A 143,429-nucleotide genomic window follows, 5' to 3' on the forward strand; every position below is an offset into this window, starting at 1 on the left:
CAATGTTAGTGTGGAGAATTTGGTATCGGATCAATAAGTAAATCCATAATTGATATTTTTCTTTATTCTCATCACTTGTCTGCATGATACTGTATAGATATAGTAAGGAGAAATTCTGTCTTGGTCACCCATGGGAGTTAAAGGGTTAAGGAAATTAAACATATGGGTAAATTAATAAAATATGAGGGTATTTTGATCATATGTGCACCAGTCGCCTTGATTAATACTCTCCCAATGTAGATTGTATCTAATTTAGAAGGAACAACAAGACTTTGCCTGAATAGTTTGAGATCATTTTGAGGAAATTTTTAAATTTCAAAGTTACAGATATTGGCCGTTTTTATGCTAGATACGTTAAAGTTGTCTAAGACGTTAAAGTCGTCTCGAGACGACTTTAACGTCTTAGACAACTTTAACTTCTCTAGCATAAAAACGGCCATTTTATGGAAGCCAGGACTGCGATGACCCTGTCACTGACTAAACCTTGTTTAACCATTTGTAGCTTGTTCATTCCGTTGATTCAAAACTCGCGTTAAACTATAACATGTGTTACAACGTGATAGTTCGACAGCAAAGAATACTTGCATTGTAAATAAGTCTGATACGGCTATAGTATTAATGTTACAATAATTGACAAATTGGAATAGCCGAGCAGGAGGCAGGCTAATCAGACTAACATGAATACCAATTCGCTACAAATACCAGAATCAATTTAATAACAAAAACCGTTTAAATATCAAATGACTGTTCATTAGAATATTAAATAAATCCGAAACCCGCTTCACAACAATTATCGACACCTATGGAAGAAATTCGCGCTTTTCGCTATCTTTAATTCTCGCCAACACCGTTAACAAGCGCAACGAAAAGTGCTACAATCAAAATATTATTTAATAATTAACTCTTTCACCAAGTTTCCTGCATCAACATGTATCGCGGAGGCTTAAAATGAAATCCAAATCAATTGAAATTTTAAATACGGAAACAATAATTCAAATATAGTAAACAGGACTGAGTGGTCTCCTATTAAATTTTGACGCTATTTTCTTTGTCGAAACCGTCCATAAAATCGAACTGTCAACAGATAACCGGTGTCGGCGCGGACTCAAAACCTTTGGAGACATTCCAAAGGATCGAACGTTTTGACAACTAAGCTTGCCTTTGATATTGGCCTGATTGAGGGTAAACACAGGCTACTTTACTATTACAGAATTGTACTTAAGATCGCACTTACCATCTGTTGTTGCATTTTAAGTCGACGTATTCATAAGTGACTGTGAATCGAAATTTGCAGGCTTTCCCCTTAAGCGATTTTGAAAATGACTTTCGAACACGGTTACGAACGCTCATTGCTGTTATATTCTGAAGCAGGCGACAATTATCCAACTATAGTTGTATCCTATTTTTAACAAGTAGCTGAAGGCCTCATATAGGCTGGAAATCTACTCTTTCAATCGATTTCTGGGTATCACTGTTTTGATTTCCGCAGTAACATCCATCGCGCATATTTTAGATGACTTTACATTTGAGCGAGGTTTATTTCCGACTCCAGCGTCAAAATCCCGGATGACGACCAATTAGGCGGGAGGGGCGGACCTCAGTCTAGGCGGTACAAAAATGGTGAAGGCGTTTAAAACTGCAACTTTTTATTAAACTTTGCATTGATTTCTTTTCGTTTTTAAATATTTATCGAAAGGATTAAGATAAATAAATGAACGAATCTTTTGTCTCAATCACGATGTATAGTCAGGCTATCAAATGTATTGATCACGACACGTCGCGCTCAATACATTTGATAACGTGACTGTACATCGTGATCGAGACGAACGATACGTTCATTTATCTACAAACCACGACAAACAACAACATTTTATATGGGATTTTAACACATTCCTGGCTGGTAAAAAACTGATTCATGGGTTTTTCCTTTTAAAATAGCGCACACGCAATCTTGTTTGAGAATGTGAAAATTTCCCTTCCACACGTATTATCAGGAGCTGTTTACAAGAATTGAATAGAGGACACAGAGATAAAGGCGTTCTCGTTGTCTTCAAAGCTCTTAAACCCAAACCTTATCGGGCAGTTGAACGTAAGTAAGTTATTGAGGGTGGAATTTTATGAGTTACGTTGCTCATATTGCTGTTCATTGGAAAAAAGAGATGGAACCGTATGTCTCCCATTAAGGAACTTCTTCTAACGATTACATCATAACGCTTTCGATACTAGAAACAATGGGAAAACAACAAAGCTACCAGGGGTCACACTGGATTTTGCGCGCCTTAGTTTTTATTTTTTGGGTGCCTCGATTTTTAATTCATTACCTCAAAGTTAATGTATGCGCCCAAGATGGCTGCAACGTGTTACTTTGTTCTCATCATATTAGGTTTTTTTATTTGTTTTCCTACTCTCTTTCGATCATCATTTATCAATTTTTCGGTTTATGAGAGTCCTCTTACTTTATTGCTGAGATGTCATGGTCCTCCTCGCGCAGTTAGATTGGTGGATGGAAGAAACAAACTTAGGCGCTCGATTTGTACTTGGTGCAAACGTGGTCACTTGACGCTTGGTCTGCCTACAAAATTTGACCTTACTATCTTCGTGGACGTTGAATCTAATCCTGGTCCAACATCCCCTCGGATGGTGGGGATACATAAAGAACAAAACGCCTATCTGGGATATGAGTTCTCTGCGTTTTCGACTGCAACGAAATCGATGAATTGGCTTAATCACAATTTACAACACACTTCTCCATTAGTGCCTTTTGTTCGTCGTACTCAGAGCTTCTGCTACAACTGGAATCTCCCATGTAATTTACTTCCTCTGGGCAAAAATTGTCAAAGAAAGTTTAGAGGTTGCAGAGCGGGAAAAATAGTTCAAGAAAAGCGGCGACGCTTGAATTATATTCGAGCTTTGGTCTCACCCCAAGGCTGTCGATTAAATTCTTCACGATTTACATGCATGATGAAGACTCCTGTTGGATCGAATCTTAGAAATTTAATTGAACTTACTCCTAACCCGATTAAAAGCTACACACCAAGGGCTCGCTTCGTGAATTTTTGCTTGCTAAATGCTCGTTCAATTAACAACAAGACTACTATCATCAAGGACTTTGTCGTCGAAAATAATATTGATCTTCTTGGCTTGACAGAAACATGGCTTCAATCAGATGCTGACAATGAATTAATTATTCGTGATTTATGTCCTTCAGGTTATTCATTTCATCATGTTCCTAGACCTGGTTCTACTCGTGGAGGAGGAGTTGGCTTGTTATTTCGATCATCTTTCAACTTAAAGTTGCAGCCGCTCAAGAAGTTTTTGTCCTTTGAATATATGGATTTGTTATTGTCAAGTACAGTCGGTTTAAAACTCAGAGTTATTATTGTTTATCGCCCACCTCCCTCGACCTTGAATGGTTTAACACCCTCATTGTTCCTTGATGAGTTTTCTACGTTCCTGGAGCACTATATCGCTGATCCTGGTGGAATATTATTAGTTGGTGATTTTAATATACATGTTAACACCTGTTCTTCCCAACACTCAACTGAATTTCTTCAATTGTTGGATTCTTTCAATCTTACTCAACATACACATGGCTCAACGCATAAAGATCGACACACCTTAGATCTTGTGATTACAAGATCTGATGATAGTATTGTTTCAAATTTAACAATTGGTTCTCCTTTTGTCATCTCTGATCATGCTGCTGTTCACTTCCAGCTCTCGCTTAATAAGCCGCCGCTCGACAAGAAGATTATTTCATTCAGAAAGCTTCGATCTATTGATTTTGATAATTTCTGTGCTGATGTTATGAATTCGAGCCTTCCTGATCTTTTTGCCTCGTCATCGTCATCCTTGGATTATTTGATTGATCAATATAACAGAGTCCTTACTACCATACTTGAGACTCATGCTCCACTGCAAAAAAGTTAGTTACTTTGCGTCCCGCTGCACCTTGGTATTCTGAGGAGATAAATAATTTAAAGAGATCCCGTAGAAAACTTGAACGACGCTGGCGAATGACAAAACTTCCTTCTGATCGTAAGTTGTTTATTGAGGGATGTGATGCTGTCAACAACTTAATTCGTGATTCCAAGAAGAATTATTTCGCATCATTAATCAATGAGAATCAGTCAAATTATAAACAGCTTTTTAAGATAATTGATAAGCTACTACAAAGGAAAACAGATATTCAATATCCCCCCTGCAAATCGCCCACTGATCTTGCTAACAAGTTTATTAAGTACTTCACTACAAAGATAGATAGAATACGGGGTCATATAACGACTGCTGCTTTCCCTCATCGAGATACAGTTGCTGTTGTTGACAACGCCTGTCCATATTCTTTTGATATTTTCAAAATGGTAACAGCGGATGAAGTTCATACATGTATCATGAATCTGGCTGCTAAGTCATGTGCTCTTGATCCTCTTCCTGGTTATGTTACAAGAAATGCACTTAGTGTTCTGTTGCCTTTCATTTCCAAAATCATAAATATCTCATTGGAATCTGGTCAGATGCCTTCGCAACTCAAGGTTGCAATGTTACGCCCGCTCCTCAAGAAATCTTCTTTGGATCATACTCAATTCTGCAATTATCGTCCGGTATCGAATCTTTCATTTATTAGCAAAGCAATTGAAAAATTGGTAGCTAATCAACTTATCTCCTACATTAACGATTATGAGTTAAATGAGACATTCCAGTCGGCGTACAAGAAATATCACAGTGCTGAAACTGCACTTATTCGTGTTCACAATGATATTCTTTCTGCCATTGATAATCGTCGAATCGTAATTTTGCTGTTGTTAGACCTTTCCGCTGCCTTCGATACAGTCGATCATACCATCCTCCTCTCTCGTTTACGTGTACGGTTTGGGATAGCTGGGAAGCCTCTATTATGGTTGCAATCTTATTTATCGAATCGCACGCAATATGTCTCCGTTGATGGTGGTACTTCGACGAAACATGACCTTAAATGTGGAGTGCCACAAGGATCTGTCTTGGGACCCATTTTGTATTTGCTTTATACTTCACCGCTTTCAGATATCGTAAAGAAATTTAACCTGAGCTATCATTTTTATGCTGACGACTCACAGCTTTACTTGTCTTTCCAACCAACCGTAGTGGGTGATAGGGATCTAGCGGTTTCTAGCATCGAGAGCTGTGTGGATGAAATCAGTCATTGGATGATGGTTAATCGTCTTAAATTAAATAAAGACAAAACTGAATTATTGGTAATTTCCGCTAAACATCTTCCAAGACCACTCCTTCACGAAATTTCAGTTGCTGGTGAGACTATTCCTTCCGTGCAAAAGGCGAGGAATATCGGCACTATGTTCGACAGCCATTTTTGCTTTAAGGATCATATTACTGACATTTGTAAATCTTCATTTTATCATTTGCGAAATATTAGCTATATCAGGAAATATCTTTCAGCGACCACTACTGAATTGCTGGTTCATATGTTTGTATCTTCGAAGCTGGATTACTGTAATTCCCTTTTGTATGGCCTACCAGCCTACGCTATAAAAAGGCTACAACACGTCCAGAATGCCGCGGCGCGCCTCGTCACACTTACAAAAAAGCATGATCACATTACGCCTGTTCTTTTCAATCTTCATTGGCTTCCCGTTAACCAACGTATTATTTTTAAGATTTTACTTATAACCTACAAGGCACTTAACAACCTGGCACCGTCGTACATTTGTGATCTGCTTACATCTTACACCCCATCGCGTCAACTACGCTCATCATTCAAGCACCTTCTGGCTTCTCCATCCTATAACTTGAAAACATATGGCGCAAGATCCTTTTCTGTAGCAGCACCATCATTATGGAATGCTTTGCCAAGTGAAATTAGAAATGCTCAGTCTGTGTCTGTTTTTAAACGTAGATTAAAAACTTTACTCTTTAGAAAAGCCTTTTATAATTAATATTAGCTGTCTTAAGTGTTAATGTTTAAGTTTTTTTCTTGTAGGCGCCTTTGAACAGTAGGATACTGGCGCGGTATAAATCTTTTTTTTATTATTATTATTATTTTATTAAAGTTTGAGGAAAATTAACTCTAGAGTATTGTCTAGGAAAACCTTGGACGATTATTGTGATTTCTACTGTAGTTTCAGTAGTTTTTAACTAAGTGTCTTTTGTATTTTTGGTACTATCTTTTATATATTTCAATAATTTCTTATTTCTTGGTTTTAAAGTCTTAATCAGCAGGACCCCGTTGATAACAGTACTTTTGTAATGAAGGATTATCCTAGAAAAGAATTTCTATTATTATTATAATTGCTATTATTATCATTACTGTCCCCGTCTCTCATCTACTTAAATCCTCTGGTCACTTAAGTATTTTAGGCTATCATCAGTGATACAAAGGAGCGAAAAACTCATGAAGCTATTTCTGACGCTATCACGAACTCGTTACCTGTTCTTTAAAAGGTTCAAAAACCTCATAATGCCTTGAGTACCCGAAGTTTAAAACCGATATAAGCTACTCTACAAGGAAAAAGAAATTACGAAGTTACAAAGCTTCATATTTTCCTGACTGAATTTTTACAATTTCTGTACAACGTTAGGAGCCCATTAATGGGCTCCTGACAACTTAAATCATTATATGAAAACTAACATCAGAAATTCAAAAAAAGCAATAATAAACGAATATGTCATCTCGAGCTAGGTTTTTATATAAAAAATTAGCCCTTCATTCAAATATTTGGGTTAGATGTTTAATCTAAACTATCAAATTAAACACTAAAACAAGGTAATTTGGAAAAAAAAATTAAATTCAATTCTATCTGAAAAGCTGCATTACATTTCATTTGTAATAAAATAACCCCGACACAAACAAAATTGTTTTTGTTTTTGTTCTTTGTTTTCAACTGTCACACCTTTTTTGATATATGCGATGTGCGCAGCATAAGGATTGATTGCTTGCCATTTGTTATTACTGCCTCCCCAGCCATAATGCAGATAGAACTCGTACTTGTACACTTTCCTCCTGCTGCAACATCGACAACGACGAACATTTCTATATCATGCTTTGTATTTCCTACCGACAGCAGAATGACCGCCTCCCGGTTCGAGGTGAAAGCTCATTACTACCGGATAACCAACTTTCATGAAACTTTGGGCAGCTCGGAATTTAATCCAATACCTAGTGTTAGTTCGAATAACGTCACCTCCTTTTTTACGAGACTTAATGAGGTAACAAAGCGCTACTGCCCTGGACTCCTGGCGAGCTTTGAACCGGGACTGGATTCGATGATGCCATTCATACCAATTTGCGCCTTCACCGTTCCTGCAGATAGTTCCAAGCGTCGATCGAATATACCTTCTACAAAACGTCTTACGCTGTAGGACATCAACTTTGGCGATTCCATCCTCTTATCGCCGTATATGTTGCCACTGACTATTGAGGTCTTATGGCGGTTGGATCCAAGGCCGAAAGATGAAAATTGGCTTGCTCATTGAAACCTAATGCTGTGTTTCCATGGTAGTCCTATATGTACAAATAAAACTTGTTCAGATACATCTAGGCCTTTTTTTTTATATACGATTTACAATTAAACGATGAAAGAAACTATTGAGTGTGGCATTGTCAATCCATCGAAGAACCCGCGTTTAATGGATTGAAGCATTTTTAGCTGCAGTACTTTAAGGTGATACGCTTAAATTCTCCAGCATTGTTTTATTCACACTCTCCTGTTTAATTTTCGTGCGCTGTTATGGCCAAAATTAGCATGCGCTCTTTTCTAGAGAGATCGAACAGGACTTATCCATTGGTTAGGAGAAGCAAAGAAAACAATAAATTCCGAGCTTAAAATTTCCATGTTTATTATACCTTATTAAAAATATCTAAAACAGTTTCAAGCAGATTCATTTTTCTCTAGAGAAAACTAGCCTCATTTCCTGCTCCCGACGAAAATTACTATTAGCCGCACTCGAGGCGTTGGTAGTAAAGTAGACAACTTTCCAAACTATTCTCCTTAATTCAGAGGATGTTCCGTTCTCTAATCTTCTTGAAATCCGCCTTTCTTTTACATATTTCATTTTATTTTATTAATAAAAAGAGGTACGAAGAGCATTGAGGCTATCAAGCTGTCTATGAAGCTTTCTGTGAAACGCATGGGATATAGATAAATCATATCACCAGTATCTTCACTACAGAACGAACATGTAAAAGAAAAAACGTTAGTGGCTCTTTGTTGATTGATACACATACTTACTTTACTTCAACTCTAAATACTATCCCAAAAGATTCTCGCAGTCGTGCGTATTTTTCATGTTGAATAGCAATTTGCGAGGGAAAAAAATCCATGTTAAAGCTGAAGTTTTCGATTTGATGACAAATGTTTCATCAACTCATATTTCTCTTAGATAAACGCTGTATCTATCACAGGCACCAAATAAGACTACAGTGTTACGCACACATATCAGAAAAACTCATACCAAAGTATTGTTCCAACTCAGCTCAATGATTAATTTTGGAGATCGGCAGATGATGACAACAAAAACCTGCACTTGATCTCATTGGGTGGACAAAAGTGGAAACAGATAGCCAATTGTAGAACGCTATTTTATAAGCGCTGCTTATAAAAGACTTTTTGATTGAAGCAATAGTATAAGTACAGTGTAAGTAATCGAATAAAGAGATGAGTGGACTTCGATGTAATAGGTAACATTAAACAAAACAACCATTAAAAAAAAAAAAGCAAGTAAGTAAAAAACATATTGGTAAACTTACTACCAATTCTGACACCAGAAAAACTCTTGAGCAACTCCTACCAGAGGATTTCGGTGACGTATCGCCGATCCGAACAACAACGGATCAATGAAGTTACGAGCGTTAATTTACAGAGAGAAATGTGCATCAAGAAACGTGTTTTCAACAGGTTCTTCATCCTTATTGCTGATTCCGTCCTTTTGTGTTGAAACAAATGGGAAGATTAGCTTCCCTATTTGGCTTGTGAGTTTCTTTTTATGTCCGAATTCTCGAGTATTAAACAATAACTTGATATGAAAAATACAGAAAGACTTCATTGTTACGATCAGATCCGGCTTCTTTCAGTTGACTTGAAATCGCTGGGAGATGAAAGAGTGCGGCAAAATAAGCTGGCAGTTATTAAATTGTGGTAAACCAAGCTGAAAGTAGTGTTTCCTTTTCTTTATCTTAGAGCAAAAATAACAAAAAATTTGGAAAAAATCTTATTATGATAGATAAAAATTCCGCATCAGTTTTTTATAGCAACAGTTCCAAGAAAACGTTTTAATCAGGAAGGAGGAATTGAAGGAAAACGAAGCAAAGATAAAGTTAGTCCTTGTTTGCAAAACGACAATGACTTCGTTAAAAAACTAGTCAGCGTTTTACTAAGTTAGACAGGATTGAAATTGTTTCGCTTTATTGCAGAAATTTTATGATGCACGTTCAATACGTGTAGTGATATAGTCATTAAAATTATCAGGAAGCCATTTTATAACTATAAAACTGGCGAAGGGTAAACGTGAGATTAGCTGCCAGAAAATCTAACTGAATGCTTCAGCTCCTCAAACTCCTATTAGCAGTTTCCAAGGGAGTGACTCATTGCTCAGTAATGATGAAAGTTACTTTGTTTTCGTTCCACCCTCAACAAACACAGTCATAAAAATGTTAATACCTTCAGCCCATTAGACTATAAAAGTAAATGCTAGAGACGAACGTTAGTGGGGCGGAACGAGTGCGAGGAGTGGTGTTTCTTCGTTCGGTCTTTTACGAAATGTTTAAATTTTCAAATCTGCGCTGCAGCTTTTCTGTTCTCCTTAATTCAAATGATGTTCCGTTCTCAAATCTTCCTGAAATCCGCCTTTCTTTTACATATTTCATTTTATTTTACTAATAAAAAGAGGCACGAAGAGCCCCTAAGCTATCAAGCTGTCTATGAAGCTATCATGAACTCGTTACATGTTCTTTTAAATTTTAACACCTCGCGATACCATTGGCATACCACGCTAAGGCTGTAACAGTTAAGGATGTTCCGTTCTCCAATTTTCTTGAAATCCGCCTCCATTTATCATATTTCTTTTTATTTTGTTATAAGAAAGGAGAGGTACGAGGAGCCTTGAGGCTATCAAGCAATCTATGAAGCTATAATGAACTCGTTACGTGTTCTCTTCAGTTTTAATACCTCCGCATGGAAACACAGTGAGCCTCTAATATAAACAAAAAATAGAGTTGCAGTACTTTTGTTGAAGTTGTTTTCTTTGTTTTTTACATCTTGATCAAATCGTTAAAAATCTATTATTTATGGAGAGTGCTCATTATTCCTTTGACTATTATTACTTAAAATTAAAGTGCAACCCTGAGCGATATCATGATGCATGCTTCAAGTACTGCATTCTTTTTCGGAAGGAAAGAATGGTTAAATCCGATGTAAGAGTTAGGAGCCAATTTTGATTACAAAAAGGTTGCAATATAAGAATTTGTAGTTTTTTTTTCCAAATTACAATTATTTATGTTCCCTAGCTTATTTGTTTCGATATCTAGAATGCAAGGTCTAGTTATCCCGAGAAAAATTGATTAAAAAAATTAAAGAGAAAAACAACAGGTATTCGGCCTTAAGATCTAAACGCTCGACCGTCTATCCTATTATCTAATCAAAAAGCAAATAATAAAGCAAATATTTATAACGTGCCCATATGTTTCATTCCAAATTTCCTGTTACAAAAAACAAACAAAAAAAGTATAACAAAACAAGAAAAAACAATTAGATTAAGCTTAAAAAGCCCTACAACAAAACTTAACATCGGCGAAACCCTTTATTTGAAACTTTGTTTTGAACTGTCCTTTACTTTGCAATATATGCAACGTGGGCACCGTAAGGATTTATTGCTTGCCATTTGTTGTTATTGCCTCCCCAGCCATAACGCAGATAGAACTCGTATTTGCTCTCTTTCTCCCACCGACAGTTTCTTCTTGTTCGTCTGCCCATCCACCATCCAGTCGTCCTAGTTCGACACCGACGAACTTTTTTGTACCCTTCTTTATATTTCGTGGCGACGGCTGCGTGGCCACTTTTGGATTCCACGTAAAAGCTCATCACAACAGGATAACCGATCTTAATGCAAGTCTGCGCAGCTTTCCATCGAATCCAAGACCTGTCACCTCGTCCAACGAAGCCTCTCCTTTTACGAGACTCTAGGTAGCTGGATGCTCTTGCTTTGGACCCTTGTCGAGCTTGGAACCAGGACTGGATGCGATGATGGCTGTTCACATATGTAGCGCCTTCACCATTCTCGCAGAAAGTTCCGAGCGTCCGTCGAATGCTCTCTACAAACTGTTCTACGCGATAAGTCATGTCCTTAGGTAATTCCGTAGTCTTATCTCTGTATATGTTTCCACTGAATATCGAGTTTACATATCGGTCTGATCCAAGGCTGTCGTAGTAACGAAAGATTTGAGCCCAGGCCACGGGACTGCATCCACTCACACAGCCACAACAGTCGTGTTGGTCATAGTCTGGCAACTCATCCTCGTGGGGAATGACTACGGTACTCACCCAACCTGAGCCACTAGGTTTCCACGCACTACGCCTATGCCGTTTGGAATGTAAATCCACAAAAAAGTGTTTCCTGACCACTTCACCATTGCGTTCTTTGATTTCAACAACAAAACCAATTTCTTTCCACTGTAAAGTATTTCCCACAAAGGTTCGATTCTCGTGCACCTCAAGATTTAGGTACAATAGATGATTTGGTGTTTCCTTTATTGCAGATGGATTGATGTTCGTGCTCCCGTCCGGCTTACACGCGTCGATAAGCACTTTACAAAGCCTTTCTTGCCATTTTGGTTGTGAACCAGCCGGCAGGTCTGACTTGCCAATGTTAGTTGCGTGCAAATGAACAGATTGGAAGCGTTCACCAAGTGCGATTCTAACTAACGATTTCGGCGATAGGCCTTCCTCGGCAAAAACTTGATCTTCCTTCACATTTCCTTCTTTGTAATGAACAGAGGTCGTGGCCCAGTCTGACATTGATCGCCCCTCTGCTGCTCGCTCTTGCCATAAGCTCTTTAGCCTATCGAGGCTTCTGTTAACCATTTGGTCCAGCTCACGCCAATTCCTTATCTGTTTGAGACAGAAAAATAACAAATTTTATTTCACGTGGAAAAGCCAAGAACCAAGGGTTTGCATTTAATTCATTCTATCCCACCATTTTGAAACTTGAAAGCCGTTACTTGTGACAAAGCTCCTCCCTGCTCCATCGATCGATGAGCAGCTTGACTTCCGGCGATGATTACTTCCGTTAAGGTTATTGGCACGTCAGTCACTACTACCAGAAACAGCCCATCTCAGGACTACTCCAAACCAAACGATCAGACTACTCGATGGAACGTTATTTACTGGGTGGAGTGCAATTTGTATGGGTGATCACATGATTTCCAGTGCAATTTGTATGGGTGATCACATGATTTCCAGTGCAATTTGGGATAAATTGGCACGAGTGACATATTTCAAAGGTTAACCAAGTAACACAGACCTATAGGGTGAGTGCTATTTGTTGTCTTCGAAAAATTTACCAGTGCCGATTTATCCCAAATTGCTTGAGAAACATCGCGTGATTACTTGTTAATAATATACATGTGAAACTATTACTCTGTTTTCCTCTTTCAGTAGTTCTTTTTATTATGTGTCATGGTCAACAGGTTCGGCTGCTTGCCTTTGCCTTCTTGCTGGAGTAGTCTAGCTTTTCCCTCTAGGAATTTGGTTCATACTTTTAAACTCTCCGTCACGAATAATCAGGCGTTTGTACTCTTTCTCTGATAGGAATTGATAAAAAACAATAACCAGTACACGGAAGGTATCACGCACTTAATATTCTTTGTCTTTTTAACGAGCTTTTGAGTAAAACTCCTCGAGAAGTTCGTTCATGGCCTACGAAACATACTTTTCAATACCCAACACTTCCAGCCTTTTCGCCAGTTTATTGATCCAGTACTGAGCTGGTTTGCGAAAAATTGGAAACGTTGTCTTACATTTTACTGCAATTTGAATGGTTCCTTTAAACAAGCCTTCAAATCTGATTGGTTGTTGTGTTATAGTAAAGCTTTCTCATCGGCTGGGCAAAAGATATGGTGCGATTCGTCGATAAATCACACTGATCATTGAGAGCCAATCAGATTGCAAGGACAAATAGTGATTTAAAAATTGATGTATTAAAGGAAATATTCTTTCCTACTCTAATTACGCACACGCAACTTTCGACATTGTTGATCGTAACATTACGCAGGAAGAATTTTACTTATGGACCTAGTATTTATATATATTCCTGTAGAGTCTCTGTTGGCTGTGGTAGAACGGCGGAACCAGATATTCATAATGTACTGGTTATTGTGTTATGCGCAATCAAATACCGAGCAAAGCTATCGTCTACGTAAATAATTTAATAAAACAAAAACAAAAAGAGAAAAAGAAAAATAAAGACTAGAGGAAAAAAAAAACAAGAAAATAACTAAATCATAATGCAAAGATACTTCTTATAGACAGAAAGGATTATTAATGGTTAAAGTGATAAATTTGCAAATTACTTATGCCATAGAATTTGTGTCCTGGTTCCTACAAACATTTTTGATATTAAACATCATTAAAGTCTTATCATCTACCTGTGGAACATTATTTGTCCAGTTATAAGTTGCTGCAACGAACGTTCCATTGTAATTTGTACAAGCTGTCAATCCCAATGGTGATAGCCGATAAAACTTCTCACACTGCTCGCCGTTATCTTCAGCTCGTCGCACAAGCACATCAGTGGGTCTTGGATCCGGGCCACTCTCCACTTTTCGGTAATCTCCAGTTTGGCTTCCGGAAGCTAAAACGACATAGTCACTTCCCATGTCAACCTCGTAATAGGCAATGAAGTTTGGATCAAGATCGAGTCGGTAAATGGGACGAGTAGGGCCCAGGTCATCAGAAATATTGACTCGGTTGAGGTCTGCGAAGTCTGGATCGGCATCAGTCAACTCCATGATGGTGTCTAGGACCTCAAAGGGTAGCTCTAAGGCGTGTGGCCTGGATGCCAAGATGATCAAGGAGATCACAAAAAGAAAAGCTTGTTGCTTTTTTGCCATTGTTTTCACGAAGCCCAGCAATTATCCTTTAAGGAATAAAAGCAAAACCACATAAATGAACGAATAGATAGATAATAAATAAGTGAATAGGTGAAAAAAAATCCTATAAAGAAAGACAGTAAATAAATCAGTGAATGATTGAGGCGAGGAAAGAAATTGAGATGCAAGAATGAATGAAAAATATAAAATGAATAGAGAGATAAATGGAAAATGCTGTGTGATGATTGACTGTAAAAGGGAGTTCTAACGTTAAATATTTATACAAAAGCGTAAATTGATCAACGTACGTAATTGGGTTCATATTCCCTCGAGGTAAGGAAGCTAAAAGTTCTTCTTCGAGTGCGTTGTCTATGATTGTATTATTTGCAAAAAACTCAAAACGTACCTCAAATCTCCCTCTTAACCAGTTAAATATCCTGATGTCCAGCAGAAGCAAGGCAGTGACTTCTCGCAGATCTAATCTGGTCTATGTGGATAAGGCCAGGTGCTCTACTTTATAGCTGCCATCGCACAAAAATAGAGTCGAATTATCCAATGTGTTCCTGTTTTCTCTCTTATTATCTTTTGTGTTGAAGCAAAAGGAAAGATATGTAACGGAAACAGTTTACATTAGTTTCCATTCATCATTGAATGCACGCCAACCATAAAAAATACGTTACAATGCATATGATTGATGAAGGAAGGCTACTTCGATGGTGAAAAATGAAATACCACAGTGAAATGAAGAGTTTGTCTTTAGTGGCAAAACGAGCCAAAAGTGTGGTTTCGTTTAAACTTTTCTTTGAGTAAGTAACTTGCAGCGGAATTCAGACAGATTTCGAGTCGCGACTAAAATGGGTGATTTTCATTCGAGGTCGGCTAGGCTAAAGTTGCAAAGAAAAGGTCCTGTTTCCAAAGTTTCCATTTGCTATTGAATGTACGCCAACCATAAAAAATGACTGTTTAAAAAAAGCTACTTCAGCTTCCTTCTGTCGATGGTGAAAAATGAAATACCACAGTGAAATGAGTAGTTTGTGATTATTGGCAAAACGACCTAAAAGTGTGTTATAAACCCCTCTTTGAGTAAGTAACTTGTGGCGGAATTCAGACAAATTTCGAGTCAGGACTGAAATAGAAGATTTTCATTCTGGGTCGGCTGGGCTAAAGTTGCAAAGAAAAGGTTTCCTAAGTTGGAATTTGATCTTAAACAAGAATTATTAGGTTCCAGTAAAATTCAGTCAATGGAAAATGAAAGAGTCATGACCGATGAAGTGGTTATTTCAATACAAGGAGAAGGCAAACGTCACGCCTGACGAAACCTTTCCTCAGGAAATAAGCGCTATTAAAAGCCACGCCGAAGAACAATACGTTAGCGCCCTAGTGCGCTTCCATCAGCGTAGACTTGTTAGTCACAAGAACAAACTTGAAAAGGCTAATATTGCCAAGTCTCGATCGCAATACAATGTAAATACACGTGAAAGATCACGTTCGCCCTTGAGGAACACTGTAAATGCTGATGTCGACAGGATAGACAAAATAGAAAATCAGCTTTCAGAGCTGAAAGATCTTATATGTACACGCTTTCAGAGTGATAATAAACATGTTGAAAAGTACAACAGTGTCATCTCTGAAAAATCAGTCGCCAAACCCACTGCAGCAAAAAGGCTATCCAAGAATAATAAACGCAAAAAGCGTAGAAAAAATACACTACACAAGCGAGTGACTACAGAAAGGGAGAAAAATGAAAAATACCTTAAAAACCTTTCAGATAATACATTAACTGATCACCAAGTCACCGTGTTAGCAAAAGGGCTTAAATTTATTGAAACACCCGTGACAAATGAAAATAAGATCAGGCAACAATTGTTGCGTGACTTGGAACAATTCGCTAGGCAAATGAGACTTAGATATATATTCCACGGGAATGACAAGGAACCACATCCTTTCCACGTCAAATCAAACTGGATATCACCAGTACAACCTTCTATTGCCCTTGAACGCTACTTCGAAAATATCAAGTCAAGCCTTGCTGAAATAGAAATAACAAAGCCAAAACACAACCTGTCATACAACGAACACAAAGCAGTCAAAGAACTGCAAAACAATACTGCCATCAACCTTAAACGTGCTGACAAAGGCATCACAACAGTAATTCTCAACAAGAGGGACAAAATTCAAGAGGCCCAGGTTCAGCTCGACAACAGAGACCACTACCGACCTCTTGAAAACCCCATGGTCACTGACACATTAAAAAAAGTTAATGAGCTTATTGCTCAACTGCACAATGGCAAACATATAGACGATATGACAAAAAAGTGGCTTTCACAGACTCCCAATCCGCCCAGAATACCGATTTTCTACACTTTAACAAAAATCCACAAACCTTTGCCAGTGGGTAGACCGATTATATCGGGCTGCGAAGGACCAACTGAAAGGATATCATCCTTTGTGGATCATTTATTACAGCCTATTTCTCAAAAGCAAAAATCGTATCTCAAAGATACGACTGATTTCATCAACTTTATAGAAAAAACGCAAGTGTCAAATGATACTATTTTAGTATCAATGGATGTAACAAGCTTGTACACAAACATCCCACAGGAAGAGGGTATCACAATAGTATGCCAAGCATACGAAAAATACCACAATAACAGCCCTCCCATTCCGTCCCACTACTTAAAACAAATGCTCGGGCTTATACTGAAAGAAAATTCGTTCCAGTTCAACGGAGTAAACTATCTCCAATGTTTTGGAACTGCCATGGGAACACGAATGGCGGTTGCTTTCGCCAATCTCTTTATGGCAGAAATTGAAATAAAACTGCTTCACCAAAGCAGTATCAAGCCGAGAGTATGGAAGCGTTACATTGACGACGTTTTCTCCCTGTGGGATGTTCGTAAACAAGACATTGATCTATTCATAGAACAAGCTAACACGTTCCATCCAACTATAAAGTTCACGGCTGAAATCTCAGAGACTGAAATCACATTCTTAGACACGGTTGTCTACAAAGGTGAAAGATTCCAAAACGAAGCTATCCTCGACGTCAAAACTAACTATAAACCGACCGAGACCTTTCAATATACACACTATTCATCTTACCACCCGCCAGGTGTTAAGAAAGGCTTTATTAAAGGAGAAGCTATCAGACTTCTAAGAACAAACTCCTCGGAAAGAAATTTCCAGGAGGCCATGTGTAACTTCAAAACACGACTTGAAGCACGTGGTTACCCAAAAAGCCTAATTGAAAAAACATTATCTGAGGTCTCGTTTGCCGCAAGGCAGTCGACACTTAAAAAACAAACCAAAAAAACTAGGATCATGTGTACTATAAGTGGCCTCGGTCAACATATAAACTAAAGGCAAAATATTGCCTTTTGTGACAGCATACCACCTAGGGGTTAAAAATTTAAAACAAATACTGATGCAAGAATGGACCCTCATCCAAAATCAGCCACTGCTGAAAACAATTTACAAAACGCCTCCGATTATATCATACAAAAGAGGTAAATCGCTCAAAGACATACTCGTCAGAGCGAAGCTTTAATTAAAGGCTTTTGCGTCGCAAACGTAAAACCACACAGGGGAGTCTGTGTAGGCCTGTCTATGACCTTTTCAAACAGTCTTTTCAATTCAATTAGAATTTGATCTCCATGCGTAAATTTTAAGTGTGTGTCAGTGTTCCCGGGTAATCTCAGTTGACCGTGTATGCTCGAATACAACGTGCATACAAAGCACTTAAGTCGTTTTATTTTGTTTAAGGGAGTTTGAAATCTTCCTTACAGCGGTTAAGGGCAATAAAGAATGAGTGAAGCTCGCCATAGATGTCTCAATTTCGGAAGAGGGAGAGACTAAGTTGGAATTTGATCCTAAACAAGAATTATTAAGTTCCAGTAAAATTCAGTCGATGGAAAATGAAAGAGTCATGACTGATGAAGTAGTTATTTCGTACTCCCGAGCAACCACACCCTACAGAGCTTGTTCACCTTAAACTTTCTAAATGGGATTTAAGTGGTTTCAGTTTGTTTCAGGAACTCAGATAGGTGCTACATTGTAGTACTAACAAATGGCCAGGGTTGCAGTCAATACAGTGCAATAATAAGTCAGCAAAGCAAGACGAACAAATACAGGGTATTCAATTTAATTTGAATTTGACCTCCATGCAGTGCAGAAATTTTTAGTGTGCGTCAGTTTTTCCGGGTAATCTTAGCTAACCGTGTATGCTCGAATTAAACATACACAGGACTTAAGTCGTTTTATTTTGTTTAATGGGAGTTTGAAATCTTCCTTAGAGCAGTTAAGGGAATAAGGAACGAGAGAAACTTGCTATAGATGTCTCAACTTTGGAAAAGGGAGAGACCGAAGAGATCCTTCAGATTGGCTCTTTTGTCAATAATTACCATAGCTAAATCAATGTAGGTGTATGTCTTTCGTGGGCCCACGGCGGTTCCAGTGAAATTTGTGTCATATTTCAGCAAAATGTCAGTCGAGTTTGAGTTTAATTTTCAGCAAACTTGTAGCTATTTGCTTTAAGGCAGATCTCTATTGCGTTACCTTACCAGACCCATACAATTGGTTGAGGGACAGTCATCAGCTCTTCAATCTGATGCCTTTGTCAATACCAAGGTTGTTGTCATTGTTTGGAAATTGCTGCCTTTGAATAAAGGGCTCAAGCAAACAAAGGAAAAAAGCGATTTCTATTTGCAGCCCATGCTAGTCTCGGAAAAAAATGCACTGTTGAATAGTACAATCAAATCTAAATTCACACCGAATACAGCACAGTACATTGTTGTAAATTCAGCGGCTAAGTGCTGTTCCATACAATACGAGGTCATAATTTTTGCTTTCTCATTTCTGTAAATCTTACAAAGACTTAGAATAAAACATTCAAGGTTAGCGCTTCTCCTCTGTCCTTTCTTTCCTTATCGTTATTGATTTTTTCGGCTCTTCCCTTGCTTGCGCTAAGCGGCTTACTTCCCTATAATACAAACTTTTGTTATTGCTTTTTTTATTATTTTTATTTATTTCAACCTATATTACGACGACATTAAACTTTGGTGTAGCTCTCTTTGCTAAAGGACGTATTTTTCCTGACCCCAAACAGAAAAATTTCACGTTGTATGCAAATATGAAGAATAAAACGTGTTGTCGAGGGAGATTTACATTAACGAGTGTATCAATGGGTGTGAATATTTCATCGTCTGCCATGCGCAGCTCAGCAAATCTAAGTAGGTTTGAATTTTTTGGTTTTTGACACTGAATTTGGGTTTACTAGATAATCTCCACGTTTGGATGCTGTTGGTATCACTGGAGGCGAGTGACAGCAAAAGGACATCGAACACTTCATATCAGCCAAGATTAGTTTTAATGACAATGAATATATAGAAATCATATTATGACCTGTGGTATAAGAAATGAGTAGTCAAGAGACAGTACGTCGACTCCCGTAAAGATTTAAGATTCACTGTATTTACTTTCACTATCAATTAGTGTATCAGCTGAACAAGAAAACGTTCTCAGTCCGCATTCGTGAGATTGAAACATCACTGTATTCCTCATCACTATGATGCTTAGCCTATCAGCTGAATAGATCGAAAAAAAAAAAAAGAGAGAGTTCACTTTCATGAGAATTCATTTCGATACCAAATGTTCAGATACTTTTCAGCATAAGATAAAAACAGTTAGTCGTGAGGATACAAAGCTCACTGCATTCAAATATATCTATAAATAATTAGATTTAACAATTTTTCACCTCAGTTTCGATGAACAGTGATGGATATTTACCCAGCCGCGAAGCGGCGAGGGAAATATCCACCACTTTCAACGAAACTGAACTTAATAATTGCTCCAGTATATACTACACAGATACACAAGAAATAAGTTTATTTCTTTTAACATAGAAAAAAATGGTCGGAAATTGAACTCTTGACGCGTGATTTTGTCTGATCGGCTACTCGGAGGTGAATAGTACTTGCTATTCACCTCACTGCAAACTAACAATCAGCGCACGAGAAGCACTATTCACCTGTGTGGTATATATTAATATAAAAATACTTAAAAAATGTTTTTCCATGATCAAAATGCATTCTATGATTCATAAAATCAGCGACTTGTTTTTCTAGATCAAGAGAAGGATATGATATGTTTCCTACTCTTACACAGCAGTAATCAGCAAATCATATACTCTCTTTACATTTTCAAAACAGTAAACTAGACGGTTTATTTAAATTAGAAGAAACATGTAGTAAGACGAATAGTTTTTTTGTTTAACATAGAATTTTCATCCCCAGCCCACTAGGAGTTGCATGATTATCATACGGGCAAATTACTTTTAGACCGTAGAAGTTTAAGACTTAACAACGGAGCTCTTGGTTTTTATGGAAATAAGGGACTGATTGGCCTGAGCTGTGTTCGATTGTGAACCACTACCATCAAGTCCGCTTGATTCTCTAAGCGCTGTTCCTCAGCTTAATCAACTTTTGCTTATCCAGCTGGAATAAGAGGTTGTAGAAATCGTCTTATTTCTGCTGAAAACAGTGAGCCATATTTTATGAGCTTTTTGTTACTTGAAAGATAAATGATTTATGAACTGATGGTTTTGTGCATGTGTACTTCAGCTACAAAATGGAACGCAGAATCTCGCCTGACGATTTAATTCTTCCAAGACCAACCTGTGAAGTCGCACAGAAAGGAATCGTAAATGGCTTAATTTTCTCACAATATCGGCAGTCAGTAGCCATGGAGGACCTAGATGAAGCATTTTATGAATCGGTAAGTCATAGCTTTGATCCATAAAGAACGTTGATCTCTTATTAAATCAAATCAAAGAAGCTTTTTGCTCGATATGAGCAAGGGAAGCCTTTGTAAAAAATCACTATGTTTTGTAATATATCCACGCATGAAGTAATTTTCTGCTTGCTTGCTTGAACCTTCGAACATTTTTTATCAATGTTACCAACGATGCGATCAACATGATTCTCCCGGTTTTTCTTCCTTTTGTTTTGTTTTGTTCTCTATTCTAAGACTCAAGCTTTAAACAGAACACTTGATCAAGTTAAAGCATGAATCGAATCTTGTTAGGTGCTTTTTTTTTCAGTTTTACTCATGAAAGGCAGCACTCAAAAAATCATCACTGGTAGAATCATGAAAAAACACACAAAAAAACCATTTCTTGTGGTTAAAATATTAATCGCAATTTTCGAGTGGGATTATTAACTTCATTTATATTTCATGCTGCGCTAGCAATTTCAGTTTCATTCTCATTATCTTTTGGAGGGAGAATAAAATTGGAAATGTTACGCGTGGAGATATGTAATGACTTTTTAGCCGTTATCTTTTAAAAATGAGAAACATATAGTAAAGCTAAGTAATACATTGGTCAGACAGAAAACAGACGTACAAACAGTCAGATAAAGTCATATCCTGACCCACACTAATGAAGTAAAGTTTTGTTTGGACAAAGGAACACTCTTAGAGAACAATTGAAGATAATATAAAAGATATATAAATATATGTACATAATTTATGTTTTCTTGGCCGTGCTCATCTTTTAAGTTTCTCTTGACCCTTTAGAGAAGGTACCAAATTGAGTTCTATAAAAAAAAAAATTAAAAAAAAAAACAAACCAATCTTTTTCAATTTACAAAAAGCGGTGAAATTAAGTGGAAAGACATAAACAAGACATGACTGGGACATAACTGAAAAATTAATTTGTCTTTGCTAACAATACCTTCCAATCTCAAGAAATTTACCTTCCCTTGTTTTGTAAACAGTGTAGTAAATTAATTAAAAACTGAAGGTCCTGTCTAAGAGCTCATCTGCATACAGGTGTCTACTAACATGGCGGTAATTCGAGTCAAGTTCAGGAAGGAAAGATTGTAAGCGCATTTTTCCTTGTAGGACCTCATGATAAACAAGAACATTTGAAAAAATATTTGTGAAACTTTCTAGCCTAATTAATAAATCAAACACTGAGAAGATTTCACTCCAGACGAGGGAAGAAAAACGTGTTTTATTTCATTTGAAATAATATAAATAATAAAACAAATAATAATGACACAAATAATAACATTCCCATTCCTTTCCTGTCATTTTCCCTTCGTAAATACCTCCAGTATGGAGTTGATAGTTTTAATAAATGTATCACTCCCGAACGCGGTTGATTTAAAGGTTTCACAAGAAATGAGAGAACAAGGAATCGAGAGATCTAAGGCCATGGACTTAGTTCGAATAAAGAGACTGATAGGTGCCTGTGACTCAAAAGAAGATACAGCACTTTATTTGCTTGAGGAATGGAATTACGAACCACAGGTGAGGTTTTGTACTTTGATTTTTGTTTGCTCCTCTTAACGTACTCCGAGCCATGTACTATGTATGATTTTTGAAATTTTTGCTTGTGGATAGCAATCGAACATTGCAATCGAAATGATTTTATTCCCTGTACCTATGGGCACAAATTTAGGGATATCGTTTATAATTTATTGACATCGGAAATGATCTACAGATTTTTGTTGTTGTTGTTGATGTCGGTGCTTATTGTGATATTAAATTAATTTATGTCTTATGCAAGGCGATTTGAAAAAGTCTATCCCGTAAAAGACCATTCAAATAATTGTCCGGGATGTAATTAAAAAATTTTTCAAGGTTTCAAGATTCTTACGGCTACTCAGTGACCTTGGCGTAGACTTTGAAAGTGTGAAAGACTCCCTCCAAAATACTCCTTTACACATGGCAGCTAAGAAGAACTATACCTTGGTAGGCGACTATCTAATGGACAGATTCCCCAGTATGCTCCTGACTGCTAACGCTCAAAATGAACTTCCGATCGAAATAGCCATAAGAAACTATCAAGATGACATGGCAGCATTCTTAATTCGGAGAATGGATCATAGAAGGTAGGTAGTGGTCGCTTGGTTGGCGTTGCAGATATTTTATTGCAGAAGTAGATAGCTTGGATTCCCGGCAGTAGTTGCATCATGCAAAGAAGAGAAAGGCGAAAAAGTCAGTATTGTAGCCAAGTGGCCCAAATAACGAGAGATTATCCCCAACTTTAATGCGTGAAGTGACTAAGGGCACTGCTTATCCCTCCTTGGATAGCATGTTATCCTTAGCAGTTCCTCAAAGCTCGCCGGTACCCTTTTAAACTCGTGGGTATAGCTTGGTTCAAGCATTTTGTACAAAGACGACACCGCTCATAGAGATTGAAACCACAAAAAATCAATTTTCATTCATTTCCTAGCTTTGCCTATTATTTCTTATCATGTTCTGCCCAAGAAATGGGTAGGTAATGTGCATTTCGACATTTGTGCCTTTCTTTCGCAGGGTTAAGGACTTGTTCAGTGGCATAAAACAACAGGGAAAAGATATAGTGAGCTTTTTGAAAATGACAAAAGAGTTTAAGATGCAGGTTTGTAAATGGAGAATTGCTTCCCTACCAGCTTTTACTTTGAAATATGTGGGACGTTCGTAGGGTAGATTTGTTTAAGTGCCACGATGAAAACTACTGTATTTAATTTACCAGTAATTTTGTCGCCCCTAATTTGTCACTTGTTTAATTATTCGGTGCCTTTTCACGGGGTGGTTTGGGGCATGATTTTTGACACACATATCTACATACTTTTTTTAATGGCATTTAAAGAAAACGATCGTGGCCGTGTTGGATAGTCTCATTTCTCCTCGTTGGCCACATCCGCCGAGTCTGCCGTCCGATATTCTACCGTGTTTATCTTGGGAACAACTACCAGAGACACCCACTCATTATTACGTGGCTTACGACATTTTGGAAAGTGATGACAATGGAAAATTCCCAGATGACCCTAGTTATGAGCATCCACATCAGTCTTGTCTGTATAACTTAGCCAGCCATTGGCACAAGAACCTTGATGAGAGAGCAGAGGTAGGGAGCTTAAAAAACTCTATCATGATTAATCTTTTGGACGTCAAAACTGACCTATAGCTTTATACATATAATAATAGAGTGCGTGAGGGTTAGACATGTATAGCGGCGGAAATACACAACGAGTTTAAGAACAACGGAGAACGTCACTAGTCTCTGGCACAACAAACAATGTGGACCTTTCATCTTGAATTACTGCCTTATAGCAAGATGTAATAACCTACAAAACATAATGAAGATTACATTGCGAAGCGAAACTCGAAACAGAAATTATCTAGCAACTTACCATAAGATAAAAAGACGACAGAAGCAAAAAATTCTTAATTTTAGCCTACCATACACGAGCGCTCTAACGCGCGCGATTGAGAAGTGAACAAGTTAATGAAGCATTATGGTCTTACGTAATCTTTATCGAAAAATCCTGAACCGCGGAATGAACTTCACCTTAACGACTTGTTGAGTAATAGCCTCAACAGAATGGGAAGGGGAGGAAGGGAAGTGATGTGTTTATTTTGACTTTGGCCAAATTAGCGTATGCACTGCTTTAATTTACCTTCATATGAATATTTTTTCAATATGTTAAAACTGTGTAGTTCTATTGAGTCGCAAATTGGAATATTCTCAAGCAACTTGAGCCAGTGAGCCACATACAAATATGTGCCCTTTTTGTAAGGACAGGAAATCTGCTATTCAAAGGCTGTTTGCCTTTCTCGCCAAAGTTAATGATAATTGACTGCTAAGGAAACGAGATTTAAAGGAATCCAATAAGTGACAGTGAGAGAGATAGCACATGATCTGCGATAAATTCTATACAGGGAATCATCAATCATGTTGTCATACAGCTGTTGACTGAGAGAAAGTGGCGGAAATACGCCTCATTTTGGTGCAGGTTAGCATAAAACACCTGTCTTTTATTTTTAATTCTAAAATTAAAGTTAATGTCATGACCGTCTACTTATTTTCAAACCTTCCGCGGCGAAATGTAATTTAAAAATTATCACCCACGCACTAAAGGGGATTAACGAACGCTCACAGTAACAAGACAGAACGTACCTTGCAGTACTTTTTATCCTGGAAGCAGTTATCGTTCGGCTAATGTGATAATTCAGTTTTGGGTAGGACTATTGTTGATGGTCGATTGCATTATAAAACACCCGCATAATCCATAAAACTCCAACGCCAGGCTTATGCTCGAAATTTCAGTCTTTTTACATATACTTTGATATTACCCCAACTGCCCTAATGTTAGTGATGAAGATTTCGATTACCCATCAACAAAGAAAAACAGTTTCCTAGAAGCTAACTTCTTCAATCATCATCATCAACCAACCGAACTTTTGTACCATCCTGAACTTTTATATAAAACTTGCATATTTTCAGGGTTCGTTCCTACCATTACATGTTCTTTGTTTGTGCACTTGGAGCCTCACTTGTGTATTCGGTAAGCCTTGACGAGCCTCTTGATTATGGCTCCTCGTCCTTCAGAGCAGTTTTTGACGTCTTGATACTGTTCACCACATTCTTCTTTATGCTGGAGGAAATAATTGAGCTCAAAAGGTGAGGTTGATTTTACCTGAAATGCAGGTCTGCAACTAGTTTGTCTACTTATGTATGAAGCTCTGCTTACGCATCAAAGTTAAAGCATTAACCTTAGTTTGCTCTTTTCCTTTTCTTTTTTCAGAGAACCATTCATTTTTGTTAAAGATCCATGGAACTATTTGAACGTTAGTGGATGCGTTCTTATATTCTTGACTTTTGTGTACAGACTCCAGAAGAGAAACGACCAATGGACCTTTGCTTGCTTTGCGTTCTCAATCAACAGCCTGGGTATTTTTAAACATACTAGCAGAGATCGGTAAGTAAATGTAACATGGCGGAGGTCATGCTAAGCCCTCGAGTCTTGGGTTGGACATGACGCGTAATCCAGCTCCTCATATCTAGCGCGCGTCGTATGAATTGTCATATTGTTAACTGTTATCGTTAACTGTTATCATATTGTTAACTGTTATCCTCTCTTTTTAGATATATAGGTGAATACGTCAAATGCCTTTACAAAGTTATCTACAGAGACATGCCTAGATTTCTGTATGTGTTTGGTATCATCCTCTTCACTTTCACTGTGTCGTATTACTTGGCGCTTCAAGCTCATAAAGACTTAACCTTATTGAATGGTGAACTGGTAAACAATAGGTACGTCTTCACTTAAATAGGAGTCTTCCATGGACAAAAAAAGTTCAAGCTAATTATGACATTTTAAAGCCGGTTGTTTAGGAAGTTCTTATCGTAGGCCCCGGCTGTGGACAATCTATGTTATTATACATTAGATTTAATTTGAAAACTGATTGTTCGAGAGCACACAGTCAGTAAACAATTATTGGATGAAGTTTGGTGATATCCAGAAAAGTCAAGGTCGAGGTAAGGGTTATCAGCCGAAGCCTTTGGCTTCGGCTGATATCCATACCAAGACCTTGATGATTCTGGTTATTGCAAAAACCGAATCTAATAATTTTTTCATCGTACACTAAACCAAAAAAAAAGGTCATGACGGTAGGTGGAACTGATAATTTATTTTTAAACGGGTAAAAATATACAAATCAGCAAACAACACAAAGCGTACGAACTTAACATGATTATCCCTAGAATTCATGCACCGCTGTTATACATGACATGATTATCCTTGAGTGTCCTCGACATCATTATCGTATAATCTGCAGCTAAATGATGTCTCAGGCGCTAATTTCGAAAACTCACAGTACGCTTTCGGCTTATCAGAAAAGAGGTAGTAAGTCGACAGTATAATAGTAGACAATAGCGTGTGAGGTTGACATGATAACCCAATGTCTGCAGCCCGGATATTGGATTATCATGTAGAGTTAAAAGTCCCTTGTTTCCAAGCCCATAGTTCGTTTAGTATTCTCTTCTCAAACTTTTGCAAACTCGATCAGAGAGAAGTGTCTTCTTTTGCAGATTATTTAAAAAATGTAACATAGAACACTTACTGAATTCAGTTTTTGCATAATATCATGACTTATCAAACCTTGTGTCTGTTTTATCTGCCGAAGCCTTCCTTAGATCTTGGCATTGATATTTCATGATATCATACTGACCTCACCCAAAAACTGTGGCCGCAAGGGTTGTTTGAAGTAAATGCTGTTTGTTTAGAGTTTGCGTTTCCTCTTTCGATCCCTGCTCCCTTTGTTTTTTCAAAAGGTTGCATTTTTATGTTTTTTAGAACTATTAGGGGTGACATATCGTGTACTGGTGAAATATGGTGCGTGATGTTAGCAGGACTGTTTGCTTGGCTGGAAGGGACTTTCGTCGTCAACACTTTTGAAGATGTTGGGTAAGCTAAATACCTGGATCAAGTGCAATTTCTAAGATATCACAGAGGGATTTGAAGAGAGAATTTCTAGAACTCTTAATCCCTCTCTTTGGCGGCTAAACGCAACTGTCTTTTAATCAATACATCTGCGTTTCATTCTGCTATACTCTGAGTGGACATCACCCCTTCGAGTCAAAAGAAGCGTCTAGGCCATCTCATGACAAAGAAAGAGATACATAAGGGAAAGGAAAGACGGTGGGAAGAAAAAAGTTAAAAATGGGAAAGTTGGCGGAGGAAATCAAAGAGGAGTTATATTAAATCTGCATTCTAATTTGTGTACGAAGCCTCACAGAGAGGAACAATTCAGATAATGGCCTTACTACTCAACTTGAAAGTTATGAGATAATATTTGTCTCGATTCCGGCATACTGATGGCATTTATCTATATCATTTTGAAATGTTATTTTCTTAGTGCTGATTTAAGGTAACTTTTTTTTAAAATGAGGCTTGCAAAGTTCTCTGGAAAACAAGTTATAGTGTTTTTCAATTTTGGCACAGATAACTATTTTAAATTATGGTAAAAAGTTCATTGATCAGGACTCTAATTTTTTTCAACCGTTTCTGGAATCACTGACCCTAACGCAAATGTTGTATACTTCTTTGTCAGTATTTTTGGAGGATTTCTGATCCTTGCTTTCATGTTGAGTGTGACTATCATCTTGCTGAATATTCTGATTGCTCAGCTGTCACTGACTTATGAGACTGTTCAAGAGGAGTCACAGCATTCGTTTACTGCGATGAGAATGCAGGCCGTGGCTATTGTCGAGTGGGGAAGTAGGTTTAGATTCTGGGTAAGTTAACCTATTTTTTTGTAAAGGAAAAGTCCTTAAATAAATATAAAAATGGAAAGACCTTAGCACTGTTTGAACGTTGGTTTTCGGGTATAGGGAATAATACTTTAAAAGAAAATATATTCTTTACTTCACCAATGACGTCAAAGTTTAGAAATCATTCGATTTTTATCTCTGCTGTTAGCAATTGAATACAGGTTACAATACCTAGCCAGGTTTGAATTTACAAAGAGTTACCTAACCTCCTCTTTCGAAAACGTGTGACGCCGCCATTTTTTCCCGAAAGGGCCAAGTTCATTTCGTAGAGCATTATGAGACATATCCCGCGATAAAACCCCTAATACAAAGAGTTGGTGGCCGAGCTATAAATTCTAAAGTTACTTCGGCTACAACTTCACTGACGGAAACCAAAAGAGCAAGAAGAACACAAAATCTTAATTACTGTAGCAAAAAGGAGACAAAAAATAGCAAACAAAAAAAGACGCGAAAAAAACAAGAGAAGAATGCCAAATATAATGTTGTGTCAATACGGATTTCAATGAAATTAATATTTTATATTTAGAATGTCCGGAAGAAGTATTATGTGGCAGGTGAAATTAAGCCGAGGGAGGAGATTGAAGGTAAAACCTTTTCTGTTGGAATTTGATTTTTTTCTTTGGTCCATTGTTTAAGACACTTTGATAGCCTTACATGTATTTATCTTTAAACTTCTTTCTCATGAATGTTTTTTTTTTTTAAGTTTTCTCTCCTCTTTTTTGTTCACCAAATTCATAGCTATGCTGCAAAAGTGTAGAGAGAGGTCAGAATCGAACAAGTCAATAACCGATCATCTCAAGGAGATCCGGGAAAGATTCACGGCAATGGAGACAAATCTTCAATCGTTGAGGTAAAGAGCAAAAAACAGACTCTTCGGTAATTGTCATGCACGAGCTGAACATAATTTTTTTTTCGGAAGTTATTTTCCGGTCAAAGAAATGATAGGTATTCGTTTGTTGTGTTAGTGGTAAAAGCAATGTTTTCTATCTGTTATATAGATGTGAATTAGAGTCTGTCATTCAGGAAAGACAGGATGAAGTAAACAAGCAGACGACTCAGGGATTTGACAAAGCTGTGTGAATTCTTTTATTTTACACACCATTTGATCATTTTTGCAATCATTTTTTTCGGTAGAACTCGGCTTGATTCGAGTTGTCTTAAATACTGCAAAAGCTGGCCTTTGATCCCTACATCCATTTCACTGATAGTTAGATGAATAACTTGGGTTTACTTACTTTTCGTTTTCTTGGTTGACTCAGGTGATATTTTTGGTTCTGGTAACTTTTGCTTTTCAACTCTTTGCTGACTCCCCACACAATATTTTTTTGGAGGCCTCCCAATTTGCAACAACCACTCTTTTATTTTTTTCTGCAACGGCCTCTAGTTTTAGTCTTGGGGAACGTACCAAATGGTTCTCCGCTTGTTTTGAAATGTGTTGGATCAGAGCTCAGAAATTGATAACGGTTATAATTTAGCAAACTTTGTAATCTTTCCATGGCAGGAAGATCATTTATAAATTTAAAAATAAAATGGTCGATCTGTGAGAGACATTTGAGAATTAATTACTATTACCGATCAGCATTACAATTACCCCGGATGGGAATATTTAGATACGATCGAACGCATGACCATTGGGAGTTATCACATCCCCGTGATCACCTCAAATCAGGATAAATTGTTGATAAGAGATAAATCGGTTATTTGTACGCCGCGTAGATGGGAAAATTAAAAAAAAAATGTCATATGACTGAAGTAACCAGCCAGGCAAGAGAATGATGCTTTACGTCCACACTGATTGGCTAATTCGATAGTGATTAGCTAGCATTATTCACCTCCACTTCGGTGAATTATTCAAGAGGAGGCTACCTATTGTGTTCAGTTTTGTTTGGCACGAACACGATAAAGTGCTTAGTGTAACTGATGAATCAAATGAAGGAATAAGGTGTCACATGACTTCTGGCCTGATTTATGAGTCAAATATAAGAATAATAACAGGCACCTGCTGTTCATGAGGTAATTCAAACTCTAATTTAAATCCAGTAGTTTTATGTGCATCACATTATAACGCCAGTTCCCTCAAGTTCTGTGGCGGAATAAACGGAAATTTGCACGCCCTTGAATATTCAAAATCTGATCGCGACCTGCCGTGGCAAAATGATTCATCGAATCTCGGCAGAAGACTTGATTCTTCAGAAAAGTGCTAGTCAGCTGGACGACAGTTGTTCGATAGCCAGCTCTTTTACTCTTCAAGACCGCGTGGAGGCAATCCAGCAATCCAGTGAGGAATTTCACGAAATGGTAGGTTGAAGAACCATTGCACTTTCTCCGAAATTCTCTTATGTTATAAACCTATGAAGGAAGGATGGAATTCTTTTTAGTGTCTCGCACATTAACTAATGAATTTTCCTCAAAATGGTTTTGGTTACGTAATCCCCTTACTTCCACTAAGGAGTCAATTTTTTGATGAAAGAGGAACCAGTTTCAAAATCTTAACTTTGAATCCAGACGGGTTGAGCTGCTCCTTTTACGTTCGTTTACTACTAAAAGCCTACATTATCATTTACTGAAAAATTGAAGAACACAATGTCGGAGAGCGAATCGTCTTAAGCCATCTCTAATTTAGATGTAAATTTGTAGATTAAATTGACGGTAATATGAGCTCTTCATGTAAACAAAATTTAAGTGAATTGAAGGAGCAAGTGCACTTTGGGGCTTTTCATCTTCAGTAAGGTCTCATTTTCAAGCTTTAATAGATATAAAAATGTATTTTATTGACATCGTTGCTCCGTGCTACTGGTTCAGAGCCTTTATCCGGCGACTAAAGAGAGAAATCAGAACGTTATCTATTATATTTGCTTTTAATAAAAAGTGCTGTAGTCGCCTGAGGATTAGAAATACATTTGCAATTTACTAACAATGACTTTGTTGTGCCCTTTTATATAAAAGCTTTTTAGCTCTTTTCATAAGCTCAGTTTGTTTCCACAAGAAGTTTTATTATTCATGCAAATTTATTTTTTTCAATTTCACAGTACCGGAAAATATCCAGAATCTAGAACACCTCTTTTGTTCCCTTAAAAGTTTATTTACCTAGTGATCTTGAAGGTTTTTATTGAAATGCTTCCTCTATTAAAAAACTCTTTGTCAGAACAAAGACTTCATAATAACCTCGTCTCCAGGGTGAGGCGACTGGAAGCTTAGGTTAACGGTACGTAGAAGGAGTCGAAAACAGTTAGACTGAACCTTAACTTAAGTGTTAATTACATCTCGATGAAAAATTTTAAAAAGTTTAATGGGATTTTACTGAAATTACCAAAACAAAAAGTGATTACTTTCCGTAGGTCAAAAAAGAAATGAGAGAAAAAGGCATCGATAGAAGCCAGGCAATGGACTTAGTTCGCCTTCAGAGACTTATAGATTTCTGTGATACCAAAGAAAACACAGCACTCTACCTACTGCAGGATTGGAATTATGAACCTCAGGTGCCGTAAGACCGTTGCCATAGAGAAGAGATGAATATTAACGTAGATGCCTTCCTCACATAAAGTCTTGATCTTCCGTTGCACCTCATCACAGCTTTATTTCCCAATTTTTAACCGAAGAAACAGCCAGTAATTCTTTACATTTAAAAGCCTGCAGCTTTTAAGCAAAAGAAAATTTCATCCCCTTGTTAATTTATGTCATATTCTTGAGAGCTACTTAATTTCCCCATTTTCATCTCCGTCGCTTCCGTGATTAGAAGTGATAACATCAACTCAATTCACGCGTCATTGAAAAGTTAAAAGAAAGGTAACAGGAAATTTCTTGTTGACCAATAAACATGAGCGCACAAAACCAATTATCCAGAGGAAAACGAAACGGCCAGTGAATTGATCTTTGAACAAACAAGATGTAATCAGCAGTTCTCCATTCCATCCACTCTAAATTTCCTCATAAACTAGTCAGTTATGTAGATAAGTGTCTCAATTTCGGTATAGTATGTGAAAAATTCTCCTTTACCTCGTCATTTATTCAATTTCATGCAGGTTTGCAGATTTCTTAGGCTTCTGTGCAGTTCTGGGGTGAATTTGAAAGATATGGTAGATTTCCTTCACAATACACCATTACACATAGCTGCTACGAAGAACTTCATTTCCCTCGCCAAGTTTTTGATTGACAGCTATCCTTACATGCTTGTGGCCATAAACGGACAGAGCGAGCTGCCGGTTGAGACTGCAATAAGACACAGTCAGGATGAAGTGGCAGCATTCCTTATAAGGAGAATGGATCATAGAAGGTTAGCGAGTTTTTGTTGTTGTTTCGTGCAAAACGGGCGTCAACTTCAAAAAAGATTTTTTGAGTTTGAAAAGAATAAAGGAAAAGGATGGTCGATGATGGAGAAAATTCATTTGTAACTCATGTAACGACACAATTCATTTCATGCCTTTTTGTTAACGACGTTAGCTTTAACCCTAAGTAATGCATGGTACGGCTTCTTTGTTCCCTATTTTCAGAGTCAGAAACTTGTTCAAAGCCAAGAAGGAAAGAAAAGCTGCAATAAGTTTGGTGAAACTAACCGAAGAGTTTAGGATGCAGGTAATTAATTTGTGATTATTAAAGAAGGAGGTTTGCCTGTCTCGGATGTCTTACATGAGCCAAAAGTTTTACTTTAATGCAAAAACGTCAAAGAAAAGAGCCTCCTATATGCTCCCTAGAAACCTTCTCTAGTGACAGCCATGCTTTAATGTAGTTCCTTTTTAATTCCCTAAGAAAACAATCTTAGCTGTTTTAGACTGTCTTATTTCACCCCGATGGCCACACCCACCCTGTTTACCGTCTGACATTGTGCCATGTCTGTCATGGGAACATCTACACGACAAGCCTACTCACTTTCACGTGACTTATGATATCCTGGAAAGTGACGTCAATGGGAGATTCCCGGATGATCCAGACTACGAATACACACCAAAGTCTTTTTATTATAACTTGACAAAGCACTTCCAACAGGATCTAAACAAGGTAAATTTTGATATTTATTCATATGCCTGTTCATGATATACGACAAGTGCAATAATATGATAAGATTTAATGGTCCTATTGCTCAAATTTCAGCTTTACAGACCGAAGCATTTATAACAGAAACGTGCTTAAATTTACCGCATAGTTTTATAGAATCAGTGTTCGTTAAATGTTTCTTCTAGACCTTAAAACGATCAATAAAGGCACAAGATAACGAGCTTGGCTGTGGACGATTGAAATTTTGGGTTAAAGGAAAAGGTGGTTTCACCGGGCCAGCTAAAATTCATGCGAGTAGGCAAATCTCTGGGAGAGAAACTCATCTATCCTCTAATTTCAAATTAACGACCACTACTCTATTTTCCCACAGGAAATTTTAAATCACGTTGTAATCAAGTTGCTGACGGAACGAAAGTGGGAAAAGTATGCCGCGTTTTGGTTCAGGTCTAGTATCTAAGACAATAAAACATGTTTTGATTTATTATTAAGACCGATTATATATTCGCTTGTCATCAATTAATAAACAACTATCTGTTTGTGTGCAGTAAGCGCTTAAAATTTTTCCTTACGCTCCCTCCCTTGAAAAAATCCTGCCTCTTACCCCTCCCTTTGGAATTTGGAAGTACTCACATAAATTGTAGTGTGAGCGATATGTGACCCATATGGAAACGTTAGATGTTACTATTTGTTACGAAGATTTGACGCACATGACGGGTAAGTAACGCTTTAGGATAAGTTTCACTTATTTGAAAGCCTGTACTGGTTTCCGTTTCCAGTTAGTGTTTCAAGCAATTGAAGCAACCGCGTGCGCATTATTAGCGTTTTGGCTTCTCACGAGCCCGTCATTTGAAAGGATTGGGTATTAGGAAGCTTCCGGGCGGATATATTAGTAATACGGTCTTCTTTTAATATTATACAATATTATGAACGATTCATGTTGCTTCTTCGCATGTAAATGAGTTTTGGGTTTACTTCAGGCATTAAAAAACATTCGTGTTTTTTCAAGTGCAAGCTGCAAGCCTGATTCAGACTGAATTTCGTGGATATTTCATCACTTAAATGTGCTGTCCGTTGATTACAGGGTTAGATTTGTCAATTATTTGGTTTTCCTGGTGGCTCTTTCTGCTTCCTTCATGAGTGCTGCAACGTCAGACGATCCGCTGGATTACAAAAGTGCTCCTGGTAGAAAAAGTCTGGAGATATTGTTGAGCTTGATGACATTATGGTTCATTATTGATGAAATTTCCGAGTTAAAACGGTAAGTTAGCTTGTATCTGACTTCATTTGCATGAAGCTATAATAGTTTTTGGTATCCTCCCTTCGAAAATGATTTACCACCTGCTACAGTGGCGTACATGGATAAAAAAATATCATCCCTCTCACCCTTATATCTTTAGAGAACCACTAGCTTACGTCAAAGACTACTTTAACTACATGGATCTGTCTGGATACTTCTTAATTGCGGCGACATTTGTTTTCCGATATCTCGGAGGTGATGCACAATGGATCTTTGGTTCTTTGGCAATAATGATCAACTTTGTAGGGATCTTCAAGTACTCAGTTGGGGACAGGTACGTTCGCAATATTCCTTTCATAATAGCTTTTATTGCGGGCATGGGAGTTGGGGGTAGGCGAGAGCTAAGAGGAAGGATTCGCTAAAACACAAGTCTTTTTCTCTATCACCTCTTTTTAATATAATTCTGTGTCCAATGCACAGTTGTGAGGCCAGTGCATTGATTTATTTTCTTCTTGCCTTTGAAGATACATCGGTCTTTACATAAAATGCCTTGGCATGGTCATCTACAAAGATATTCCAAGGTTTCTCGTTGTGTTCACCATCATCCTGCTAGCGTTTTCAATCTCATTTTACATTGCACTTAAGGCTGGCGACCTCAAACTCGGAAGGCAAGTAGAGTCTGAATTTTTTTTTATCTTTTTAATATGTTCATGATGGATGAACCAAATAAGTAAATAAATGAGAATTCGGATTAAGCGTTTAACATCCGCTAAGTGTTTGATCTTATCCATTGTTTTTAAGTTTTCCTGGGTTGTACCCTATTTCTCAGCTTTTGTTCTGAGCCACCTATTACATAACATGGAGATGTTTCGAAAAAGGGAATGGGGGTCACACTCTCACACCTAGAACATTTACCGACCCTCATTCGACTTGACCTCCTCGCTGTGTTTTACTTTGTAACAAAGTTGCCATATAACGCGCATCCTGACGTCATGACACAGAGTAGTGGTGGCACGCCATCGACTTATTTGTACAATTGCCGACGAATTCCCGGACTTCCCTCTTAGGATTTTCGTTTTTATTTTTTACGCAGACGAAATGTAAACACTAGACTACGTTTTGTGTTTCCCTAGCTACAATACTTTTGTGCCGCTTTTTGTGTGTTCTTCATCAAAACAGAGGAAGCAGAGCACAGTCGAGGCTTCTTATGTTATCTAGACGTCACGTAGATACTTCAGATCGCGAGTTTTAGTCACCTGAATGACATGGTTTGTGCGTAATTGAATTCGGATTAAATCATCTCCTAAAGAGCAGTTCACGGCTAACACAAGAACTTCCCTTAGCTACACCCCTGAATAAACCTCGACTTAATTTACATTTCTTTCTCTTTAAATTAGTGCGCTGGGCAGCGAATTTGCACTATGTAAAAATGGTGTAGGTGTGTGATGTTGGCTGGTTTGAAAACATGGCTGGAAGGTTCCTCGTTGTACGTAGCTTGCCAACTGCTGGGTGAGTTCAGCGACTTTAAGTTTGGAGGCATTTAATTCAGTGTTCTTACGTTTGAAAGTGTTGTAAGTTTTGCTTCCACGACATGGTGAAATATCTTGATATCTTGATACCTTGTGATCCTTGAGATGTAAAATGTTGAGATGTTGCCGTATTTTATTAGCCTGTGTACAGCCACCTCTTCCAGATTGTTCTTTTGGAGGGTGGAAGGGGGGAGGATACTTATTATTTAGAATCATTCGTTTTACAGTCCGACTGTCTTTTTGAAATCCGCTATCTACATCTACATCAACATCTTTACTCTTTTCTATCCTTTAATGCCATTGGAACTTTTCTACACGGAACCAAACTCATATAAATGCTATTTGAGACAATAAATGACTAAAAAACAGGTAATTCTTGCGTTATTGTTACTTTTGAATTTATTCAAAGCCATCGGTGTTGACGGTGCTTCCTTATTTTTTTTTACTTACTCAAAACAAGGCTGAGCCAGTGGTTGGGATGCAATTAAACTGTTTCTCCATCTTTTTCCATATATGAAAAGAAAAGGTCTAACGGAAAGAAAAAAAACTCTTCCGTCTTCCCTGTGTTCAGCTTTTTCGTTATTAACACACTTGATATCTAATATTGCTTCTCTTTTGAGATCCAGTTGGCTTGGGGCATTACTGGCAATATTTTTCATGATGAGTGTCGTCATTATTCTCTGAACGTGCTGATCGCTCAGCTCTCGTTGACGTATGAGATGGTTCAAGAGGAGTCGCTTCTTTCTTTCTCTGTGCTACGAATGCAGTCTGTGGCGACTATTGAGTGGCAGAGCCGCTTTAAATACTGGGTGGGTACATAGAAAAGAGTATTCACCTATATTTTTGGTCAAATATGTGCTTTGCCGAATCTTGGCTTGAAATAAAAATGTGTTTAAACGAATTTCTTGCAGAATCTCAGAAAGAAGTATTACGTACCCGGGGAAATCAAGAGCAGAGGGGAAGTCGAAGGTAAAGTATATTAAGATAATAGGCATTTCTTATTATGCTGTGAAAATAAGGAAATCTGGAGAGAGGCTTCAAAAGTGACGGGCCACTGGGTGCGTAAGAACTAACGCGGTTTTGTAACTTTCTACAGAAATGATGAAACAGTATCGGGAAAGCACGAATCCGACACACCCACAGCCTATGAAAAGTGGCACGTTCAAGAGCCGAGCAAAGTCCACGTTTTTTATGAAGGCCCTATTGAACATAAAAATCTCTTCACTCCAGTACTAAAAGAAACCGGATCACTCCGACATTAATGAGTAACTCGACTATTATTTTTTTCACAAAAGCTATGTTAAAGTCCATTGGAATTTTTCTGTAGAGAGTCGAAGATCATCCAGAGAAGGTTTTAATTAGTCTAGCTCTGCGCTTGGAAAATAATCGTGCTAATCTCTTGTCCAATCCTCGGAAGTGCATTTCTTTAAGTTGAACTTTTGCGATGGTTTTCCGTCATATTAACTTTAGTCTCGACTGGCACTTTGTTTTTGTCAGTTAACGTCACCTACTTGAGAAGCGCCAACGGGCTAAAAAGTTCAAAAAATTTCTGGAGGGAAATAATACTTAATAATTATAATCATCTCAGTAATGGTTTAAAGGGCCTAACTTAAAATAATCGGTCCTTTTTTACCGAACCAGCAAAGGCGGCCCAAGTTCCAGCTGTGAGATGATCATCCTGCAAAATACAAGAGTTTGTAAAGGAATATTTACGACCGCTCTTAGGAAGTAAAAATACAGTCAAATTCTCTATAACAATACCTTACCTTTCTATCACGATGTGTTGCTTGTTTTGTGACCACTTCCTTTGCTGCGACGAGGCAGCATTTCTTGGTTTACTCCTTCTCTTAGGAGTAGTAAACCTAGAAAGCAATAACTCGCTAAAGTGGCTACTTTTCAACATAGTAAGCGGTGGTCAGATAACAAGCGATGCACCGTGGAAGTAAGGTGAGGTATTTTTATTGAGAACTTCACTCTTTTTTTACTTCTAAGAGCGGTCCTAAATATTCTCATACAAACTTTTGTATTTTCGCCATGATTCTTAATACACAAGATGATCATCTCATAGCTGGAGCTGCCTGTGAACCGATTTTTTTTTGTTGGCATTTTTGGTTGATAACTTGTAAATTAGCAGTGTGTTGTTTTTAGTTTGCGATGTGATCCGTGCGATGCGGGTTATGTAAGTTACACACGCGGACATTAACATTAAAGAATAAAAAACGCGCCGAGTGCATTGTTGAGTTATATAAGCACGCGAGAATTTTTAAGAACACTCTAGGAGTGCGAGAAACACCTTTTATAAGAGCTTTAAAGCCAAATCTTAACGTGCAATCAGACTCCACTCGGGCGAAAGTATTTTCAAAATCTTCGCACCCTGTGATGTTAATTCTTCGCGCCAAAATCGCTTTAAATGCTGTAATATGCTTGATATTGTATATTTTACCTTGGTAATGGCGTCATGACGACTCCGAAACTTCGGATTTTATCGTTCGTTTTTACCGTTTTCAGTTCTGGTTGACAGCTGTATTGAAATTAGAAATAATCGACCTTAGCGCTTAGCGAGTTCTCCTTGACCACTTTTTTGAGCATTGAAAGTACGATTTAGCGGCCAGAAACGCAAAACACCGCAGGCGAGAAACCGTCTTTGTTAGTCTTCGTCGAAATCTTCATTTGATGCACGTGGTTCTCCTTCGTAGGGCGAAACCGTACACTTACATTTCTTCTCTACTACTTGAGTACGATGTATCACAACTCTCGGTAGAGCTTGCTGAAGGTTGGTATACATTTCTATTGGACGTTATTTCAAAAGTATGTCAACGCTGACTGATACAAAATTACAAGAGAAGTGAGAGATATGTAAGTGTCAACTAAGAGTTTTCACAGTTTTCTGCGTCATCACCCGCTAATTCGTCACCAGTCCAAGGGACACTTTTAAGACAAAATAAGAGCATTTTAGGGCCCGAGAAAAACCGAGTTTTAAATTTTTGGAAATTTTTTTCCTATCGGAATTGGTTTGTAAATATGATAAGCTTGATATTTACGCAAAAAGTTTTTCGTGCCATAGGCACTTTTAAGCCATTCTTACTGAATTACTTTACATTCAACTCACTATCTCTTTTCTAATTGGCCGAAGCGTACGTCGAAATCTACGCCTGGGACGTCATCTAGCTGCAGATTATACAATAATCAAGTCAAGGACACCCAAGGTCACGGGTAGTCATGTCATGCAAGACTGCGGTACAGGAATTCTAAGGCTTATCAAGTCACGTTCGTGTGCTTTGTGTTACTTGCCGATTTGTATATTTTTACATAAATTATCAGTTCCACTTTTTTTTCTTTCAAGGGTTATTCTGGATATCACAAAGACCTCATCCAATATTTGTTTTTATATTTTCTCAGAGGGCACGGTAACGAATCCTGTTATCTGATTGGTTCTTCGCGCGGTCCGTATTTTCCTATCTCTGCCCAGGGGCAGGGTAACGTTTTCGTGAGTCGCCGAGTACATCCCTACCTTCACTACCATTTTTCATAAATATATCTCGTTTTTCCGGCTGGGCAATATTTTTAAGCAAAGACGTCGGTCACAACCTCAAGCCGATAAATAACTTATCATTTCTCTCTTTTCTCTCTCTCAAATCGCTTTGGTTGTCAGAAAAATGTTTGTTGCGAAATGAATTTGTATAAGCAAAAGTGTCACTAGATTGGTTGACAAGCAGCCTAAAAACCGTCTGTAATTAATGTTAATCATTCACAAAAAGTACCTAGAAAGTTAAAACGAGAGGTATTTGGTTACAATTGAATTAACGATGGAACTTTTATTCATTTAATATCTGAATTCTCTCAAACCTTTTGTCCGTAGTGAGAGGGCGAGCGAAGTTTTCAGTTCTACTTCGAATACGCTTTCGGTGAGTCTTTCCAAGTCCGTTCAATTTGGGCATTTGTATCGTAAATTGCACAAAAGAAACTGAAGGAATTCAATGGGAAAAAGTCGCATTAAATCTCCTTGTGTCTCGTTGAAGTGCTTATTCGAATTTAGTTTTTGTAGAGGAAATTAAAGACCAGGTTTACACACGCCATTGTCGCAAACAAACGAGCAAACTCTCACAACTTCAAAATAAAAAAAATTTGATTTACTTACAATTAATTTCCTTGTCATTTTCTTTATGAACAGAGGTAAATTTTTGTACGTTAATCAATCGTCGATGAGAGTGAATAATCTTCCCGTAAGATCATTGACTGTTTTTGAAGAAAACATTTTCGTGACAGTCCTTCTTTCAAAAGTGTACATGCGCTTTTTTTTACACGCGCTCTCTAAATTACCGGTGTCAAATTACGACAAATACTCGTAAAATGATGTGTCAAAGTTTGTCTGGAAACCTTTTCAATCACCTTTATCATTACATGAAAATGAAAATGTTTCGGTGAAGTCTCTCTTTAATTTGCATTACCTCTATCTTAACTATCATTTACTCGTTCAATAATTGTTCAGTTTATGGAAGATCTTGTAGTAATTACAGCCCTAAATCATTCGGGTTCTTTCGAAAAGAATTTCTTTAAGTCCTCTGCACAGTTTTTCCTAATACTGACCTGCCGGCTGGCGAATAACATGTATATAATTAGTTAATAGTAATCCGACAGTTCCAAAGTACAAACTTCAATAACAACTGTACTTGTAATATTAGCCACCCGTGGGAGGGATATGATTTCCTTCCGACGCAAAAAATCAAATTTTATCTCTTCCTCTGGGCATGTTTATTTTTTGAACGGTGTTCAGGAACATATGATCTTGACATTGAAGAACGAGATAGTGTTATACCTGATATCTCTTCAAAACACCAGTGATAGGGAAAGTAACTATAGTTAGCTTCACTTCCTGGAAACAAAACTGGAGAAGAATCAGAGAAAAATCTGAAAAATAATCAAGTAGCGTCGTAGCACCTATTGGCCTATATTAGCACCTATTGGCCTATATTAGCTCATCCAGCTCAGAGATCAACCAATAAGTTCTCAGCAAAACAGAAACGATTTTTGGTCATAAAATCTTCGCTCGTTCAACAGCGGCAGTTTGCCAATTAAATTATTTGTGAGAGCACCCCAGGTAAACTATAGTATTATTAAAGACATTAGGGCAAAAACCTTTTGGCAAATTTATCACATTAAAACCTTCTTTGTCCTAAAGGGCACTTTATAAATCGCTGATGCTATTGAAATCTATTCTTCTGACAACTGAAATAATATTTTCAATTTTCAAATTTCAAATTCTCTTTTGATATTCATTTTTAAAAGATTCAAATTGTTTGAACTGCGAGTATTCAGACTACTTCCTTTAACTTGCTGAAGAACAATTTTTAGAATAGATACTTGATCTGTTTTAAAGTCAGTTGTAAGAAAAAGTCCTTTTTTTCCCTCTCACATGTACCATGACCATTTTGCATTAATTTCGTTAATAGCCGCAAGCAACGGAAATGATTATTTGGATTTCCACCTATCTAACTCGGTCCAGTTTTAATATCGACCATAGGGGCCAAAGCGGTCACTGTTCAAGCCAACGATCACAGCAGAATTTGTCCGTGAAGAATCTTGATTTCTTCTGTTCAAAGTAAGGTTATAAAGTTGTTATGAGAGATCTGCCGCGGCTTTACTTTAACATGTCTTTTTCCTTTTTTTCGTCATTCTTTTTTGACAGTGGCTCGCTCGAAGCGCGCAATATTTTCTAGTTGATCCAGTTGTAGTCTTTAGAATATGCGGCAGCCTCTCTCTCGTACTGGTCCAGTTTATCAAATCTAAACCAGTTCTTGCATAATATAAGGCACTTTTCTATCATGTTTCTCTTTGCTTAAATTTCCGTACGTTTAATTTTCCGAGTTCTATTTTTCCAGCTTTCTGAGGTTTTAGGAATAAGGTGGCGAGTAATCTTTAAAAAGTGCTGACTGTGATTCGAGTTTATGTACGTTTTTAAATCGTAAAGCGTCAACAGAAAATTACGCTACATAAAGCTGAAAGCCTTGAATGAATTCTAACTGGAATTGCGGCAAACCTCACTGTGCTTCTCAAATAGCTAGACTCTGTATTTCAACCAAGTTGCTTTCTCGTTTGGGGTCAATTTCGACAATGCTGTACGTGACCAGGTGAAGCGAAACAGGGAAGTATAGCCAGATGAATCAGATTTAAAAAGAGCAGGAAGTGCAATGATAGCAGATGGGCTGATAATTCAGAATAAAAAGTATAACTTAGAATCAAATACGATTTTTCACTTGAGAAAAAAAGAAAGTTTCATTTTGAGAACGATAGCTGAGGGGAGAATGATTTCTAGTTACTTGTGCGAACAGCCTTCGATATCTTTTGTTTAAATTTGAAATACTAAACTTGTACCGTAAAATGCATTTAGAGAGAATCTTTTATCTGCATCAGACGGCTTCTGAGCAGCGTCACAGTGGAAACGATATCAGCCAATGATTAATCAAACATATAAGTATATATCTCACTGACACCACGAGATGAGAATCCGTCTCCGAAACCGACACCAAGCGTAAGTCTCCAAATACTTTTTTTTCAGTACGTGGGGAGATATCATCTAATGGTCAAGTTTCTCTTTAATTTCATTATCAGCCCTTTCTACGACATGTTGTTACTGTCTCTATCGGAGGCGCTGAACATTTGAAAATCTGCTTGATGGCTGCCCTTTCTAAAATCGAAGGGCAAACTAGGCTGGTAGTCTAACTCAAACCCATTGTGCCCTTGGCTACTTAAAATGAAGCATATGCATTTGCGTTAAAGCAGGAAAAAGCTAACTGCCCTCCGGACTAGCGGTCATTTTTAGCCACAGATTTGCCACAGAGTGACCAATCGGAGAAGAGATAAGCCAAATGAAGACATCCGTTTCCGAAAATTGTACTTATCACTTGAAAACTCTCTAACAATCTTGAGGTTTCTGCTTCTGATATTGATGGGTTTTTTTAAATTTTTTTTTATTTAAGTATTAAATCACAAAGGGAAGAAAGAATCACGATGACCCCATTGACCATAAACACGCGTTTTTCGACAGATTGTAGGCAAAAGTAATGCCAAAATGTATGCCTTGGCGACGTAGCGACCCTAAGCAAACCATAACGGCGACGAAAACGAGAACGTGACAAAAAAAAAAAGGATCTAATGAGCAGGAAAATACCTCGGTTCGTGCGTTTTAAAAATTTTGTAACTTCCTCCACCATATTCTGCAAGACAACGACACTAAATTACCAAAAATTGCGTGGTTCGAGGACAAAACCCTCATGGAAAATTGTTCAAGTTTCCATTTGGAACTCAACGGTGTTCAAAATACGTTAACCCTTTAACTCTCATGAGTGACGAAGACAGAATTTCTCCTTACAACATCAATACAATATCAACAAAATAAGTGATAAGAACAAAGAAAAATACCAATTTGGGGATAATTAATTGATCCAATACTAAATTCTCTGAACTAACATAAAAACAATTATATGGTTGACAGTAAGGAGAATTACAAACTTGATCTGGGAGTTAAAGGGTTAAGCTGAATTTGAGGTGTGGCGTCGTAAAAGACGGTAAACATATTCAGGCTTTCGCAAAATTCTAAATAAGAATAGAAATTCCTTTTTTAATCAATATCTTCCACGGCCCTTTCATTCTGACTGCTACAGGTGCCGATCACTGAAAACAAATCTCTAAACTTAGCAAGTCATCAGACGAGTTTCCCGATAACTCTACCCTTTAATTGTACAATGAAGCCACTTGAAATGCCTAGTTCCTCTTTCAACAAATTAAATGAAACGATACAACTTCTGGCATCTGTAGTATTTTGTAATTTCATATAATAGCTACATAAAGGTTGGACGTAAGACAAGTCTTTTGATTTTTTAAAAAAATGATTTTCAGCTGAAACCGTTCGGATTTGAAACATAAAGTGAAGAACGTTTTAAGCGAAAAATTACCAAAAACCAGGTACACTGTAGGGGATAAAGTAACCAAACATTACATTCTGATGGTAAAGCATAGATTAAAATGTCCTTTTGAGAATTGGAGCAGCTCGACTAAAGCTTCTAACTCAAACACGTGACGCTTCTTAGCGATTGGTTCAATCTACTTAGACACTAACTTTTACGCAACATTAACAGTTTAACAGTATAAGTAACTCTCCTTCTTTCGCCTATGAATGACAGGAAGTCCTTTAAATATAATTTTTGTTGATAATGGCTTAAAAAAGTTGATTTAACTACATTAATAATTTTGTTGTTTTACGAGAGGGGATCCTACGATAGTTTTATCGTACTTTTCGGTTGTAATGTCAAAAGAATCCGGAATTGTTTTGGTTTCTCATTCTTCTCTCAATGATTGGTCTGGAAGACTCGCGCCAATCTTTTAACAAAAAATTAGTAACTCAAATAAGATCAATCGCTAATCAGGCAGCTACATTTTCGCGATTCAGTCAGCAAGCTTGATTTTATTTAGATTTCTTATTAGCTTTTTGTAATATTGTTTATTTTCTGATCGGCTGTTGCGATTTATACGCTAGAATAAAATGCCATCTTGCAAGAATTCATGTGTTGTCGGATCACTTCAGAAAAACGAGGATGAATATGAAGATCTGTAATGTGCTCCACCAGAGGAAGCCCGGGCTCTAGTAACAGCGCCTTGGCCAGTGGAATGACTTACTTCTTCAAGAAAACTGCGAAAAAAACAAAAGTGAATATTAAATGTTAGACGTATCAATCATGACATAATAGCTCTGTTTCCACTAGAAGAGAATAACTAATAAATTTGAAACTCAAAAGACAGAAATTTAGGTGACGTTTTCAGGAAAATGAGAAAAGATAGATCACCAAATGCGGAAGTGCCAGTATAACTAAAACGAAAGCAATAATTTGCCATTGAAACGATAGTGGTAAATTAGTTGTCGAAAAATGCCACATTTAAGGCTATCCGGTGTGGTTGCTTATTTGAAGTTACGTCACTACATGCAGAAGAACGCTGAACGATTTGTGGTTAAATTATTCCTTCGTTTGGAATGGTTAACAACTGTTCACCATAGTGAAAATGAATAGTGGTGAATGTTTACTTTTGTCTCTTAAAACTTGGCGACCTAATTTACAATTACAGGCAAATTCAAACAATCCGGCTTCTAAACATGTACGAATAATTATAAATTGATCTTTTTATCCTTTTACTCAATATTCCTTTCAATCATCATTTGAACAATTTAAATTAAACCCTCTACTTTTGACTCCGGCCAATATTTTGTAGAACGAACAAGCCCCAATTTACGACAGAAAAGAAAAATATTCAAAAAAGCTTCTCAAAAACTTTCTCATTCTTCTTTCGTTTCTTTGCCTATTCTTCTTCCTAATTATTGTGGATTTGGTTACGTGAGAGAGGAAGCAAAGTGATCATAAAATTTTCCGTCTCTTTCTTCGTGAACATGAAAGCTGACAACTATTGCCGTGACTTTGGTTTGTAATCCAAAAATAGCATCCTAAAATTCGCACGGATATTAAAGTGTATTGGAAATGATCCAATTTACGTGGTAAAGTTTAAAAATTCCTTAGAGGAAGGTGCAAATAAAAGTGTAAATCAATCTAACGTTATCTTTTCCTTCAAGGTACTAGAGTTACTAGCGCAGCAAAACGAATATATTGTTTCCTTGAGGACAAGAGTGGGTGCGACTGTCACAAATGGATACAATTTCATTATAATTCTAAATAGAAACCTGAAATCCTTGACCAAGGAAAAATTATCAAAACTAACAGCAAATTTTATGCTATGGGCGACCCGCATGTTTTAAAACTTCGAACGAATCTTTCATCGAGAAAGAAAGAATATCCTCACAATAAAGAGGGTGACAAAGGCCTTATACGTGATGCGTGATCGAGGCCAAAATCAAGATGTGATAAGTGAATTTTACGGAAAGATGAGCACGATTCCTGAATTTATGAAACAGTGTGTGGCGGGATCTGGCTCCTGAAATACGTGACCCGTAAACTTTTCCTTTCAATATCGTTTTCGCGATATTTGCACTCTTTGAAATTGTTACGAAAACCACTGAGCAGAAGATCCTGGAGAGATATTACATATTCTGTTGATTTAGAAACAATTTAGAATCCACAAGAAATGACAGTTGTGTCATAATTTTTCCGGAATGGTGCGAGACATGCACAAACGAGATCAGTTTGATGTGTGCAGTGAGTACGTCACGAGAGGAGATATTAACAACCTGCCTTTGTTTTTTATCAATCACAGATGTCGTCAATACTGAGTGAGACGAGGAAATTTTAGGCACAGCTCTCACGTTCTCGAGGTAAGAATCTTTAACTTTTGTCAATAAGATACGGGCAATTTTGCTTCGCACTCTGGATGCGCAACATGAATCGTTTACCATAATTCTAAGGGAGTAACTTTTAGCTATTCTTTCGTTCGTACATTTACTATTTTCAAGAAATTCGCTAGACAAGAGAACGTGGAAACTTTGTAAAACGTTCAACGGCGCCATGCACAGAATTGACTTACTTTATCTCCAGGATTCAGCCAACTCCCAAATCTGGCGCAGTTTCCCACAAAATTAAAAAATGGTTCATTTCTACGATCATCTAGTTCTGCGTTTCGGTAAAAGGCTTGTGCAAGCACACAAAGAACAATTTTTTGCTAAGTATCATTAACGCTTTTACATCACTATCTAAATGTTGCATATTTAATGAGAGTTCTTGTTTTCGTTTCACTTTGCTACGCCAATATTAAGCTAAGATTTCTACGTCAAATTACGGGGCATAATTAAAGGGTAGGCTGCCCATATTCTTCCTGGTAACCAATACACTCAAGGTTGGATAAAAAAAGAAAAACATCAACAACAACTCAAGGCCTTTTTCGGGTTACAATGATAATTTTTCCACGGGTTACTACTTCTGCATGCAGAGGGCCAGGTAAATCTCAAACAACTGATTCAACATGGATTCTGGACAAATGCCATAACAGGGGAAAATAAAACTAATAATAATAATAATAATAATAATGATATAATAGTAACAAAAATAACAATAAAGACAACGAAGGAAAAAATATGGTCTAAACCTTGCTTCTACATCGTGATTTCAATGATCATAAAATTAACATAGAGAACAAAGCTGAGAAGAGTCTCTTGGATGCTTGGAGTGTTCTGATCTGCAAATTTACATTAGTTAGGAACGGCGCCTTTTATCCATTGGTCAAAATACAATGAGTTAAAGTGTTATTAAGTCTCCCACTTCAACCTTAGCAGAATCAAAGACGTATTCATTTTCGTACGACTATAGTGATGTCGATCAAACGCCGTTGAAAGTTGTGTATCTTAGTGTTCCCAATCGAGATGACAGAAAGCTTGAAAGGTAATTATGATCTTTGAGTTCGTGAAGAAAGAAAATAAACGGGGTTTAAGTAAGTCTCAAATCGAACACACCGTACATAAAATCAAAGAAGGCTCATATTCACTCGCAAAGTTAAAAAAGTATTTACTGAGAGGTGTGGAATACTGTATATAAATCGAAGTTAGCGAATGTTTACACAGCTGTTCCGACTTCGCATGTATTAATTTTCGCTCTCGGAAAGGGACAAAGGTTATAAAACACGTCAAAGTCTGACTCTGTCGTCTTCGTTGTTCACAGTCACAGAGCCGAGTTTAAGCCAACCAGACTTGACACTTAAATTATACGAAGATAAAAGGCTATATTTTGAACGCAAAGGTGGAATACAGCGTTATCGTATTATTTCAGATAGGATAACATCTTTTAGCTATTTCATGGTTATTATATGAGTATTTATTTTAATATTAATTTTAAGGTATTTGGAACTATTAATCATAATAGTTATGAAAATGATGATGATAATAATAATAACTAATAACATCGATTAAAAAGACTGAATTTTGCAGAGATAATTTATGGCTTGTACTTAAATCTGCGATTCTCGTCGCAGGTAAACGTTAAACAGAACCAAGTGCCACTTTAATTCTTGCCCTCATTGTCCTAAACGAATTTACGAGCAAAGCCCTCGAGTACAAGTTCATTGCAATCACAGCTGAAGAAATATAGTATTAACTTACACAGCGCCATTTATCGCTGTTATTTTAAAAGATTGGGATAGAAAGAGAGGTTAAGGGTACCTTTTGCAGTTATGAATTGTGGTTCCTCCAAGAACAATTTTCACTCCAGGCAATGTCTTGTTTAAGTTATAAACAGCATAAGCCTCCTCGTAAGTTGCTCCACCAACCATAAACAAGATAATTTCTTGGGGCCTTTAAAATAGATAGTAGTAAATCAAAATTCTACTCAGTGAAAAAGATTGCAGATTCCTAGCTCGGTTGGATAAGATATAAAGAATTTAAATCTTAGTTAGAGTACTCGCGGGCGACAAAGAAACCCTGGAGGTTTTTCCCAAGAGATAAAATCCTGTACAATTGAGATTTCGTGATCGGATGCTATTCCAACCTTTCTATGGCACTGGAAAGGAGAATTTGTTTAACAATTAAAAGCTTCTTCCGTTGGCGATGAGTCCTTTTATTCTCATACTGTACTGATTGATTCAGCAACGATACTGTCTAGAGAAAAGGGCTCAACGTTGAAACGAACGCTTTAAACAGAGAAAACCTAGGACTCGGTGTTTTGTTATTGTTTCGTTGTAAACTAGTGTTTTGTCAATTCAAGGGTTATAAAAACCTTGGTGACTTACCAAACAAAAAGAGGTTCTAGACATTACACGTAAGTGTGATTGAATGTATTGCATATGCCTAAATCCTCACAAATAAAAATCTCAATCAGCAAATTTTCAGAAAATCAGTTCTCGGACTAAAAGCTTTGCACTGACTTGCAATTGTACTTGTACACGAACTCTGACTTTTTTGGGGGTTAATATTTTGAACTTCAAGGCTTTTCTAGATGAGAGTCTGTAAAAATTTGGTAAAGAACTGTAAGTGGTTCCTACCTGTCTCGCAGCACTGACGAACCAATGTATGGGAACTGCGTGTCCTTTAACTTTCCTTTCGCTAAGCTGTCCAGTGTTTCAGAGATCAAAGGAGTATGCTGTGTGTAGATGTTTTCGACTCCCTGAAAATACAACAGGATTACCGGTTTCTCTTGCAATCAGGGGGAACTAATCAAAATAATCATGAAAAAAACCTCACTACATCAAACACTGAGGGGACTACAGAAGGAATCCTAGAACAAAAGATCATTTGTTTGCGAGGCTCAAAGGCGAGTTTTAATAGCTGCCGCAAATCACTATTTCGACGTAATTTATTTAGTTCAGTGAGTACTGTTGAAGAGACTGTGTTGTTTCCCATGAAACGGGAAATACCCCTCATAAAGTCCTCATCTCCTGGGCCGAGTAACGAAAATTCAACACTGCACGCACTTGTCTCCAAACGAAAATCTATTTTTATTTTCCCTATTTTTTCCTTCTCGCTAATCATAATTGAAAAGCTATTGTCGGGGAGCCACGTCAAAAATCTAATCAACAATGTCCGTTTCTTTGATCTTTCGTCGTAACCTTCTCATAAAATACAAAGCATTAGTTTAACAAACCGCCCAGGTTTGTATTTCAAAGTCATGTCCCTCCATCGTAATCAAAAACACTAAAGACGCTACCTTTAATCCCTTGAAGAATCTCCTCGTCAAAGACAACGGGGTTTTATTTTGCCCAAAGAGATCACTACCCCTGACACTCCTGCCGCCATACTGGATTAGAGCCGTCACCGTCTGAGCATACAAGACAAAAAATGTTTGCTAAAACATAATCGTTTTAGTCTATTTGTTTGTTTATCGTTTGTGCCGCACTTTTTCAGAGCTTATAATTTGCATTGCTGTCTATTTTCCATTCCCATTTTTTATGTATTGAACATTCATAACCCAGTTCATTATCAAAAAAAGTAAAATGTCGATATTAGGGCACTATCGTGATAATTGTTTTTCGGAACTTTCTAAATGCGCGCAATTATATGAAAGGTGCATTATTCGTGACTCTTTTTTTAACGAAAATCCTTAAGTAATACGTTGTTTATAGAACACATTTTGTGAAAAGCATTTTTATGATTATTGATCTTGATATACAGAAAGTATAGTGAGTTGTGAACTGCTGTTACCAAGAATCATTTAGGAAACGCCCTGATTATACAAAGACAATATGAAACGCTTTTCAAGGCAAGGCAAATGGTCTTTAAATGACTCTCCCGTTTTGCTGATCTATAGGGACTACAAACACTTTATTTGATTTGGACTTAGTTGGTCTCTTTTTTAGAAGTGGTGATCCGGACTTGTCTCCTAAATTGTTTATTTGAGTCTGTCGAAAGAACAGTATATAGACGGTTATAAGTACGAGTGTTACACGCTTGAATCACTATATTGGGGCATGACTGACAATATAGATCCAAGTTCCGGCGATTTTATAACATTAACACTATCAGTTCTAAACCGCAATTTCACATCGTTTTCTGAAAGCTCTTTTTCTTTTGTTTATCTCTCAGGGCTTTTTGAAAGATTCCTGTAAAATTGATAATGCGAATTTTATGTCTCAGAGTTTGTCTTTCTTGGGTTCAAATCATACACACATCGAGGACCGAAAAATAAATACAACAGGGAGTGATGCTAATGTTGCGATAACAATCCAATTGCGATTTGACGTGCCACTACAAAAATGGTCCATAATTAACATGAAAACAATATCACTCCCACACAATTAAGCCCAATTCATGTTTTTGCTAAGGAAAATTGAATTGGTTTATGTCACAGTCGCTTAGCTTCCTTTGGTTCGGCAAAAAATGTGTTGGTTTCACTCTAAGCTTCATTCTATTCCTTTGCTTCTACAAAGAAATTGTACTTTCTTTGTTGCGGAGAAGAAACAGCCCTCCGAAAAACATCGCCATCTGTTTACACAGACAAAACGACTGAAACAGATCAACACAAACGACGGTAAAAGCCAGCTAGCGTTTCCTTAATAGGAAGGACAATTTCAGGTGGGAAAATCGAGAGAAATTTATTTCCATGTGTTACGCCTGTCAGAGTGTCACAATTATACTTTAACCATTTGTAATTAATTTCCTATTTCCCTCTAAAGCAAATAACATCCCATTTCATTGAAAGCTTACAGGACGCAAATATCTGCTTACATTGTAAAAAAAAAGGTTTTAACTCACGACATCTATTTTATACACAGAGTTAGCGCATTACATATTAATTTGGAAATTGCATTGGAATATTGGGAGTCGAAATTTGTCATAGTAGTTTGTAAATCGACTCTTAAAGTATACTAGAATTTTAAAGAGCGGATTCGTGAAATTAATTTAACCGAAGCTTACGCATTTTAAAAAGAGGGCGAATTACGCAATTTGCATGAAGGTAACAACCCTTCTGGTAATTTCCGGTAATCCTCAATTTACAAATTACTATATTTGGGAGTTTGTCCTTTATAAATTACAACAAAAACTTTTGGATATTCTATCGGCGGCAGGCAAGCTTGTGGGGAAACACCACACCACATTGCGTAATTAGATTCAATACTCGTTTTGGAAGTGGAAAAGACGATTTACGTCCACGAGCTTGCTGCTTTTCAAAAAACTGTTCATTTTGGTAGGTTTTTCATAACAAGATCAAAAGATTATATTAACCAAGTGTCCCGAGAAGGAGTCCTACTAATACTGATGATCTGAGCACTCTTTCATTTAAAAGATATCTCATTTTTTTTCGCTCAATTTTCAATAATCTATTTGTGTGAGTACCCTTCCGTATTCTTGTCGGGCGGTTGGAATTAACTGAAAATTAATAAGTACCTTAGTTAGCCGTCAACTTCTTCATAAATTTTCCATTTCAATACCGCATTTCTTTTTTTAATTCAAAAGTTTGCCTAGCTCTAAATAATCAGTTTTCTAATAACATCTTTTTCTTTCAGTGGAGCGAATTAAATGTGTTATAATTGAGGTCAGAAGGCGACAACTTGCAAACCGAAGGAAGACGAAAGTATAACGACTTTACTAGCCAGGTTGAGGAAGTAGAGAGAGTGTATATCTAGAACTATACCAATCAAGATTCGTCGGGGAAAGAGGAAAAATTCAAACAAATCTGGAAAGAAATCTACGGAAGAAAGCATCTGTGCTGAGGCGAAGAAAGCTTTTTAAGCGAAGAGAAGAAAGACAACGACATGAACCACATCAATGACAGCAACTCAACTGACAACAATGGGAAGGAAGACCCGTTCAATAGCGACCCGACAGTGCCGTTCATTAACTACGGCTTGCTCTCGTTTTTCATCATCCTCGCAAACAGTCTAATCCTGCTGCTCATCTGGCGCAAACGGCGACTGCGCACCACATCCAACATGATTCTTACAAGTCTCGCAGTAAGTGACCTTCTAACAGGTTTGATAGCGGTGCCAATGGTTATTGTCTGCTCAGCCGTTCAGCGTTTCGAAGTATGTCTCCCTATGGATATCTCCAACCGCTTTCTGGCTTTCTCGTCCGTGGGCCACCTTACTTTCTTATCTATCGACCGTTATATAAGAGTAACCAAGCTTCTGCAGTACCCGTCCATCGTAACAGAAGAGAGACTTCGTTGTGCTCTGGCTTCTGTCTGGATGTTCGCGCTGCTGGCCTCAATGATACAGCTTAGCTGGATTCTGCACCCCACGATGGCTGAGGACACAGTGAATCGTTTTGACCTCGGATACGACTTCTTTCACATGGCTGCCCTAGTCGTGGTTCCCTTACTTGTGATGAGCGCCATTTATACCAAACTTTTCACTTTCCTTCGAAGGCAAAGCAACGAGATCCACAGCGAACTTACCAAGGGCTCGGGATCTCAGGTCAACAAAGGCAGACGACAAGTAAACGAGAAGAAAATCGCAACGATCTTCATCGCCATGATGGCGGTGTTCATCGTTGGACTATTTTTCTATTTTATGTGGGCAATTATGAATGATCTGCACGCCATAGGGCAGCATAGTATGTCGCCAAAGGCAGCTAACGCAATAGTCGCCACTATCGTTTTCCTTCGCTTCTTGACAGCGTTGTGCAATCCGCTCCTCTGTACTTTCATGAAGCAGGACTTTCGCGACGCTTTAAAATCTTTCGTGACTGGACTAAGGCGCTCGGATACAGCGAGACTGAACAGCTTTTCATCGAGAGCGCGTGCAGTAAGTTCAGTTTATAGTAGTAGGGAGTGATTGAATGGGGAAATTTGTGGTGAGTGCAGGAGTCAAGTTTCGAGCAAGAAAAACAAATAAAATGTATATCACACATAAGTAAATCGTCTGGGTATTAATGAGCTATGATGGTAAAGAAATGGTTGACGACAAAGACAATCAAACAAGATCATGAAAAGCGGTTTGACAAAGAAAAAAAAAACAAACCAAAAACCAAAAAACTTGGATAATCTTGTCAGTCTTTCGTTATAGACTACTAGGAAGTATAGGTGTAATTTCATATCACAAACTATGAAAGGATTCTTACGCAAGTTATTCGGCATAATTTGATAGATTCTTTTTGAAATGGAAGGTTTAAGTATGTATATATATATACAAATACAAAACAAAACAGAAGAAACACAAGAGTGGGCGCATTTTCTTACTCTGTCGATTGCTTCGAAGAAAAAAAGAAGTCAATTTACCTTAGAAATTTACCCGTTTGTTTTCAAGCCTGAGTGGTATGTGTCTCGCATAGAGATCAGATAAAATACCATGTCAACACGCGGTAGACGAACTTTATAAATTACTGGTTGTATTTAAAATAATTTACATAGCTTTAAGAGTTGAAATGAATAACATAGAACGACCCTTTTATAAGGTAAAGCATATTTAAAAGGCGTTACATGTATTACACGAAAAGGGTAGTCACATTGTAAAAAGACATATGGGAGAGAGCCATCAATAAAGGTATACATAAAAAAGCTGAGTACACACGTTCTAACGGATGCTTTACATTTTGAAGTTGTTTTAGAGCTTAAACTACTTTATCCATTTACCAGCTCTTTCGAAAAGGGGAATGCAGTCTTTTTTTCTGGGTGGAGATGAGGGGCGTTAATGAGAACGAAAGCGAGGAAACATATTTTGCATATAATATGGTACCACGAAAGCATTGGCTAGAAAACGATCTGATGTTCTACTAAATTTGGGGTTCGCCTAAAATTTTGTTGCGCGCAACCAGAAAAATTTTCACTTAAATTCTTAATCAAAGGAGTCCACCAGAACGGTTTGAATACGGCCCTGCAGAAACAGAGCCCTTTTTTTGTGGGTTTAAGGATGTACAATTAAGATTTCGATTTTCGACAAATTGAATACCATACAACACCAAACTTACTGCAGTTGCGCTCTAAAAACAACTGGAGAAAATACATGCTCTTACAAACAGAAGACGGAAACAGGTGAACACACATGGTGGCAAGAACCGCGAGCACTTCCTAATTCAAAGAACATCACGATCGCATTTGATTGGACAGTTCAATTAGGTTACGCAAAAATGTAAGCCTAGGAGATCCGGAAACTTCTACTGTAGTTGCTAGGAAACCATACAGCTCTAATGATACGCACCTTCTTAAGAGGTTCGCTGACCCCTCTTCTTGACAACATGTTCAACAGGCCACCCACGTCATTGCTGCTATGTTTTTCGTAACGAAGCGCGTACAGGGACACCATCCTAACCATGTCCAGCTCAGACACATTCTCATTGGCGAGTTGCCGACGGACATTCTGTAGAAATTTATAGTACGATGAACTGAAAATCCAACTATAAAAACATACACTTTTCCACACTTTTTTTTTAATCAAGAAAGATTTTTAGAACGATACTATTTTATTTCTCAAATAAATCACTCAAACCAAACTATTAAACCTTTGTATCCAACCATCAGTATGCATATTCTCCAAACTGTTCTCTTCACATTTTAACAATTTACAGCTTCTCTATTTGATAAATTATTTCCCCTTTTCTCGTGATCTTGATGTGTAATTTAGGGGTGATATTGTAAGGAGAAATTACATGCTGGTCACTCTTAGAAGTCAAAGGCTTAACACTGACTACGGGTTAACATTGGGTTAAAGGTTTAGCATCGCTTTTCCTTCTGATGACTTTCCTTACTGTGGTTACGTTCATAAAAGGTTATTTCTCAAACATCATACATCACCAAAATGACTTCAATGAGTTCATAATTGAAATAAAAAAAAGCTTTTCGAAAATTACGGAATTATCAATCTTTATCAAACAACTCCGTTTCACTTCGCTACAAAACGTCTATCTTAGTATTTCGAGGTTTGATTGACTTAACGGTATATGCACTTGTAAATCGCCAGTATTTCAACAAAATCAGTTTGATACGAAATAAGAAGAAATGTCCTGCAAATTTCAGAAAAACTTGGCGACTTCCTCTAATTTAGCAAGGTTCTGTACCTGTAAGGCAGATGAATGGTCGTTCTGACAGGCGAGATCTTGTTCCACTTCGGAGACATCCAAAAGTGACTTGTCTTGAACCAGACGAGACAACTCACCAACAATAGTAACATGTTTAGACACTGTTCCCGACATCTTCTTAAACTGAGGATAATTCTCAACAAAAGCCTATTGGAAAAAAAAACACATACAAAGCCAAACAGTTGACTTTTGCAAAACACCGAGTACATCTAATCGCAAGGAAGAATCATGAAATACTACAGCTACATTTATTTAGCAAGTTTTTCTTGACAAACGATATACATTTATGCCTCAGCAAGGATGGCTTGTCAGTCACACGAGAAAATGAGCTGATGTTGTCTTGCTTGTCCATGTTGTCAAGGAAAATACTGGCCAAAGTAGAATTGTCCTTTCACCATTCACAATTGCCGTAACAAGTGTCGCTGTCAAGTCATCTACACTTGCAAATTTTGTACTCAAGAAGTTATTCCTTCACACGTCTCGTGCCGCCAGAAAAATGTTTCATATTCTTTCCACAAAACTGCCAAAACATGTTTTTGTCGGTGTAAATAGGGAAAGCACAGAGTTACTTCAAAAAACGTTGTCCGACATCAGTAGTGTACGCAGATGACTATTTGGGCGATGACAGTTAAAAGCTGTTTGACCAAAGTTCTTGTGGCTTTATCACATTGATGTACTTCCACATTCGAGTTAGTTCTTAGAGATATACACTAAGACTTACCTTCATATCGGAAATGGACTCTAGACGCTGGTTACTCTTCACGTTCTGCTGAAACTCCGTCATCAGTGTTTTGATGTTTTGGCCAATTTCTCCAAAATTGAGATACATGTTCTGATAAAAAAATAAGAAAATAAAAAAAAAGTGTATGTTAATGAACGGATTTTTTTTTTGTTTTTCTTTTGGAAACAACAATGTGCTGCTTGGTATTCTGGAATTAAAAGCTTACCCGTTGATAAAACTCGTCGTGTTCGGCTGATAAGACGACTTCCTGTTACAAAACAGTCATGAAGAACATCATTAAAATTATTCCACCAAAAGCTGGTCAAACTGAAAAGTGCAGGGGGCGCAGAAAACAACACGAAGCGGTGCACGCTAAACACTACATCACGAAAAAGGTGCAGAGAACGAATTTTTAAACTCTTTTCGGTTTTAAATTTTTTGACGTTTCGAGCGTTTCGTGTGGACAAAGGGACGTTGCGCACATCGTAGGCTTTTCAAAATTTACTACGGCAGTTTACCTACCTCCCACTCAGGACGCGGGATGCGTGTCATACATGACCATCGTAATGATGACGCTCATGGTTGAGAATCTGAGCGCGGAATCCGAAGATCTGAGGTTCGATTCTTCATGGGGACTCAGAATTTTTTTTATGTCGCACGCTCTTAACAACACGAAAAGCAAATCTTTCTCTCTTATTCTTATTCAAATTACTCATCTTTAATTTTCTAAACACATCTAAAGGGCCTGATTCGAGCGCAACCGGAATTGTTCATTGCTCGTTGTTTAGACTCTTAATTCTCCCCATGCCTTTATCAACTCAGTGGCCGGGGTATGAAAACATACCAGCAAATTATGGGCGTAAACTGCGATGATCAACAAGTAGAAACCCGTCCCTGTTCTTTTTTAATTCCTGCTGAGGAAATCGAGATAAACTTCGGTAGTTGTGAACCCCCTAAAGCCTAAGTCTAAAGTGCGTCATCGAATGAAGAGTAAGATCAGCATAATATCAATGAACTTTCATCCTTAGGGCAGAAACGCAAATTTTGATACCTGAAGTTCTTTTGTGATGCCAGGGCACCTGGACAGATCCACTCTGTTATTTCTCAAACCAATCAGTTCATGTACCATTGCCTGGTAAGTCCACTAAATGGAACATAAATAAACGAAAACTTGTATAACGTAGATTCTCACCTGACAGTCACCCTGAGTTTTAACCAAACAAACACACCGCTAAACGGAAAAATCGCGGGGAATTAAGAGGCAGGGAATGTATGGTTCGAGTAAATTCTCCCGGCAAAGATGGTATGAAAAGGTATTTTCATCGAGCAAGTTGTCTAAAATTCTTAGCAATCTGTTGACTACCCTTGGCGACGACAACAGCGAGTACAAACGCTCGGAATATACATATTACGTAGTTTATTCTACAACGCACGTCCCTTAATTACTCAAGGTATGTTAACTTATATGTAGATAACAGTGTAAGTACCCACTTGGTTTAGCAGAGGTGTTACTGGATCATCTCGTCTGTCTAAAATCAACAGCACGGGAGGAACATCGGTTCTTCTGAAGTCAAACAGTGAAGCCTCCTCATTTATCTTGTGCTAAACATAAAAAGTCAATTATAAACGAAAGGGTCTGGTGAGCTCCATGTACATCTGACGCCTAACATTGAAATCAGGAGTCCAACTGTATAAAATATACTTAGGCCAGAGAAAAAATCCATATGAGATTGCTACAGTATAAATTTATGCTATCTACAAGAAAGCAGCAAAGAAAGATTCCTGCAACCTTCTACTTATTAAGAAAAGATTTATTATTAAATAGTATAACAACCTGCATCTCCCTTAATTGCAGTAAGACATTTGTGAAGGATACATTTATTATTTTGATCAAATAATGGTGATCAGATCAAACAAAGATTCCATTACAGTTCTGACCTTGATATTTTCAGCAAGTCTTTGAGCCATCTCAGAGGACTGTTGATATCTTATCAAAGGGCATTTCTTTAATGACAATAACACAGCCAAAATACCCTGGCAGGAGCGATCTAATGCCTCACCATCCCAAGATCCACCCTTGGAGAAAAAAAATTTGTAATAACAATGTTAATAGGTAAAATCTTGTGTCAGGATTCAACTCATAACAACACTGCTGATCACAGTAGTTTGCAAGAAAATTGTGACAAATGAAACTTGCCTCCCTCACCAACTAGTGTTCAGAAGATTATAGATTTATGTAGTATTCCAGACCTGTGTAATCTAGGCTGACATAATAGTGTGCACTTGTGAAGTATAAAGAAAAAGATGCTCAAGGTTCAGGGAGTTCACCATGTTTTTGTAAATAATTTAAAAGTTTGAAATGAACATTACAGTTTGGACAAAAAAGAAAAAACAGATTATGTATTACTAACCATTTATTTTGGTAAACAATTAGTTTTCTGCAGTTCAGATGGTAGAGAATCAGCTCACATTGGAGGAGAATCAAATCCACTCAGAGTGATCAGACTATTTGTTACCCTAAGCTTATGACAAATGGTCTACCTATTCCATTTTTTCAACACATTTATTCTTGTAAACTAGTGAATGTAATATTTCCAAACAAGAAACACTCACCCGTGAACAACTTGGAAGATTTAGTGAAAATACATGTGGACTAACAGCAAAATAGTCAGAGTAAAATTCCTGCCCCAAATAAAGAAATAACACACAAATAAATCAGTTCCACCCCTCCAGGGTGAAAGAAGAAACAATACATGGGGAGGGGGGAGGGGTGAATAGGGCAGAAGAGCTGGTTCACCAGGGGTAGGATCTTCTGTGAGGAATAAAATATGAACAAACAAAAAAAAAAGTACACAAACATGCAAACTTCTAGAACAAAGAAATGCTATGGAGCATCATTAATGTCAGTTAACAGGACTTTACATCATAAGAGAGATCTGTGTTAAAACCTTGCTTAGATTGTATATAGCCCCTGAGAATGCAGGCATTTTCACAAAAAAGATGTTCAAATCAAGATGTGTGAACACATCGGGACTCCAGAAAATGCCTAGTTACATGTAGGTTATGGGTTGCCATAGAAATGAATGTATTTGAACCATTAAGAGAATATCATTATTGCCAGTTATAATGTTCTTAAAATTCTAATATCACCTGGACTTCTCTTACAACTTCATGATCATCTGCTTCTGCAATTGCTCTGATACTGGGCTTGACAATGAAATTGGAAAAGTCTGAAATACAAGGTACCAAGTAATAAGTCTAAGAGAGTTCTGAAGAAAGGCATTTATTTCTCCAAGTCACATGAACAGGACTAAAAAAATATGTGAGCCTCCATGAGGAAGGGGACTCAGAACAAGTCAATCAGAAAGGTCTGGCATGCTAAGTGAATTGAAGACGAAACAAAATACCGTCCAGTAAGTTTATGACTGAAATTAAAAATAAAAAAAAAGAGACATGGACATTAAATGGACATAATGCTATGTGAGACAGAACATTCCTCATCAATTCATTCCTCACATGACAAATCTCAGTGTTAATATCAGTACAATCAATGTCCAGAGAATTCCTGACTAGTCACCCTCTCAACTCTGTTTATTTTGCAAGTAAAATTAAATAATTCACTATTTAGATTTTGAGAATACTCACATAGGTAATATGTTCCATATTTTGGATTTTTTAGTTCACTGCAAAGGTGCTCCACATTCTCCTTTTTAAATAAAAAGCAAAGGGTAGAGAATATAAGAGAAATATTCAAAGCCACAGTAGTGGCAAATATAGTTAGCATACCTCCCTATTGTAGGTAGTTGACAACCTTCTACTCAACTCACATACAAGAAAAAAAATTTTGCAACTCATCTCTAATAATAAAATATCTTGAAAGTCTTCCTCCCACCCCCCCCCCCCCCCCCACCAAACAAAATTGGGAAAAGGGGCAGAGGGAGAGAAAAATAAAAGTTAGAGAAAACATTTAAAGGTGGTAGAGTGTTGCAAAAATTTTTCCTCTTATTCTAGATTAGAAACAACCCATGTTTAACTGCCACAGCAAAACGTTACTTTTTGCATGCTAGGAATCCAGGATTATTTTAAGCCTTTAACTCCCATGAGTGACCGAGACAGAATTTCTCCTTACAATATCAATGCAATATCAAGTGGATAAGTGATGAGAATAAAGAAAAATATTTGGGGATGATTAGTTGATCCAATACTAAATTCTCTGAACTAACATTATAAGAATTGTATGGTTGACAGTGAGGAGAATTACAAATTTGATCTGGGTTCTGTCAACCTTTCCCAGAATTTTTGTTTGCAAATGGTTTGAAACCTGTGGTAACATGTAATGGTGTACATTATAGTTTGATCATCCAGGTGAGTGTCGTCCTAAGAAGGACTGTTGTGGGAATAATCATGACACATGTCTCAATAACCTGAGCAGAAATCATCGTCAGAGTCAAGTGACTTTAATTCTTGGCTCGGACTCTTGACTCTGACTCTGACTCTTGACTCTGCCTTTCACTGAAAGTTGAATCTTGACTCTGATGACGACATTTGTTCAAGTTGTAAAAACATCACTCTATTACTGACAAAATCGTTTCTCAGGACTGCTCTCACCCAGACAGTCATGCTACACTATCACAATTTTGTTCCTATAATTAGGAGCTTGTTTCACCAATGTACCTTTGTTGGTCTCAAGAAGCAAATAGCCTTTAAATGCTTCATTGTTTCTCGTCCACTGGTGTCAATTCTTTCAAAAAGATACACCTCCTTTTGCAGCACCTCACTCTGACTGTATACCATACTCACCACACCTGTCTATTAAAAAAAAAACCAAACAAACAACATTTTAAACATTTGTTTTGTTCAGGGAAAGACACAGCTGTAACTCACAGAAAAAAAAATTGAAAGAAAATAATGACTTATAACATGAAAATGGTTCAAGCTGATTTTATTTCACCCAACCATTAGTGCTCCAGGTAGAGTGCCACTAAGGTGAATAAAGTGCTCATGGTAGCTGATCAAGAGATATTAGGGTGTTCATTGCAAACATCTTGAAATCCTTTGGTGAATTTCAAAGACTTTCACAGCTTAACATCCTCAGTGCTGTTTCGCCCTCTTGATACATTAAGAATGTTAATTTAGATTTAGATTTACAGGAATTATTTACATAGTATTATATGCCGAGAACAAATTTACAAAGGCCACTTTAAAAGAAAGGTTTACAAAGCTACAATAAGGAACTTCCAATTATGTAAAATTCAGAAATAAGAGGCAAAAAGAGAATGGATAAAAATATTAACTCCACAGGGTCATGCAAACCATTCATCAATCTCAGCTGGAATATTGTCGCTTACTGTTTCCTTGTCCATAAGAAGAACTTTCATTCCTTGCCCACTATCTGCGATCATCTTTGTGACGTACTGCTTCACTGCCAAAATGACATTCATGATTTTCCCCCTAAAAGAGCCCGTTGTTTAGTATCTGATGTGAAGATTAACATTAACGGCAATCTTTCAAGATATCGCTTATGATCTTCAAATCACACAGCTGAAGACGCCATTTTTATTTTCATGACAGGTCTATACCAATCTCTCTCGTCCAAGAAAGCACAAGGCCCTATAATTATGTCAGGGGAAGGGTGAGGAAGTTACTTACGTTTGGGGAGTATAAAAACAAACTTCGATCTGCAATTAAAGCGCACTGAAACAAATAAAAAACATTTAAATACACATTTTTCCATTCCAATTAGCGATTTTTCTTTTTCTTTTCTGGCCAAAATATTAAAAGCGATGAAATAACGATTTTTCCCTCCCTACCCTAGACAAAAATGATAAGCGCCACTAACAGTTCAAGATGGCGGACGAAGTAATCGACATTGAAGTCGCCAGGCAAAAAATGAGACAATGGCGCGATGAACCTCTTCGAAACAGTGAAGAGGTCACTGAATTTGGCGAATGTCTTATTTTCGAGCATGGAAATAAACTTGGAGACGAGCTGTGGACGATCTATGAGCAAGTATTCTTGGCTTCGATCGACTGTCGAAAAATGGATTTGGCGACCATGTGCTTGAGGGAACTCAAATCACAATTTCCTAATAGCGTACGAGTCAAAAAACTCAATGCAATGCGCCTGGAATCGTTTGATAAATACGACGAAGCCGAACAGATTTATGAGAAGATTCTGGAGGCCGAACCAGCGAACGGTGCAGTCCGTAAAAGGCTGATCGCCATCCTCAAGGCGCAGAACAAGGTTGGGGAAGCAGTTAAAGTGTTGAACGAATATTTGAAGAAGTTCATGAGTGATCAAGAGGCGTGGAATGAGTTAGTTGAGCTCTACATCTCACAGCAGGATTACAAAAAGGCGAAGTTCTGCATGGAAGAATTGATCTTAATAAATCCTCACAACCATCTGTTCCATCAGAGGCATGCCGAAATCCTGTATACCCTTGGGGGAAACGAAAACGTGGAAAAGGCAAGGAAATACTTCGCACAAGCTCTCAAACTCGATAATAACAACATGAGGGCTCTGTTTGGCTTTTTCATGGCCTCTGCTCATTTAGCAAATGCCTCCAAAGATGTTAAGGCCAAGAAGGAAAATTCTAAATTCGCTGCCTGGGCGGCAACACAGATAAGTGAGAGGTATCAGAGTGTGAACCAAGCCCACGAAGAGGAGGGTTTTTTAGAACTAGAGAACATGCTAGACTCTCTACAGATTGCCATTCCGCAGAATATTTCTTCACAGCGACTTGGTGACAATTAGATTTTTACAGGCAGATACATGGTATGTATCTACATGAACATGCAAGTGAATATTGAGGAGTTCAAACCTATGGAGCACAAGACTTAAATATTTCTTTTACAATTGTTGTTTGATTTGAAAATCTTGAAACTGAGTAGTGAAAAGCCCATTTGATGGGGATATATGGCAGATTGTTCAATTTACATGTAACTTACACATATGATATTAAATCTTTAGGCCACAATCATCAGCTTTTGTCAATTTATGCTATCTTTGTCATTCTCCCTTATTTTTGGTCAGTTTATTAAAAAAATTTAACTCTTGTATGATCTGAACTGACAAAGTTGATAGCTGGGTTTAATTATATTTGCATAGTTAGGAGAACATATTGCGTTGCCCTTCTTGGAGGATCAGGGGCATGCTCCCACGCTTGTGTAAGGTGACAAACACAAAAAGCTGGACTAAACAAAATACAAAAAATGTTAGTTCAGGATAGATATTACCATGGGTGAAAATTTTTTAGATGCTTAAATGATGCACAGGTACACATAGCTCTTTTAAACAAGTCTAGTGTGATTTAATTAAATACTTAAACCCAATGTATATGCACATGAAGCTTATTTACAAGCAAAGGTATTTGTGTGAATAAGACTCTCTTCAGTGTGAATAAGCCTCTCTACAGTACCAACTATATGCCAATTTTCCAAGCTATTTTATTTTGGAGTAGTAAAGGTCAGATAGAAGCCTCTTATATTGTGATAAAATAATGTTGGACATATTGTAAGAAGAAATAGAAAAGCTGTAAAAAGTATGCACATAGGTGCACTTTGTACATGTGTACCTGTCTGATTTCTACATTGAAACAGTAAGAAGAACATTGTGTTGAGCAAGTGCTTATGTACTTAATAGAGGATATACAGTTATGCATAAACTTGATATTGCAATAGGTCTTCTTTACTTACCAGTATGTTTTATAATAGGATATACCACTGCCAACCTAAAACTTTGTCAAATGTTATGTACCCCCCCCCCCCCCCCCCCCCCAAGGAAGAGCAATGGAGAGATGGCGTTGGGGTGGAAAATTAAGTCATGTCTGGGTGAGGATGTGTAACTGTATTTTCAAACCTTGACCTTACATGTGTTTCTAAGACAATCCATTGATAAACCTACTTTGTTTAAAACGAAAAGAAGCTATGAATTATGGAAAATTGACTTTACAGAACCGCATCTAGTATATTTACACAGAATATTTAGTGTGTTTGGGTAAACTCTTTTCGGATTCTTTCACTCTTGACCCATTGGAAATATAAACCGTTGATAGCCGATTTTATCGTAATTCCAAATCAGGCTGACGCTAAGGACACGGCCAGTTTACCAGCTTGAACAGGTAGTTGGCCTTTGTAACACGGAGAATGATTCGGTTTGTGAGAGAGTCAATCACTCGGTCAGTTCCACTTTCTCTCGTCATTTTTTTTTTACCTGGTTTGAAGTTAAAGCTTGAAACCAAACCAACAAAAGTAAACAATTTTTCTAAGATACCGCGCGTAACCCACATGTTAGACGCGGGAACATTAATATCATGAGACTTTGAAGTGCATTTTAGATTTTCTTTATCTTATTAAAACAACCGGTTACAAACTTCATCGAATGAGCACTTTACAGTATTTAACAATAAAATTCTATTATTTTTTAGCGGCGCAACGACAGGCAATCACAAAATTATCGGTGTCTCTAACGGTTTCACACATTCCAAAGGACTTCTGGCTATGAGAATCTGTTTTACTAAAACAGTCTGGGTGCTCTTCCTGGCATTGAAACGTTCTTCTTCCATGCAAGACAAGAATCTTTTTAACACAACACCTGTCATGAGTTTGACGCTTGACACGTACACGTACACGTACTGGGATGGAGCTTGTTGCTGACTGTTTGATCTCTGAGCTATTCCAGGGTGACAAGGTGAAGTGATAGACTTGCCTTCCTAGACCTTGAGGCAAACAGGTTGCTTCGTGAAGAACGAAGAAAACAATGGCGAGGATAGTAGCCCTCTGTAAGGAAAATGATGTTTCGTTTGGTCACGTCTGAGTTGGGCTTTCGTAATTCATTTATAGAGAAAGAATTTCAGTGGACATAAATGGCAGTCCGCCAAAAAACTCGTAAATGTGAGTTTGGTTACAAAGTGTCGATTGTATAATGGATAAACAAAAATACTGATGGCTGGGCTTCGACAGTAAGATAGTTAACCCTTTGACCCCGAAGAGTGACTAGCATCTAATTTCTCCTTACATTATCACCCCTGAATCACATATTGAAGTCACGAGAGTAAAAGAAATGATCACCAACTAAAGACGCTCTTGATTTTCAGACAAATTCTCCTTGTTAGCACTTAAGGAGATGTATAGAGAATAGTATGGAGAATATGTATGCTTACATTAGAATGAATGCTATCAGGCCTTCTTTTCACTACTGCTTAAGTAGTGTTCATAACTACGAAGATCACTTTCATATTCACGTCTTTATCCGCAGTTTAAATATATGACTCTCATATATTCACAGCCGTTTATTCACCACTTCACGGGTTTATTTGGAACCAACACAGCAACGAGCTCCTAGCTGGCTTGTTAGCTCAGCTGGTAGAGCACTGCACCGATATCACAAAGGTCACGGGTTCAAATCCCGTACAGGCCTGAACTTTTTTTCAGGCCTTCTTTTCAAGCAGTGTTCATAACTGCGAAGATCGCTTTCATATTCACGTCTATATCCGCAGTTCAAATATGACTTTCATATATCCACAGCCGTGTAAAATATAATAGTTGGCAATTGAAAAACTACTGTGGCTTTTCTATCTTTTTTTAAATACTATAGCGAAAGAACTTGAAAATATCGAAAATTGTTAACATAAAAAGATTATGCATAAATATATTCCAAACAAACACTCGTAAAAATTACTATATTTTCCTGTTAAAGCAGCATCTTTGGCGGTTCATCTATGTGGTTATTTGTTTGTTTTTTGGTACCGAAGAAATGCTAAAGAACACCACTGATTTAATTCTTTTGTCAGTGTCAAGCGCAAGTGTCACGGAGTTTCTGTGTTAGTTGTTTCAGATAAAATTTACTTCTCAAAAAAAACAAAGAAAAGAAAGAAACTATACTTCTTAACGTAGTAGATTTAGTGTTTTCCTTCACAATTTTTGATAGAAATTAGTTAGAGGCATCATACAACTTTGATTCTTAATTGAACATACGTACCATTTTTGTCCGGTTACAAATTGACCTTCAGGTGGTGAAAGATATATCTAAGCTTGTTGAGTTCACCGTAGTTACTAATGGGTGTTCTCTGTGGTGAATCTGTTCGCTTTGTACTTGAACGTTAATGAAGAGAGAAAGCTCAAGTTCGTTGCACCATCACAAGAAATAATTTCGTATCTAAAGTTTGTTTAAAATATCTTCAGGACGAAGAAACAAGGGACATTGGGATTTGCGGTGATGCTCTGTAAAGTCCCACATCCTGCGGTGATCGTTCTTTTGTTGTTAAAGCTCCAGAGTAAGGCTTAATTAAACGAAATTATTTGCGTTGAAGTGGTTCTGTTTTTCAGTAGGGCCACGCGCATATGTCGTTAACCGCATCGCCTTCTCAGTCACAATTAAATTAAATTCAAGCTCTCCAGCAACTATAATTAATTTTGTAATGATTATGGTTCAGAAGATTTCAGAGACAAGTATGAAAAACTTATAATTAAAGGATTTGAAAACAACAATTAAAAAACAAACAAACAAACAAACAAACAAAACAAAACTTAACATTAGAAAAGTAAGCAAGGACGATTTAAACTCAAGACTGCCAGCAGTAAATCGACTCTATTGATGATACGTGCACGTATCTAATATAGTTTTGATATTTGATCAGCTATGTGTCTAAATTTCTCATAACTATCAGGTATATTGCGTAGCCGGCGTTCCTTCAAGTTTTCATGCGGTTGTGCGGTGTTTTTAAGTATTTCTTTGCGATTCTGCGGCAAGCAAAGGTTTCTTATGTTCTCTGCAGAAAATTAATTTTTCCCAGAAACAGTTTGACGTAAAGACATCGCAGCAATCGTTATAGAAGGCATATAAGACCTTGAATCTTACCCTTCCTGGAATATAAAATTTGAAGCTAACTTTGAAGTGCTTTGTTATGACAAAAACAAATTGAATATTAAACTGTACATTATTATTAATCATTATGTTCAGTTTTTTTTTAATTTAACTTTCACTTTATTTGAAAGCTGAAAGGCTAATGACACTTAAAGCAGTCTATCCTGTGAAATCCTTAGTAAATAAGTGATCAGCATTCTATGATCAACACTGTTTCTCTCAATTTAAGGGGGTGGGCTGAAGTAGGACAAATAGTGTAGCGCGTTAGATGAAATTGTTTTGAAATCGAGAATTCTAATATAATAATCAAAATTATTTTGCAGTCTAGCAAGTCTATCACTCCACTACCAATTTAAAGCTACCTTTTTTTTAAATTGAAGTTATTATCTTATAGATTATAATTGATTCCCCTGTTAGCTTTCTTTTCTTTTCTTTTTGCTAAAACTACTTCCTTTCAAATATTATTTTGGTCTGCTGAAACATGACTGTGATATGTAAGCCTTAAGGATGATGTTGTAGTTTCTTTAGCAATCCGTAAATGCATATTTCAGACAAATCAGTTTATTGTGGCACACTGTACGAAAAGCAAATCTGTTTCTGAAGACAATGTTGTTTCAATAAACTACAACCGGTTCTACGTAAACTCAATAGTGTAAACAGAAAATTATAAAGGGCATGTTAAGGTATCATTCAGTGGTATAAGCTGTTTATTTTTAAACCTTCTTTATATTCATGAGTGCGGAACCGGAAGGTAAAAGAGGAGCACGCTTAGTAACAAAGAAGAGAAAAGAAGCTATTAATACCTGTTATAGTTATTCTCTTATAACACACATATTGCCTAAAACGTCATACCATCTATTCATGAATGAAGATGAATTTGAATGAAAATGATTTTTCTCTCTTTGGATCTTTTCCGTCAGCAGTGAAGCCCACAACTAAATTCATTATCAATGAAAGGCCCTTTTTGTTGCGTTATTTTATTTTGTTAACTTCTTGGGATTGAATTAAACTTATAGATGAATAAACAGGTACATAAATAAACAACTAAACAAACAAAGGAACATGATTCATTTGCTTGACAGAGATTGTTTGCGTAAACTCTCATATTGTTCAATCGATTAGTTGTATCAAATACTACATGCGTGTTTGGTGTAATAGATCTAGAGTAGATGAAAACCTTAACAACTCTTTATAAGTGGCTTACGAGGGAGTTTCTTCAGATCGGAAATCTTGTCACTCATCCAATTTGTTGATAGATGTTGTATTAAAAACTTTTTTTTTAAAGCTATTCTTCACCCTCGTGAACAGAAATATACTTTGTTACCTGCAAAGGGGAAGATGACTGAACTAAGAAAATTTCATGACCCGAAATTTAGCAAGTGAATGGGAATCAACCTATAACTCTATGACGTAATAGGAGACCTTTTTCCCTTGTAGTACTCTTCTATGCTCTTCCAGGTTGTGGATGTGAGAAAGGGGAGGCCCCAAGGTGTTCCATGCTCTCTACAACGAGTGTTAGTATGTTCACGTCAAACCGTTACTCGGACTTTGAATAAAAATATCCTTTCTCCGTTCAGACCAAAATGATAATAACGATTTGTAAATCTCATTATGTCTTGTAATGGTGCAACTTGATGAATATAGGAAAATTTCCCTTTATAAGAATAGCCTTTCTCTGTTTCCCTTTTTATGTTAAAAGTATAAAAGGTATGCACTTTTGAGATGCCCATCAAACTCAGAAAAACCGAGAAGTACCTTTATCAACAGTGCAGCAATCCTATTTAAAACCAAAATGATTAAGGTAAGTTGAATTTCGAATTCAAACTTCTAAACACCCCTTTACTACTTGAGTGATAATTCATATTCTTTGATCAGCAAAATACCTCAAATTTTTATTACTAGAGTTACTTTTCACCCACACGTAATTAACCTGAAGAACTATAATTTTTGCAAAGGAATTCGATGACATTCCTGCCCATATGTTTTCAAAAATCCTTGAAAAAAACTTTGGAAAATATCAAGCAATGAAAAAGATTCTCCCGTAAAGAAAATTTGAAAGTGTTACAAAACACCCTGAATAGAGAGCGCGGTAAAGCTTTAAATTAAAATCGATAAGGAAAAACTAAAACTTCAACCCAATTTTCCTTTGCTTTCAGAAGACTGTCATCTTTGCCTTTATAGTTTTCTGTTTTCTTCACGGAACAACCTGTTGGCCGCAAGGTCTGAATAAGGAAGTCACCAATTCCATCCAGTTCCCTCGGAATATGACAGAGACCAAAAGTTTTATTTCTCAACGAGTCAAGCGTCAAGTCTCTAGTGATGACTGTTGTGTGAAGAAGACGCTTATCTACAATGGACGAATCACCTATCAGTGTCAAAGTGAGCACCCTGATTGTTTCGCTGTATCTGATCCCGGAAGCAAGTTATTTGGGCAGTGTGAAACTGTGAGGAACAGTAAGAAAGTTGTAATTGCTTGTCGATGCGCCGCTAGAATATAGCCGGCTGAGAAAGTTATACATATTTCTATAGAAATGTAATTGAATTTTTTTCCCCTACGATTGAGATAAATCATATTAAAGTACTGTAAAAATGCCAATAAAAAGAATTGTTAAGAAAATAAGAATAAAATGAGATCATGAGAAAAAAAAAGACTTCAAAGACTCATTGCTGTGTCGATTACTTGTTCATTGTCCATAATTATGTTTGAACTCTTATGGAAGAAATTAAAGCCTCATGAAAGTCTGAGATAATTATGAGTAAAGATGAACTGAACAGCGTGCGCAATTCATCAGTATTCTCTTTTTCTTTAAATTTTTTTGGGGAGATTTTCCTCTTTTACTACAACTAACGATATATATATATAAGTTCACCATGCTTTACAACAGAACAGAACACAGTCAAGGCTTCTTTATTTGTTAAATAAAATTTTAGGTAAGCATAGATAATTGAGTTGCAAGATTTCTGACTCGGTAAGCTCTGGATTCCAATATGTAGAATCTATCAGGGTTTTGCCAGCCGTCTGTCAAGCCAAGAATGCAAGTATTATATAAATTTCAAGCTAAGCGCCTCGGCTAAGCACTGAGTGAGTAAGTGAGTGAGACAGAAAGTATGAGGATGAGCGAATGAACGAGTGACTGTTCTTATACCGAGAGGCCGCTCGCTTTGTTGTTAAAATTTTCCAAAAATAGTAAATCCAACATAGTGTCCGTTGCACTAATATAAGACACAATGTCATTCCTTCTGATTTTATACTGACAACGTCTTCCGTGCAAAATAAATATCTCACGAAAACATGCCAACAATCGTTATATGAAACCTGGTTTCTTCCCCTACTGCGAAATAAAAAGATAAATTTAGGCCGAAGTGGAAAATGCTTTAAGAAAGCAAACGAGACTACATAAAATTATGAATGTTACATTACGAATTGATTTCCAAGCGCTGGCCAAGCTATATGAAGAAGCACGTTCTTCTTCTTTGAATTGACTTCCACTTTACTTAGAAGCTGAAAAGCTAATAATAACAAAATCAGTCTATCCGGTAAAATCTTCAGCACAAGACGTGATCTCTAAAGACCAGTAGGCTGAAACATGGGAGGAAAAAATTATGTCTTTTTTTCTGTTTAAGTCGGACATATTGAGTGGCGGATATCACTGGTATAAATTTTACTAAATTTGAAACTCTCACGTTATATCTCAAAAATGCTTTTTTTTCACATCTGACTCCACCTTACTTATCCGACCTGCCTATCTTGTAATTTTTATGCTACGTGCATTCTCGGTTCAATAGAGCGGGTAAAATTTTTTAGCTACTATATACACTGAATTCCAGAGCTCGTCAATTCGGAAATCTTGCGACTCATGCTTGCATAGTTTAAATTTCGTTAAATGATATTATGAAATCGAAGATGTTGCAGCTAATACAGCATAGCTCTATCGAAATGTACATCCCCATACTACGTCAATCTAATTAATGCGACTTTTGTTCTGCTAATAAGTATTGAAAAAACCTAGCCATTTAAGTTACTTTAGTATTGTAAGCAGTGATCGTTCTCTGATTAAATTGTAAGTAATGTTATCATCGAAAATAACAGTATTATTGTAAAAAAAACTTATGGTTTTGAAAAACAGAGAAACTTTACCTTGTTGATAGTCATAAAGATTTATTTTGTTTCACGGGAACTCTTACCGACCGGAAAGGCTGTTTGTTGGTATATTCTGTTTTTTAACTGTTTAGTAAAGGAAAATACAAACAATGAAACTTGAATTTAAAACGAAAACTGAATTTGGTAAACGTGTATGATAACGTATATCAACCGACGAAATGGCCGCTTTTGATTAAAGTTTCTCTAAGAACTGAATTACCCTGGATTTATTCCTTTACAAGTTTCATGTTTGGGAAAAGACCCAGTATTAACTTGCTTTCCGTAACGTTCTGTAACGATTGTCAATTAATTTACGTCAAAAATGTACCCTGATTTTGTTAAGAATAACCATTGTTTAACCGGACGTCAAGTTTTTAATAAGTGGGAGACTTCTTGTCTCACTATGGTGCCATGGATGGGATACTAGTTCCCTGATTTGATGATGAAGTATATAAGGGCCACCTTTTTGGACAAGAACATCATTTCATACTGACGCTTTAAAGAGAAGAAGTATTTTTGCTGTACGTGGAACAATTCTGAACCGCACTGAAATGAATAACAAGGTACGGTGTACTGAAGTTAGACTCCAAGATGTCATGTCGCCCTTGAACTTATTTCAGAGTTGGAAAAAAATGCTATGATTATTACAACGTTTATAATGTCAGTTATTCTGATTTCAGTTCGTGTAGTTGAGATGTTTTGAGGTGCCTTTTTTTTCCTTTAAACTGCTTTCTTATTGTATTTTTTAAGTGAAGCAAGTATACAGAAAGTATGGTAATAAGCAAGTAAAAATACTCCCACAGCCAAGAAATATTTTAACATTTTAAGTAAATTCAATGGCGAAACAGAACCGATGAACCCCTACGGTTCCGTTTAAATGCTTCAATCCTCCAAAACTCGAGATAAAAATCGAGTTTGAAGAGAACTACAAATTCTTAACCGAGCATTTCCTTGTTTTCAGAAGACTCTCATCTTTACCTTCGCTGTTTTCTGTTTTCTGTACGAAGCAACTTGTTGGCCGCAAGTTCTGAATGACGAAGTTACCAACTACTCCCAGCCCTCTTGGAATACGACAGAAACAAAAACTACAAGAAGATATATATTGCAACGCCTCAGGCGTCAAGTCTCTTTTGATGCCTGTTGTGTGAAGAAGAGGCTTGTCTACAATGGACGAATTACTTATCAGTGTCGGAGCGAGCATCCTGATTGTTTTAGTAAATCTGACCCTACTAGTCCACTATTTGGGCTGTGTGAAACTGTGAGAAACAGCAAGAAAGTTGTGATTTCTTGTCGGTGCGCCGCTAGAATATAGCTAAGAAAATGATCAGATTTTTATTGAAATTTGACATTTCTCTCCTTGAACTAGAAACTTGTCTTTATGAGTGTAATTGCCCTAAATGTGCCAAAGAACTGTTTTGAAAATGAAATGAAACACGAGAAACTCCAGTCTCAGTTCATTGTCAAATAGTGAGGTCATCTCATTTTAAGGAAGTTCGTCAATATATTTTCCTTAAGTTTGAGTTCCTTAAGGCAAAATCAATGCCGTTGAACAACCAAAAAATGGAAAATCAAGTTGAACTTACAAGTACACATGATTTGCCATGAATTTTCCTTTTAACAGTTCTTTGATTTCCCTCTCAACTTCTTAATGGACAATATACTTATGATTATTGCGCTAATGTTTAAAACTTCCTGAAATTGCGAGACATGTCAGACATATCCTTTTCAGGTAAATTAAGACTACGTTCATCTGCAGTCATGCCCGTATTAAGATTGTTATCAGTAATATTCTGACAGAGTTAAATTTTACTGTGTGTTGCAGGAAAACTGTAACAATAGTGAATCTATGTATGTAAGTATTTTTAACTAAAAATACTTACGTACATACGACCACTGTTTTAAGCTCAAACTGTGGCCCCAAATATTTTTCTCACCTTGCGCAAAAAAAGTTCAAATTTTCACAACTTCGCTGTTCCTGTTCGTATGTCCGGCCAAGCCTTCATGGTCATTGGCTTCCAGATAGCCGCTAACTATGGCTTATAGATACAGGTGTTTAGTGTTAGCTTGTAAAACTCCCTGAAGAAGTCTACGACAGTTAGATGAAACGCGTCAGGGAATAAGAAGTTGTATAACTACTGTTCATAAAGAGTGCTGCTCACTAGTCTAGTTTTAGAAAATTACAACTGCCAAATTCGATTTAAGTAGTAAGTATAAACTGTAACTGTGCTAAACTATGAACACGCGCAAATATCTTAGAACAAATTATTATGTCGCGAGTGCAGTTCTTGTGACTCAAGGAATAGAAAAGGAAGCAGTCCCTGATCAAGAAATCGATCAAGAACCTAACGCGGTGCGTCAAAACTTGGGGTGAATGATGGATCGTCTATACCGACGCATTTATCAATTAACATGGTTTCATGACCACGACACGGAATCGAAAAAGACGCAAGGTTTTGAAGTGTTTACGGGGAACCTATTTAACCGTTTTCCCTGTGCTTCCCATGCAATCTGATTGTTTAAGCAAGTGCTGCTCTCCGTGGTGGTTCACCATGTTTACTCTTCGCCAACCAGCCAATTTGTTCCAAAACGTAACCATTTTCAAAGCGATCCGGTCTCGCCGAACGGCGAACAGAACCGAGTCGTTTTGGAAACCCTCCACGTTTGATAACGTTTTCAAAACGAGTCCGTTTCAGTAGTGGTCACGATAGGCGCTGTGTAAACGAAAGGCGTAATGTCATCGAAAGCTATACGGTTACAAATGAACCCTGTCTGTAAAAACAGTGCCCAAGGTATGCCCTCTCTACTTAGCCACTTCCGCTTGGTCCAATTACCTTTTTACCTTTTCATTCACTGGGAAAAAAGGATTGCTTGTATTCTAACCAGTAACATCAAGTTTTTATGATACCTTACTCAGAGGGTAGATCACGTAATTTATAAAGTCGGTTTCAAGACACACGGATATTAAAGATTTAACTAAAAATAACGAAATCAGAGAAAGATAAATTTTTTTTTCCTTCAGGGCATGTCACTTATCAGATCTATCCTCTTATGTGCCTTAATGCCATCAATTCATCGTATTTTGTTAAAAAAAAAACAACACTTTGTCACCGAATACTGAAAATGCATATTTGCTACAAGGATGCGTATTTGCTACGAATACGTTTTCCTAAATAAATCGTGAAAAAAGTCCTGAATTGAATTATACGAAAATGGAGCCAGTTCTTCTTTAAAAGCGCAAAACGTATGGAAAAATATTTTGTTAAAAGGAAAGAAAGGAGTTTCATAAGGAAAAAGGATTCCTTCATCTTCAAAAAAATATTCAACTTTAAGGCTGAGTTTACCTCAGCCTAAGACAGGATTTTGTTCAAAAATTGACTTGGGAAAGAATAGAAAAAAAATATTTTAGAGGGCTTGGGTGGAAACTATTTTTCGTACATGACCTTCGTAATCTGCAGAATTCGAAAATTTATTGTTTTTTGAGGTCTTTGTACCTACGACTGAGTATTTGCTATACGTTTATCTGATAAAACGCGCGCTATTACCTTTACAATGCTCGACATTCTCTTCAGTTGAATGTTGCCGTTAAAAAGAAAGTGTAAATTTGTGTAAATTTGTCAGAAAGTGACGGAGTAAGTGAGAAATTAAATAAGTCATCGAGTAAGTTGGTGAAGGAGAATGTTAGTGAAAGAGTATGAGTAAACGAGCAAATGACTGAGTGGGTAAGAGACTGAGAGAGTGAGCGAGGGCTGAGAATGCTTCGCTGTTCATAAAAAATGAAAGATGTTATATTCTACCCTTTGCGCTATTGTTAAACATCGTGTTATTCTTTTTTTACCTAATACAAACATCTTATTTTGGACAAAAATAGCCTATTATCATCAATTTAGGGTATAACCGTTTGCCTTAAACGAGCGTCGTTTAAGGCAACGGTTATACCCTGTCGGTTATATCCTATTCAGACCTAGGGTCTAAGATTTAAGATAAGATTTAGGGTCTAAGATTTACCGACTACCGACAGAGATAGCAAATTTAACCAACCACCAACAAAGAAAAAAATTCTAACCGACAACCGACATGAGGACCCCTCCCCCCCTCTCTCCCCATTCAGAAATTCGGAAACATTTCATCTCATCCAAACTTTCGTAAATTGTTATTTTAAAATGGCAGATTTTAATGACCAATACATCATAATCGTGTACAGGAACATACATATACATCCGCCATGTAATAAGCCCTCTATTAATCATTTTGTTAGTTTTGTATACAATTTTCGCAATATAAGAATTAGTATTGAAAGCTGTGAATATTTTACAAGTAACACTGTTAATGAAGTTGTTGATGTCGAAAAGGCTTCATCTAGCTCCTTTAAACTTAAAAACTATTATAATGTTTATAAGAAATATTTTATCGCAGTTTTTTTTTTGAGTTAAATGTTAGTACCTTACGTCTAAACAATGGTGTTTAAGTAGACAATTTGTGGTTTTCAGTTAAAAAAAGAAAGTTATCTTAAAGTTATTTAGAGTTAAATGTTAGTACCGTACGTCTAAATAATGGTGTTTAAGTAGACAATTTGTGGTTTTCAGTTAAAAAAAAGAAAGTTATTTTAAAGTTATTTCTCCTACGGAACTGTATCTGACTGGAAGGTTTCTTTTTATTCTATTTTGCTTTTCGGCTGTTTCGTGACGGGAAATTCACACAAAAGAAACCGACTGAAAGACGAAATTTTGGGCAAGTTTACAAGTAAACAAGTCAATTGATAACATACAGTCATGACGCAGCTAAAATTTTGTCTTTGTTTAGAACAAACCTCGTTTCAGCCTTTTGCAAGTTGCATATTTAGGGAAGTGGGGAGTCCCCAAGTCTTAAATGCTCACTGTAACGATCTTATTGCCGGCTTATTTCAGTCACTGAACCATTACAAATCTTTTTGATAAGAATAGCTTCTCTTTGTTTGGACGATGCTTATATATGATCAATGAAATTAGATGTCTACAGTGGATAGAAAAACTATATAAGGGAACAGCTTCTAGGAGAGGTACATCATCTCATACTGCAGTGAAATCAGAAGGATCTTTACTGTCCTTGGGTTAATCAAGTTCAGAATAGGACCAAAATGCTTACTAAGGTACGATGTGTTGAAAATAGACTCTAGAATTTCAAGACTCTCGTATGAAGCAGGTGATAAGTCAGGTTCAAAGCACAGGTGCTACCTGCTTCAGTTATTCTTACTGCAGTGAGTTTAATTACACATTATTTCTCTGAACAGATGAATGATTTCTTTCAAAATATCTTAAGCGCTTTCATGCCGGCATCTTGTGAGTGAGGCCAGTGAAAAGAAGTGTGATAAGTCCTTCCACAAAAACATCTTTAACTTGACGAAACAGATTTGATAAAATAATTCAGTAACAATTAGAATGTTCCCCCTCCCCCCCGCAGACTCGAAATAAAAACCAACACCTGTTCAAGGAGATACACTTAACGGAGCATTCCATTTCTTTCACAAGGTTGCTATCTTTGTCACTGCTGTTTGCTGTCTCCTTCATGAAAAAAGTTGCTCGCCGCAAGGTCTGAAGGAGAAACTACTCAACTCCACCAAGTCTCCTTGGAATGCCACACAGATTGATGCTGCAAGAGGTTCTGTTTTGCAAAGAATCAAGCGTCAACCATCTAATGACGACTGTTGTGTGAAGAAGAAGCTTATCTACAATAACCGGGTCACATATCAGTGTCAAAGCGAGCATCCTGATTGTTTTAGTAAATCTGATCCTGGTAGCAAGTTGTTTGGGCAGTGTGAAACTGTGAGAGACGGTAGAAAAAATGTGATTGCTTGTCGATGCGCCGGTAAAAAGTAACTGGAAAAGTTTCTTGATTTGTGTGTAAACGTGCTATGATTATTTTTTTACATAAACAGATCAATATTATTTCTGGCAGCCGAAATTACAATCAAGTATTTAAAATGATTCAAACATAAAGGTATTATTAAATGAGTGGCGTTAAGACATTACTGTTGCAGAGTGTTTAAGGATTGTGAAATAAAGAGTTGAAATAAACTTCAAAGTCTACTGTAAGTGCAAAATAGCTAAATGCGTCTTGGTACCATAATGAATACCTTATTAAACAGTCCTTAATTTTGAAAAGTTGCCAATAAAATCACAACCATATCACAAACCGGGATGATTCCAAATTGAGTTAAACTGAACGAAGAACAGTTTGCCGTTAATTCCCCATTTGTACTTAAATTTTGCGATTTTTCTCTTTTTTCGCCATTGCTCAGATAAGAATAATACAATTATTAACCATCTTGGTCATTTTCTTTCTAAGAGGACTTGGAGCAACTGTTTAAAAAGTAAACCCAATTAAAATATTTTCCAATCTTTCCTTCATTTCACGTCCTCTTCATCAGGAAGTGAGTACTAAATGCAACAGAAACATGATTTCCAAAACATACAAATAGATAGGGATATAAAATTGTAAAAAAGTAGCCTTTGCAGCTTTCATTTGCAATTGAATGAGCAATCCCAGTCTTTTTATACCCCAAAGTAGACGGTTTTCATGAGGAATGCTAATTGCTCATCACAGATCACGTGAAATCTTCAAAAGGCTGAATGCTTTCTTTGTAAAGGTTTGAAGAGTGAATTTAAGTATGTGTGTAATCAATTTTCACATTAATAAGTCGGGCTATCAAGTAACGTCATATGATCTTTACTGAGATACCCAAACCTCTTAAAGATACAGTCATTCATCGGACTGAAAGCCAATCACAATATTTTCCGGAATGAAAACAAGGAAAGGAAATGTTTGCGGCATTTAATTTGCTGAAACGACTGGAATATGCGCTCATGCACTCAATCGTCAACAGGTTCAGTGCAACTTCCGATAAAAATTATGGTGTACTTAAAAGGTCAGTCGGTTAGAAACATTGTTGATACTCAACCGGAAGACGTCAACCAAGATCAAAATTTATTTATTTAGCCTAATAAAAAGTTTTTTCTCAAATGAAGTTGAAATTCTCTGACAAATTTCGAGGTCAATCCCTCTGATTTCTGTGATGCACTTACAGGCTATATTATACGTTGCTTACATAAGCCGGTAGTTTCTTACGGGAATCAACTTGGAACGGGTCACTCTTTTTTGAAACCCAAGAGCAGTTTCACTATCATTTACATATGTCTATAAATATTTTTCGCTAATTTAGATAACGAAAGACACTTGTAAACAAATAGTTTTAATGTGATTGAATCAAGCAAAAGGAATGAGAGAGGAAAGCTTAAAGGAAAACTGACTCCTGTAATATTTACTCTATGGAGATCACTTATTGTCATCAATGGTGCAGAATCGTAAATCAAATTATTCCGATGCAGAGAAGGCAATAATACAGAGGCTAAATGGCCTCTTTTCTTTTTTTTTTTTTTAAGGCGATTATTAAGAACTTCCCATGATAAAGATTTTAATGAAACAAAGGTCAGTTAGGGTTACTGTCTCATTTTTGAGCAGCGCATCGACAAGCAACTACATCATTTTGACTGTTCCGCACAGTTTCGCACATCCCAAAATACGGGCTTCTGGGATCTGATTTACTGAAACAATCGGGATGCTCGCTGCGACACTGAGTCTTGATTTTTCCATTTTGCACTATCTTCTTCTTGACACAGCAGTCATCTTCACGGTAATTTTGACGCGGCTCGGCATATCTTCCAGATGGAGAGTTTGGCTTAGGAGAACGTGCCCGAATTGATTGGTGGGTGTCTCTGGTGATCACTTTGTCCAAGCTCAATTGCTGGCAAAATGCTCCAATGCACGTCAAAAGGATGAAAACCACAATTCCCTGTTGGGAAAAGTTAATACCAAAACGGAATCACCCAATGATTTCAAATCAGTGCTCTTCGTTACTAAAATGAATATCAATGCACTTTTCCCATTTTCTCACTGCCTATTTTAACGTAGACTTCACTCTGAATTTAATCGCATTTCGCATGTCTTCTCTCTAAAACTGAGTTGACTAACTTTGGAGTGCTTTGTTATGACAAAAAACAATTGAATATTAAACTGTACATTATTATTAATCATTATGTTCAGTTTTTTTTAAATTTAACTTTCACTTTATTTGAAAGCTGAAAGGCTAATGACACTTAAAGCAATCTATCCTGTGAAATCCTTAGTAAATAAGTGATCAGCATTCTATGATCAACACTGTTTCTCTCAATTTACGGGGATGGGCCGAAGTAGGACAAATAGTGTAGCGCGTTAGATGAAATTGTTTTGAAATCGAGAATTCTAATATAATAATCAAAATTATTTTGCAGTCTAGCAAGTCTAGCACTCCACTGCCAATTTAAAGCTCCTTTTTTTTAAATTGAAGTTATTATCTTATAGATTATAATTGATTCCCGTGTTAGCTTTCTTTTCTTTTCTTTTTGCTAAAACTACTTCCTTTCAAATATTATTTTGGTCTGCTGAAACATGACTGTGATATGTAAGCCTTAAGGATGATGTTGTAATTTCTTTAGCAATCCGTAAATGTATATTTCAGACAAATCAGTTTATTGTGGCACACTGTACGAAAAGCAAATTTGTTTCGGAAGACAATGTTGTTTCAATAAACTACAACCAGTTCTACCTAAACTCAATAGTGTAAACAGAAAATTATAAAGGGCATGTTAAGGTATCATTTAGGGGTATAAGCTGTTTATTTTTAAACCTTCTTTATATTCATGAGTGCGGAACCGGAAGGTAAAAGAGGACCACGCTTGGTAACAAAGAAGAGAAAAGAAGCTATGAATACCTGTTATAGTTATTCTCTTATAACACACATATTGCCTAAAACGTCATACCATCTATTCATGAATGAAGATGAATTTGAATGAAAATGATTTTTCTCTCTTTGGATCTTTTCCGTCAGCAGTGAAGCCCACAACTAAATTCATTATCAATGAAAGGCCCTTTTTGTTGCGTTATTTTATTTTGTTAACTTCTTGGGATTGAATTAACCTTATAGATGAATAAACAGGTACATAAATAAACAACTAAACAAACAAAGGACCATGATTCATTTGCTTGACAGAGATTGTTTGCGTAAACTCTCATATTGTTCAATCGATTAGTTGTATCAAATACTACATGCGTGTTTGGTGTAATAGATCTAGAGTAGATGAAAACCTTAACAACTCTTTATAAGTGGCTTACGAGGGACTTTCTTCAGATCGGAAATCTTGTCACTCATCCAATTTGTTGATAGATGTTGCATTAAAAACTTTTTTTTTAAAGCTATTCTTCACCCTCGTGAACAGAAATATACTTTGTTACCTGCAAAGGGGAAGATGACTGAACTAAGAAAATTTCATGACCCGAAATTTAGCAAGTGAATGGGAATCAGCCTATAACTCTATGACGTAATAGGAGACCTTTTTCCCTTGTAGTACTCTTCTATGCTCTTCCAGGTTGTGGATGTGAGAAAGGGGAGGCCCCAAGGTGTTCCATGCTCTCTACAACGAGTGTTAGTATGTTCACGTCAAACCGTTACTCGGACTTTGAATAAAAATATCCTTTCTCCGTTCAGACCAAAATGATAATAACGATCTGTAAATCTCATTATGTCTTGTAATGGTGCAACTTGATGAATATAGGAAAATTTCCCTTTATAAGAATAGCCTTTCTCTGTTTCCCTTTTTATGTTAAAAGTATAAAAGGTATGCACTTTTGAGATGCCCATCAAACTCAGAAAAACCGAGAAGTACCTTTATCAACTGTGCAGCAATCCTATTTAGAACCAAAATGATTAAGGTAAGTTGAATTTCGAATTCAAACTTCTAAACACCCCTTTACTACTTGAGTGATAATTCATATTCTTTGATCAGCAAAATACCTCAAATTTTTCTTACTAGAGTTACTTTCACCCACACGTAGAAGAACTATAATTTTTGCAGAGGAATTCGATGACATTCCTGCCCATATGTTTTCAAAAATCCTTGAAAAAAACTTTGGAAAATGTCAAGCAATGAAAAAGATTCTCCCGTAAAGAAAATTTGAAAGTGTTACAAAACACCCTGAATAGAGAGCGCGGTAAAGCTTTAAATTAAAATCGATAAGGAAAAACCAAAACTTCAACCCAATTTTCCTTTGCTTTCAGAAGACTGTCATCTTTGCCTTTATAGTTTTCTGTTTTCTTCACGGAACAACCTGTTGGCCGCAAGGTCTGAATAAGGAAGTCACCAATTCCATCCAGTTCCCTCGGAATATGACAGAGACCAAAAGTTTTATTTCTCAACGAGTCAAGCGTCAAGTCTCTAGTGATGACTGTTGTGTGAAGAAGACGCTTATCTACAATGGACGAATCACCTATCAGTGTCAAAGTGAGCACCCTGATTGTTTCGCTATATCTGATCCCGGAAGCAAGTTATTTGGGCAGTGTGAAACTGTGAGGAACAGTAAGAAAGTTGTAATTGCTTGTCGATGCGCCGCTAGAATATAGCCGGCTAAGAAAGTTATACATATTTCTATAGAAATGTAATTGAATTTTTTTCCCCTACGATTGAGATAAATCATATTAAAGTACTGTAAAAATGCCAATAAAAAGAATTGTTAAGAAAATAAGAATAAAATGAGATCATGAGAAAAAAAAGACTTCAAAGACTCGTTGCTGTGTCGATTACTTGTTCATTGTCCATAATTATGTTTGAACTCTTATGGAAGAAATCAAAGCCTCATGAAAGTCTGAGATAATTATGAGTTAAGATGAACTGAACAGCGTGCGCAATTCATCAGTATTCTCTTTTTCTTTAAATTTTTTGGGGCGATATTCCTCTTTTACTACAACTAACGATATATATATATAAGTTCACCATGCTTTACAACAGAACAGAACACAGTCAAGGCTTCTTTATTTGTTAAATAAAATTTTAGGTAAGCATAGATAACAGAGTTGCAAGATTTCTGACTCGGTAAGCTCTGGATTCCAATATGTAGAATCTATCAGGGTTTTGCCAACCGTCTGTCAAACCAAGAATGCAAGTATTATATAAATTTCAAGCTAAGCGCCTCGGCTAAGCACTGAGTGAGTAAGTGAGTGAGACAGAAAGTATGAGGATGAGCGAATGAACGAGTGACTGTTCTTATACCGAGAGGCCGCTCGCTTTGTTGTTAAAATTTTCCAAAAATTGTAAATCCAACATAGTGTCCGTTGCACTAATATAAGACACAATGTCATTCCTTCTGATTTTATACTGACAACGTCTTCCGTGCAAAATAAATATCTCACGTAAACATGCCAACAATCGTTATATGAAACCTGGTTTCTTCCCCTACTGCGAAATAAAAAGATAAATTTAGGCCGAAGTGGAAAATGCTTCAAGAAAGCAAACGAGACTACATAAAATTATGAATGTTACATTACGAATTGATTTCCAAGCGCTGGCCAAGCTATATGAAGAAGCACGTTCTTCTTCTTTGAATTGACTTCCACTTTACTTAGAAGCTGAAAAGCTAATAATAACAAAATCAGTCTATCCGGTAAAATCTTCAGCACAAGACGTGATCTCTAAAGACCAGTAGGCTGAAACATGGGAGGAAAAAATTACGTCTTTTTCTGTTTAAGTCGGACATATTGAGTGGCGGATATCACTGGTATAAATTTTACTAAATTTGAAACTCTCACGTTATATCTCAAAAATGCCCTTTTTTTCTCACATCTGACTCCACTTAACTTATCTGACCTGCCTATCTTGTAATTTTTATGCTACGTACATTCTCGGTTCAATAGAACGGGTAAAATGTTTTAGCTACTATATACACTGAATTCCAGAGCTCGTCAATTCGGAAATCTTGCGACTCATGCTTGAATAGTTTAAATTTCGTTAAATGATATTATGAAATGGAAGATGTTGCAGCTAATACACCATAGCTCTATCGAAATGTACATCCCCATACTACGTCAATCTAGTTAATGCGACTTTTGTTCTGCTAATAAGTATTGAAAAAACCTAGCCATTTAAGTTACTTTAGTATTGTAAGCAGTGATCGTTCTCTGATTAAATTGTAAGTAATGTTATCATCGAAAATAACAGTATTATTGTAAAAAAAACTTGTGGTTTTGAAAAACAGAGAAACTTTACCTTGTTGATAGTCATAAAGATTTATTTTGTTTTACGGGGACTCTTACCAACCGGAAAGGCTGTTTGTTGGTATATTCTGTTTTTTAACTGTTTAGTAAAGGAAAATACAAACATTGAAACTTGAATTCAAAACGAAAACTGAATTTGGTATACGTGTATGATAACGTATATCAACCGATGAAATGGCCGCTTTTGATTAAACTTTCTCTAAGAACTGAATTACCCTGGATTTATTCCTTCACAAGTTTCATGTTTGGGAAAAGACCCAGTATTAACTTGCTTTCCGTAACGTTCTGTAACGATTGTCAATTAATTTACGTCAAAAATGTACCCTGATTTTGTTAAGAATAACCATTGTTTAACCGGACGTCAAGTTTTTAATAAGTGGGAGACTTCTTGTCTCACTATGGTGCCATGGATGGGATACTAGTTCCCTGATTTGATGATGAAGTATATAAGGGCCACCTTTTTGGACAAGAACATCATTTCATACTGACGCTTTAAAGAGAAGAAGTATTTTTGCTGTACGTGGAATAATTCTGAACCGCACTAAAATGAATAACAAGGTACGGTGTACTGAAGTTAGACTCCAAGATATCATGTCGCCCTTGAACTTATTTCAGAGTTGGAAAAAAATGCTATGATTATTACAACGTTTATAATGTCAGTTATTCTGATTTCAGTTCGTGTAGCTGAGATGTTTTGAGGTGCCTTTTTTTTCCCTTTAAACTGCTTTCTTATTGTATTTTTTTAAGTGAAGCAAGCATACAGAAAGTATGGTAATAAGTAAGTAAAAATACTCCCACAGCCAAGAAATATTTTTTAACATTTTAAGTAAATTCAATGGCGAAACAGAACCGATGAACCCCTACGGTTCCGTTTAAATGCTTCAGTCCTCCAAAACTCGAGATAAAAATCGAGTTTGAAGAGAACTACAAATTCTTAACCGAGCATTTCCTTGTTTTCAGAAGACTCTCATCTTTACCCTCGCTGTTTTCTGTTTTCTGTACGAAGCAACTTGTTGGCCGCAAGTTCTGAATGACGAAGTTACCAACTACTCCCAGCCCTCTTGGAATACGACAGAAACAAAAACTACAAGATCTATATTGCAACGCCTCAGGCGTCAAGTCTCTTTTGATGCCTGTTGTGTGAAGAAGAGGCTTGTCTACAATGGACGAATTACTTATCAGTGTCGGAGCGAGCATCCTGATTGTTTTAGTAAATCTGACCCTACTAGTCCACTATTTGGGCTGTGTGAAACTGTGAGAAACAGCAAGAAAGTTGTGATTTCTTGTCGGTGCGCCGCTAGAATATAGCTAAGAAAATGATCAGATTTTTATTGAAATTTGACATTTCTCTCCTTGAACTAGAAACTTGTCTTTATGAGTGTAATTGCCCTAAATGTGCCAAAGAACTGTTTTGAAAATAAAATGAAACACGAGAAACTCCAGTCTCAGTTCATTGTCAAATAGTGAGGTCATCTCATTTTAAGGAAGTTCGTCAATATATTTTCCTTAAGTTTGAGTTCCTTAAGGCAAAATCAATGCCGTTGAACAACCAAAAAATGGAAAATCAAGTTGAACTTACAAGTACACATGATTTGCCATGAATTTTCCTTTTAACAGTTCTTTGATTTCCCTCTCTTAACTTCTTAATGGACAATATACTTGTGATTATTGCGCTAATGTTTAAAACTTCCTGAAATTGCGAGACATGTCAGACATATCCTTTTCAGGTAAATTAAGACTACGTTCATCTGCAGTCATGCCCGTATTAAGATTGTTATCAGTAATATTGTGACAGAGTTAAATTTTACTGTGTGTTGCAGGAAAACTGTAACAATAGTGAATCTATGTACGTAAGTATTTTTAACTAAAAATACTTACGTACATACGACCACTGTTTTAAGCTCAAACTGTGGCCCCAAATATTTTTCTCACCTTGCGCAAAAAAAGTTCAAATTTTCACAACTTCGCTGTTCCTGTTCGTATGTCCGGCCAAGCCTTCATGGTCATTGGCTTCCAGATAGCCGCTAACTATGGCTTATAGATACAGGTGTTTAGTGTTAGCTTGTAAAACTCCCTGAAGAAGTCTACGACAGTCAGATGAAACGCGTCAGGGAATAAGAAGTTGTATAACTACTGTTCATAAAGAGTGCTGCTCACTAGTCTAGTTTTAGAAAATTACAACTGCCAAATTCGATTTAAGTAGTAAGTATAAACTGTAACTGTGCTAAACTATGAACACGCGCAAATATCTTAGAACAAATTATTATGTTGCGAGTGCAGTTCTTTTGACTCAAGGAAAAGAAAAGGAAGCAGTCCCTGATCAAGAAATCGATCAAGAACCTAACGCGGTGCGTCAAAACTTGGGGTTAATGATGGATCGTCTATACCGACGCATTTATCAATTAACATGGTTTCATGACCACGACACGGAATCGAAAAAGACGCAAGGTTTTGAAGTGTTTACGGGGAACCTATTTAACCGTTTTCCTTGTGCTTCCCATGCAATCTGATTGTTTAAGCAAGTGCTGCTCTCCGTGGTGGTTCACCATGTTTACTCTTCACCAACCAGCCAATTTGTTTCAAAACGTAACCATTTTCAAAGCGATCCGGTCTCGCCGAACGGCGAACAGAACCGAGTCGTTTTGGAAATCCTCCACGTTTGATAACGTTTTCAAAACGAGTCCGTTTCAGTGGTGGTCACGATAGGCGCTGTGTAAACGAAAGGCGTAATGTCATCGAAAGCTATACGGTTACAAATGAACCCTGTCTGTAAAAACAGTGCCCAAGGTATGCCCTCTCTACTTAGCCACTTCCGCTTGGTCCAATTACCTTTTTTACCTTTTCATTGACTGGGAAAAAAGGATTGCTTGTATTCTAACCAGTAACATCAAGTTTTTATGATACCTTACTCAGAGGGTAGATCACGTAATTTATAAAGTCGGTTTCAAGACACACGGATATTAAAGATTTAACTAAAAATAACGAAATCAGAGAAAGATAAATTTTTTTTTCCTTCAGGGCATGTCAGTTATCAGATCTATCCTCTTATGTGCCTTAATGCCATCAATTCATCGTATTTTGTTAAAAAAAAAACAACACTTTGTCACCGAATACTGAAAATGCATATTTGCTACAAGGATGCGTATTTGCTACGAATACGTTTTCCTAAATAAATCGTGAAAAAAGTCCTGAAATGAATTATACGAAAATGGAGGCAGTTCTTCTTTAAAAGCGCAAAACGTATGGAAAAATATTTTGTTAAAAGGAAAGAAAGGAGTTTCATAAGGAAAAAGGATTCCTTCATCTTCAAAAAAATATTCAACTTTAAGGCTGAGTTTACCTCAGCCTAAGACAGGATTTTGTTCAAAAATTGACTTGGGAAAGAATAGAAAAAAACTTATTTTAGAGGGCTTGGGTGGAAACTATTTTTTCGTCCATGACCTTCGTAATCTGCAGAATTCGAAAATTTATTGTTTTTTGAGGTCTTTGTACCTACGACTGAGTATTTGCTATGCGTTTATCTGATAAAACGCGTGCTATTACCTTTACAATGCTCGACAAAAAAAGTTAAAAAGAAAGTGTAAATTTGTGTAAATTTGTCAGAAAGTGACGGAGTAAGTGAGAAATTAAATAAGTCATCGAGTAAGTTGGTGAAGGAGAATGTTAGTGAAAGAGTATGAGTAAACGAGCAAATGACTGAGTGGGTAAGAGACTGAGAGAGTGAGCGAGGGCTGAGAATGCTTCGCTGTTCATAAAAAATGAAAGATGTTATATTCTGCCCTTTGCGCTATTGTTAAACATCGTGTTATTCTTTTTTTACCTAATACAAACATCTTATTTTGGACAAAAATAGCCTATTATCATCAATTTAGGGTATAACCGTTTGCCTTAAACGAGCGTCGTTTAAGGCAACGGTTATACCCTGTCGGTTATATCCTATTCAGACCTAGGGTCTAAGATTTAAGATAAGATTTAGGGTCTAAGATTTACCGACTACCGACAGAGATAGCAAATTTAACCAACCACCGACAAAGAAAAAAATTCTAACCGACAACCGACATGAGGACCCCTCCCCCCCTCTCTCCCCATTCAGAAATTCGGAAACATTTCATCTCATCCAAACTTTAGTAAATTGTTATTTTAAAATGGCAGATTTTAATGACCAATACATCATAATCGTGTACAGGAACATACATATACATCCGCCATGTAATAAGCCCTCTATTAATCATTTTGTTAGTTTTGTATACAATTTTCGCAATATAAGAATTAGTATTGAAAGCTGTGAATATTTTACAAGTAACACTGTTAATGAAGTTGTTAATATCGAAAAGGCTTCATCTAGCTCCTTTAAACTTAAAAACTATTATAATGTTTATAAGAAATATTTTATCGCAGTTTTTTTTTTGAGTTAAATGTTAGTATGGTGTTTAAGTAGACAATTTGTGGTTTTCAGTTAAAAAAAGAAAGTTATCTTAAAGTTATTTAGAGTTAAATGTTAGTACCGTACGTCTAAACAATGGTGTTTAAGTAGACAATTTGTGGTTTTCAGTTAAAAAAAGAAAGTTATCTTAAAGTTATTTAGAGTTAAATGTTAGTACCGTACGTCTAAATAATGGTGTTTAAGTAGACAATTTGTGGTTTTCAGTTAAAAAAAAGAAAGTTATTTTAAAGTTATTTCTCCTACGGAACTGTATCTGACTGGAAGGTTTCTTTTTATTCTATTTTGCTTTTCGGCTGTTTCGTGACGGGAAATTCACACAAAAGAAACCCACTGAAAGACGAAATTTTGGGCAAGTTTACAAGTATACAAATCAATCGATAACATACAGTCATGACGCAGCTAAAATTTTGTCTTTGTTTAGAACAAACCTCGTTTTAGCCTTTTGCAAGTTGCATATTTAGGGACGTGGGGAGTTCCCAAGTCTTAAATGCTCACTGTAACGATCTCATTGCCGGCTTATTTCAGTCAAACCATTACAAATCTTTTTGATAAGAATAGCTTCTCTTTGTTTGGACGATGCTTATATATGATCAATGAAATTAGATGTCTACAGTGGATAGAAAAACTATATAAGGGAACAGCTTCTAGGAGAGGTACATCATCCCATACTGCAGTGAAATCAGAAGGATCTTTACTGTCCTTGGGTTAATCAAGTTCAGAATAGGACCAAAATGCTTACTAAGGTACGATGTGTTGAAAATAGACTAGAATTTCAAGACTCTCGTATGAAGCAGGTGATAAGTCAAGTTCAAAGCACAGATGCTACCTGCTTCAGTTATTCGTACTGCAGTGAGTTTAATTACACATTATTTCTCTGAACAGGTGAATGATTCCTTTCAAAATATCTTAAGCGCTTTCATGCCGGCATTTTGTGAGTGAGGCCAGTGAAAAGAAGTGTGATAAGTCCTTCCACAAAAACATCTTTAACTTGACGAAACAGATTTGATAAAATAATTCAGTAACAATTAGAATGTTCCCCCTCCCCCCCGCAGACTCGAAATAAAAACCAACACCTGTTCAAGGAGATACACTTAACGGAGCATTCCATTTCTTTCACAAGGTTGCTATCTTTGTCACTGCTGTTTGCTGTCTCCTTCATGAAAAAAGTTGCTCGCCGCAAGGTCTGAAGGAGAAACTACTCAACTCCTCCAAGTCTCCTTGGAATGCCACACAGATTGATGCTGCAAGAGGTTCTATTTTGCAAAGAATCAAGCGTCAACCATCTAATGACGACTGTTGTGTGAAGAAGAAGCTTATCTACAATAACCGGGTCACATATCAGTGTCAAAGCGAGCATCCTGATTGTTTTAGTAAATCTGATCCTGGTAGCAAGTTGTTTGGGCAGTGTGAAACTGTGAGAGACGGTAGAAAAAATGTGATTGCTTGTCGATGCGCCGGTAAAAAGTAACTGGAAAAGTTTCTTGATTTGTGTGTAAACGTGCTATGATTTATTTTTTTACATAAACAGATCAATATTATTTCTGGCAGCCGAAATTACAATCAAGTATTTAAAATGATTCAAACATAAAGGTATTATTAAATGAGTGGCGTTAAGACATTACTGTTGCAGAGTGTTTAAGGATTGTGAAATAAAGAGTTGAAATAAACTTCAAAGTCTACTGTAAGTGCAAAATAGCTAAATGCGTCTTGGTACCATAATGAATACCTTATTAAACAGTCCTTAATTTTGAAAAGTTGCCAATAAAATCACAACCATATCACAAACCGGGATGATTCCAAATTGAGTTAAACTGAACGAAGAACAGTTTGCCGTTAATTCCCCATTTGTACTTAAATTTTGCGATTTTTCTCTTTTTTCGCCATTGCTCAGATAAGAATAATACAATTATTAACCATCTTGGTCATTTTCTTTCTAAGAGGACTTGGAGCAACTGTTTAAAAACTATACCCAATTAAAATATTTTCCAATCTTTCCTTCATTTCAAGTCCTCTTCATCAGGAAGTGAGTACTAAATGCAACAGAAACATGATATCCAAAACATACAAATAGATAGGGATATAAAATTGTAAAAAAGTAGCCTTTGCAGCTTTCATTTGCAATTGAATGAGCAATCCCAGTCTTTTTATACCCCAAAGTAGACGGTTTTCATGAGGAATGCTAATTGCTCATCACAGATCACGTGAAATCTTCAAAAGGCTGAATGCTTTCTTTGTAAAGGTTTGAAGAGTGAATTTAAGTATGTGTGTAATCAATTTTCACATTAATAAGTCGGGCTATCAAGTAACGTCATATGATCTCTACTGGGATACCCAAATCTCTTAAAGATACAGTCATTCGTCGGACTGAAAGCCAATCACAATATTTTCCGGAATGAAAACAAGGAAAGGAAATGTTTGCGGCATTTAATTTGCTGAAGCAACTGGAATATGCGCTCATGCACTCAATCGTCAACAGGTCCAGTGCAACTTCCGATAAAAATTATGGTGTACTTAAAAGGTCAGTCGGTTAGAAACATTGTTGATACTCAACCGGAAGACGTCAACCAAGATCAAAATTTATTTATTTAGCCTAATAAAAAGTTTTTTCTCAAATGAAGTTGAAATTCTCTGACAAATTTCGAGGTCAACCCCTCTGATTTCTGTGATGCACTTACAGGCTTTATTATACGTTGCTTACATTAGCCGGTAGTTTCTTACGGGAATCAACTTGGAACGGGTCACTCTTTTTTGAAACCCAAGAGCAGTTTCACTATCATTTACATATGTCTATAAATATTTTTCGCTAATTTAGATAACGAAAGACACGTGTAAACAAATAGTTTTAACGTGATTAAATCAAGCAAAAGGAATAAGAGAAGAAAGCTTAATCACTCATTGTCATCAATGGTGCAGAATCGTAAATCAAATTATTCCGATGCAGAGAAGGCAATAATACAGAGGCTAAATAGCCTCTTTTCTTTTTCTTTTTTTTTTTAAGGCGATTATTAAGAACTTCCCATGATAAAGGTTTTAATGAAACAAAGGTCAGTTAGGGTTACTATCTCGTTTTTGAGCAGCGCATCGACAAGCAACTACATCATTTTGACTGTTCCGCACAGTTTCGCACATCCCAAAGTACGGGCTTCTGGGATCTGATTTACTGAAACAATCAGGATGCTCGCTGCGACACTGAGTCTTGATTTTTCCATTTTGCACTATCTTCTTCTTGACACAGCAGTCATCTTCACGGTAATTTTGACGTGGCTCGGCATATCTTCCAAATGGAGAGTTTGGCTTAGGAGAACGTGCCCGAATTGACTGGTGGGCGTCTCTGGTGATCACTTTGTCCACGCTCAATTGTTGGCAAAATGCTCCAATGCACGTCAAAAGGATGAAAACCACAATTCCCTGTTAGGAAAAGTCAATACCAAAACAGAATCACCCGATAATTTCAAATCGGTGCTCTTCGTTACTAAAATAAATATCAATGCATTTTTTCAATTTTCTCACTGCTTATTTTAACGTAGACTTCGCACTGAATTTAACCGCATTTCGCACGTCTTCTCTCTAAAACTGAGTTGACAGGGTAGAGGCTCCTGTTATTGTCTTACTGATAAAGTCCATCATCTTTCCTTCTAGGATAACTTTCCCGTTACTCATTCTTATGTGTAAATATCACCCTAACGATCTAAGCAATAAATGGGAAATCGAATTTTTACAATGACCCAAAAATCTCAGCTTTCGTCGTCCTAAAAAGGCACTCTAGCCATTATTCTTCGCAACGTAAAGTTTAGGTTATTGCTTGAAAATAGCGACGTGATGAGTCGACGGGAAAGCAGTAAAATATCTAAAATTAAAGTCTAGGCCATTAGGTCTACACTAACTTGGCTAAGATTTTAGTTATGTTTGTTATATCCAGTGAAAATATTACATGAAGATTAAATTCATCTGAGAAACAATTTGAAAGAAGTTCAATTTCAAGACAACAACGTGAGTAAATATCTCATTGAACATCCAATACCCTTGTTGGGAAACTGTCGCCATACAATTTGCCAGTGACCAATTATTAAAGCGAATGGGACTTTCAAGTATACATACCTTAATCATTTTAGCTGTAGTGAGGTTTAAGATGGAGTTCAAACCGAGAAAGCCGCAATGCGCCACAAGTAATAGTTGTATTTTTACGTGACATAAGACCGTCAGTGCTCTTATACGCTTGAGCGAATTAAAAGCGAAATTCTTAAAGGCTTACACATTTTCGCGCTAAAACGCGGTGGAAATATTTCGTTTTCAGCCTCGTTTAAGATTGCTACATGTGTTCACATCGTATTCATTTGACAAAAGCGACCGTTCCCAGAGTATTTGAAAAATTGACAAACATCAACGTTACCGATTTCTCCTTACAATGTTTTTGTTAGTGATTTATTTGCCAGGGGAAACGCAGTGTTCTTCGTTGTACTGCGTGAAAACAGGAAGAAATTATTTTCAAGAGCATTTGTATCTACTTATGTAGTTGATGTTATTTGTTGTTTTGGATGACCGCAAATTGTTTCCTTCTTTGTACTTGGTCAGAAATAAACTGAAATCACTGGTCAGTTTCCAAGAATTCACACCTTGTAAATTTTCCTCGTTTTCAGTGTGCAGTAAACTTTCCGCTTCAGAAAAGCTAAGGGCATTCTTAGTATTATTAAAATCAAATATAACAAGACAACGATAAACAACTAGTAACTTTTCTTTAAAAGTATCCTTTTCAGAGTGATAAATTTTATCTCGCTTTACATTAGTCTTTCTTACGCAAAATACGTTCTTGGTCAGAAATAAACTGAAATCAGTGGTCAGTTTCCGAGAATTCACACCTTGTAAATTTTCCGCGTTTTCAGTGTGCAGTAAACTTTCCGCTTTAGAAAAGCTAGGGGCATTCTTAGTATTATTAAAATCAAATATAACAAGACAACGATAAACAACTAGTAACTTTTCTTTAAAGGTATCCTTTTCAGAGTGCAGAATTTTATCTCGTCTAAATTAGTCTTTCTTACGCAAAATACGTTCTTGGTCAGAAATAAACTGAAATCCGTGGTCAGTTTCCAAGAATTCACACCTTGTAATTTTTTCACGTTTTCAGTGTGCAGTAAACTTTCCGCTTTAAAAAAGCTAAGGGCATTCTTAGTATTATTAAAACCAAATATAACAAGACAACGATGACCAACTAGTAACTTTTCTTTAAAGGGATCCTTTTCAGAGTGCAGAATTTTATCTCGTCTAAATTAGTCTTTCTTAAGCAAAATACGTTCTTGGTCAGAAATAAACTGAAATCACTGGTCAGTTTCCAAGAATTCACACCTTGTAATTTTTCCTCGTTTTCAGCATGCAGTAAACTTTCCGCTTCAGAAAAGCTAGGGGAATTCTTAGCATTATTAAAACCAAATATACCATGACAACGATAAACAACTAGTAACTTTTCTTTAAAGGTATCCTTTTCAGAGTGCAGAATTTTATCTCGTCTAAATTAGTCTTTCTTACGCAAAATACGTTCTTGGTCAGAAATAAACTGAAATCCGTGGTCAGTTTCCAAGAATTCACACCTTGTAATTTTTTCTGCGTTTTCAGTGTGCAGTAAACTTTCCGCTTCAGAAAAGCTAAGGGCATTCTTAGTATTATTAAAACCAAATATACCATGACAACGATAAACAACTAGTAAATTTTCTTTAAAAGTATCCTTTTCAGAGTGCAGAATTTTATCTTTCTTACGCAAAATACGTTTATCAATTGTATCTCTTCCTCATGATTTCAGCGAATTAGCAGTCGTTAATACAGTGAATGTATCTGGTGCAAATATATCTAATTAGCCTATTCATTAAAAGAGGAGAATTGATAAGAAATCCTCTACAATATTACCCCCAATTACGTCGTGTTTTCGCTTGTGCCAGCGTCGGATTACTCGGTGCATCAGCTGTGTGTGCCTTTCTTTGAGTTCAATAGCTCTGTCTCGGACTTAGCAGAGGGTAACACAAATACCCAAGTCTACCTTTTGCAATCATATTTACGCGTGAAACTAAGGCTGTGTAAATACGAGGTAGAGCTTGAATAGTTGACTCATATTTCGTTTTATTATCACTAAATATCTTATAATTTGAACTTTTCAGCAATGAAGATGTTACATGATATAACTATATTTGAAGAGTGAACGGTTCCAAATTCAATGCGATTTATAAAGTGCATCTTCAACTTGCCTCAGTGAAAAGTTTTGTTGCTTTCGTTACAGTACCACGAGAATGAACAATTAACTCCTACCCGCATTAAATATTTCACAAATTTGTTAGTTTTCCAGCAATAAAATCGTATGTTTTCCCTTTCATTTCAATAATTGTGCAAGATGTAAGTCCAGAACATGATATAGGCAGTTACAGTAATAAAGGATCTGTCGGAAGAACAAACAAGATCTCTCTAAATCGGCCTCTGCTAACATATCAACACGCACACAGTTCTTGTTTCCTTTTGTAGTTGAGTAAAGAGAGAGTCCTAAATAGATCAACGCGATACTACAGAAATCTGCTCTGTGTTTATACAGAAAAACAGTCACAATGCCAAATAGGTTTTCGGGCAAGATGGGCATTGTTGCTATTCCAAACACAGGCATTAGCTGAGAAAAGCGCTGTTTTTTTTAAGGTAAATCAGTTCGGCAACTGTTCAAATGAACAACATCTATGAAAGGGATTTACCCTGCCAGGCAGAGACACTCTTCGTTGAACAGTCCCGAGGTACCTTTGTACCTCATCAGTAAGTGAACTATCAGGTAAGTTGGTTGTAAGTTGGAAAATTTCAAGTCAGTTTTGGCTAAAATTTGAAATGTAGTGTAGAAAACGGAGTTGCCAATTATCGGTCTTAAAAATGTCGGAATGTTAGAGAACCAAATGTGGAGCAACTTTTTTCATTTATTTCAACCTTACCGTCTGATTTTCGAGAGAAATAAAAAATCTTTGCAACAATTTATACGGTACGTTGGAATTGCAGGGAACACCAAATCACTTTAGCAGACCGTTACTTTTGGAAACTCCCTATTCGCATTACCTTCCTTATGCTGAGGTGGTAAACTCTGAAGATGCATTGAATTGTTTATATCTGAGAATTCAAAGATAACTGTTAAACGTTATCCTTTTTCAGGACTTTTTCCTTTTATCGATGAATCACCTGCCGTTGTTGGTTCTTGGTGCCCTCCTCGTGGCCAAAGAAGGCCTGTGCGAGAAAGGAGCCTTCGAACAGATTCTGGAAGTAAATCTTGGAATTAAAAGTAAGTTTAAATTTGAGCTCTACTGAAGGCTATCCTTTGTCATCTTAATTTTATCAGACAGAACTCAAACTTGTGAAGGCAATTCAGATACAATGCAAGGGAAAATATGTTATTTCTAGAGAAAGAGGCGACAATATCCTAAAAAATCTGTCCCAGCATCGACAAATTTCGAGGAATTAGTGCTACACCCGTTCAAATTGAGTCGCGGTAATTTACAGACGAATGAGATAACTATGCCACACGAAAACAGGTTATTCAAGCGGATCCCTTGTAATTTAAGGGAATTAAGGTTTTAAAATTATTTACCAGTCGCATTACAAGAAAAAGGTACCATGTGAAATTTTTTAGTCGAAGAGAGGTTCTCAATAAACTCACAAAGTACAAAAATTTCGATATGATAACTTTAAGAAGTTTCATTATCACCGCGGATTACATCTAATTCTGCGCACACTTCAATATTAACCCTGTGTACGGAATAACTTGTTTCACTTCCTGTTTGAAAATTCATTCTTTTGCAGATAACCCAGAGAGTCAAGGACAGCGCCAATCAGACTCACAGCATCTTTACGAAGGAGACATAAAGCTTTCAGAGGAGCAGCGACTCAGCAACGCTTTGTATGGAAACCCAGACGGATCTCCAGGACGCGCTGCAACTAATGTAGATAAGATAAAGTGGCCCAATGGCGTTATTCCTTATGAGTTTGATTGTAGTGTGGGTGAGTGTTTAACACCAAGGGCGGTTTAATGAAACAAATAACTGTTTAAGAGGAAGCAAGAAAGTATCCAGTCTCTTCCTAACGTTGACTGAATAAGAATTTTTGGCCATACTGGCTGACAATATATCCCAGCCAGCTTTTCCCTAATCTGTTTTGCATTTAACGGAAGTATTCTGAATCGACTTTACAAATTGAAAATAGGAAGCTGATGTTTTAACCAATTGAATGCGACATCTGTTTGCAGCTAACATGGATCGAGCGGTACGAACCACAATGGAAGCTATTGCCGAATGGGAGAGCAAAACATGCCTAAGATTCGTTAAGAGGACGACTGAGACAGAGTTTCTTTGGTTCCACCGTGGAAATGGGTATGACGGGTTTTATCAGGTCTTACGAGCCAGTTATCCCCTGATTTTGATGGTATATCTCGGTTTCTGTAGCATGAAACGACTTGGAATATTGCTGCTCCTTCCTTTTAACCTTTTAACCCTTAAGAGTGATTAGCATCTAATTTCTCCTCACAATACCACCCTTGAATCACTCTTTAAGGTCATAAGAAAAAATGGTGTTTATCACTGACTACAAAAAGCTCGTGATTGTCAGACAGTTTCTCCCTTAAGCACCTTAGGAAATGTGTGAAGAAAAGTATGGAGAATATACATACCAATGTTACGGTATTAAAGTTGAGTGATCATGTAAGTCAAAAGCACTCGCAAATGAAAGGGTCCCTTCTATTTGCTACATGGGTAACTAGGTGATAACACGAGAAGTTGGAGGACAAACATAAGTACCGTAAAATCTCCTCGGTCTCGAATTAAGCCATTTAATCTAAGATCTTTACCGAAACCATTAAACGTCCCACATTTTTCTACAGTTGTTGGTGTGAGGTTGGAAAAGTGTCTGGTCGAAAAACTTGGCTATCCATTGGAAGCGGCTGTGAATACAAGCACGTGATGACCCACGAGCTTGGACACGCTATAGGTTTTTGGCACGAGCAGAGCAGACCTGATAGGGACAACTACTTGAAGATTAACTGGGAAAACATTCTAGACAGTGAGTTATCGAGCTCGAAAAGGCATTTAAAAGATGAACAAGGGTGGGCGGCAAGATCGATAAAATATTATTTTGCAAAATCTTTCTCGATCTCTAGAATGGTCTGAAAGAAGGCCACAACTTGACCTTACGAGGTAACGGACGGCGATTTGCTACTAGTCAAGTCAATGCTTTTTCTTCCTAGGTATGGCGTACAACTTCAAGAAGAAGGTTCAAGGAACGGAGGTAATCGACTATGGAGTCCCATATGATTACTCGTCTATAATGCATTACCCGTGGACTGCTTTTTCCAAAAATGGAAAAATGACTCTGGAGCCTATCAGGCCACTGAACGGAAAGATGCCGTATATAAAACTCAGTGACGATGACGCATTACAAGCGCGCAGGATGTACAATTGTCCCAGTAAGTATCTTTCAATGCTATGATTTGTGGAAGTGACAGAAATTTACCAGTGCGCAGGGTGTGCAATTGTCCCAGCAAGTGTATTATGATGCTATGATTTGTGGAAGTGACGAAAATTTACAAGCGCAGGATGTGCAATTGTCCTAGTAACTGTCTCACAATGCTATGACTTGTGGAAATAACGAAAATTTAAGGTGTAACTGAAAGGCCTGGTATCTTGAAAAAACAAACCAACAAAAGCAAGAAAACAGGATTAAAATGTATCGGGTTATCGATCAATAGTCATTTGCGATATACAAAATCTTCGATATTGTTTACCCTTTTGGTTCCTTATTGTGATACGTTAATACTTATACCAAGGATGATTTTCTTTAGAGAAAACCAATTGTTTTAATCAGTTGAAACCATCTTAATTTGATTAAGAAGCTTATCATGCAGGTTGCAAATTTTAGCTCTCTGTTATTCAACCAAATACACAGCTTGCTAAAAATATCAATTGCGTATAGTACATTTTCTACCATGGTGAACATCAATTTTTAACTATTTGTAAATTCATCTGTTATTAGGTCGAGCTAAGAGAAACGCACTAGGTAAGTGATCCCTTTTACTAGCTTTTTTACAATTAATATATTAAGTACTGAATTAAAATCAGTTCCTATAAAATAAAATGAACAACAACCATCAATTCAATGCTGCACTTTACTGAAAGTTTTCTTGATATTGTCACATACCGTTTGGCGGGTTTTGAAATAAATAGAAAATTCACCTTGTAAACCACATACTGTCGTGGACCTGAGACTAAATCCTATTGTGCCAAGTGCATGTGAGACAGAAAAAAACCTGAGCTCTCTGCACCTGAGGATTTGAACATAAAAACTCCGAACTTAACTTGTAAGTCATAATTAGATGAATGATATCTTACCTCTTACTAGTTTTAACTATGTCTGAATTATATTATCAAGAGATAGAGTGAGAGAGTGAGATAGATGCAAGGAAAAAAACCTTAAAACTTTTGCACTGGTTTTTATTTCCAGCAAATGCCGCTCCAGAAAGGTGCGTAGACAGAGCTCCAAAAGTCGATTGCGAGGGCTGGAAGCAAGCCGGCTTCTGCACACAACATTCCTCCATGATTTACCATTGCAAAAAAACTTGTGAATTTTGCTCATCTAGTAAGTATAAAAGATACATCTGAAAGATCTCTAGCTTCTCCCACCAAAATACTAAGATTAGTTATCTTTTTGGAAAATAGAATAGTCGATATTTGATGAGATTTGATTGGATTATCTACGTCACAAAGATTCACAACACAGAAATCAACACACATCTTTGCGATTTATCTATCCTATGTGGAATAAAATATCTTCTGCAATTAATTTTTGTTGCTGTTTCTGTAGCACAGGGCATACAAATGCCAACGCTTCTTTTCTTTCTGTTTTCAGATAGTTGTATTGACTTGAAATCCGAGTGCAAAAAATGGGCTTCTGACGGAAAGTGTTCATCTGACAAAGCTTACATGGACAAGAATTGTCCCCACACTTGTAACACTTGCAAAAAGTGCACTGGTATGTTCCACTTCCAAAAGCTAAATAAACAACCTAACATATAACCTTTGGGGAATCGAAGGAGTTGAGCTCAGAGATAGGAGTTTAACTTGGAAGTACCTATCCACTTGGTGGTCGAGGCGGGATTCGGAAACAGGATTTCCCGCGATTGTAACTCCGTCACGCTTACGACTCGCCCACAATAACGAGGGGTAAAAAAACAAGCAAACAAAAAACAAAAAATTAAGAAAATATTCGTTTTCTTTGCCTCTGTTTGGTCAGTCGCTCCATTGGTGTTATTACTTTCTGGGTCAAGGGAATCGTTTTCGTTACGCGTTCTTTAATTAAAGGGTTGCAAGCTAATCAAACCTAGTTCCTTGCTCAAGATATTTGCTACTACACTTCTACAAATATATTTGTAAATGATGATCTAAATACGAAGTCATGTTCATTATTGTTTAGTGCAAATACAATAAGCATTGGCCGAAAAGTCTTGATTTTACTTACAATCTTAGTCTAGCCAGAGACAGCTCAGGGGGTCAATAAGAAGACGTGACAACCATTGTCCACTAACTAATGCAAAACATGTTGAAAAGAGGTACGTTTGTTTTTCACAAAAAGGGATAACTTAAAAATAACTTCTTCCTATTCTAAATTTTTTTAGACCCATCGCCACAGATTTGTATCGACAGAGCTTCATCAGCGGATTGTGCCAGCTGGAAGAAGTCTGGATTCTGTTCCCAACATTCGGCATTGATCTATCACTGCAAAAAGACTTGTGATTTCTGCTCATCTGGTACATGCATGCGTGCTTTAAAGGAATTTTTTTGTGAAAATGGATAATTCTTCCAAGTGTAAACTTCTCCTGATAGAAAGATTTTTTTGGATTGGCAGATTAATCATCAGCTTCGTCTCATGCATTTTATCTCAAACAGGGGCCAAAATTCTCTACAATTTCGCTCGTCAGAAAATAGAAAGGGTACAACCAAAGACTTCAAATTCTTAAGGTGCCTATTGCGTTTCCACAGATAACTGCGTCGATCTGAAATATGACTGTAAGACCCGTGCAGATAATGATGAATGCAGTTCTGATCCAGTCAAGATGGAAATGGAATGTCCTCACACTTGTGGCTACTGTAACGAGTGTACAAGTAAGAGCCCTTTAGAACACCTTTATTGAGGTGTGATGTTTTGATAGAATTAGTTTTCTAGTGATTCCCAACGCCATTCTGTTCTTCTTCCTCTTCTTTTCTTTCTATCTCTGTCTTTTTTTTCCTTTTTTTTTCGATAGAGCCAAAACCGACTAATCCACCCAAACCACCAAACCCGACTAATCCACCAATCACAGGGATACCAACCGTTCCACCAACTTTGCCGAACAGGACAGGATCGGGTTTGTGCATTCATTTTTCCTTGTTTCCTTTAGTTCTATTTTCATATTATTAAGAACAGAGTGTATTTACAGGAGGTGTCAGGTTCCTATCAACAAAATCCTTTGTTCTCTGTCAATTACTTGCCGAACAAAGACATCTTAGGTATGGAGTATTAAGTTATACTGTTTGAGAAATGACAAGTTTAGAAAACAAACTGTCAATATACGATTCAGTTTCGCTGTTTGCAATTTAAAAACTGCCTTGAGAATCCCTGCCTTCTGAACAACTATTTCCGGTTTGCTATTATCACTAAGCACCATCTGTACACAAATGATTTTCTTTAAATCTTGACCAAATAAAAAATTTTCGAATCACTGCAAAGCGAACACTGGGTATCTGACTCTCTCCTTTTCAGGCTTGATGTGTGTTGATAAACGTAAAAGCTGTCCATCGTGGGCCGCCAGTGGTGAATGCAAAACCAATGGATGGACTGAAAGCACCTGTCGCATTAGCTGCAAAACAAGATGCGACACGTACCCAATCAAGCCAAAAGGTAATAATTAAAGTATTTTTATCAGTATAATCATGAAAAATCACAATTTCCTCGATTGTTATTTTCCTCTTACTCACTTGCCAAGTTGTTATCGGACAGTTTGCTATCGGACAGTTCAATATGCCAGTCACATTCAAAGTTGTAAATTCATGTCTGTCTTTAAACTGCTAAAATAGTAGGGGCGGTAAAATATATATATGAAAACCTTATCACCGTTTAGGCTTGTCCGGATTGTGTTCGCAAAATGCTGGAAATCTCTGGAATGTAAAAAAGGTGCTAAAAAATTGCCAAAAATCTGAAAAGTGGCTACTTAAATTTCAAAAGTTGCCTCCTAAATTTCTTGATTTTGCGTTCTTCGCAATAATAAACTTAGCTTTACAGAGTTGCTCGCCAATTAAGACGGCTTCTGACTATCTATCTCTATCCATGGAAAGTTGTGCGCCGTTTAAGCCGATTATCCGTTCCTATGCTTGATACTAGGCCTGCGAAACATTCAAGAAATTTGCATAAATCAAAGTTTTTTTTTTTAAAGAAATCGTTAACTTTATCGTCCTTGATATGTGCTCCAAACCTTAAAGTTGCTCAAAAATTGCTCAGAAAGGCAAAAATTGTTCGAGGTTGCTGAAATCGCAAAAAGGTTCCTCAAAAGTTTCCGCGCACAATCGCGACAGGCCTGCCATTGTTTCCAAATTTCAGAAACACAAGACACTGACTAATGCTACCTTCCTATGATCTAGGTGCTTGCTCGGAAGGTCTCGGTCTAGGATGGCCAGGAAACTACAAACTTCCAGACAATGCTTTTAGTGCTTCAACAGAGTACAGGCCAGGTGAGTAAGAAATAATAAATTCCATTTCAAAATATTCATCGTCCTCACACCTTTGCCATCGTTGCTGTGATTAGAACAACGCATTTTCCTTTCTTTATTGGATGCAGGTCACCCTTATGATTTGAAGGATTATAAAAGGTTAAAGAATTTCAACTACAGTATAAATGCACCAAACCTGGGAGTAAAGAGTTAAAGTCGTAATTAGACACAAACGTTTCTGTTGCTGTATCGTTTCTTGTTTTATTAGCGTTTTGCGTTCGTTTGGTTTGATCTTATGAGATGGTGATTGGAGAACCACGTAATGGATTTCTGTTGCCAAATGATTCCTTTTTCGTTTGCGTTTTACGTTCGTTTGGTTTTGTTCTCATGTACAGGCGATTGGAGAGCTACGGCAGACAATGCTCGTCTTTACTTTGAGGATGACCAAGACAACAAAAGGATCGGAGCTTGGTGCGCTGAGGATCGCGATAACCAGTGGCTACAGATTGATCTTGGTCAAACCAAGACAGTAAGGGGAATAGCCACACAAGGTAATATGGACTACATTTGTAACATGTGGGCCGGAACCGTCAGCGGGCTTTTTTCTTGCAAGAGGATTAATGCTCATAACGCCAGCGATTTATCCACCGAAAAAAAACCTTAAAGCTGATAGAGCGCTTTCTTATTGAGTGTCGTACGACCAAAACGAACGAACGTGGCCTATCATGATCAGAAGAAAAGAAAATACCTTTAAAAGGCAATGAGAACTCAAAGTTAAAACATGAAACTAACTACGCAAAGTGCAGGAGAACGCGGGCAAGTCGTGTTGTATCTGATTGATTGAGAAGGTGACGTAAAATTTCTGGACCAACCACTTACCAAAGTATAGCAAAAATAATGCAATCCCGAATTATTTTAAGACTTATTTGAAAAATTTTTATTGTCAAATCATCACGTCAGTAACCAACGAAGCTCTCTCGCTGGGTGCATGAACGTAACACCAGCGCCTTATCCACCTTAACAAACCCCAATTAACATTTGATTGGCTTAGGGGGTGGAGTAATTTCTCCAGACCCATCACAGAACGCAGAAAAGCAAAATTAAATTAAAGCAATTTAGGATCGCCTTCGATTCTTGTTTGAAAATTACTTTTCTAAGATGATGCCATTTGCAATTTTGAAGATATGAAATTGACGAAATTTTTCAATTGCTAAAATCAGAAAAAAATGTTGCAAGAGCCCTTCGAATGAGCGCAGTTTGTAATGTTATCCAGAAACTGAAAGCTAGGTAATGTATTCAATTTATATTTAGCTTTTTATCTAAATTTTCCTTAAAGGGCGCGATGTTTTCCACGAGCACGTCAAAGAATACAAGCTGGCTTTCAGTAATGACGGATCAAGCTTCCAGACTTACCAGGAAAATGGAAAGGAAAAGGTAAGAATCAAATGCTATTGAATTAACTTCCAGTTCCTTTGCCTAACTTTTGTTTTTGTTTTCCGTTTTTTTGCTTCCATCAGGTTGATGCAAAAGCAATTTGTTTCTTACTCATCATCATCAGCACTTTAAGTATTCCATGTACCTGCAAAAGTTTGTCCGGTACTTAAAAACTTTCGTATGTCGTTCTATCATTTCAGGTTTTTACGGGAAACTGTGATCATTTCACACCTGTGGTGAATACATTCAATCCTGTTAAGACCCGATATGTCAAGATCATCGTTGTCGACGCGAGCTATCCCTGCATGAGGGTGGAGTTATATGGGTGCGATGCCTAGAGAGGTGAGTATGGCTTAGAAGGAGAGGGGAGGGGTGCTGGACTTCCTCCGCCCCTCCCCCAACCGTTCATCCTAACTCTACATTGAAAGAGGCCGGTTGGATAAAAAATCCCGAGCTTGTGACGTTTATGCGCCCTTGCCCTCATATGACAGTTGGAGTGATTCAAATACCTACACCAATTAAAATACTAGCATGCGCGCTTTGAAGAAAGCCGCTGTCAATTTGATAAATATCAAATATATTCGAAGCCTAAGAAAACGTTTGTTTCAAGTAATTTTAAATTCACTTTTGAATTTCCTTTCTTTCACAGGTCTTCAAGTAATGAGACTAAGGAACCGTCCTTTCCACAGAACAAAGTTTGCAGGTGCTTGAATAGAGATTGAATAAAATGACAAAATTACAATAGAGTCTTTCTTGAGTGTCTACTATCTGACAAGTCCAGAGTTAAAGTTATTTACTTTTCAATTGGCTTAATTGCAAGGGAAGTCCTAACATAGATTTCGACACCCAGGAATATTGAAATCAATTATCTTGGAATGAATAACATTCATCTAAAAAATATAGAGGATACAGATTTATATTTGAAGACTGGAGAAGAAATCAAGAACAGGAAATCCAAGTGATAAATTCAATTTTCCGTGAAATAATTTCCGTATTTATTGACCACAGAAACCTGGTCTAGTCTCTTTTTCCAATGACTTGCACATACTTTTTAAAAAGATAACAAATGCAAAACTGAACCATACAGTAGACTATCCTCTTCATCAATATTTTAAGGTACTCTGATAATATTTGAACTCTTAAATCGAAGATACAATTACCAGAAAAATTGAAATTCCTTAATTTCTCATACAAAGCACAACTTTCCACAATAACTTTTACAGCTTTCGCTTTTTTACAATCTCAACAAGGGATTTCAGTTCGATACCTTCATTTTTACTATATACAATTCTCTTAAGAAACAAGAGGATTCGAGGTGATTAATTTTTCTTTCATGTGGTTTGTAAACTATTTTGCCACTGAAGAAAAATTCCAAAACTAGAAAGAACTAAGAAAAATTGAACAAAGTTATTCCCAAATCCTTCTTTCTCTAGTTCCATTAAGAAATGCTTCTCAGTATTTATAATTATTCCTTATATCATCAAATATGTTCATTACATTTTAACCATAGTCAAGAGACAGTTTCATTTTATACACTTGTAAACTCACTTCTTCCGTCTCAACGATGACCATTACGAGTTTATCCTTACGAAAATTTAAAAAAAGGAAAGGAAATTACAGCATTTTGCATGTCAATAAAAATAAATTATCCAATTTTGGCCTGATAAAGCCAGGTAACTGAGTTGTATGAGAGCTGAATGACTTAATTGTCATTATTTAACGGATGTTCCAGCTGTACACGAGGTCAACTGTTTTTGTGTGCTTCAGTAACACATCAGCTAAACGATTCGACCCTGTAATGCATTGCTCGTCCTTTGATTACATCAGCATGTTCATCCAAAGTCGTTGATTCACCAACTGTTTTAAAATCAAATAATTGTTTCATCTTTCTGGACTTCTTCCTCCACTTGAGAAACGGTCGCTCCCTCTGTACTTTCTTTGGCAAGGTAAAGCTACAAAATGGACAAAATCACTTCACTAGATAGTCAGCAATCGGAGATTCAGGCAAAAGATGATCTTACGAAAACGAATCACATAATATGCAAGTTACACGATGTAGAGTAGCTGATAAAATAAAATAAGAACCTTTATGAATAATTTTGGTATATTTTGACGATGACACTTGATTCTACCGCAGAGAGCACTCTATTACCAGTAAAATCACCGACTATTATGAACAAATAAAAGACCTCGTGGGTATTCTAGAAGTTGGGACGTGTACAACCGTATGTCGATTGATGTCGAAGTTTCAATTTCTATTCTACACTTCGAAACGAGGGTGTAACTTTACCCTGTAAAATTAAGAATTTGTTCATGCTTAGCGTGCGTATATCGAGTTATGGATGCAAGCTGGAAGTTTGGAGAGCACGAAAAATGCGTAAGAGTAGCTCGAGGCGCAGCCGAGAGCAACTCTAGCTTTTTGAGTGCTCTCCAAATTTCCCAAGTGCATCCATAACTCGATATACGCACAGCTAAAAGCATGAGCAAATTCTTTTATACTGAACAGAGCGACAATGAACAAAAAATGCTCACGTCATCTTATTTACGCACGGGTGTGCGTAAATAAAGATTTTGTTCGTTGCGGCTCAATAGGACTTACATTGGGCAAGCACGCGCGCTATTTTATAATTCTTTTTTTCATGCTTGTAAAGTTTACTTTATTCTTTTGATTCCAATCGTGAACAAGTGTTTTGTCTGCTTTGTACGATTTGATAACTTTGCAGCACTCATCGCTGCGACTGAGATAGTAATACTTTGATGACAACCTAAATGCAACCTTTATCTCCCTGTTTATTACCCTATGCAATATCCCTTAAAAACAAACCTCATTTTCTAAATCTCGTGACCTCCTCGTCAGTTCATTTAGCACTTGGTTTGTTTTGGATTCTCTCTTTTTGTACTCTTCCAGTTCCGCCTCCAATGCAATGATCTTGACGTCCCGTGGGGAGGGAGGAGAGGCATCTTGTCGCCCGCTCATCTCATTGATTATGTGATTCTGTTGGGAAATATGCGAATAGAGTGAGGGTGAGTCAAGGTTAGCCGCGTTCTTTTTGCAACTCTAACATCGTAGATGGAAAGAGAAACAAGAAAAGGAGTTACAGTGTTCTCCCATCTTGACCAAACAAATTTGGGAAAAAGAGGATTTGCTGTACACCGAAAGGTAGGTATGCCCATTCATGTACAACGAAAAACTCACGACTCGCTTCAGATTACGATCTGAAGCACAGAGGTCTGACCACTTAAGACCAATATACGTTCTCTATAATTTTTGTTTCTCCGCAATTAACTCTCTTTGTTTTGCACGACGATTTCATTCCTTTCTCGCGTTTGTAAGCGATAGGCCATTCACATTAAAATAATCACTAAGCGAGCAATAGCGCCTGAATACAAAATCAAAGGTACAATTTTTTTGGACGAAATTACCTTTCGCGTATTAGTGATGTCCTCTTTTCAGTGAAAGGTACAGAAAGCTAACGAAATCAGAGCTTCGACAGACATTAAAGTACCTTAAACATGGATAGTTCTTCTATTCGTCTGTTGGCTTCTAAAAGTGCAGCAGCAGTTGCATTATCGTGTCTTCTCAAAACAACAAGATCTCGTTTTAGAGCGTAAATTTCTTCTTGCTCCTGCGCTCGAGTTATTTGACCCTAAAATTGATAAATGGTAGGAAGTGAAAGATCTGGTCAAGCACACTTTGCCACAACGGCAATAGAAAAATGAAACAGTACAAAAACTTTTTTTTTCAGAGATCATACCTAATACCAAACATCCTTAGGATTAACCATCTTCACAAATACATATAGTAGTGTTTGCCTGAACTAATTGATACTGACACTGATTCTCGGTGAGTTTCTTTGTCTTTGTCCCAAGCTGTGGGCAAATGCATAACAACCTAATTTTTATCAAGATCACACTCAACCAAAAAGAGCCGTTACCTGTATCAATCTGTCTGCTAAACTGGCACTCTCCTATTGGACATGAAAATCAAAAGGTTACTCAGATTTAGTAAAAAAATTTGTCGTCATTACTCGGAAGTAAAATTTCAGTAACCCAATGCAACTTCCAATAATGATAATGGACGTGAAGAAAAACAAAGTTACTTGTTAAGTGCCTAAGTTAGCCTATTGTTATCATATATGCAAGTACACATCCGAACTGCACTGACCTTCTCTAGTTCGTCGATTCTCTGAAGCAGCAGTCTATTTTCAGTCTTCAATCGTCGTAGTTCTTCGTTGTCCTCTGCTTCTTTGTGTTTTACCCGCGTGTATTCCTTCTCCAGCCTAAAACATAAACGCGCGAAAGGAATTGGATTGACGCACCCCTATAGACTGAGCGAGCGTCTGATATGAATATCCAGGGCACCAATGGGAGTGGGCAGGGGAAGTTCAGTAGTTTACAAGTTATTAAGGTCGACACAGCTGCCAGTGGATGTACCTTTTTAATTTCTTGGTGCTCACTTTGGCTTCGGCAGCTGCTTTCATCAGAACATTCATGTCCTTTTCGTACTTGTCTGGCATAGTTTTTTGAAAATACTGATTAGGAAGAAGGAAGATAAAATGAAACAATCAACTTTGATGCCGGTTGTTATAATGGTACAACTGTAAGATTTCAGTGGCTGAGGTGACAAGATGAGGATACATACAGATGACAATAACGTCTTCTCAGCAACATCTAACGATTTTATCAAAACCTGTCTTTCTAACTTTTTCTATGTTGGGACTCAGAGCTATCCCATCGGCCTTGCCAAGCCAAAGAGACCTAATAAGGCAGGGTCCGAAATAAAATTTTTCCAGTTGGGCGACAAGTGACAATTATTAAACCTGGGCGTTTATTTCCATCGCCAATTGGAACAAGTTCATCGAAACAGAATGTACAAATCCTACTCTTGAACGATCGGCAGCTAAGTGATAAAGGCACAACAAAAAGTGACGGACCTTTCGTTTCCAAAGCGCTGATTTACATCAAGAATATTGACCAGACTTAGTCGTTTGCTGGTGACCAGCATTAAAAGACTGAGAGCCAACAGCTTCTTTTCTTTCGTTCTCTATCATGGACAGCTAAGAGTCTTAAGACCAAATTTTACTACCATTATCACCTGAGCACCCAATGCACGGCTGGTTGACTCACCTTCAGCATTCCTTCCATATCAAGTTCAAGTATCTCATCTTGACCAAGGGTGAGCATTGCCATGATTACACGAAACAGACCTTCCCTTCCCTAAACGAAAAAGTAACCAATACTTTTAAAGAGTCCATATCGCAGAAATGTTTAAATACAGTTACACTGACTTTGTTCTTGGTAGGCTTGAAAGTGGGTAAATTGACTTGCTTGTATGAGCACACGTTCTAAAAGCGAAATATTTGATAATTGAAAATTCTTCAATCGTTTATCACCTCTCACCTCACAAATGAAGACATCCATGATTCTGAATGATGCATTCAGAGGAAATACAGAGGCAAAAAGCGTCAAGAACCATGATGAAGCATACATGGCTGTATGGAATCCCTGGTGTCAAAGAAAGTATTGAAGACATAGGCTAGTCTCTCAAAATTACTACTGTCTTTGTTTTCTTTTTTTTAAAAAACAGATATCTGGCACTATCCAAATTATAGTTGTACATGAAGTAAACAATATGGAAACGTCGTGTATTGAACCATTTGTCAAGCCAAAAGGGAAAAACTTTCTGGAGGGAGCTTAACCTTTTAACTCCCAAGATCTCATTTGTAATTCTCCTTATTGTCTGCCATACAGTTCTTGTGATGTTTTTTTGGAGAATTTGGTATTGCATCAACTTATAAACCCCTAATTGATATTTTTCTTTATTCTCATCACTTGTCGGCTTGATACTGTATAGAAATTGTAAGGAGAAATTATTTTTTGGTCACTCATGGGAGTTAAAAGGGTTAATGGAGCTTGCTGGAAAAAGTAACCTTGTCCAAGCTGGATATGGCATGAGCTTGTTTGACTACTAGGGAAAATACAGAAATGTTTACAAATGTCTAAACAAGGTTCTAAACTTGTGGTTAAAGAGGCATTTTAATATCCACATTCCAAAAACAAAAAAGTACAGTACTATAATATTCTGAAATTGGAAATACCTGGGCTTGAAAATGTGAAAACAGAAGAGGAAGATGTTCCTGAAAGGTAGAAAGAGGGTTATTTAAATAAGAAACAGACAGCTAGACTGTGTAATGCAAAATAACATGAGCATGCAAATTTATCCCAGCTATTAGTGTGGTACCAGAGGTGAAGTACACACACTACAATGCTGATTGTATTATCATACTCGCCTCTCTTTGATGTGAAAGAAAATAAACCAACCAATTGTGTTAATGAAAATAATTTTAGTAAACCTGCAACATGCTTTCCAGCTGAAATATGCAAAGTCCTAGTTCAGCCATTGTAGGTTTGAAAATTTCTCTCATTCTATATTCCTGCATGAGCTTTACAAATACACAAAATGCATCTTCCTCAGGCATCTAAAACAGAAAAAATAGGAAAATTAACATTATCTTTGTACAAAGATGAAACATATGATAAAAAACAATCAAAAGCAAACAAAACTAAAGATTTAGTTCATAACGTCCTTACCTGCATAAGCAATATGCCAACTATGAATGCACTACCTTGACAATATCCCACTTCTTTATCCCAAACAGAGTATGCCTAATTCAAAAAATAAAGAAAAAAACTTAGTACTCCTTCAAGTTCTACCAAATCCTCTACTTTAAATTATGTACATGTAGTGGAAAGTGTAAGTAAAATGTGGAAACAATAATAGCAGTTCCAAAAAAATTCATCCAAAATCTTTAAACTCGTATTTATGCACAGGAAGCATGAAATTTAATTATCTGACCAGTAAACCTCCACTAGAATCATGATTGAAGCACATATTTAATTTAAAATAAGTCTCAAATTTACATAGAACCATAAATACTGGGCAATAATTAACCCATTGACCCCTAAAGTGACTGGCATCTAATTTCTCCTCACAATATCACCCTGAATAAAACATTACGGACATGAGAATAAGGGAAATGATCAACAACTAAAGAACTCTTGATTGTTAAACAAATTCTCCTTTTCAGAACCTTAAAAAATGTAAAGAGAACAGTATAGAGCATACCTAAGTTAGGGCGTAAAGGGATTAATAGCTGACATTTCTTAAAATTTACTGGTTTACCTTAATAACATTATAAAGAGTTCCTTGACCAATGCCATCCTTATCTTTAAAGAACGAATGATCAGGAAAGGTTCTAGCAATATCTCGTTTGATCATCCGTTCACATGCTGAGTTGCTCTGAAATTAGGTGACAAAACAAAAAAATCGAAGGAAACTTCTTCGAAAACTAATATTTATTGATCAATTTTAAAAAAGAAATTAAGCTAATAGTTGTGGCTTGCCAACAGAATGATGTTACCTGAAACATCTAACTTTGAATACAGCGTGCTGTGATGAAAAATCTTTTCGTAATTCAAAAGTCCTAAAACATATTTATTACTAAAAATTGTGTGAAAAATGTCAATAAGCAACATAAAGTTAAAGAGTTGTTTCAAATCCCTTAATTATCAATAAAATGAAATTATCTATCTATCACCACTAAAACACAAGATACATATGCTGTGCATTTACAGGAAATTTGCCAAGTGCTGCATTCACATTACTGGTGACTGAAACTAACCTTTATGAGCTGAGGGTACTGTTCTTTAAGAGGAGAGTCACTAGCTTCACAGAGCAACTGCCATACCATTCCACGCAGCGCATTTGGAACACCCATCCTAACCATATCTCTGATAAACTTTGGTTTCTTCCTCTGAGAATCAGACCAATGACCAATGAGTTGTCCCCACTCGTGATAAGTGTCTGCTTCACCACACACCTCATCATAGTTGTCTGGTGTCTCTGGACTGTCACTTGTAGCATCTAGAGAGTTACTTCCTGCACTGCAAGCTGACCATCTCTTTTTGGCAAGGCTTGGAGACGCTCCATCTGGAATGGTGGTCAGTGCCTTAGAATCACTGCTTAACAACCTAATGAAGGGATAAATTTGTACTGTTATCCTCATGAAATAATCCTAAATGAATGTGGTACATTATACTTTAAAGATGACACATTAAAGCACACAAAACACTGAGAGCTAGTTATTTACACAAGGTCTCATTCAAACCAAGGTGACTGAGACACTAACACGCTTACAACACTGAGGGCTGGTTATTTACAGAAGGTTTCACTCAAACCAAGATTTGAGATACTAAAGCACTTAAAATACAGAGGGCTGGTTATTTACAGAAGATTTCATTCAAACCATGGTTTAAGATACTAAAGCACTTAAAACAGTGAGGACTGGTTACTTACAGAAGGTTTCACTCAAACCATGGTTTGAGACACTAGAGCACTAACATCACTGAGGGCTAGTTATTTACAGGTTTCACTAAAACCATGGTTTGAGACACTAAAGCACTTACAACACTGGGGGCTCCCTGGTGAAAAACCTCACAGGATCTTTGAGGATCTTCAAGGATTGACAAAGACCTGCCAAAGATCCTTAAGGACAAGGATCTTTAAAAGATCTTTAAAGGATCTGTAAAAGATCCTCAAAGATCTTTGTAAGCAAAAACGTTTGTTAAGATCCTCAAGGATTTGATAAAGATCCTCAAAGGATATTACAAAGATCCTCATAAGGATCCTCACAAAGTTCCTTTCAAGGATCTTTCAAGATCCTCAAGGATTTAGCAAGGATCTTTCAAAGACCCTCAAAAGATCCTTTCAAGGATCCTTTCAAGATCTTTGTAAGGATCCTTAAGGATTTAATCAGGATCTTGCAAGGATCCTAGTCAAGATCTTTGCAGGATCTTTTTGAGGATCTTTCAAGATCCTCAAGGATTTAATGAGGATCTTTTAAAGACCTTCCAAAGATCCTTTCAAGGATCCTATTAAGATCTTTGCAAGGATCCTTAAGGATTTGATCAGGATCTTACAAGGATCCTACTCAAGATCTTTGCAAGATCTTTTCAAGGATCCTTCAAGATCCTCAAGGATTTAATGAGGATCTTTTAAAGACCTACAAAAGATCCTTTCAAGGATCCTGTAAAGATCTTTGCCAGGATCCTTAGGAATTTGATCAGGATCTTACAAGGATCCTTAAGTCAAGATCTTTGCAGGATCTTTTCAAGGATCCTTCAGGATCCTCAAGGATTTAATGAGGATCTTTTAAAGACCTTCAAAAGAACCTTTTAGGGATCCTGCTAAAATCATCATCTTTGCTAAGATCCTTAAGAATTTGATTAGGAGTTACAAGGATCCTAGTCAAGATCTTTGCATGATCTGTTCTACAATCCTTTAAGATCCTCAAGGAATTGAAAAGGATCTTCCAAATATCTTTAAAAGATTCATTTCATGATTTTGTACAGCTCTTTGTAAGGATCCTTTTTGAATTTGATGTGGATCTCAAAGGCAACTTTGTCAAGATCTCTACCACATCTCTGCATTATGACTTAGGTTCCTTTGAAATCCTCAAGTAATTTCAAACATAACAAAATTGTAAATTGAGGGCTCACTGTTTTATAATTTAAACACAACAAGGAATTTTCGCAGAAAATTATTGTGCAATGAGTGTAATGAAGGTTACCGCATAGCAACGCCATGCTCGAGGCTTTCGGGAAACTTTGTGACTACTTACATGACAACAAATAGGGTTTTGCATTATGGGATAGGAATTTATACGCGCCGAGATTTTTAACGGTCGCATAAAAACATAAGAAGCTCGTTTTTACGGCAAATATCATCGACAATGGTCGGAACTAAAGGGAAAATGTACACAGAAATAAAGGTAAAGGAAAGGCGTTTTCTGGAGTTCAGAAACAAGCGAAAAGAGAGACAGAAACAACCGAAAAGAGAGACAGAAACAACCGAAATCGTCAATCAAACTCCAAGCAGGTCTCGCGATTGCTCTGACTGTGAGGCTGAATAAAAAGAATTCATTGGTACTTCTGGAAAGAAAATGAAGATGCCATCCTCGCCTAATGATTCTTACTCTGAGCTCTTGGAGAGTGAGGATGCAAATGATGTGTTACAGGGACAAGGATACAGGCTTATCGATCTAGAGAGATTCTCCTCGACGCTCACTGAAGGACATGTTTCTGAAGAAGGTGTGAATTTACTTGGTTCTGTGTAACCAACTTAAAAAGCTCTTTTAGAGGTTGTCATATGAATTCCCGAAAACCCTTATTTTGTACCTCAGGATGTATTAGTTCAATTAATCTGAAGTTTTCAGGGCTGTATCCTCTTACTGAGTTGAGTTGGATAAGCTGACAGTTTCTCTATAAGCTGAATTTTAAGTAAGATGTTGTGGAATAACTCGCAATAATAATTGTAAATCTCGGTGAACTTTGAATGGGCATTGTGCCCATAATATAAACGACTCCAAAAGTTCCTCAGCTCATCCAAAAGAACGACCCTAGTACTTTGTTTTGACACTAAAAACACTTGATTTCATGCAATCTTTGTGCAGTTATCTTTTCTCAAGTTTACCTAGGTTTTTCACACCATGTGGTGGACAAATTGATCTGATGTCAAATAACAAATTAGTTTAGGGCAACATATTAGTTATATTCAGTATGTGTGATTCCTAAGCTTTCCTTTGGTATATAGGTTAATATGGTTCAGAAATATAGTCATTGAAGTACTCTTGTTTGCCTTTTTTTCATGTTTACCCCCTCTGTAAGAGTAGTCTGAGTCTGGTCATAGTCTAGTCCTAGACAAGTTTAACACATATATTTTGGTCTTCTTATCTTTGAGCTGGACTGTTGCCAGATTTTTTGGAAAATGAAAATCTTAGTACTAACCTAAAGTCTGAACAGAAATAGTGTAGAAGTAGTCCTACTAGAAGAGGATGGGTAATTCTCGTTTAGCAATAAAAAAAAGTTTTATCTTCATTTTTTTATGTTTGGTTCAATTTTTCTTTTTAACTTAGTATGAGGATTTAAGTATGCTTATTTTCTTGTCAAAATTTCGAAGGTTCTATAACATTCTTGCTAAGATCTTCAACGATCTTCCATTTCCTTGCCAGGATCTTCATTAGGTTCACTGCCATTCTTGTCAAGATCTTTAAGGATCTTCAAATCTCTTGCAAAGATCTTTAATTTGGCTGTCAAAATCTTCAAGGATCTTTCTTTTTTATGCCAAGATCTTCAAAGATCTTTCAATTTATTGCCAAGATCTTTAAGGGTCTTTTATTTTCTTTCCAAGATCTTTAAGGATCTTCAAAATTTTCAAAAAGATCCTTGAAGATCTTGTCAAGAAAATGAGAGATCCTCAAAGATCTTAACAAGAATTTGGAAGATCCTCAAAGAATTTTCAAAGATCTTTCAAGGATCTTCAAAGTTCATGTAAAGATCTTCAAGGATCTTGACAGGAAAATGAAAGATCCTTAAAGATCTTGTCAAGAAAGTCAAAGATCCTCAAAGATCTTGGCAAGAAAATCAAAGATCCTTGAAGATCTTGGCAAGAAAATGAAAGATCCTTGAGGATCTTGGCAAGAAAATCAAAGATCCTTGAAGATCTTGGCAAGAAAATGAAAGATCCTTGAGGATCTTGGCAAGAAAATCAAAGATCCTTGAAGATCTTGGCAAGAAAATCAAAGATCCTTGAAGATCTTGACAAGAAAATGAAGGATCCTTGAAGATCTTAACAAGAATTTTGAAGATCCTCATGAAGATCCTCAAGAGGATCCTCAAAGGTCCTCATGAAGATCTTGTAAGATCCTTAAAGATCCTTGAAAGATTTTCACCAGGGCTAGTTATGTACAGAAGGTTTCACTCAAACCACAGTTTAAGATACTAATTAAAAGCACTTGAAACACTGGGGGCTGGTTATTTACAGAAGATTTCACTCAAATCATGGTTTGAGATACTAAAGCACTTACAACACTGGGGGCTGGTTATTTACACAAGGTTGAGACACTAAACCACTTAAAACACCGAGGGCTGGTTATTTACCAAAGGTTTCATTCAAACCAAGGTTTGAGACACTAAAGCAATTAAAAGACTAGGGGCTGGTTATTTACTGAAGGTTTCACTCAAACCATGGTTTAAGATACTAAAGAAATAAAAACACTAGGAGCTGGTTATTTACAGAAGGTTTCACTCAAACCATAGTTTGAAATACTAAAGCACTTAAAACACAGAGGGCTGGTTATTAACAGAAGGTTTCACTCAAATCAAGGTTTGAGACATTAAAGCACTTAAAACACTGGAGGCTGATTATTTAGAGTAAGTCTAACCCAAACATTGGTTTCAAGAAATCACTGGGCTTTCTCTATAAAAAGGTTGACTGAATAAATAAATAAATGTCCTTACACTGTTAGCTTTCAGTCCTCTTTACACTGTTCACAATAATAAATGTTCAGATAGAAGGTTTGGCTTGACTGAGGATTGTGGCTTAACTTTGTTTAAAATAATCAGACCTGAAATTTCTATTCAAGGTATTTAGCATGCATAAAAGCTCATAAGTTTCATGGCCGCCAAGGAAATAAATCTGGGGTGTAACACACTTTGAGATTTACTTTCCATATAATTTGCTTGAATATACACAAGGTCTTATTCAAACCATGGTTTGAGACACTGAAGCACTTACAACACTGAGGGCTGGTTATTTACAGAAGGTTTCACTCAAACCAAGGTTTCAGACATTGAAGCATTTAAAACATTCTATTCAAGGTATTTAGCATGCATGCATGCTCAAAAGGTTTGTGGCTGCTGAAAAAATAAATCTGGGGTGTAACACAATTTAAAATTTACTTTCCATCTAATTTGCTTGAATATAATTCAAATTTGTAAATTTCTCTTCTGCAATAGCTTCAAAATAGTGGTTCTGCACAATAAAGCCAAAACGAAATTTTGAAGGATTAAAAAGACAATTATTTCAAAACTTTTCTCTAGTATTTCACATGTTTACCATTTTCAAACATTTGTTCCTTTTTTCATAATGTAATCATAAGAAGGTTAAGGGCCCTACATTGGGTAAAACAAAACTAAGCAAGTGGTAATTGGTTGGTCCCACCAGTACTTACAGGCAAATGACATTGTTCAAGAAATTTTTTGCACAGGGTAAAGATCATAGGAAGTGACATTTTTAAGATTTATTTTAAACTGAGCTCGGAAAATAAAATATTTGAATTAACACAAATTTGCATGCAATGATAAAATAAAATAACAAATGATCAAAAAATTGAATAAAGATCTATTAAATCAAAATTAACATTTGTTATACTACAGCTGTCAGATTATATCCTGTCACCCATCAGAAATCCCTTTTCCCCATGATAAAAAATGATTAATATTTATGAGCACACACTCTTTACCAAGGCCACATAACAATCTATCTTGACTTCATATTAATTTTCTTTAAAGTTACTGTTTGTGAATTGATCACACAACACAAAAACCAATACAATATAGCCCTTTCACACAGCTGTAATATTTCCGATCGAATAATATGCAAATTTTGAACCAATTGACTGAGTTATTTGTTAATCTAATTAGCGATTCACTAGAGCGTTCACTTAGTTACCTTTAAGAGCATGTAGACTTTAAAGTGTCAGCTCCAAAAACATATAATCATTATTTGAGAGGTTCCTTTCCTTTGATATGTCTTTACTTTAACTTAACGCAGTATTTTGGCCGCTTAAGAAACAGTATCATGTGCCGGAAATAAAGTCACGAGAATATTAACAAGAGCTTACCAGAAAAGCCCACAACGATGAAACAAAAGTGAAATGAATAATCTTCGGGTAGAAAGATGAATTATGCTTCTGAGACCTCTCGTTCTCGATATAGAGGGGCAAAAATTCTTTAGCCTCGATTAAAGGTTAAAAAGCGTCTCTGATATTGTAATTCAATGTACATAGTCACATACTCTGTAGCAATAACTTTCAAACAGTATATCTTGAAATATCAAGGGTGAAATAAACATCGAAAATTTTAATTAATCATTTACACACCTTTTAAATTCTTGTCATTTTATTCACACAAGAAAGGAATGTAATAAATCACAGCAATCCTGTCTAGTGAAGACTCACCTGTTCTGTTCCTCTAAATGTGCCACAAGCTCGTCCACTGACTTTGTTCGAGACTTTGAGCGTGGCGGAGGTTTCAAGGTATCCGGAACACTTTCATCGTCTAAATCTCCGTTAGAATTGTTATCCATGGTGACAATTACAGCAGTTTGTTCTGCAAGTCCCTTCAGAAATAGACGAAGCTGCCATCAACCCAATCGCGAGCTACTTACGGTGAGAGAGGTCAGTCGGTAGTGATCTCCGAAGCACGCTGCAACAAAACGCCATGTTCTTTTTTCCCCTCTAAGCCGTCACATTCTGAGTTAAAAAGATCTCTTTATATTGGGCGAGGAGTCCTTAAATGTAAATTTCAATAAAATATCGGTTCCGCAAGGGAATGTCAGGACAGCTCTTCGGAGCAAGGACGGTCTAGAATGATAGCCAAAATACGATGGCACAGCAAGGCTCGGAAGTGTGGAAAAACGTTACTTCAATTCAGCGGACATTCAGGGTAGTGCTTGAATATTGATGTAATATCACTGAATTAGATTGAAGCAGCTTTTCGGACAACTTGCTGGTCAGGCAGTCTGTCAGATCTTTGGACGATACATTTACCAAACTGGATCGCGAAAACGTAGATGACTTCTTACAGCATTTAAACAACCAGCAGCCTTCCATCCGCTTCACCATGGAGACAGAGAAAGACAACAAACTCGCCTTCCTAGACACCGCAGTTTTAAGAGAACCTGACGCCCGCCTCACCATCAGCGTATACGAGAAGCCTACGCACACCGATCAATACTTAGCGTATGACTCACACCACCCTCAATTAGTAAAACGCGGTATTGTTAAGTGCCTTTACGAGAGCGCCAAACGTCTCGTAAAAAAACCCTCAGTCATCTCCGAGGAGAAAAACGTCTGTCATCTGTTCTGGTTTCTAATGGTTATCCGTTTTATTTCTTGCAGAAACCAAGACCGGAAAACCAAACAACTGTTCCGGACCAGCCAAAAAATTCAAAGCTACTGCGTTTTTACCTTATGTCAAAGGTCTGTCCGAAGAGCTTCGCCGTTGCCTACAACAACGAGGCATACGCGCTGTTTTCAAATTGGAGACTACGCCAAGATCTCAGCTAGTACGACCAAAAGACGCTGTCGACCCGGCTAAACAAGATGGCGTAGTTTACAGGAGTCTCTGTGAATGCGGCAAGGTGTACATCGGAGAGACTTGAAGACCTATGCAAGACAGAATTAAGGAGCACGATCGAGACATTCCGCCGTTTCAGAGCATGCCCACAACACCGGACACAAGCCACTCTGGAACGAAGTAAAGTTTATTGATCGTGACCCTCATTACTACACGCCCATGGGCAATTCATATAAGACTTAACCCTAAGTTATAGTGGAATAGAAATTCCAGGACCGTGGATGCCCACGATCAAAAAACACAACAACAGAAGAGCCGCGCGACTGCAGATCGCTGAGGGAGCAAATCACTAAGTGAACAGCAAGGATCAAAATGCACCAATCAGAGCTGTTGAAAAACAACTAATTAATCACAGCAGAGCATCATGCTTTATAAGATCACGCATGACCAGTCGACCTCATCGCCTGAAGAAAACTAGTAGTGTGCAGTCGAAACGTCGAGATCTACATCACACGTGACTACGTCGTGAGACAAACGAAAAACTTAGCTTTTATTTTTTTTATGTTTTTGAAATTTCAAATAGCCTGTGTGGTTTAGTGTATCAGAAGCGGTACAAAAGTTGACGCCGCCAATATTTATTTTTCTGCAACTAGCAAAATTAAGTTCAGTTTTTTTTATTTAAAACTTGATACGTTCATTGTTTCAGAGCTCCAAAATTGATCCTCAAGACATGTGTCGTTCATCACTGCGCTGACTGCAATCTCTTGTTTCTTTATTACTGTTAATGGATCTTGTTCCTACCACTTCTCACAGTATCTTCATCACATCCCTTACAGATGACCTCTGTAAATGTGTTTTCCGACCCTGTTAATCATTTCGTAATTATTATAATTGTTATTATCATTATTATTGTTAATTATCTCACCGCTATTGTTATCATTGTTATTATAATACACAAGGATGATAGTTCTCATCAGGTATCGCCCCTCGAACATCCACAAGAAGTTTACTTCAAAATAAAGTCTAATGGTCTGTTATCAAATCAACAGAGTTTATGCTCTTGGGTATGAATATGTTTTGGGCCCAACTCAGAGCATTTCGGCACGAGCTGTAAGGCGAGGGTAAAAATAAGCTATGAGATGGGCTCAAACCATATTTATGCTCAAGAACATTTACTCTATTACTATTATCATTTATCATTATTATATCGCTGGAAGCGCCCGTGGAATCCTATGTTCTGTTTGGCTACCTGAGCAGGCAATCTTGCATAATTCGTAACTTGTCTCTATTTCACAGTGTTCTTCTGGGAAGTTTTCCAACAAACTTCGACTTCGTGTACTCGACCCAGTTTTCTTGTTTCCTGACTCAATTGAGATAATATATATTGGACTTCGCTCATTGGCCCTTTAATGTAATTGCGTCAGTCAGTCTGACTCATCCACTGTTTCCACCACGGGCACGCGAGTCATATCAGGTAAGTTTCTGATTTTCATTGTAAGGTGACGCTATTTATTGAGCAGCAAGGATTTCACAAGTGAGAGATTTTTCGCTCAATTACAGATGAAGGCGTATTGAAGCAAATCTATAAGTGAAGCATATCACAAAGCGAAAGGAATTGTCAAGCCAGTTAATCATGTATCTGCCGGTTAATCACAGAATTTACATAAAAATTATTTTCATTTATTTCCTCTAGGTCATCCGTAACACTTCTAAAACATCTGTATCTGACCATGTAAACCTGTTTATTTTCTCCCCAAAACATGACGTTTGAATCGCGTTTTTAACAGTTTCTCATCGTCTTATTGCTCGTCTCTTATCTTTTTTAAGAGAATGTTCTCACTGAGCTGTTTTCAGTACAATCGTCCTATAACAGTTTTAGTTTTTCTCCGTTCTTCATTCACGGTGCAGCTTTCGGCAGATTGCCTAAAACACAGATAGAAAGGACCAAACAGAAACTAAACAAACAGTAAAAAAGAAACGAGAATTGTTAGGAAAATCATTCAGTCGTGGAAGTCATTAAGATAAGAAATAGATGCAGTATTAATTGTGTGAAACGCCCAACATACTAAGCTTTCAGGTGCAAAACATGAGCAAACGAACAGAATTTGAAACAAGTTACAGACTTTAAGAAGCTTTAAAATCCACAGTTTATGAATCAGTGATTAAGTTAGTACGGTCCTGACCAGATTATCACTTTTCACATATAAAAATATTTAGCTGACTAGTCATACGAATTGGCTCTGGCATGATGATGAGTAGTACTGTATACCTATCATACTGAATTTAAACTATGAAAAAAACAATCCGAGGTTATGTCGCTTCTAATATTTAGGCATGATGTAGCGATAAATATCCCATACTTCAGTTTCGATTAAAGCATAGGATTCTGACTTGGGATCTTTTCGGTATTTTTCGGTGTATTCGTACTGTGGGTAATCAATCCTTTCTTGATCAAACTGTGGCGGAGTTCTGTCTTAACTTCTTCTTCTTTTTTTTAATCTCCTGGCCGAAGCTCTTAAGAAACGTGAGTAATCATTTTTTGTAAACAAGCATGATGTCTTATCGTTTCTTATCTTTTGTTAGAATCTGAGGAAAACCTTTATTTCTGTGATAGAAATGTAAACTAATTGCTAATCTATGTAAATAAACAATCGTCCAACAAATTCATCTAATAATAGCACAGATGTTTAGAATTCCTCGATAAGCTGCGACTCGGTGATAGAGTTCGATCAGCTCTCTTCAAGATTGATCGTGACGGCTATTTCGCCCTCAAAGAGGCTGCTTCTTTTGATATCTTATCCTATATAGATTCCATTTCAGTTTCCTGTTTATTTTCCTAACTCTTTACCACAATTTTACTTCAGCTCTCTCCGCAATAACCAGCTTAACCGGTCAATATCGGTATATATCTGCTTTTGTGATCAGAATATAAGACAACAGGGTTTTTGGAAATCATCATTTTTAATAAATAGAGTTATATCTAATTTTCCTTTTTTTGTTCCTTCACTGTAGAATACTTTAGTTCCAAAAGCTTCTCAGCCCTTTTACTCCTTCAAATAAAGCGACAAAAGAAATACAATTTGACCACTTTCTTGATCGCGGCAATTACGTTGGCGCTTTGATGAAAGAAATGCAAAGCTATAGAAAACATCAGGATGTGGTAATTGGAACTAGATGTACGATAACTGACATTTTGATGATAGGAAAGTGTAACTAGACTAAACTATATGTCAAATTGTCAAATAGACAATGATTTCTCGAGAGATACCCTTTTTTCGGTAAGTCAGTGTGAAAATAGGCGCAGTAAATTAGAAAAAGAAAAACTGAATGAAATGATGCTTATGCTCCTTAGCACTTAAGAAAAAGAGCTTTTAGCGACGATCCGCGGCTATTGCGGTTGTCTTAGATAGTAAATAAATTGTCGGAACAAAATTAAAGGCGATGAAAAAAGTGCATTTAGTATTAATGTGCGGTATAACTTAAAGGGAAACTTTTACTTTATGAATAAAGATAACTCCGTTAAATTATATTTATCAGAATTGTTTTGACGATCATTACAACAACCTCTGAAAAGCCAGACCTCTTGAGTTTGTTTTCTAAAAGGAAAACTCCAAAACTCAGGATGTTCGCACTGCCACGCTGAGGGTAATTAACTAAGAGATTGAAAATTATACCATTACATCCTCCCTTGCTATTTATCACGTAATCACCTAATAAAGATAAAAAAGAAAAAAATGTGATTACAACTTCCAGAACTGCTAATGTATACGTTGAGTTAATGGTACATGTACAGCCTCGATCACTGATTCTAATTTAGGCGATGAGTATATTTTGGAGTATTCAAAGCTTAAGAATTGAATTGAATATGTAACCTGTCAGAAATGCATACATTTAATTTTACTTCCTAAAAAGAATACTTCAAAATTTAATAACTTGAAAGCGAAAGGCATCATGTCGTTGAGTGTACCGTCGTAGACGCTGTTTTTTCCTCTTTCTGTATATGTATATGTTAATTTTAGATAAGCGATAGATATTTCCTACTGAGAGAAAATGGAAGTTATTTTTTCTTGTAGGGCTGACGGATATAGATAAATCATAATAACGTTTGATTAGCCGATGTGCTTCACTGTCCAAAAAAAGCAGCTGGCGAGACAAAAATCTCAGCATTTATCCCACTGACTTCTGTTTCACCTGTCTTGAGGTGGAAGCTGTGTTCAAGTTATCTTCTGTTGGTGGCCTCCCTTACTTAATGCTGCAACATGGTAATTCGTATTTGAGTCGCAAAGTCAGACAAGCTGTCGAATTGTAACCAGACACACATGCAAGAAATTATTTAAATGGTTTTGATCTTTCACAGTTGTTGACAAGGATACTGTTCCAAAGAGCTCGAGGTGCATCACTTGGTTGGATCAAAACGGAATATTCCATCGAGGGCCCGAGAAGTTCCAGTTTGCTGGAGGCGTGAGTGCATAAAAGACACCAGAAAGTACCTTTACAAATCGGTGTCAAGTCGAAGTTTTGCGCATACACTGATTTTAACGCGCCTGCAGGAACAAATCAGAGAGTCTAGATGGCTTTAGCATCCTCGTCGAGTATATGTTCAAACATTGGTCCTCCAAAAGCTCTCTCATACTTTACAGCCTCCTTTTCAGTTTTCCTGATGATTTTAACCATTCCTGGAAACTTTCTCATCTGTTTGGCCATCATAAAAGATCCCTTCAGAAACTTGAAAACACCTTTTAACTATTTCCTGTTAAGTCTAGCGACGACTGATCTGGTTGTGGGAACGATTATGGATCCCGTGTCAGTTGCTTTTCACACCAGCGAAGCGCTTCAACTCGACATCGTAGATATCAAAATCTTGCACATTTTATACTTTATCTTGTGCACGGCGTCTATTCTAACACTCATGGCACTTACCGTAGACAGATATGTGGCCGTATCATCGCCAGTGAAGTACAAAATCATGGTTACCTCCAAGCGCGCTATTTTAACATCCCTGTTAATTTGGGTGGCGGCACTAGGGTTTTCTTTCGTATACTTCAAACTCGGATTTATATTCTACTCCTTCATATTTGCAAACACTGCTGTTCTCAGCACGTGTGGAGTTCTCATCTTTGTTCATGTAGGAATACTTAAACGACTGCGCCAAAGATCGAGATATTGGCGAAAGAGGGGAGAAATGGAGAGCACGAAGTCTGATGTACAGGAGAACCAAAAAACTCTTATCAATGCAAAAAAGGACAGCAAAGCAGTCAAAGCATTGATGATTGTGCTTCTTGCATTTTTTGCTTCGTTCACACCAGCCTGTGTTATGATTTACTTGTTAAATTTTTGCTCAGGCTGTAGTTGTGTGCTAATTCATTGGTTGCGGGATTTGCAATTCTTAATTGTGTTGTGCAACTCTGGTATCAACCCTTATTTATACGCATGGAGGCTTCCTCAGTTCAAAAGAGCTTTCTACAAATTCCTTCATCTCAAGGCACGCACAAGGATAAGTGACATTACCACAACATCAGTTAATGCCGCTGGCAAACGAGAAACCATCCAAATATCTAAAAAGTTAAGCGGTGGAGACGAAAGGATTTCACCCGTTTAATAAAACTATACAAACACAAATACACTCACAAAGAGTGTGCTTTCTCATTTGTATCCCGGTGTATGCATATTGTTGACATTGCTTTAACTAATAATTTAATGAGTAAGAAGATTTAGTAAGTCTAAGAAAGATAATCTTGTGATATTTTCATGTATTTTTTTGTGTTGTGAGAGTAAAATGTTCAAGGGGATTGCGGAAACTCTTCGTCTCAGAAATTAATCACCATTACCACTTAGAAAGGACCATCGAACTTAGTTATTTATTTGCTTTTGGGTCGGATTTCGAATGATAAACCAAACATTAAATTCGTTTCCTCGTTTTATCAGCAGCGATTAAATGAAGTAAGTAACGTATGAACCCATATGCAGTCCACACACACAGCGTTTTAACGACTGATGATGAATACGCAGACCACAATGTACAGAGCAGTCCACGAAAGCATTTTTCTCAATATATCAATGACGATTACGTTAATCATTTTAGACCTTAAAGTGAAGTGGTTTCTGTAATATCTTTCAGTTTAAACATTCTCATTAGTCGTTTGTAAACAGCTTCAACTGCCACTAATACATCAACCACTGCTTGAAACATAAAGATCTAGCTAGCTTCTATAAAAGCTTTTCTGGAACAAAAAATGATTAAATAAAATTGATGAAATCTTTTTATAATAATTGGATTGTTGGTGCAGGAAGTATTAAAACATGGTATTAAGTTGCATTATTTAAAGCGTCAATATGGCGCGTATTTAAAATATATCAGAATGGGTGGTATAAGATTTCGGAACAACTTGCGGACATGTCAATTTTGCTTCCTCGTCTGCCATATTTTGTTCTTTGTTCAGGTAAAACAGACGACAAGCAAATTTTGATGGGAGTCGACTCTGTTTGACTTTGATTTCTTTTTCGTTTATTTCTTTAATCAGTGATAGAAGAGCGCAGCCTTAGCTCTTGTTAATTGTATTACCTTTTAATTTACGAACTATTGGAGTGATTAATTTTCTTCATGGAGCCAATGGGCTGATTGTGACTGCTCCATGTGGTTCCAATTCATCTGCAGATTCGGAGATGACTGTGATACGAGAATTGTTCTTAAATAACATATGCCATAAAATCTTTACAACAGGCTTTGTCCGTGCGCCATTCCCAGAATTTTCCACGCACAAAGTACCTTCGAGGTAGCGCCAGTTCTCATTACGTAATGCAAGAGGTGCGTTTTTTCCAACTTAAAATACAATCAATTTAACTCCTCAGCTTATTGTCAGTCGGCGGGTAAGTTGGTAACAACCTGGCGCTCTACCAGGGTCTAGAATATAAGTTGACTCTCCTTTTAGATCATTATCATCATTTCAGTATCAAATCATTCCAAGTTATAAATGACTTTGATTACATTGTGGTGTCCCTTTAAGTTCTGTTCGATTTCAGGACGGCAGGAAAAGGCAATCTAAAAGGCTTCCCTTTGCGCAACTTGAGGAGTATCTGGTGGGATGACATACGCTCATCATCGGTTGGCATTGTTTTCTCTAAATCTGAAGACGCTACCAATAATCTATTATTCAACTTTAGTATACGCTGAAAGGAAAGAAAAAATGTGGCATTTAACTCACATTAAAACTAGACATAATAATCGATAACTCTGTATTACTATTACCACCAATCTTGAGCATGAAAAAATGGGAGCCAAAAAAACGAAGGTTGCTGAGCCATCGAGTATTTGAAGCTGACAACGAAGACTGAAGGTTTTTTCAGTGAAAATCATTTCAAATTCGCAGCTCACAATTGGAGTGTCGACCCTCTTTTTGAAGCCCGCTGGTGAAATATCGATTCGCCAATAAGGGTAAAAATATGGGTTTTCACTGAGCTTATGTCGGCTTTCTTCCAGCGTCTACATAAAAAAATGAAAAAACAATATGAAACTTGGTGCGCCATAATCTACACTTTTCCACTTGAATTCCACGAACGTACCCAGAATATTAGTCTTGTCCTTGTTAACTTATCAGTCTAAGTCAACACGTTTTCGTTTTCTTTGACAGAGTCATCGTTCTTTATAACAGAGCCTTCGCTGGTAATAGCAGAATCTTCGCTTGTTATGACCGAACCTTCTGCATTTATGGCAGATCCTTCCTCTTTATCTCTTACTCTAAACATTTTTAATGGATTACGTCCGATAAGTTCAACAGAAAGTCCAAAAATAAGACCAATGTAAGCAACGAAGACCAGGAACTGTACAAACGGTGTCACGTCCATGTTGAGGATGGGTAAAATCATGTTTTGTATCTTTGCAGGAGATTTTTAGGATTTGTTTTGACCACAAGCTTTAAAATTTATGCAGAAACGGGTTTTTCTAAAACTTGGCAGCCGTTATGATGCACATTTCAAATTGAACGCGAACCGGGGGAGGGTGCATTCATTTTCATTTTATAGAGAGGCAGGGGTGGGGTTTCCTACCCTGACTTTCAAATACTTCTTCCTAATTGACGAAGAACTATTGAGCAACTCGATATATATATTTCGCATATGTGTACTTTCCTTGTAGTATGGGGTACTTTTCATCTAAATTCAGTAAAACACAACACTTAAACGTCTTGCAGTATCATGAAGAGGGGAAATTAAAAGTATTTTCTATACATTTCAGTTTTTCTTTTGCAACATTTGTAATCTTCAATTTAAAGCGTCAGTTGCAGCTTTCCTTTTTGTTTTCTTTACCGTAGCCCTTCAAACCCCTTTCTCTACATACTATTAGCCTGAAAGTGTCAAACTCCTTGGAGGTGCAACCCTGTCTATAGTTTATCGTAGGTACTCCCCCCTTCTCTTAAGGAGAGGCATAGAAAGCAATATTTGGTAACCTGGTATAGAAGTGTTATTAGAATGCCTTCTCCGTTGAGAGATATTCGTTTACTTTAAACAGTAATTTTGAAGAAAGCTCATGGGTCGAATACGAGATTCATTACCTACAGTGGCTTGGTTAAAATTGCCAGAGAAGAAATGATATTTGAGTTTGCCATGATGTCTTCAACAGGTACCAGTAGCTAGATTCTTAAATATTAATTCACTGAAATGCAAATTTTTAGTTCCCTCTTCTGAATCATTAAAGCAGGCAACGCTTAAATCGTAACTTTTGTGTGTTTTACCGTTCACACTGTGGTTTACCTTTTTTAAAATAAAAAGACCACTATTTCGATGAGAATTTGCAAAATTGTGTAATTCCAGTGACATGTCGCTTCACCGTAAACACTGTTTGCATTATTGTTATTATCATCTTCGTTACGATCAATATTTACATTATCATTTGCTAGTTAGACGATGAAAGAAATGGCCAGCCATATTATTGCGATTGTTTTGTCTTGTTGAGTGCACTCAGTTAAGCTTTGTCAGGATTAAAACCAATTTGCAACGGAAAAAAAAGAATAAAAATTGAGGAAATATGTTATAATAACGGTCTCCGCGAAAGCACCCCATTCTTCTTTGTCTTTCGATTTTAGTATCTCCAAGTGCCCTTAATTTTGTTATTTATTTATTCGTTTGTTCATTCATTTTTCTTTTTCTTTTTTTTTTTTTGCGGATGTCTTGTCTCTCGCGCAACGTAATGCTATAGAAAACCATTATGCTGACGTAAGCCAGTCCGGATAAAGCCGCTCGGTTCTGCACTCGCGCAGCTTTGTCGACGCTTTTTAAAAAAACGTGAAATTTTAACGAGGAGGCTTTAGCAGACCGCTGCATGTTTTCCCTTTTTATTCCACTGGCTGGGAGGTTATGGCGCATGGATAGCTAGGATCAAATCACAAGAGGAATTATGTTACTAAGCAGAGCTACCTTAATGTCAAATTAAAATAAAGGGCACCAAAATAATATACACCATTGGCAGCCGACTAACATGCTACATTGCCGGGACGCGTTGCAATTCGATACACGATTCGTGCGATATCGTTCGTTCGATCTTATCCGTTAGTATGAAATTTAAGGTGAAATTCTCCGCGGCAGGTGATGATATAAATTTCACTTTATGGTTAGATGTTGACAGTTCTGATGCCTATCAGCCATCAGTCTTAACACGTTTTGACAAAGACGGCCTACATCTATCGAAACCTCCAACATCTGAGTATGCCGAAAAGACTACAGGCTGCAGGGAAAGAGGTTATGTAAAATAGTTTGAGCTTATCCCAGCCTGATTACATTCTTCAAGACATTAGCTATATATGTATAGCTCTGTAGCTCAAACTGATAGAGATTTGTTGCCGTTCCATGATTCTTTAAATTAAGGACCAATATCATGCCTTTCTTCAATGGTGAAACAAAAATGACTGCAGCAGCTGTGCAGGCGGAAAGATCCCTGATGTTTATTTGGGGATGCACCGGGCTCATAGTACATTGTGAATAAAAATTTACTGCGAATTACAGGGGCAATAACTCGTGTGTAACTAAACATCGATGTAAAGGCCTCGAGATAAACCCTTTCACTCTAAAGATCTTATTAGAAATTCTCCTTTCTGTCTATCATACAATTTTTTTATGATGGTAATTTGGAGAAATTGGTATTGGGTCAACTGATAATCCACTTAAATAATATTTTCCTTATTCTCATTAGTTGTTTGTTTGATATTGTATTGAAATCGTGAGGAGAAAATGTGCCGTGGTCAGTCATGGGAGTTAAAGGCTTAAAGAGTCCTCACACTACCCTGGCGGGCCACTTATAATGTTAGGGCTCAACAATAAATAGAGCGAATCGTACATATTCACCATATGGACCACAGCCTTTATTGAATTCAAGCAATTTATAGATTTTCACAGAATACAATATTGATGATAGCGGCTAAAGCATCTACATCTCAATTTCGTCATTTGAAGCTGACAACGAAGACTGAAGGTTTTTTCAGTGAAAATCATTTCGAATTCGCAGCCCACAATCGGAGTGTCGACCCTCATTTTAAAGCCTGCTGGTGAAATATCGATTCGCCAATAAGGGTAAAAATATGGGTTTTCTTTGAGCTTAGGTCGGCTTTCTTCCAGCTTCTATATAAAAAATGAAAAAACGATATGAAACCTGGTGCGCCATAATCTACATTTTTCCACTTGAATTCGACAAATGTACCCAGAATATTAGTCTTGTCCTTGTCAACTAATCGGTTTAAGTCAACATAATCATATTTAGGAAGGAAGGAGGATGGCGAAAGGCGATGAAGGTTATTAGGACAAATTTAAAATGACGCAAATAAAATATTTGGTCTACGAATGCACTGAATACGGGTAGCTACTTCAAAGAAGACTGTGTCTCAATGTCACTCAATAACCGAAAAAACGATCTCACTCGTTCTTTATAGCAGAGCCTTCGCTCGTAATAGCAGAATCTTCGCTTGTTATGACCGAACCTTCTGCATTCATCGCAGATCCTTCCTCTTTATCTCTTATTCTCAACATATTTAATGGATTACGTCCGATAAGTTCAACAGAAAGTCCAAAAATAAGACCAATGTATGCAACGAAGACCAGGAACTGTACAAACGGCGTCACGTCCATGTTGAGGATGGGTAAAATCATGTTTTGTATCTTTGCAGGAGATTTTTAGGATTTGTTTTGACCATTTGAATTTATGCAGAAACGGGTTTTTCTAAAACTTAGCAGCCGTTATGATGCACATTTTAAATTGAACGCGAACCGGGGGAGGCTGCGTTCATTTTAATTTTATAGAGAGGCAGGGGTGGGGTTTCCTACCCTGAGTTTGAAATACTTCTTCCTGGTTGACGAAGAACTATTGAGCAGCTCGATATATATATTTCGTATATGTGTACTTTCCTTGTAATATGGGGTACTTTTCATCTAAATTCAGTAAATCAAAACAACACTCAAACGTCTTGCAGTAGCAAGAAGGAAGGAAATTAAAAGTGTTTTCTATAAATTTCATTTTTCTTTTGCAACATTTGTATTGTTCAATTTAAAGCATCAGTTGCAGCTTTCCTTATTGTGTTCCTTACCGCAGCTCTTGAAACCATTTTCTCTATATACCTTTAGCGTGAAAGTGTCAAGCTTTCTAGAGGTGCAACCCTGTCTATAGTCTATCGTAGGTACTGCCCCCTTCTCTTATCCGTTAGTGTGAAATTTAACGTGAAATTCTCCGCGGCAGGTGATGATATAAATTTCGCTTTATGGTTAGATGTTGACAGTTCTGATGCCTGTCAGCCATCAGTCTTAACACGTTTTGACAAAGACGGCCGACATCTATCGAAACCGCTAACATTTGAGTATGCTAAAACGACTACCGGCTGAAAGGAAAAAGGTTATGTTAAACAGTTTGAGCTTATTCCAGCCTGATAATATTCTTCAAGATTTCAGCTATACATGTATAGCTCTGTATATCAAACTGATAGGGATTTGTTGCTGTTCCAGGTTCTTAAATTTAAAAAAACAATATCGTGTCTTTCTTCTGTGGTGAAACAAAAATGACTGCAGCAGCTGTGCAAGCAGAAAGATCCGTGATGTTTACTTGGGGATGCACTGAGCTTATAGTAAATTGTGAATGAAAATTTATTGCGAATTACAGGGGCAGTAACTCGATGTTTAACTAAACATCAATATAACGGCCTCGAGATAAAACCTTTGATTCTAAAGATCTCATTAGTAATCCTCCTTACTGCCTATCATACAACTTTTTATGATGGCAATTTGGGAAATTGGTATTGGATCAACTGATAATCCACTCAAGGTATATTTTACTTATTCTCATCAGTTGTTTGTTTGATGTTGTATTGAAATCGTAAGGAGAAAATATGTCTTGGTCAGTCATGGGAGTTAAAGGGTTAAAGAGTCTTCACACTACCCTGGCGGGCCACTTAAAATGTTAGGGCTCAACAACAAATAGAGCGAATCGTACATATTCACCATATGGACCACAGCCTTTATTGAATTCAAACAATTTATAGATTTTCATAGAATATAACATTCATGATAGCGGCTAAAGCATCTACATCTCAATTTCGTTATTTAGGAATGAAATTATGCTTTGACTTCAAGTTAGCTGTGTAGTCTTCACTGCAGTGAACCTATTTCTTTTGTTCCATTCCACATCTCAGCTCGCGGGCTTGTAAGCAAATTTCTCTCCGGTACTGTTGCTCACGTTTTGCCTAAAAAGATTCAATAAAAATAATCTTAAAATTTCTCTTCAAATTTATTCGAAAAAAAGAAATAAAAAAACAAGGCCCTTGAGCTCTGACGAATATTTGGAGTAAAATGCATGAAAAGAACCGAATGACTTCTTCTTCCAATTCAACTATTTGGATACTGACTTAACCTGACAAACCGAAGAGACGATAGATTAAAAACCTGTACTTACCTCCTCCAAGCGTCTACGGATGTTCATCTTCATCATTTCTAAATTTCCAGCCCCTCCTTCATCTCCAACCTTTTTCGTACACTTTTCCTAAAAGAATTTAAAACGGTTTTTAGTGCGGAAAAATTACTGAGTTGAACAACCAGGATCATTCAGCAATGACATGAATGAAATGATAAAGAAAAAACATTATTGAAAGATTCCAGCTCATTTTGACATGACTAAATACATAGATGTGGTATTTCTACGCTCACTAATAAGTGTTCCTTACTGGAAATTCTCTTTTTGAAAGGAAAAAAAATTGCAATTCCTAATCGAACCACCTAGAAAATTCAACTCAAATTAAACATTAACACCATCTAAAACATTTTAGATGGACTGAAAACGAAAGAGATTTCTACTTATTCATGTACTTTTTCTACCTTGCGACGACAATTGGGTATCATGCCCTCAACTAACATCGAAGAAAGGAACAGAGCAAAAACACAAAGTGCTGTAGTCTTCATCTCGCTGACACAAGCTTCAGTGAATGAAAAGTTCTGGTATATATATTAATTATAATTATATAATTATTATATATATTCATTATAATTATATAATTATTAATCGCCGGCGATCCAAGATGTGTGCAGCTGTATAGAAACGCTTTATTTGCTCAGCTCGGAGAAAATTAAACACTTTCTCAGTCGGCATTCTTCACAAAAATACGTAAGTCAAAATGTGCCATAGACTTTTTTGATAATGGGATTTTAATAATGTTTTCCAGTTCGCCTTATTGCCAGATGTCGGTTCAGTTATCCAAAATGCGCAAAATATTTACTTCGCTGTTTAAACCGAGTAACCTTAGATAGATATTTTGCAAAGGCAAAAGAAAGTTTATGAGGTGAAACCAACTATGAGTGACATGACGAACGAGTAAGGTCTTTGACTAAACGGCAGTTGAGGTCCTCTCGGCTGGCTGCATCACGCTATTCTCTTGCTTTACTGCATCTTCCTGTGAGATTTCAGAAGACTATGGAGGAGGCCATCCTAACAACGCTGCTGACGGATATTTCTGAGTTCAAATAAATTGCACGATTTAATGTACAAACTCATGTGCCTCTAATGTAAGATTTTGTTCCTTCCCGAAAGATATATGACACCGTGAAGGGTTTTCGCGTCTGACTTATATACTTCCGTATATTTCAAGTTGTCATAGGCTATTGTCAAAGAACATTGTTGCTGACTTTCTATGAGGGTATTTTCAAGATGTCGCGATCAGAAATGATTTTTTGTCTCTTTCTTGATCAAAGTGAATTTCATAGCCAGGAAGGGTTGCGGAACATTTTGGGTTCGTTTACGCGCTTGTAGTGACAGAATTACTGAAGATTAGCGGCAAGGCTGTAGAAAACCTCCCTCGAAACACAACTGTCCGGCCTTTTTCAAAGTTAAGGCTACTTTTGTTTAAAAGGGTGTAGAAATAAAAATCCGCCGCTGTCATTAAGTCTAGCAACTTCTTTATATATTACTGCGACATTAACTTTGAGAAGAATTCTTTTTATTATTATTTTTTTCATATAGCTTTTGAGCCCTCTGCAAATGTATACATAGATAAAGGTTATTTTCTAGGCGCCAGCGCGGAAGTGCGAGTTTCTCATGCTGTTAAGCTGTCAATCCACCCACGATGATTCCCTAACTTTTTTCCTCCCCGAAAATTTATCTAAATATCAACTCTGAATGCTGTCAGTTATAGAATAGTGTGACTAGATCGCAAAAGTCACGATTTGCACTAATGGAATGAATAATTAATTTAGCATTAAACGTCTTTTGTTTCTTTCTTCTCTCTTCTAATTTTGATTTTATCATTTTGTTTCTCAGCAAAATCGCCTGCTTTGCACAATAACGATTTCTGCTAGTAGCTAAATATTTTTCCACCCATTTCTTCAGCTATACGATTTTCATTTAACCAGGTGCAGTTCGCATCAGCATCTTTTAGTGAAGTTCTTCCGCCCACGCAAATGAAACACCTTAACTTTAGAAACTTCCGAAAAAATTTTCGCTGGAAACTAGCCTTCAAAACGCAGTCATTTCAAACTGTTCTGTATCACGGCCGAATGTAATTGGTTGGAGCTTGAGTTACCGCTCAGTATTTACCTGGGACTTTTCAAAGAAACTTATTCAAAGTAATTTTTAAGATTCTATGACGCACAAAAAAATATTCACAAAAGATTGTGAATATTACTCGACCTCGTGTACTCGACCAGTTTTCCTGAATCGATTGAGATAATATACATTGGACTTCGTTCAGTAGCCCTTTAATGTAATTGCGTTAGTCAGTCTGACTCATTCACTGTTTCCACCACGGGCACGCGGGTCGTATCAGGTAAGTTTCTGATTTTCATTGTAAGGTGACGCTATTTATTGAGCAGCGAGCCTTTCACAAGTGAGAGGTTTTTCGCTCATTTACAGATGAAGGCGTATTGAAGCAAATCTGTAAGTGAAGCATATCACAAAGCGAAAGGAATTGTCAAGCCAGTTAATCATGAATCTGCCGGTTAATCACAGAATTTACATAAAAATTATTTTCATTTATTTCCTCTGGGTCATCCGTAAAACTTTTAACAACATCTGTATCTGGTTATGTAAACTGTTTATTTTTTCCCCAAAACATGACCTTTGAAACGCGTTTTTAACAGTTTCTATTGTGTTATTGCTCGTCTCTTATCTTTTTAAGAGAATGTCCTTTCTGAGCTGTTTTAGCACCATAGTCTTATAACAGTTTTAGTTTTTCTCCGTTCTTCATTCACGGTGCAGCTTTCGGCAGATTGCCTAAAACACAGATACAAAAGGACCAAACAGAAAATAAACAACCAATAAAAAAGGAACGAGGATTGTTAGGAAAATCATTCAGTCGTGGAAGTCATTAAGATAAGAAATAGATGCAGTATTAATTGTGTGAAATACCCAACATATCAAGCTTTCTGGCGCAAAACATGAACAAACGAACAGAATTTGAAACAAGTTTCAAACTTTAAAAAGCTTTAAAATCCACAGTTTATGAATCAGTGATTAAGTTAGTACGGTCCTGATCAGATTATCACTTTTCACATATAAAAATATTTAGCTGACTAGTCATACGAATTGGCTCTCGCATGATGATGAGTAGTACTGTATACCTATCATACTGAATTTAAAGAGAACGTGTCGCGGACGTTGTATTCATGTGGGACATGTGGCTCGAGAAGATTACAAAGATTACAAAGATTACAAAGATTACAAATTTATCTAAATTCCTTTGTAATCTTCTCGAGCCACATGTCCCACATGAATACAACGTCCGCGACACGTTCTCTTTTGTACATGAAATCAACCAATTATCTACCTCAGGGAAATTCATGGTATCTTTCGATGTCGAGAGCTTATTCACTAGTATACCTCTCGATGAGTGCATAGATATTGCGATTAGGTATATTTATCAAGGTAACCCTGGTCTTAAGATAAACGCCGCTGACCTAAGAAGGCTTTTTGCCTTTGCGACAGCTGAAACCGGTTTTCTGTTTGCGGGAGTGTTTTACGATCAGATAGATGGAGTTGCCATGGGGTCCCCACTTGCTCCAGTACTTGCAAATCTCTTTATGGGACATCATGAACAAACCTGGTTAGACAACTATTCATTATCTGAAGTTGTTTTCTACAGACGCTATGTCGATGACACCTTCTGTTTGTTCAATAATGAGAAGGACGCGGTATTGTTCTTTGATTATTTAAACACCAGACACCCTAGTATTCGCTTCACAGTGGAAAAGGAAATTAATGAGAAATTATCGTTCTTAGACATACTGATTGACAACAGTAATCCATCCATAATTACTAGCGTCTACCGCAAGAAGACGTTTACTGGTCTTCTGACGAATTATTTCAGCTTCACTCCTATGATGTACAAATTAGGTTTAATAAGAACTTTGGTTGACAGAGTATATAAGATCAATAATTCCTGGGTTGGTTTCCACAAGGATGTACAAAAACTTATTTTCTTGCTACGGAAAAATTGTTTCCCTTCCAGCGTCATAGACAGGATTATCTCAAGACATCTGGCCAAGAGCTATAATCCTTCTCCCACGCATAACGCCACATTAAACTCCGGAAACCCTTCTTCGCATTATTTTAAACTTCCTTATGTTGGGCGGTTTTCTGACATCGCTCAAACCAAGTTAAGGCATCTACTGAAACGTTATTGTAGACCTGATTTAGATATTAAGTTAGTCTTCAATACGTTTAAGCTCAGAAACTTGTTCAGTGTGAAAGATTCAGTACCACCAGGTCTACGTTCGCGTGTCGTTTATAAATTTTCGTGTGCTGGCTGTAATGCCAGTTATATTGGTGAGACCACTCGCCACATCTGTACACGGGTTCGTGAGCACCTCTTGTCTGACAAAACTTCACACATTTACAAGCACCTACAATCATCAAAGGCCTGTCTCGACTCTTGTGGTACAGAATGTTTCACCATTTTAGATTCTGCCGCTTCGAAATACAAAATTAAGATCAAAGAGGCATTGCATATTAAGTGGGACAAACCCATCCTTAATCAGCAATTGAAGCATCTAGAGTTGTCTCTTTCCTTTTGATTCTGTCATCATAATAATTTTTCTTATTATGATCATTATTTTTCTTTTCTCCTTCTTTCCCCATCTGGCGCGTGCTATGTCACGTTTTTTCGTATTTAATATTCAAATTGTAACGTAAACAATATGACGTAATTTGTAACGTAATCTCATATAAATTCAAATGTACAACCGTTAAAATCGCATTTACAACTGAAGATGACATAAGAATGTCGAAACATGTCTTGCAAACTAAAAGTTGTGGTTTCTTTATTAAGAATTATTGCCACTCTGCTGTCTTTACGTCCTTTTGGTGTCTTATATAGGAAATAAATTGACGGAAAAATTAAAGGCGATGATAAAAAAATGCATTTAGTATTAATGTGTAAAACATAAAGGGAAGCTTTACTTTATGAATAAAGATAACTTCGTTGAATTTTAGTTATTAGAATTGTTTTGACGATCATAGGTTTATCAAAAATATCGCTGGAGAAAAGGAGGAGAACAAAGAGAATGCACTCTATGATGAAATTTGACACTTAAAATCAAAATAATGTAACTGCTTTGTTCTGTTTTTTTTTCTTCTTCTGTATGCCTCCCAGTTATTAGAAAATTTTATAAGAAACTCTGAAAAGCTAGATCTATTGATTTTGTTTCACCAAAACTCAGGATGTTCGCACCGCCACGCTGAGGGTAATAACTAAGAGATTGAAAATTATACCATTACATACACCCTTGCTGTTTATCACGTGATCATTGAATAAAGATAAAGAAGAAAAAAATATGATTACAACTTCCAGAACTGCTGATGTTTACGCTGTGTGTTAATAGTACATATACAGCCTCAGTCACTAATTATCGTTTAGGCGATGAGAATATTTTGGGTTATTGAAAGCTTAAGAATTGAATTGAATATGCAACCTGTCCGAAATGCATACATTTAGTTTTGCTTCCTAACAAAAATACTTCAAAATTTAATAACTTGAAAGCGAAAGGCATCATGTCATTGAGTGTACCGTCGTAGACGCTGTTTTTTCCTCTTTCTGTATATGTATATGTTAATTTGAAGTAAGCGATAGATGTTTCCTACTGAGAGAAAATGGAAATTGTTCTTTCTTGCAGGGCTGACGGATATAGATAAACTCTAATAACGTTTGACTAGTCGATGTGCTTCACTGTCCAAACCAAGCGGCTGGCGAGACAAAAATCTCAGCATTTATCCCACTGACTTCTGTTTCACCTGTCTTGAGGTGGAAGCTGTATTCAAGTTATCTTCTGTTGGTGGTCTCCCTTACTTAATGCTGCAACATGGTAATTCGTATTTGAGTCACAAAGTCAGACAAGCTGTCGAATTGTAACCAGACACACATGCAGGAAATTATTTGATTGGTTTTGATCTTTCATAGTTGTTGACAAGGATACTGTTCCAAAGAGCTCGAGGTGCATCACTTGGTTGGATGAAAACGGAATATTCCATCGAGGGCCCGAGAAGTTCCAGTTTGCTGGAGGCGTGAGTGCATAAAAGACACCAGAAAGCACCTTTACAAATCGGTGTCAAGTCGAAGTTTAACAAATATACTTTTTGCGCATACACTGATTTAAACGCGCCTGCAGGAACAAATCAGAGAGTCTAGATGGCTTTAGCATCCTCGTCGAGTATGTGTTCAAACATTGGTCCTCCAAAAGCTCTCTCATACTTTACAGCCTCCTTTTCAGTTTTCCTGATAATTTTAACCATTCCTGGAAACTTTCTCATCTGTTTGGCCATCATAAAAGATCCCTTCAGAAACTTGAAAACACCTTTTAACTATTTCCTGTTAAGTCTAGCGACGACTGATCTGGTTGTGGGAACGATTATGGATCCCGTGTCAGTTGCTTTTCACACCAGCGAAGCGCTTCAACTTGACATCGTAGATATAAAAATCTTGCACATTTTATACTTTATCTTGTGCACGGCGTCTATTCTAACACTCATGGCACTTACCGTAGACAGATATGTGGCCGTATCATCGCCAGTGAAGTACAAAATAATGGTTACCTCCAAGCGCGCTATTTTAACATCCCTGTTAATTTGGGTGGCGGCACTAGGGTTTTCTTTCGTATACTTCAAACTCGGATTTATATTCTACTCCTTTATATTTGCAAACACTGCTGTTCTCAGCACGTGTGGGGTTCTCATCTTTGTTCATGTAGGAATACTTAAACGACTGCGCCAAAGATCGAGATATTGGCTAAACAGGGGAGAAATAGAGAGCACGAAGTCTGATGTACAGGAGAACCAAAAAAATCTTATCAATGCAAAAAAGGACAGCAAAGCAGTCAAAGCATTGATGATTGTGCTTCTTGCATTTTTTGCTTCGTTCACACCAGTCTGTGTTATGATTTACTTGTTAAATTATTGCTCAGGCTGTAGTTGTGTGCTAATTCATTGGTTGCGGGATTTGCAATTCTTAATTGTGTTGTGCAACTCTGGTATCAACCCTTATTTATACGCATGGAGGCTTCCTCAGTTCAAAAGGGCTTTCTACAAATTCCTTCATCTCAAGGCACGCACAAGGATAAGTGACAGTACCACAACATGAGTTTATGCCGCTGGCAAACGAGAAACCATCCAAATACCTAAAACTTTAAGCGGTGGAGACGAAAGGATTTCACCCGTTTAATAAAACTATACAACACAAATACACTCACAAAGAAAGAGTGTCCTTTCTCATTTGTATCCCGGTGTATGCATATTGTTGACATTGCTTTAACTAATAATTTAATGAGTAAGAAGATTTAGTAAGTCTAAGAAAGATAATCTTGTGAGATTTTCATGTATTTTTTTGTGTTGATTGCGGAAACTCTTCGTCTCAGAAATTAATCACCATTACCACTTAGAAAGGACCATCGAACTTAGTTATTTATTTGCATTCGGGTCGGATTTCGAATGATAAACCAAACATTAAATTCGTTTCCTCATTTTATCAGCAGCGATTAAACGAAGTAAGTAACGTATGAACCCATATGCAGTCCACACACACAGCGTTTTAACGATGGATGATGAATACGCAGACCACAATGTTCAGAGCAGTCCACGAAAGCATTTTTCTCAATATATCAATGACGATTACGTTAATCATTTTAGACCTTAAAGTGAATTGGTTTCTGTAATATCTTTCAGTTTCAACATTCTCATTAGTCGTTTGTAAACAACTTCAACTGCCACTAATACATCAACCACTGCTTGAAACATAAAGATCTAGCTAGCTTCTATAAAAGCTTTTCTGGAACAAAAAAAATTAAATAAAATTGATGAAATCTTTTTATAATAATTGGATTGTTGGTGCAGGAAGTATTAAAACATGGTATTAAGTTGCATTATTTAAAGCGACAATATGGCGCGTATTTAAAATTTATCAGAATGGGTGGTATAAGATTTCGGAACAACTTGCGGATATGTCAATTTTGTTTCCTCGTCTGCCATATTTTGTTCCTTGTTCAGGTAAAACAGACGACAAGCAAATTTTGATGGGAGTCGACTCTGTTTGACTTTGATTTCTTTTTCGTTTATTTCTTTAATCAGTGATAGAAGAGCGCAGCCTTAGCTCTTGTTAATTGTATTACCTTTTAATTTACGAACTATTTGAGTGATTAATTTTCTTCACGGAGCCAATGGGCTGATTGTGACTGCTCCATGTGGTTCCAATTCATCTGCAGATTCGGAGATGACTGTGATACGAGAATTGTTCTTAAATAACATATGCCATAAAATCTTTACAACAGGCTTTGTCCGTGCGCCATTCCTAGAATTTTCCACGCACAAAGTACCTTCGAGGTAGCGCCAGTTCTCATTACGTAATGCACGTGGTGCGTTTTTTCCAACTTAAAATACAATCAATTTAACTCCTCAGCTTATTGTCAGTCGGCGGGTAAGTTGGTAACAACCTAGCGCTCTACCAGGGTCAAGAATATAAGTTGACTCTCCTTTTAGATCATTATCAACATTTCAGTATCAAATCATTCCAAGTTATAAATGACTTTGATTACATTGTGGTGTCCCTTTAAGTTCTGTTCGTTTTCAGGACGGCAGGAGAAGGCAATCTAAAAGGCTTCCCTTTGCGCAACTTGAGGAGTGTCTGGTGGGATGACATACGCTCATCATCGGTTGGCATTGTTTTCTCTAAATCTGAAGACGCTACCAATAATCTATTATTCAACTTTAGTATACGCTGAAAGGAAAGAAAAAATTTGGCATTTAACTCACATTAAAACTAGACATAATAATCGATAACTCTGTATTACTATTACCACCAATCTTGAGCATGAAAAAATGGGAGCCAAAAAAGCCAAGGTTGCTGAGCCATCGAGTATTTGAAGCTGACAACGAAGACTGAAGGTTTTTTCAGTGAAAATCATTTCAAATTCGCAGCTCACAATGGGAGTGTCGACCCTCTTTTTGAAGCCCGCTGGTGAAATATCGATTCGCCAATAAGGGTAAAAATATGGGTTTTCACTGAGCTTATGTCGGCTTTCTTCCAGCGTCTACATAAAAAATGAAAAAACAATATGAAACTTGGTGCGCCATAATCTACACTTTTCCACTTGAATTCGACGAACGTACCCAGAATATTAGTCTTGTCCCTGTCAACTAATCAGTCTAAGTCAACATAATCATATTTAGGAAGGAAGGAGGATGGCGAAAGGCGATGAAGGTTATTAGGACGGATTTAAATTGACGCAAATAAAATATTTGGTTTACGAATGCACTGAATATGGGTAGCTACTTCAAAGAAGATTGTGTCTCAATGTCACTCAATAACCGAAAAAAAGATCTCACCTCAATCAGCCAGACATGTATTTCCCTCTGAGTTTTCGTTTTCTTTGACAGAGTTTTCGTTCTTTATAACAGAGCCTTCGCTGGTAATAGCAGAATCTTCGCTTGTTATGACCCTTCTGCATTTATGGCAGATCCTTCCTCTTTATCTCCTAATCTCAACATGTTTAATGGATTACGTCCGATAAGTTCAACAGAAAGTCCAAAAATAAGACCAATGTAAGCAACGAAGACCAGGAACTGTACAAACGGCGTCACGTCCATGTTGAGGATGGGTAAAATCATGTTTTGTACCTTTGCAGGAGATTTTTAGGATTTGTTTTGACCATAAGCTTTAAAATTTATACAGAAACGGGTTTTTCTAAAACTTGGCAGCCGTTATGATGCACATTTCAAATTGAACGCGAACCGGGAGAGGGTGCATTCATTTTCATTTTATAGAGATGCAGGGGTGGGGTTTCTTACCCTGAGTTTGAAATACTTCTTCCTAATTGACGAAGAAGTATTGAGCAACTCGATATATATATATATTTCGTAGATGTGTACTTTCCTTGTAGTATGGGGTACTTTTCATCTAAATTCAGTAAATCAACACAACACTCAAACATCTTGCAGTAGCATGAAGAGGGGAAATTAAAAGTGTTTTCTATACATTTCATTTTTTCTTTTTCAACATTTGTAATCTTCAATTTAAAGCGTCAGTTGCAGCTTTCCCCATTGTTTTCCTTACCGTAGCCCTTCAAACCCCTTTCTCTACATACTATTAGCCTGAAAGTGTCAAACTCCTTGGAGGTGCAACCCTGTCTATAGTCTATCGTAGGTACTCCCCCCTTCTCTTAAGGAAAGGCATAGAAAGCAATATTTGATAACCTGGTATAGAAGTGTTATTAGAATGCCTTCTCCGTTGAGAGATATTCGTTTACTTTAAACAGTAATTTTGAAGAAAGCTCATGGGTTCGAATACGAGATTCATAACCTACAGTGGCTTGGTTAAAATTGCCAGAGAAGAAATGATATTTGAGTTTGCCATGATGTCTTCAACAGGTACCAGTAGCTAGATTCTTAAAAATTAATTCACTGAAATGCAAATTTTTAGTTCCCTCTTCTGAATCATTAAAGCAGGCAACGCTTAAATCGTAACTTTTGTGTGTTTTACCGTTCACACTGTGGTTTACCTTTTTTAAAATAAAAAGACCACTATTTCGATGAGAATTTGCAAAATTGTGTAATTCCAGTGACATGTCGCTTCACCATAGACACTGTTTGTATTATTGTTATTATCATCTTCGTTACAATCAATATTTACATTATCATTTGCTAGTTAGACGATGAAAGAAATGGCCAGCCATATTATTGCGATTGTTTTGCCTTGTTGAGTGCGCTCAGTTAAGCTTTGTCAGGATTAAAACCAATTTGCAACGGAAAAAAAGAATAAAAATTGAGGTAATATGTTATAATAACGGTCTCCGCGAAAGCACCCCATTCTTTTTTGTCTTTCGATTTTAGTATCTCCAAGTGCGCTTAATTTTTTTATTTATTTATTCGTTTGTTCATTCATTTTTCTTTTTCATTTTTTTTTGCGGATGTCTTGTCTCTTGCGCAACGTAATGCTATAGAAAACCATTATGCTGACGTAAGCCAGTCCGGATAAAGCCGCTCGGTTCTGCACTCGCGTAGCTTTGTCTACGCTTTTTAAAAAAACGTGAAATTTTAACGAGGAGGCTTTAGCAGACCGCTGCATGTTTTCCCTTTTAATTCCACTGGCTGGGAGGTTATGGCGCATGGATAGCTAAGATCAAATCACAACAGGATTTATGTTACTAAGCAGAGCTACCTTAATGTCGAGTTAAAAGAAAAGGCACCAAAATAAAATACACCATTGGCAGCCGACTAACACGCTACATTGACGCGTTGCAATTCGACACACGATTCGTGCGATATCGTTCGTTCGATCTTATCCGTTAGTATGAAATTTAACGTGAAATTATCCGCGGCAGGTGATGATATAAATTACACTTTATGGTTAGATGTTGACAGTTCTGATGCCTATCAGCCATCAGTCTTAACACGTTTTGACAAAGACGGCCGACATCTATCGAAACCTCCAACATCTGAGTATGCCGAAAAGACTACCGGCTGCAGGGAAAGAGGTTATGTAAAATAGTTTGAGCTTATCCCAGCCTGATTACATTCTTCAAGACATTAGCTATATATGTATAGCTCTGTAGCTCAAACTGATAGAGATTTATTGCCGTTCCATGATTCTTTAAATTAAGGACCAATATCATGCCTTTCTTCAATGGTGAAACAAAAATGACTGCAGCAGCTGTGCAGGCGGAAAGATCCCTGATGTTTACTTGGGGATGCACCGGGCTCATAGTACATTGTGAATAAAAATTTACTGTGAATTACAGGGGCAATAACTCGTGTGTAACTAAACATCGATGTAAAGGCCTCGAGATAAACCCTTTCACTCTAAAGATCTTATTAGTAATTCTCCTTTCTTTCATACAATTTTTTTATGATGGTAATTTGGAGAAATTGGTATTGGGTCAACTAATAATCCACTTAAATTATATTTTCTTTATTCTCATTAGTTGTTTGTTTGATATTGTATTGAAATCGTGAGGAGAAAATGTGCCGTGGTCAGTCATGGGAGTTAAAGGGTTAAAGAGTCCTCACACTACCCTGGCGGGCCACTTAAAATGTTAGGGCTCAACAATAAATCGAGCGAATCGTACATATTCACCATATGGACCACAGCCTTTATTGAATTTAAGCAATTTATAGATTTTCACAGAATACAATATTGATGATAGCGGCTAAAGCATGCATCTACATCTAAATTTCGTCATTTGAAGCTGACAACGAAGACTGAAGGTTTTTTCAGTGAAAATCATTTCGAATTCGCAGCCCACAATCGGAGTGTCGACCCTCATTTTAAAGCCTGCTGGTGAAATATCGATTCGCCAATAAGGGTAAAAATATGGGTTTTCTTTGAGCTTATGTCGGCTTTCTTCCAGCGTCTACATAAAAAATGAAAAAACGATATGAAACTTGGTGCGCCATAATCTACATTTTTCCACTTGAATTCGACAAA

The 143,429-nt window shown here is 37.0% G+C and overlaps 11 protein-coding genes and 2 non-coding genes across 16 annotated transcripts in view; 9 read left to right on the top strand and 4 right to left on the bottom strand.

Moving 5' to 3' along the window:
• The window catches only part of LOC131794741 (myosin-3-like), a 13,336-nt gene extending 11,818 nt beyond the window's left edge, over window positions 1-1,518 (bottom strand). For both annotated transcript variants that reach the window (XM_059112287.2, XM_059112286.2), the window contains exon 1: window positions 1,235-1,518. In XM_059112287.2, coding sequence (XP_058968270.1) covers window positions 1,235-1,350 — 116 coding nt within the window. In that variant the 5' untranslated portion in view covers window positions 1,351-1,518. The remainder of the gene's footprint in view (window positions 1-1,234) is intronic.
• Window positions 1,519-9,472: 7,954 nt separating this feature from the next.
• LOC131794727 (uncharacterized) lies at window positions 9,473-14,607 on the bottom strand. The gene is made up of 3 exons (XM_059112274.2): window positions 14,481-14,607; window positions 13,631-14,121; window positions 9,473-12,095 (listed from the first exon to the last, which is right to left on the bottom strand). The coding sequence occupies exons 2-3, from the start codon at window positions 14,093-14,095 to the stop codon at window positions 10,818-10,820; spliced, it is 1,743 nt and encodes a 580-aa protein (XP_058968257.2). The 5' UTR covers window positions 14,096-14,121; window positions 14,481-14,607; the 3' UTR covers window positions 9,473-10,817.
• A 2,032-nt stretch (window positions 14,608-16,639) lies between these two features.
• LOC136280080 (uncharacterized) lies at window positions 16,640-17,653 on the top strand. Its single transcript, XM_066164702.1, has 2 exons — window positions 16,640-17,399; window positions 17,437-17,653. The coding sequence occupies exons 1-2, from the start codon at window positions 16,640-16,642 to the stop codon at window positions 17,619-17,621; spliced, it is 945 nt and encodes a 314-aa protein (XP_066020799.1). The 3' UTR covers window positions 17,622-17,653.
• Window positions 17,654-20,547: 2,894 nt separating this feature from the next.
• On the top strand, window positions 20,548-29,728 carry LOC131794749 (uncharacterized). The gene is made up of 15 exons (XM_059112296.2): window positions 20,548-20,610; window positions 20,692-20,845; window positions 22,244-22,384; window positions 22,718-22,968; window positions 23,396-23,480; window positions 23,712-23,969; window positions 24,785-24,858; window positions 25,350-25,526; window positions 25,651-25,824; window positions 25,992-26,159; window positions 27,202-27,312; window positions 27,959-28,142; window positions 28,705-28,762; window positions 28,917-29,028; window positions 29,177-29,728. The coding sequence occupies exons 2-15, from the start codon at window positions 20,699-20,701 to the stop codon at window positions 29,256-29,258; spliced, it is 2,022 nt and encodes a 673-aa protein (XP_058968279.2). The 5' UTR covers window positions 20,548-20,610; window positions 20,692-20,698; the 3' UTR covers window positions 29,259-29,728.
• A 488-nt stretch (window positions 29,729-30,216) lies between these two features.
• Window positions 30,217-37,655, top strand: LOC131794736 (transient receptor potential cation channel subfamily A member 1). Its single transcript, XR_010717229.1, has 13 exons — window positions 30,217-30,476; window positions 31,517-31,657; window positions 32,201-32,451; window positions 32,669-32,750; window positions 32,925-33,173; window positions 33,541-33,614; window positions 34,252-34,428; window positions 34,568-34,741; window positions 34,932-35,075; window positions 35,805-35,916; window positions 36,563-36,745; window positions 36,848-36,905; window positions 37,033-37,655. It is a non-coding gene; the product is annotated as a transient receptor potential cation channel subfamily A member 1 (transcript).
• Window positions 37,656-41,484: 3,829 nt separating this feature from the next.
• On the top strand, window positions 41,485-53,852 carry LOC131794684 (histamine H2 receptor). Of its 2 annotated transcripts, XM_059112219.2 has the most exons (3): window positions 41,485-41,535; window positions 46,191-46,248; window positions 51,858-53,852. In XM_059112219.2, exon 3 carries the CDS (start codon window positions 52,107-52,109, stop codon window positions 53,124-53,126), a length of 1,020 nt encoding a protein of 339 aa, XP_058968202.2. In that variant the 5' UTR covers window positions 41,485-41,535; window positions 46,191-46,248; window positions 51,858-52,106; the 3' UTR covers window positions 53,127-53,852. The 2 variants fall into 2 exon arrangements, with proteins under 2 accessions (XP_058968202.2, XP_058968203.2); XM_059112220.2 differs by lacking the exons at window positions 41,485-41,535; window positions 46,191-46,248 and adding an exon at window positions 51,401-51,538.
• Window positions 43,528-61,647, bottom strand: LOC131794683 (vacuolar protein sorting-associated protein 45). Its single transcript, XM_059112217.2, has 16 exons — window positions 61,435-61,647; window positions 60,761-60,895; window positions 59,732-59,792; window positions 59,237-59,316; window positions 58,700-58,768; window positions 58,025-58,162; window positions 57,578-57,688; window positions 57,138-57,230; window positions 56,313-56,354; window positions 56,087-56,197; window positions 55,345-55,512; window positions 54,489-54,647; window positions 49,562-49,672; window positions 48,900-49,021; window positions 48,082-48,213; window positions 43,528-44,622 (listed from the first exon to the last, which is right to left on the bottom strand). The coding sequence occupies exons 1-16, from the start codon at window positions 61,525-61,527 to the stop codon at window positions 44,514-44,516; spliced, it is 1,734 nt and encodes a 577-aa protein (XP_058968200.2). The 5' UTR covers window positions 61,528-61,647; the 3' UTR covers window positions 43,528-44,513.
• A 280-nt stretch (window positions 61,648-61,927) lies between these two features.
• LOC131794717 (ER membrane protein complex subunit 2-like) lies at window positions 61,928-63,754 on the top strand. Its single transcript, XM_059112260.2, has one exon. It carries the CDS (start codon window positions 61,934-61,936, stop codon window positions 62,837-62,839), a length of 906 nt encoding a protein of 301 aa, XP_058968243.2. The 5' UTR covers window positions 61,928-61,933; the 3' UTR covers window positions 62,840-63,754.
• Window positions 63,755-65,430: 1,676 nt separating this feature from the next.
• Trnai-gau (transfer RNA isoleucine (anticodon GAU)) lies at window positions 65,431-65,503 on the top strand. The gene has a single exon. It is a non-coding gene; the product is annotated as a tRNA-Ile (tRNA).
• A 28,842-nt stretch (window positions 65,504-94,345) lies between these two features.
• Window positions 94,346-103,554, top strand: LOC131794724 (zinc metalloproteinase nas-14). Its single transcript, XM_059112270.2, has 18 exons — window positions 94,346-94,442; window positions 94,811-94,937; window positions 95,456-95,653; window positions 95,898-96,021; window positions 96,528-96,706; window positions 96,891-97,109; window positions 97,676-97,699; window positions 98,144-98,278; window positions 98,549-98,671; window positions 99,315-99,446; window positions 99,679-99,801; window positions 99,942-100,043; window positions 100,439-100,576; window positions 101,314-101,403; window positions 101,778-101,933; window positions 102,719-102,816; window positions 103,017-103,158; window positions 103,466-103,554. Exons 2-17 carry the CDS (start codon window positions 94,829-94,831, stop codon window positions 103,152-103,154), a joined length of 2,088 nt encoding a protein of 695 aa, XP_058968253.2. The 5' UTR covers window positions 94,346-94,442; window positions 94,811-94,828; the 3' UTR covers window positions 103,155-103,158; window positions 103,466-103,554.
• Window positions 103,555-103,787: 233 nt separating this feature from the next.
• On the bottom strand, window positions 103,788-117,336 carry LOC131794728 (EVI5-like protein). Its single transcript, XM_059112275.2, has 14 exons — window positions 116,895-117,336; window positions 110,499-110,847; window positions 110,000-110,116; window positions 109,408-109,482; window positions 109,170-109,295; window positions 108,915-108,953; window positions 108,217-108,321; window positions 107,944-108,033; window positions 107,251-107,348; window positions 106,982-107,096; window positions 106,752-106,784; window positions 106,323-106,463; window positions 105,641-105,811; window positions 103,788-104,768 (listed from the first exon to the last, which is right to left on the bottom strand). Exons 1-14 carry the CDS (start codon window positions 117,020-117,022, stop codon window positions 104,685-104,687), a joined length of 1,671 nt encoding a protein of 556 aa, XP_058968258.1. The 5' UTR covers window positions 117,023-117,336; the 3' UTR covers window positions 103,788-104,684.
• Window positions 117,337-119,451: 2,115 nt separating this feature from the next.
• On the top strand, window positions 119,452-124,346 carry LOC131794721 (adrenocorticotropic hormone receptor-like). 2 transcript variants are annotated; one of them, XM_066165134.1, is made up of 3 exons: window positions 119,452-119,488; window positions 122,088-122,276; window positions 122,372-124,346. In XM_066165134.1, exon 3 carries the CDS (start codon window positions 122,585-122,587, stop codon window positions 123,611-123,613), a length of 1,029 nt encoding a protein of 342 aa, XP_066021231.1. In that variant the 5' UTR covers window positions 119,452-119,488; window positions 122,088-122,276; window positions 122,372-122,584; the 3' UTR covers window positions 123,614-124,346. The 2 variants fall into 2 exon arrangements, with proteins under 2 accessions (XP_066021231.1, XP_066021230.1); XM_066165133.1 differs by having other exon boundaries at window positions 122,088-124,346.
• Window positions 124,347-136,641: 12,295 nt separating this feature from the next.
• LOC136280519 (octopamine receptor beta-2R-like) lies at window positions 136,642-138,232 on the top strand. Its single transcript, XM_066165834.1, has 2 exons — window positions 136,642-136,824; window positions 136,920-138,232. Exon 2 carries the CDS (start codon window positions 137,148-137,150, stop codon window positions 138,093-138,095), a length of 948 nt encoding a protein of 315 aa, XP_066021931.1. The 5' UTR covers window positions 136,642-136,824; window positions 136,920-137,147; the 3' UTR covers window positions 138,096-138,232.
• The last annotated feature ends 5,197 nt before the right edge of the window (window positions 138,233-143,429 follow it).

The sequence above is a fragment of the Pocillopora verrucosa genome, chromosome 4 (assembly GCF_036669915.1).
Source record: "Pocillopora verrucosa isolate sample1 chromosome 4, ASM3666991v2, whole genome shotgun sequence".
Taxonomy (NCBI): Eukaryota; Metazoa; Cnidaria; class Anthozoa; order Scleractinia; family Pocilloporidae; genus Pocillopora; species Pocillopora verrucosa.

Coding starts and splice junctions, on each gene's coding strand:
- LOC131794728 (XM_059112275.2), bottom strand. CDS start 117,022: ATGGATAACAATTCTAACGGAGATTTAGACGATGAAAGTGTTCCGGAT. Junction 106,785..106,981: donor GAATCGACGAACTAGAGAAG/GTCAGTGCAGTT, acceptor CATGTCCAATAG/GAGAGTGCCAGTTTAGCAGA. Junction 104,769..105,640: donor CACGAGATTTAGAAAATGAG/GTTTGTTTTTAA, acceptor TCCATTTTGTAG/CTTTACCTTGCCAAAGAAAG.
- LOC131794724 (XM_059112270.2), top strand. CDS start 94,829: ATGAATCACCTGCCGTTGTTGGTTCTTGGTGCCCTCCTCGTGGCCAAA. Junction 98,672..99,314: donor CACTTGCAAAAAGTGCACTG/GTATGTTCCACT, acceptor AAATTTTTTTAG/ACCCATCGCCACAGATTTGT. Junction 100,044..100,438: donor GCCGAACAGGACAGGATCGG/GTTTGTGCATTC, acceptor TCTCCTTTTCAG/GCTTGATGTGTGTTGATAAA.
- LOC131794684 (XM_059112219.2), top strand. CDS start 52,107: ATGAACCACATCAATGACAGCAACTCAACTGACAACAATGGGAAGGAA.
- LOC136280519 (XM_066165834.1), top strand. CDS start 137,148: ATGGCTTTAGCATCCTCGTCGAGTATGTGTTCAAACATTGGTCCTCCA.
- LOC131794717 (XM_059112260.2), top strand. CDS start 61,934: ATGGCGGACGAAGTAATCGACATTGAAGTCGCCAGGCAAAAAATGAGA.
- LOC131794727 (XM_059112274.2), bottom strand. CDS start 14,095: ATGGCAAAAAAGCAACAAGCTTTTCTTTTTGTGATCTCCTTGATCATC. Junction 12,096..13,630: donor GGACAAATAATGTTCCACAG/GTAGATGATAAG, acceptor TGTCTCAAACAG/ATAAGGAATTGGCGTGAGCT.
- LOC131794721 (XM_066165133.1), top strand. CDS start 122,585: ATGGCTTTAGCATCCTCGTCGAGTATATGTTCAAACATTGGTCCTCCA.
- LOC131794683 (XM_059112217.2), bottom strand. CDS start 61,527: ATGAATGTCATTTTGGCAGTGAAGCAGTACGTCACAAAGATGATCGCA. Junction 58,769..59,236: donor AAGTTGTAAGAGAAGTCCAG/GTGATATTAGAA, acceptor TATTTGGGGCAG/GAATTTTACTCTGACTATTT. Junction 58,163..58,699: donor ATCTTCCAAGTTGTTCACGG/GTGAGTGTTTCT, acceptor TTTTTCTCCAAG/GGTGGATCTTGGGATGGTGA.
- LOC136280080 (XM_066164702.1), top strand. CDS start 16,640: ATGGATGTAACAAGCTTGTACACAAACATCCCACAGGAAGAGGGTATC. Junction 17,400..17,436: donor CAAAAAAACTAGGATCATGT/GTACTATAAGTG, acceptor TATAAACTAAAG/GCAAAATATTGCCTTTTGTG.
- LOC131794749 (XM_059112296.2), top strand. CDS start 20,699: ATGGAACGCAGAATCTCGCCTGACGATTTAATTCTTCCAAGACCAACC. Junction 23,481..23,711: donor CAAAAGAGTTTAAGATGCAG/GTTTGTAAATGG, acceptor TGGCATTTAAAG/AAAACGATCGTGGCCGTGTT. Junction 29,029..29,176: donor ACAAATCTTCAATCGTTGAG/GTAAAGAGCAAA, acceptor TCTGTTATATAG/ATGTGAATTAGAGTCTGTCA.